Below are 144,179 nucleotides of genomic sequence, written 5' to 3'. Positions count from 1 at the left end.
TCAATCATTTACAGTTCTGACTGAGCCTTCAGCAATCACGTAATTATGGGGGTGTGGTTCCTGCCAGGTAGTGAAGGGAGAATCCTGGGGGGCCCTCAGGCACTAGAGACCTCCCAAATCGCTCTAAATTCTCCTGCTTCTTCTGAGAGCTCCACAGCCACCCAGGGCATGCAGGACCTGCTCCTTTCTTGAAGTGTCCCCATCCAGGACCAGGCAGACTCCTTCCCACTCTCAGCAGGGAGGCAGGCTGCTACGCACTTCAGGGCAGGTGCACAGCTCCTCAGCAACCCAGGAAGACTAGCTGTCAGGCACTGGTTGCAGAATAGTCCTCTTACTACTCTGAGGAACACTCTTATCCTTGGTCCTACAGAGGGTGAAAATGGAACAAAACGGAGTGGTTTTGATCCCACTTATAGACAACTTTCGAGCAGGAAATTTGGACCCGCTGTCTCAAATTGTAAAATTGAGTGGGGTGGTTCTTCTCTCAAGCCTCTGTAACTCTACAGTAACACTTCTCACATCTGGTTTGTCTTCATGCTGGAGCACTGACAACAGAGGCACAAAGAGGTGTGAGAGTTCTGCTCCAAGCTGTCTTCAGCCAACTGAAAGAGTAATCAGGGAAACACAAAAGGGCAGGCCTCACCTAAGGGCTTCCTCACCTTTCATAACAGTGTTTGCAGTCCCACTACTCAGCTCTACCATCCACCAAATAGGAGTGTTCATGAAGACTAATCAGCAGCTCCTCACTAGCCAGTAGACCTCAGAGAATATTTAAAGGAGCCCTGTCTCCACTCCCCTCATTGCACTGTCTCTTCCTTCCATCTGCAGGAATGTAAGCAATGCACCTCTGCAGTCTGGGAGAACAGCCCTGACCCTCATTTTGAGAAAGACTAGGCCTGGGACATAAACACTGGATCCCACTGTCCTCCATTAGTCTGGCTCCCTCTCTCCCACACCAAGCATGCACTCCACTGAACATACACACAACATGCCTAACACACACTCTGGATGTTGGACCAAGGAACTAGGGGCCAGATGTAGGTATCCAAATACCGGTCGGTAACGGCCGAAAATATTGTTTTTCGGCCGTTACCGACCAGTATTTGGATACTGAGATGTAGGGCATTAAAAAATACACATTCGGTAAAATTACCGAATCGGTAAAATTACCGAATCTGTATTTTGATATGTAGGTAGCACTGTAAACAGTGCTACAGGGCTTTATGGATTCGTTATTTACCACCAACTATTAGTTGGTGGTAAATAACAAATTCCTATGTAAATGCAAATATTTGCATTTACAAATGTGCCATGTGACAGACATACATGGCACACAAGCACTAATCAGGGGTGCAACAGGGTGTCAAAGTGACACCCTGCCACCCTTGACTTTTTCGGTATTTACCGAATCGGTAATTACCGTTTCGGTAATTGACATTCATTCCTATGGGCCTCAAGGCCCATAGGAATGAATGGCAAATACCGAATCGGTAATTACCAATTCGGTAAATACCGAATCTTACCGATTCGGTATTTTTTACCTAATTATTATCTACATCCCAAATACCGATTCTGAAATACCGAATCGGTAAAATTCGGTATTTTAGAATCTGTATTTTCAGATTACCTACATCTAGCCCCAAGCAAGTTCCTACAAGTGAAATTTATCACGAGTGGGTTGGTAGGCCTTCACTTCAGGGACCCAGATAAAAAGGTCTGGATCCTATCGATCCTTAAAACACAGTATTCCGCCAGCACTGCTCTCATGAGAGAGACTGTGTCCTCTGTCACAAATGAGGCCACACTTGGTGCACATATCCGGGTCACAGGACAAGTCCTCTAGCCAGGGGCAGGCCTATCCTTCCGCACTCATGCTTTGATTAATGTGATACCAGGGCCAAAATAAAAAGTTAGGATAGCAGATACATACAGTTGGGCACTCAAGTTAAGGTAACATGTCTGTTTATCATGCAGGGGATAGTCCTGTCCCAATAATAACTAAATAAATAACTGAGATCAGCTGTAGATGAAACATAAACTGTCACCTTGAAAAGCATAAAGCATGGGGTGCTGCCGAGCTGTCCTTCGCCCCGGCCCAGCGAGGAGTTGGGTAGGCCATCAAGGATTGGGAAGCGGGCCGGTCAGGGAAGTCCCCAGACCGTAGAGTGGAGCAGAGTCATATCAGGGCACAAGTCCTAAAAAAAGAAGTGGGGGGGACGCTGACGTCACAACAGGAAGTGATGTCACGAAAGGTGGCTTGCACTCAGTTGCAGTTTATAGTTATCGAGCTCCCAGTAAAATAAGTGGGGGGATGCCGTCCACCCGCGTGGTACCCCGACTCGAGCCCTGCTCTTCACTCCAGTAGAGTCCATTGTCGCAGTCGCCTTTTGAGACCAGGCCGTGGGAGGAATGGGCCCGCGGCAATGGCGCGCTGCCCTGCCCTTAAATCCTTCGACTGCGACAATGGACTCCATTGGAGTGAAGAGCAGGGCTCGAGTCAGGGTACCACGCGGGGGGATGGCGTCCACCCAACTTATTTTACCCAGAGCTCGATAACTATAAAATGCAACTGAGTGCAAGCCACCTTTCGTGAGGTCACTTCCTGTCATGACGTCAGCGTCCACCCACTTCTTTTTTTAGGACTTGTGCGCTGGTGAAGATGCCTGCTCCCTACCTCTCCTGATTGCGAGCATGCTGTGGGTCTGGCAGGCCTAAAGTGTGAACTGCTGCTGAGCTGTGGGGCATGGTAGACTGCAGGGACTGGATAGCTGGATGAAACATGGAGCGCTGGCAGTAATCCTCCAAATAGTCATACCCAGCTGAGGCGCGACCACTGTTGGGCCTACGTACTGAAGTAATTTGCTTTCTCATGGAGCGGTCTGGGAATAACACTGCCTATCATCTGTTAACCTGCTTGTGGACACGGTTGGCATCTGTGGGTCCGGCTGGCATCATCATGGGCCGCACGGACCCTAGACAGTGCAGGTTACAGTTTGAGCGTGTTGGGGAGCTAGAGGAGGCACACTCACCTGGAGAAATGGCGGGTCCAGGGGGGGCTCCCAGGCACTACCGGAGCCCGCTACGGTGGAAGCCCTGATGTCTGAGATCCAGGTAGGGTTTAATGCTTTGGATCCCAGGTTCAACGCCCTATCAGGCACATTGGATGGCGTAGTGGAAAGTCTGGACCGTCAACAGGTTCAGGTCGAGGGTGCTAAGGAGCTGATCTCGATGCTGGAAGAGGGAGTGGCTACCTTATCGAGACGCCTGGAGAAGATTGAGTGCCAGCTTAAAACTGTAGCCCTAAAGAATAAAGATTTGGAAACCAGGTTGCGCCGCAACAATCTTCGTATAACCCGCGTATCGCAGTGCACGGCCACTGGGAAAATGGACCAGTTAGTCAAGAACATAATGGTGAATCTGTTTGGGCATGATGTCTTCTCCATGACCTTTCTAGAGGAACATGCACACTGATCTTTGGGACCCCGAAACCCTCCGGGGGCAGCGCCGCGACCCATTATCGCGTGATTACTTAAAATCAGAGACAGAGACACTACTCTTCGCAAGCATGCAAGCCCAGACAGATCCGCTACCAAGGCATGGTGCTCTTGCTCTATCCGGATTTCACCCTGATGGTACAGGAGGGTTGTTGCAAGTTCACCACTGTGAAGACGATGCTCAGGGAGATGGGCCTCAGGTACCGCATGCCCTACCCTGCTTGCTTATGCGTGGGTGTAGTGGGAAAAACCTGCATGTTTGACACCCCTGATGAAGCTAAGAGTTCTGCAAGAGGTATCCTAAAGATTGCCGGAACACCCCTGGGGCCTCCATAGCGCTGTCCTCCCTTGACCTGCAGTCTACGAACAGTACTGATCTCTTTCCGACAGTTTAACAGTTGTCACATACTGGACCCTGGCTGTCCTGTTGCTGGGTCCTCACCCTATGTCCGGAACAAGAACTTTTGGCTCATGCGTCCCATTGATTCAGCAGTCGAGCAGGCTGCACTGAATTTAGATGCCTTCACGAAACCAGCTCCGGGTGATGGGGTTGATGGACATACGGAGGTGGCCGATGGGACTGGCCCCTTATTAGCATCCACCATGCACTGTGTTACACCCTCTTACACACGCCTTTATCCCATTTTCTTACTAGCTATCTGTGTTTTGCAATGGGAGCCACATGTTGGTGGGTAGCCCACCCCTCATGGGGTACACCAATGAGTTCTTTGTATCACTTGGGGTATTTTTTCTGTATTGTTCCCTGGTGGAATATTCCCCGGCACCGTTTTGCCTGGAATAGGTGGGTGGTTGGGGTTGGGGAAGGATTGTTTTTTCTGTTTTTGAATGTGCTCTGTTTTCCAGAAAGGTTAGTGGTATCAAAACCAACAGGTCTCATCTAAGCACCTTTGAATATGTCTGTGGCTGAGTCCACAGCTGGCCGAGATCACGAGATACCCTTAATGTCCTGGAACATTAGAGGCATTGATAACCCTTGCAAAGGTAACTAGTGTTCCAATACTTGGTCAGGCACTGGGGTAAAGTTGTTTTTTACAAGAAACACACATATCCCCAGGCGCTCCCATGACTTATGCCTCGACATGAGGTCCTCATAAGTTCTATTCCAATTACAGCTCGTACTCCTGCGGAGTCTGTATCTTAATTCACCGATATGTTCCCTTCTATCTCCTTGACAGTTTCTCAGACACGGAAGGGAGGTATGTGGCTGGAGCAGGCCAGTCGGTGTTATGCACCAAATGTGTACTCTCGCGAGTACTTTCAAACTTTGTCAACACTACTTGACAGGACATACACAGAACACATTGTCACTGGAGGCGACTTCAAACTATGCTTTCCCAAGACTGAACTCACAATTATTATTATTATTAGGAGCGTATAAAGCGCACTTATACCCAAGGGTGTCCTGGCGCAATCTGCATGACATCTGCACCTCACACTCCCTTAGGGATGCATGGCGATACCGACAAGTGCAACTTCTGGGTTACACTTTTTACTCTGCTCCCCATGGTATCTGGTCGTGACTTGACTATTGGTTTCTTTCTCCTCATTCCTCCCTGAGGTGGGTGATGTGACGTGCCTTATCCTCACGTTGTCATATCACGCTCCAATTTGTGTGGTTTTTAATGTCCAGCTTTCGGGCAGCGCAATGAAGTTGTGGCGCTTTCCCAATCTGTCCCTTCTGGACTTGGCTTTTCACAACGAACTCCAGCTAGCTATCACTGATTACTTCGACCTCAACGAGGGCACAGTGGCCAGGCATGGCACTTTATGGGAGGCCTTTAAGACCTATATTGGTGGCATAGTGATCACCAAGCATGGCGGTAGATTATGGGACAACCAGTACTCATTAGAAGGTGTGGAGACAATCCTTTGGCGCCTTGACACAGACCCTGGGGATTTAACAGGGGAGGGGCAGCGCCTTTGAGCGCAGGCCATGGGGCAGTTCCATGAACTCGCTGACTGAGAGGTGCAGTTTATGAGGAGATATGCGAGGGCACATTGGTATGGTGAAGGTGAATGACCCGGACGCACACTGACAAAGCTGCTCCGCCCGCAGGGGGGAATGCCGGGCCCCGGGGAACGCACAGTCGCAGACTAGTCTTCCCCCGGGGTCATTCGCGCGAGACAGGACTAGGTAGGGGGAAAGGGAGGAGTCAAGGGGAGGGTATAAAGTGCAGGGGAGGAAGGTAACTTCCTCTTCCTGTGCCGAGCACCATCGGGAGGGTTTCAGAAAAAGGCCACCCACCCACCCTGCAGTCATGGGGTCTGGTGTTTTGGGTTGGCTTGGCGTGCCAGTTTAGACCAGGGCTGCGGTTAGGCGGTACTTTGGAGGGATAGGGGGGTCAAGAGCGGACACACCCATCCCTTGGGGGGGAAGTTTGAATGATGTGGGGAGATAGAGGCATGACTGGAATGTCACAAGGATCGGGGTAGCATGATAGGTGACTTGTGGATATGAATGAGGTACGGTATGGGGCATGGAGTGGTTGGAGACATGAGGCAGAAAGGGTGAAGAGTGTGAGGCATGAGATGGTGATATGGGGTTGATGTTATTTAATGTTAATGTTTTGGTTCTAATGTTAAGTTATGCAGCCTGGTCTAATAAATGGCCTTTAACGCTTAACAACTGCGTGGTCTGTTTATTGATCGAGCAACTCTATATCCAAGCTCACCCTTGAGGACGGCATATGATCCATGGACGGGAAGCAGATATTGGTGGTGTTTCTGCGATACAATACACAACTTTACTCCTCCAGTTGGGGAGAGTGGCGGTCTGGCGGAGTACCTGAGGGAGGTTGCCATGGTCTGGCTATCCTCCACTGAGCAGCATTCCTTAGTGAACCCATTGCAGTGGAGGAGATTGTATCCGCAATTGACTCCATGAACGGATCGAAGGCCACCGCATTGGACGGACTCACAGGTGCGTTCTATAAAACGTACACACATATGCTCGGCCCTCGCCTGCTCAAGCTTTACGCTGAATCCCTGGATGCAGGAGTCCTCCCACACTACGCAAAGCAATTGTAGTCCTGCTGTTAAAGCCGGACAAAGACCTGCAGCACTGCCAGTCATACAGACCGCTATCCCACCTGAATTTAAGTAATAAGATTATCGCAATGGTCTTAGCAACTAGACTGTAGCTCCTCCTTGAAACTATCCTTTTAGCGCTCCCATCAGGATTTATCCCCCACCGTTCTACTTCTATAAACGTTCGAATGCTCTTCTCTGTGATCAACAGGATCTCCCTGGAGGCCCTGGTTGCGGTGGCCCCGCTGGGTGCAGAGAAGGCTTTTGATTCGCTCAAGTGGCCCTTTCTGTGGGCGACGCTGCAGAAGCTTGGGCTGACGCGTAGCTTCACAGTCCTAATCCAGCTCCTTTACACCAGTCCAATGGCTCGCATTCGGGCCAATGGCTCCCTAACTGCTCTGTTCGCACAGGCCAGGGGTACGAGGCAAGGATCCCCTCTTTTACCATTTCTATTTATAATAGTGATGAACCCACTGGTCCGGCACGTGCAGGAGCAACACTTCTGGTGCGTGCTACAGTTCGACACAGGCCCTCTGTTGCTATTGTTATATGCAGATGATATCCTACTTTTTCCTGTTGTTAACCTGTGCACAGTGTTGCGTGAAATTCTGAGATTTTGACAATTTTCGGGGCTCCAGATTAACTGAAATAAATCTGAGCTCTTTCCACTGACTGAGGCTGCCCAGCAGTTCCACAGTGACTTTCCACTTCGCTGATGTACAGATACCGTCAAATACCTGGGTGTCCATGTCCATCGTGATAAGGAACAAGTCCTTTGCCTGAATTATGGCCCAGAAGTAGGCAAATAAACATTATAATTTAAACTTTGGATTAGACTGCCGTTATTGGTAGTGGGACACATTGTGATAATTAAAATGATCATCCTACCCCGATTTCTTTATCCTTCTTACAAATGTCTTCTTTGCCACCCTGAGTGGAGTCTTGTTGAGACTGATCTGGACCAATCGCAGGCCACGTGTTGGATGGCGGGAGCTAACCTTACCGTATGCAATAAGTAGTTTCAGTGTGTTCTTCTTTCATCTCTATTATCTAATAGCTCAGTGCCAGTATGCATACCATTGTACCATGGAGATGGCAGGCTTCCTTACAGCCGTGTCGATAGGGATTTGGCCGGCTCCACATCCCTCAATGCTTCTTCCACTGGGGTTGCCCTTATATCCCAGGGACATCCAGCCACTCTACACCGTTTGCTGGGCATGGCCCTGACTGCAAAGCTTTCTAGGAGGGGAGAGTTTGTACTCACCTGCACTTCCGCTCGCGGGTAATCTTTGGCTTCCCCTGATGGTAGAATCCACTGTCAGGCGCACACTCGGCAGATACATGCTGCACACTACTGGAGTTCTGCTCTACAAGGGCCACCCTATCTCATGGAGGACCCATTGGACAGATTTGTTCTGCACAGTGTGCAGAGTGCCCTGACAGCGCATATCCCCACCTATCCCACTTCTCCCCTTACGGTCCTCATTGAGGCTGACACATACGTACACTAAGGGCCTTATTAGGATTTTTGAGCGGACGCACACCGTTTTGGTGTTGGAACCGACCGACCGTAGGTCATCGGTTCCGACCACCAAATTATAATGCAACCGCACATGGTCCCATTTCTCTATGGAAACTTGTGCTGCGGATGGGTTCCCCCCACAGCACAAGCTCCCATAGTGAAATGGGAGCTTGTGTAAATCCTTGCACAAACGGAGGCTGCACCCAAATGGAGACTGCAGAATGAATAGGGCCTGCTAGGGGCCCCCAAAGTCACTTTCCGACAGGCTTTTCATGTCGGAAATCCCAACATTCATAATTCCGACGGCGTAAACACCGTCATTTAGGGATTATGTGCTGGTTCCGACTGGCCGATGGGCTCCTTGAGCCCGTCCAAAGACAGCCAGAATGACCGGCCGGTTTCACTTCCGACTGCCGTCATTGTAAAATGGTGGTCGAAAGTGAAACCGAAGATGTTGGTCGAAAAGCCTCTGACTGCAGGTCAGAGGCTCTCCGACTGACATCATAATGAGGCCCTTAGTCTCCAAACTGTATCGCACATGGCTGTAGTTGCTATCCACTGCAGATGACCGACTGTGGGAGGCTTAGTCGGAGAACTTACAGCGTCCAATACCAGACGATATCTGGTATTACTGTTGAAGACAAACCAAGTTAGTCTCCACAACCACAGACACAAGTTGCTGCATTTCAAGTTCCTAAGATGCGTATACATGACACTCAAACTCCAGGCTCGGATTGACCCCGCCCACTCATCAAACTGCCCCAAATGTCATGCCGCTGATGCAGATTTTCTGCATCTGGCATGGATGTGCCCTCATGTAGGCAGTTACTAGAGTGACATCTTTGCACACATTTCCAAGATGGTGGACATGACACAGACCCCTAACCCCCGCCCAGCACTGCTGGAATATGTGTGTGACACCCCGAAGGAAACTCAGAAAATTGTTGCAATCGCACTCATACTCGTGAAGCACGAAGTCGCCATTCACTGGGGTGGCGTACATTAGGTGTTGCGCCCTCCCTTCCCGGTCTGTCCCACCTCTGCCCATCTGGGCATTGGGAGGCTGGTGCTGCCACCAGATTCACATATACTACACACACACAGCCCTAACCCATGGTACCCCCCCCCCCCTCCAATCTGCAGACACAGACCAAGGGCACCCCTTTATGATTTTAAGTCATGTAGTAACAACAGGCAAGTGCTACTTACTGTTTAATTCTCTCCACAATTGCGATTATGTACAAATTATTAATTTACAGGATGTGCACAATTTCCTGGAAATTATAAATAAAGTTTAAAAAAAAATAAACATGTGTTTCGCAATATGCGCTGATCGCTTCCTCAGGGCAAACATAAAACTTAATAAAACAGAATTCAATTTTATGATGAATATTAGTCATAAGACTTCAGTTAGTAAAATGTAATCTTTTAGAACCAATTAGTGAAAGAAAACTTTAATTAATAAAAGAGACACACAAGAAAAGGTTTATTTTTCATAATTTTAAACACTGGAATCAAAGGCATTGAATCGATCCCACGTGGAGCTGGTCAGTCAGTCTGATCTGATTGGCCGAGTGTCTAGTGCCAGCTCCCCCCATCCCCCCTCTCCTCAGACGTCGCAGACGCTGCCTGCTTTAAGTGCTCACATCACAGCTGCGCTTCAGCTGTGCAGCTGGGAAACTTTCCTGCAACCCGACGTGTGACCTTCTGCACACTGCTGAAAGAGCCAAGGGGAAAAACCTGCAAACAGCCATTGTTGGAATAATTGTTTGCAAGCTTTTCAATTGTTTTCTTTTAAAGAGCCCTCATATTTTTATTTTCTATTAACGACAACTGTATTTACAAAACACTTCTTACAACAGTCTTGGTTTAACAGCACTGTAAATAAGGGCCGCCCCGCCTTTCTGCCATATGTGTACTCCCTGGCCGATTGTGCATTGCAGGTCACTCCCTCACCTGATATTTCATATCCCTCAGCACACTCACTCACTCACTCCTCTGGAGGCCCTGATCAGCCCCAGAGGCCAGAGTCCATGCTCTGTGGAATTGTGAACACAACATGTCATTGATTGGTCATTGGTGGATCCATGGTGGATCCATGGAGAAGCGTGGCTCAGTGGTTAGAGGCGGCAGACCCGGAAGCTGAGATCGGCCGTGGACCAGGGTTTGATTCCCCGCCTCGGCGGGTCTCGGGCTCAAAAATTCCATGGACTCGACAATTCTCGCTCCGGTGCCTACTCGACTCACAGGGTCACACTCTGCGACTCTGGGCAATAGCTTGCTTAATCTCCACTACGGCCCCTCGCGGCGGGATGCCTGGCTTTCACCTTGTGGATACCCTGCCGGGGTATCTCACAGGGGAATACCAGGACGGGTTCCCTAAGCAAGCGCTTAGATACCGTGTAGGTGATTTGCACTATATAAATACATGTACATTGTTGCTCCAATTACAATGCTGCACAAGGGCGCCTGCTCCAAGAAGCAACTGGTCTTCTTTGCATTTGCACCAAGAAGCACGAGCATAATTTGTGAATTAAAAACACAAGCACTTAAATCACCCTCACTCGCCACCACCGCCACTAAAACAGCCCAACCTCATGCTCACACACACCACTGCTACACATGTGTATTCTCTGCACACACAGTCATACGACAGTCAGCAATGTACATCAACTTATGTTCTGCTCACAGCAGTCAACACCCTCAGCTTGATAACTCAGCAGCCACTCCGCATCCACCCGAGACTAGACCCCCCTGCACTTCGTGAGAATTGTGGGCGAAAGTGTGTGGATGGATGAAGGACGGTTTCAGAAACCGAGGGTGAGTTTGGTGACATATTCCAATCAATCAATCAATCAATCAATCAGCATTTGTAAAGTGCAACACTCTCACCCCCAGGGATATCTGGGTGCTGTGTCTCTGTCGAAGAGCCAGGTCTTGAGTCTCTTTCTGAAGCCTGCCAGCGACGGGGCTGTACGGAGCTGTAGGGGAAGGTCATTCCAGGTCTCGGCAGTGATGTAGGAGAAGGAGCGGCCACCGCTGTGGCTGCGACGGATGCGGGAGGTGTGTGTGAGGGTTTTAGGAAAATTCAAAGGATTCAAACAGAATAATTCTCAGAATGGGCTTTATCTAGTGAGGCGGCACTAATAGAATGTACCATTTTCTTATAGCTCTACAATGAAAGAAATGTTGGGGGATATATGCGCTAAGGATATAATTGCAACAAGAGTTTTGACATTGGTTGTCTCCTAAAGTGGCATCATTAAAGTGCTCACAAGTTTTGAGACACTTTTTCGATTTAGAGTGTCTACAATGTCTAAAGGAGCCTATACGGGTGGATAGTTTTCTTTCATCGAATTTGCAGGAACTGTTGACAACAATTTCTGGGGCCAGTGCCTACCATCAAATCGAACTGGAAGAAGATTCGAGACATTTAATGGCCTTCATCACACCAGAAGGGGCATTTCAGTACAAAAGGATGCCTTTCGAGCTGGCAAGTGCAGCCTCTGTTTTCCATCGGTTGATGTCAGGATTATCGAAGAGGATACCAGGTGCTGAAGTAAGCCAGGATGATATCCTGCTGTTCTGTAGGAACAAGGAACAAGGAAGAGCATGATTAGAACCTTAGGGAAGTGCTCAAGGCATTGCATACTCCAGGATTGACTCTCAAGAGAAGTGAGTGCAATTTTGGACAGAACCAGGTTCAGACATAATATATCCAAGGTGGGTATCTAACCAAAGGATGAGGATATTCAGGTGATCACTAATGCACCTATACCTACATGTAAAGGCCAGTTAATTTTGTACCTGTCCTTGGGTAGCGATACTGTTCCGTAAGATTCATTGTGAACTATTCTAGCAAGGCTGATCCTATATGTAGCAAAGTTAGGAAAAATGTGAATTCCTGTGGGATTCTGAATAGGGCAAGTGTTTTGAAACAATCATGAGTGAGATTGTGCTGTCTGCAACCTTTTGAGTCTGGTATTGGGTGTGTGTGGACTTTGGATGATTCTAGTTACAGTTTAGGAGCAACGCTGAGGCAAAATGAGGATGCGTAATAATGGGTTGTAGCACATGTGCCACTAGTGTTACGACTAGTTGAGAAGAATATGCTGCTTTTTGCGCTTAAATGGCCTTGAACCTTGAAGAATTTTATTAACTAAAGAAAATAATTTAAGCAGGGACTTCAAATAACCAAATAACCCCCCCACCAAGAAATAATGTTAAATGCATACATTTATTTCAAAATGTAAATTATATATATATATATATATTACCTACTGATGGTTGCCAGTTGGTAGTTATAGGTAGGACCAGATTTTCAGAAGAAAAGCGTTTTTATGGCTTGGCTATATCTTAGGTGCCATTTGGCAAATCTTCATGAAATTTAAAAAAAAAAGTGTACTGTTGATTCTAGTTGTGCATGGAAAGCTTCAGGGGGATCTGTGAAGAGAGGCCTGAGAAAAAGGGGGGCTCAAAAAAGTGAATTTTCCATGTTAATTCCCATAGGGATTTTGAACACGACCACAGCCCGAACTGCTGGACGAAATTTCCCAAATTTGGCAGAAAGTTAGCTTTTGGTCTAGAAAGCACGCTTTTTGTTATTTGGTGCAAATCTGTTCAGTAGTGTAGAGTGTTTAACAGAAAAACAACTTTGGATATCTAGAGCCGTGGATCCTTCGCAGAGATTTGCAGAGCTCTGATTGGCTGACAATATTTCAACCAGGAAATGTTTGGCAGCCATATTGGGACTTGGCTTCAGCTGAGACCCAAAAACATAGGCAAAAAAAAAAGAAAAAGGGGCAAGGCACGAATACCCTAACCCTCTGGTCCTGGTCCTGGGGTCCCACAGCGACCGACAGAGCAAAAAAGCATTTTTATTTAATTCACAGCAAAATTTGTGAATATTCGCAAAAATTGATGTGAATTCAACCCCCAAAAAACAAGCCTGGTCTCCTATGCTTGTCTTTAATGTAGCCCCCTGGTAGGCCTGGTCCCGGGGCATGCAGAGTTTAATAAATAAAACAGAGGGGGGTGCACATCTCCTTCTCTAAAGGCAAGAGGAAACTATCTGGGGCCTAACCATCTGGGTGCGTACGTCTCTCTCCTGTAAGATGGTGGAACTTATGATCCCTTCGCTGGATATCTTTGGAATTTCACTGACCTTTCCACAATTTAGTATGTACATCTATAATGTGTTTACAACACATACAATTAAGAGGGACCCAAGGGCAATTTAATGACCAGCTCTGAATACATGCCCTAATAACATTTACCACAAAAGAGTATCAGAGGGTCAAATTCCTACAGGTGATTACTGTGGACAGAGGTAGTGAGTTGTTACCAATAGCCAAACAACGAAGATTATAACAGCCAGGTCAAGTTTGTGTCTGGTCTCTGGCACCCATCAGTCACCACTCGGAACCGCCCTTCATCATTTGGGGCTCCGAGGACAAACAACGCACCTGATCTTTTCTCTAACAGGGAAGGACTGACCCTCCTGTTGGTCAGGGCATGGTCGTTGAAAGTTTGAAAGATATGTGCTAGTAATGTGACTGATGGGGTAAAAAAAGAGTGCAGTGCAACGAATAAAGTGATACCAAATAGTATTAAAGAAGGTGAATAAAATTGGTTTGAGGAGCAAAAAATTTTTTTAATAAGGTATAGCTCCCGACACCAATGTTAAAAAATTGCCAAGACAGGGAAAATATATAAACTGTCTAGTGGTGGAACGTGGTCGACATGTTTCAGCAATAAATGGCCCTCTGGCCTTGCTTTCTTCAGGACCTAGAAATAACGCTACTGCAAACAAAAAAAAACCTACAATGTGAAGAAGTGTTTTCATTAAGAAGAATAAGATTAAGCGGAACAACTTAGTTATTTCTTTAAGTGTCACCTGAACCTTCTAGGTGTACTTGTTCCGAGTCTTCTTACAAATTCAGTGATGGACTGATTCGTAAGAAGTAAAGACCTCACCCCACCTGGCTGCGGCTCAGGACATAGGTGAAGCACCGCTCTCTCCGTCGGTACTTCAACGCGGCATCTGTGCCGTCTGACTTTATTCGTTGCACTGCACTCTTTTTTTACCCCATCAGTCACATTACTAGCACATATCTTTCAAACTTTCAACGACCATGCCCTGACCAACAGGAGGGTCAGTCCTTCCCTGTTAGAGAAAAGATCAGGTGCGTTGTTTGTCCTCGGAGCCCCAAATGATGAAGGGCGGTTCCGAGTGGTGACTGATGGGTGCCAGAGACCAGACACAAACTTGACCTGGCTGTTATAATCTTCGTTGTTTGGCTATTGGTAACAACTCACTACCTCTGTCCACAGTAATCACCTGTAGGAATTTGACCCTCTGATACTCTTTTGTGGTAAACATCTATAATGTGTACAATAGACCAGGGGCGTTGAATTTAGCCTGTATGACACTAGAGTTGTAAAGTACACATCTGACATTAGCCCTAGCTGGAGTTTGGAAAATGGTGGGCGGAGATCTTAACTGTCAATTCGAACCCCTAGAAGGAAACGGGTTCGAATTGACAGTTAAGGGTCGTTGGCACAGGAGGAAGACAACGTCTTCCTAGGCTAGCAATCCCACCAATCAAAAAAATGGTCACCCCTAGCTCTACAAATTCTTGCCATGACACTAAATCAGGGTCTCAGAGCATGAAATGGCAGAACTGCATCAGACAGAGACAGCAAACATACATTTAACCGGCCAAATAGCACCAGTCAAATTGATTATGTCTTAGTCGATGTACAAATCTGGCCTCATTTGATCGATATGGAGATCTGTTTGAGACAAGGCAGTGATCATAATGCTCTTTCAAGTGTTATTGCTTTCCCAGGCTGTGGTACGTTAGACAGCCCATCTGATCCCTTTGACAATAGACCGGGGCCAACTAACAACATGTGCAAAGTAAAATGGTGTCAAATGGCCATGTCTGAGGAAAGACTAGGGGCAGTTTACAGAAAGTAAAACACCTGGATGGTCTCTTAACCCAGGTTGGGTCGGCAGTAATTATAGACAAACTCAAGAAAAACGTGAAGATTATTCCCAAATGTGTGGAGAGCTATATAGTCTTTTCTTTGCAGAAGCTAAAAAGCCTGCAGGGAAGTTTCCTCCCCCAACATGGTACAACTCTTTCTGTAGGAAGGCCAGGGCTGTTATGATGCAATCTATCAGGCTGCAAGACAGGCACGAGAGCCAAATTAAAAGGGATGATTATAAAAACATCATACGTCAGGGGCCAAAAGGGAGTGGGAAGCAGCAAAGTGGGAAGGGCTGCTGCTAGAAGCAGTACGTAAAGAGTACCAGCGGTTTTTCTGAAACTTGTTATCCACAGGCTCAGCTGATGGATATCGCATTGTGGAAACTAATGTACCGGCGGCTGATTGGGTCACCCATTTTTCTAGCCTTTATTGTGCAACTGGAACTGAAGAAGCCAGGCTCACTGTGGCAGCGACTTGTTGTGACACACCAGTATGCACAACATATGCGCACGAATAACAACAGCTACTTAACATTATGCTGCAAGAAGTTAGATCTTCTATCTCTAAGATCATCCCAAATAAGGCACCAGGCCCTGACAAAATCCCCGTCGACCTCTATCGTAGTGAGATGGATGTCTGGGGTCCATACCTTACAGTTTTTTTTAAAGACATGACTATCTAAATGACTGTATAATTGCATGTACAACTCCCTTAATATCTCTATAACACAGTGCATAACTTTTTCAGTGTATTCTATGACTGCATGCATCCCTGTATCACTAAGTCTCTCATTACTGTAGAAGTATCTGAGTGGATCTGTGAGACAATGCATTAGTCTAGCAATACTTCTGTAATTAAATGCATGACTGCCTCAGTACATCTATGAGTGGGTGCATCATTGTCACAATGGTTCTGTGATTGCTTGCGTAAGTCTCTCACTCAATCTGTCAGTAGGTGCATGAGTGCCTTTGTGAATTTGTAAATAAGCACATGACTGTCCAACTGGACCTGTGAGTGGATACATGAGTGCCTAAATGGGTGTTGGAGTGGGTGAGTGAGTGGGTGCATGAGTGTCTGAGTGGATTTGTGAGTGAGTGCATGAGTCTATCAGTGGGTCCATGACTCGCAGCGTGAGTGTCTGAGTGGTTCTTTCAGTGGGTGCATGAGTCTCTGAGTGTGACTGTGAGTGGGTACAAGAGTCTCTGAGTGTATAACTGACTGGGTGCATAAGTGTCTGAGTGTGTCTTTGAGTGGCTGTGTGAGTGACTGTATGGGTGTGTGAGTGTCTGAGTGGGTCTGTAAGTGGATGTATGAGTGTCTGAGTGGATCTGTGAGTGGGATTATGAGTGTTTCAAGTGTCTGTGAGTGAAAGCATAAGTCTCTGAGTGGGTGAGTGAATGAGCGCATGCATGAGTGTCTGAGTGGGTCTGTGACTGGGAGGGCGAATGTCTGGGTGGGTCTATGAGTGGATGCATGAGCCTTGACTGGGTAAGTGAGTGGGTGCGTGTATATCTGACTGAGTTTGTGAGTGGGTGTGTGAGTTTCTGAGTATAGGAGTGACTGGCTGACTCCATAAGACTCTGAGAGGGTCTGTGATTGTGGGAGTGACTGAATGGGTGTGAGAGTGGGAGAATGAGTGTCTCAGTGGATTTTTAAGTGGGTGTATGTGTGTGCCAGTGGGTCTGTGAGAACATATGTGAGTGTGTCAGTGGGTCTGTACATGAGTGCATGACTCTCCAAGTAAGTCTGTAAATGGTTGCATGAGTATCTGAGTGGGATATGGATGTGGGTTCATGAGTGCCCAGGTGGGTCTGTGAGTAGGTGTAAGAGTCTCTAAGTCAGTATGAGACTGTATACATCAGTCTATCAGTGGGTCTCTAAGTAGGTGCATGAGTCTCTCAGTGGGTCTGTACATTGGTGTGTGACTCTTCGAGTGAGCCTGTAAGTGGGTGCATCAGTATCTGAGTGGGTCTGTGAATGGGCGCATGAGTGCCACGGTGTGTCTGTGAGTGGGTGTAAGAGTTTCTAAGTAGGTATGTGATTGTACGCATGAGTTGATGACTAAGTCTCTAAGTAGGTGCATGAGTCTCTGAGTGAGTCTGTACCTGGGTGTGTCACTCTCCCAGTGAGTTTGTAAGCGGGTGCATAAGTACCTGAATGTGTATGTGATTGAGTGCATGAGTATCTGAGTGGGTATGTAAATGGATGTATACGTGTCTGAGTGAGTTTGTGAGTGCGTACATGAGTGTGAGACAGTGACTGGCGAGTGTGTACAAATAAATATATTTTAATATGTTTTCATGAATGTTTGCAATGTCTTCACGATAGTCGCGAGGTCCCCACAACAGTACATGGGGGCCACGCTGGCGATAGTGGGCGTTGTTGCGAATTTCATGTGTGATTAAAATAACACATTTTGGACACGTAACTTGGGTCACTAACACACCCATTTCTCAAACATGAGGTCAGAGTATCTCCACCCTAACCCCTTATGTTAGCTTTCACACAAATTTGCAGCCCTGGGACCCGTTCTTGAACGATAAAATGGTGGGCAGAACTTTCTGTTCAGGCTGCGTCCAGCCAATCGCAGCATTTCCGATGACTCGCACATCTGCGACTACACAAGAAACCATTGCGAAATATCCGCGGCCAGAGATATATCTATAGTTTTTTGGCTTAAATTTCCTAAAAACTAATGGACAGATCTGCACCAAATAACATAAAGCACAATCTGCGTAACAACATCTACTTTTCGTCCAAATTTGCTGTAATTCCATCCAGTAATTTGCACTGTAGGTTCGACAACACATCCTATGGGAGTTAACATTACAAACGCACCCTTATTTCGCGCCCCTATTTCTCGATCCCCACTGTACTGATCAACAATTTTCCATGACACACAGAAACTACTTTGACACTTTTTGGGAAAAATGTCAAGAAGGTAGGTCAAACGACGCCAAAGTTATAGGCAAGTCAAAAAATGCTATTCCTATTAGAACTAGGTCCTAACTATAACTAACTACTGGTCACCCCCAGCAGGATGGATGGATGGATATATATATATATATATATATATATATATATATATAAGATACACGCTTCCTTCTGTGCAGAAAGAAACAGGTCCACTCAGGTTCACAGGAAAACCGTCTTTATTAACAGTAGCTACGGAATGGCATGACCGGTTTCGGCTGGTATGCCTTTATCAAATGCCTGTTTCCCTTGCATTTCCCTACTGTCCACTTTTGAAATGCGCAATGCCCCGCTGCGATTGGTGCAGGCACTGCGAAGGTAGGGAAGTTCTCCTGAACTCGGTGCTCCCGTCCTCGGTGCTCCGAATTCACATGCTGCAGTTGAATGCACGTAAGTACTGCCCCCAGTGGGCCGCCTGCAGCTTTTCACTTCCCATTCCCAGGTGACTTCATGGAATAAATAACAGCGTTCCTGTGTCCTACCATCCATCCAACATCTCCCACAAGGCACCTGGGCGCACAACCTCAAAGTAAGTACTGGAAAAATGCTGTCCGTGGAGTCATTGAAAAACAGCATGCGCCCGTTTAGTAATCCGCTGTATGTGTAGTCACATTGATTCCCACAGCTGTTGCCTTTCAGGAAATGGTGGCGGTTCGGCGTGATTCCCAAGCACATTGAGAGGCACCAACAGAGTTTGCCACTGTACACGCCGAACTTTCTTGAGGAGGGGGACTTTAACGGTGCGCGTGGCCCGCACCTATGTATAAGATACACGCTTCCTTCTGTGCAGAAAGAAACAGGTCCACTCGGGTTCACAGGAAAACCGTCTTTATTAACAGCAGCTACGGAATGGCATGACCGGTTTCGGCTGGTATGCCTTTATCAAATGCCTGTTTCCCTTGCATTTCCCTACTGTCCACTTTTGAAATGCGCAATGCCCCGCTGCGATTGGTGCAGGCACTGCGAAGGTAGGGAAGTTCTCCTGAACTCGATGCTCCCGTCCTCGGTGCTCCGAATTCACATGCTGCAGTTGAATGCACGTAAGTACTGCCCCCAGTGGGCCGCCTGCAGCTTTTCACTTCCCATTCCCAGGTGACTTCATGGAATAAATAACAGCGTTCCTGTGTCCTACCATCCAGCCAACATCTCCCACAAGGCACCTGGGCGCACAACCTCAAAGTAAGTACTGGAAAAATGCTGTCCGTGGAGTCACTGAAAAACAGCATGCGCCCGTTTAGTAATCAGCTGTATGTGTAGTCACATTGATTCCCACAGCTGTTGCCTTTCAGGAAATGGTGGCGGTTCGGCGTGGTTCCCAAGCACATTGAGAGGCACCAACAGAGTTTGCCACTGTACACGCCGAACTTTCTTGAGGAGGGGGACTTTAACGGTGCGCGTGGCCCGCACTTATGTATAAGATACACGCTTCCTTCTGTGCAGAAAGAAACAGGTCCACTCAGGTTCACAGGAAAACCGTCTTTATTAACAGCAGCTACGGAATGGCATGACCGGTTATATATATATATATATCAGAGTTGTCCTGTGCTTGGGGGAGCACTCCGCCGCAGGCTGATTCATCCGAACCTTTCACACGGGGAACCGGCAAGTTCATTTCTGAAATAATTTATCGCCTAACGCGTTTCAGAGCCCCCAGCTCCTTTGTAAAAGGCAAACAGCAGCCTCCACAAACGAAAACTCAAGGCTCACTCGTTTTTGTACATAAATGTATTACCCTTCAGTGGGTTGCAGGTGAGTAAGTTCGCAAAGGATTCTGGCATCCGTAGTGCGCCTTGGATAAAATACCGTCCTCCAGTGGATGTTTGTGCTGCTGCTAACTTTCATTTGTTAATTTTAGCCCTCCGGTGGGCCTCAGGATATCACTTGCACAGTCCAAATTTAAAACACTGCGGTGCCGCATGAAGGTAAAAAAGGTTCTTTACCTTGCGCCCCATGTCCTCACTGGGTGGTGCTGCCCCCCACGGCCGGACTGCCTTGTTGAATTTGAAATCCAGAGTTGTCCTGTGCTTGGGGGATCACTCCGCCGCAGGCTGATTCATCCGAACCTTTCACACGGGGGAACCGGCAAGTACATTTCTGAAATAATTTAACGCGTTTCAGAGCCCCCAGCTCCTTTGTCAAAGGCAAACAGCCTGAATAATTATTAACTGCCTGAGTCCAGGGCTGTTGGGGAACAATAGTTCGGGATAGTAATTCCGCGGGACGGATGAACCACGCGTCTGGCGTCTGGAAAGGACGATGCCTTAATACCGACGAGCGTGGCAGGAGTTTGCTGTACCAATGGCGCGTGCAATAGGATCTGCAAACGCCATTGGTACAGCGAACTCCTGGTAGCTAATAATTATTAAGGCATGTGATACATGCAGTCCTGATGATGATCCCATTACCAGTTTAAAGGGATCGTAACACCGTCGACCACTTATATAGTTACACACAGTCAACCATTGTGTTCTATCAGTGTGTTAACTATTTTGGATAGCTCATTTGTGTATTCTCATTGACCAGAAGCATCCTTTTTCCTTGTTGCCTGAAATACCTGTGAGAAGGTGGCCTGATATATGATGCTCACTAGTTCTAGTGATCACCTTGTATCAGTCCAAACAACCCTTATGGTGATTGGTTGTAAATCAACCGTATTGACCAGCTATCCTAATGGTAACATGGACAGAGCAGTCTTAGGCTAAACTCTTTTTGCATGTGAAGCCAACTGTTTTACCACAAATAACCCATTGACTACCAGATGAACGGACACCACACAGGTTGTTATGAAAATAAACAATATATTTATTACTAACAAACACCTCTGAACTCTTTATGAGATCAGAGGGCTAAGCACATAACAATACTCTTACGAAAAATACAGTAAGTCGCACAAATTACAATGGTGCCTTAGGGGCACGACAAACCATATACTAAGTAAATGGTATAAGGAGATCGATAGAGGAAATGAAGATGCCCAGAGGCTGTAGGATCGCTGGGACTACACTACCCTAACCTTAGGTAAGGAGCAGGAGGCCCACGGGATGCGTGTGCAGAGTGTGAACTCACACGCGAGATGCGGAACAAAGTCAATGGGCACAACAAGGTACTAAAAAGGTGAGTAAAGACAGTTCCGACTAGTTACGACTAAAACGACAGGATACCTGGACACTAGGAGAGTCAATCTACCCTTGAGCACCGAAATGCTCTCGTTACCTCACCCACGGGCTGCAGGTGCATAGGTGTGAAAGTGTGTCGGGTTTCCGCATCGAAGTCAATGGAGCCTTGAAGAAAGATGCTGCAGGCGACCAGGAGGATGATGTCCGGAGCGATCCAAGGGTGGATCGAGGAAGATGGAGACCTGAAAGCAGAGGGGACAGTGTTCAAAGTCACTAGCCAGTGGCCGGAGTGGAACCAGGGAGGAACCAGATGCTTTCGTCGCGATCAGGGGAAAAGTGGAGGCTTGACTCTGCAGCCACGTGGACCAGAAGGTGTCTTCGATGACCAGGATGGAGGCATGAGCTGTCCCACGCAGGCTCTCGCTGTCGGCAGTGTCTGATCCGGATTAGGAGTCAACAGGCCTTAGCAAAGGCAACCCACGCGGTGAGTGAAGATGGCGTCTTGTGCGGACCAGGAGAGTCCGGGGTGCTTCTCTTTTGGAAGGAAGCAAGGGCCAGTCTGGAGCAACCAGACCTGTGGTGTAGATTTCTTGGGTCGTCGTCTAGGAGGCCACTAGCCAGCCGGCAAGTGATCAGACAACGCGTCAAGACACAATCAAGCAAAAGGGCCCCACGCAGATCTCGTGGATGCTGGAGGGCTGGTCTTCTGTGCAGGAGCTGCTCGGGGCTGGGGCTTCTCAATTCCCAAAGCACTTACTCGAGGATGCCTCTGAAGTCGTGCTGGAAGCGAAGTGCAGTTTCTCCAAGATGGCCGGTCCCACGTGTCTCGTCGCACGCACAGGTCTCAGCTGTGCTGCAGATGTGGGTAGAGGTCGGTGAGGTCTGGGTGTCCGGGTCTCGTCGGGCTCTGAGGTCTGGTTCCGGCAGGAAGGACGACAAAGTGAACCGCTAGGATGCTTGATGGTGCCTGCAGTTGCAGGGTGGTCACTCCTTGGCCACAAGGGAGATTTCTTCAGTCTTCTGTGGAGCAGAACGTCGAAGTCCAGAGTTTCTTCTTTGTAGAGTTGTTCAGGATAATCTAATTTGGAATGGGACCAGCTCCTACCTTTATTCTGCTAAAGGGGGCTGTACTAGTGACTAGGTCCCTCCCATGGGTGGGACCAGGAAGGGGGGTGGTTACACCCCCTATCCTTTGTCCGGTTTCGCGCCAGAGCTGGGGCTGGAGTGCCCCAGCAACTGGTTTGAACCAGGGTATGCACAGGGACACCTTACACGACATATTTTGATAATGCTATAGAAAAACCAAAGGAAATGATGGACGGAGCGTTGACAATACAAGCACTCACCCCCAGTCAACTGATCTGGGTTTAATCCATCACCGTTCTTAAGCCCACTCTGCCACCCCAGTTCAACAAGCTACCCAGTCGGTAGCTTGTTTCCGGTCCTGGGAAGGTATGGCTTGGCAGTTCGGGCTGGACTGTTCCCATGAGGCACAGGGTCAGACTGATTTGCATATGGCCATGTCTGAACTGGGGTGGCAGAGTGGGCTAAAGAACGGTGATGGATTATACCCAGATCAGTTGACTGGGGGTGAGTGTTTGTATTGTCAACGCTCCGTCCATCATTTCCTTTGGTTTTTCTTTCTCCGCCATAAATTGGCAGGGTATGCTCAGACGTGAGTCCCTTGCTCACTTGGCCACTGGATTCAAGCAAGCCGGGCTGAAGAAGGCTAAAATGCCAGAAACCGGTCCTCGGTAGCTTGTTTCCGGTCCAGGGAAGGCATGGCTTGGCAGTTCGGGCTGGACTGTTCCCATGAGGCACAGGGTCAGACTGATTTGCATATGGCCATGTCTGAACTGGGGTGGCAGAGTGGGCTAAAGAATGGTGATGGATTAAACTCAGATCAGTTGACTGGGGGTGAGTGCTTGTATTGTCAACGCTCCGTCCATCATTTCCTTTGGTTGTTCTTTGTCTGCCATAAGTTGGCAGGGTATGCTCAGACATGAGTCCCTTGCTCACTTTGCCACTGGATTCAAGCAAGCCGGGCTGAAGAAGGCTGAAATGCCAGAAACCGGTCCTCGGTAGCTTGTTTCTGGTCCAGGGAAGGCATGGCTTGTCAGTTCGGGCTGGACTGTTCCCATGAGGCACAGGGTCAGACTGATTTGCATATGGCCATGTCTGAACTGGGGTGGCAGAGTGGGCTAAAGAACAGTGATGGATTAAACCCAGATCAGTTGACTGGGGGTGAGTGCTTCTATTGTCAACGCTCCGTACATCATTTCCTTTGGTTTTTCTTTGTTCGCCATAAGTTGGCAGGGTATGCTCAGACGTGAGTCCCTTGCTCACTTTGCCACTGGATTCAAGCAAGCCGGGCTGAAGAAGGCTGTAATGCCAGAAACCGGTCCTCGGGAGCTTGTTTCCGGTCCAGGTAAGGCATGGCTTGGCAGTTCGGGCTGGACTGTTCCCATGAGGCACAGGGTCAGACTGATTTGCATATGGCCATGTCTGAACTGGGGTGGCACAGTGGGCTACAGAACGGTTATGGATTAAACCCAGATCAGTTGACTGGGGGTGAGTGCTCTTATTGTCAACGCTCCGTCCATCATTTCCTTTGGTTTTTCTTTGTCCGCCATAAGTTGGCAGGGTATGCTCAGACGTGAGTCCCTTGTTCACTTTGCCACTGGATTCAAGCAAGCCGGGCTGAAGAAGGCTGAAATGCCTGAAACCGGTCCTCGGTAGATTGTTTCCGGTCCAGGGAAGGCATGGCTTGGCAGTTCGGGCTGGACTGTTCCCATGAGGCACAGGGTCAGACTGATTTCAATATGGCCATGTCTGAACTGGGGTGGCAGAGTGGGCTAAAGGACGGTGATGGATTAAACCCAGATCAGTTGACTGGGGGTGAGTGCTTGTATTGTCAACGCTCCATCCATCATTTCCTTTGGTTTTTCTTTGATAATGCTATACCAAGGTTAGCAATAACCACGAGGATTATAATGCACTTAAGAGTATATGGTATAGCGTTATCATGGAACAGCTATAAGGACATGGTTCCGCAAGCTGCAGACAGGCTCAGCTCATGCTAGAGCACCATCTCACATAATTCCAAGCACTCTGCCTTCAGGATTGATAAGGCCTGCCCTAGGAGTGACTGATAGGAGTATATGTGTCCATTTTGGGGTTAGATATAGGTATACTATATCTACAGCCACTACATCTACACCACGTTGCCCCAGCTGTGTTAACAGCCAGTTGTGTCTGTTTAGATGGCCAGCTAGGGGTGGCATAATACATGCTGCAGCCCCTGGTATGCCTTGGGTACACCTATGCCCTGGGTACCTAAGGTACACTGTACAGGGGCTGATAAGGTGTCCCAATACCAATTGGTAAATGCACCTAAAGTACATGTGTGTCAATTTAGAGAGAGAACAGCTAGGCTTTGGGTCTGATTAGCAGGCCCACAGCCAGGGAATGTCGTAAACCAGTGAAGCAAAAAGCAAACATCTGGGGTGACCATAGGATTGCAGACCCTACTCTCCTACATAACCCCCCCCCCAAACTTAGGGACATTAAACTAACCTTGACCAGGTGAGTCTTCCTGTTCTAAGTGGAAATACCTGGAGGGCCCATCTGCATTGCCATGGTCAGTACCAAGTCTGTGTTCCACTGTAAAGTCCATCCCCTGTAGGGAAATGGACCACCTAAGAAGTTTGGGGTTTTCACCCTTTATTTGATTTTGCCACAAGAGGAGGTTATGGTCTGTCTGAATCTTGAAGTGAGTTCCAAACAAGTATGGCCTCAACTTCTTCAGGGCCCAAACCACAGCAAAGGCCTCCCTCTCAATAGCTGACCAACGTTTCTCTCTAGGGGTCAGCCTTCTACTTATAAAAGCAATGGGCTGGTCATGACCATCAATATTCAGTTGAGATAGAACAGCTCCCACACCCAACTCAGAAGCATCTGTTTGGACAATGAAGGTTTTGGAGTAGTCAGGACTCTTGAGAATAGGTGCAGTACACATGGCCTGCATCAGGTCATCGAATGCCTTTTGACAGCTAACTGTCCACTGAACTTTCTTTGGCATTTTCTTGCTTGTCAAGTCATTAAGTGGTGTCACAATGGACCCATCATTTTTGACAAACTTCCTATAGTACCCAGACAGGCCCAAGAAAGCTCTGGCCTGTGTCTGGGTGGTTGGAGGCGCACAGTCCTTTATGGCCTGTATCTTGCTCTCCAATGGTTGAACCTGGCCTCCGCCTACAAGGTGGCTCAGGTACACAACCTGACTCTGCCCTATCTGACACTTGGTGGCCTTGATAGTGAGGCCTGCCTTCTGCAGGGACTCCAAAACTTTCCTCAGGTGGATCAGGTGATCCTCCCAGGTGGAGCTGAAGACAGCAATATCATCTAGATATGCTGCACAAAAGTCATCCAACCCAATGAGAACTTGGTTCACCAACCTTTGAAAAGTGGCAGGTGCATTTTTCAAACCAAAGGGCATCACCACAAATTGGTAATGACCTCCTGGGGTAGAAAATGTTGTTTTGGCCTTGGCCTCCTCAGCTAACCTGATTTGCCAATAACCAGCTGTCAGGTCAAATGTACTCAAGAATTTGGCAGAAACCAATTTATCCATGAGTTCATCTGCCCTGGGTATTGGATGGGTATCTGTTTTAGTAACAGCATTGAGGGCCCTGTAATCTACGCAAAACCTCATCTCTCTCTTACCATCCTGGGTGTGAGGTTTTGGCACTAGAACTACAGGACTAGCCCAAGGGCTCTCTGGGGGCTCAATGACTCCCAATTCCAACATCTTCTGTACTTCTTTCTTTATGCAGTCCCTGACGTGGTCAGGTTGCCTGTAGATTTTACTCTTCACAGGCAGACTGTCACCAGTGTCCACCTCATGGGTGCACCAGTTGGTGTGACTGGGTGTCAGTGAGAACATATGTCTGAAGGATTGAAGAACCTGTTTGCAATCCTTCTGTTGATGTTCAGAGAGGCTGTCAGAAAAGACCACACCATCTACTGACCCATCATCAGGGTTCTGAGTGAGCAGGTCGGGGAGAGGGTCCCTCTCTTCCTCCTGTCCCTCATCTGTGGCCATGAGCAAGCCCATGTCCGCCCTGTCAACATATGCCTTGAGCCTGTTAACATGAAGCACCCTGTGGGGGCTCCTGGGAGTTCCAAGGTCCACCAGGTAGGTGACCTCTCCCTTTTGCTCAATGATGGTGTGGGGTCCAGACCATTTGTCTTGGAGAGCTGCTGGGGCCACTGGCTCCAACACCCACACCTTCTGTCCTGGCTGGTAAACAGTGAGGACAGCCTTTTGGTCATGCCAAGCTTTTTAAAGTTCTTGGCTGGCCTCAAGGTTTTTGGTTGCCTTCTCCATGTACTCTGCCATCCTGGAGCGGAGACCAAGTACATAGTCCACTATGTCAAGCTTAGGCTTTTTGAGAGGTAACTCCCATCCTTCCTTTACAAGACATAGGGGTCCTCTTACAGGATGCCCAAACAGAAGCTCAAAAGGGCTGTAGCCAATCCCCTTCCGTGGGACCTCTCTGTAAGCAAACAGGAGGCAGGGTAAAAGGATGTCCCATCTTCACCTAAGCTTTTCAGGTAACCCTTTTATCATCCCTTTTAGGGTCTTGTTGAATCTCTCCACAAGCCCATTGCACTATGGGTGATAGGGTGTGGTAAATTTGTGGTTTACTCCACAATCCTTCCACATTGCAGTCAAGTATCCTGACATGAAGTTTGCACCTCTGTCAGAGACAACCTCCTTAGGAAACCCCACTCTGGAGAAAACTCCAAGTAGGGCCCTGGCCACAACAGAAGCTGTAGTGGTCCTAAGGGGAATAGCTTTTGGATACCTGGTGGCATGATCCACTACCACCAGTATAAATCTGTGCCCACATGCTGTTGGGGGGTCCATTGGTCCAACAATGTCTATCCCCACTCTTTCAAAGGGTACCCCCACCACGGGTAGTGGTATGAGGGGGGCCTTTGTTGTGCCACCTGATTTGCCACTGGCTTGACAGGTGACACATGAGCGACAAAACTCTTTTGTGTCCTCAGACATGTGTGGCCAGTGAAAGTGAGGGACAAGCCTGTCCCAAGTCTTGTTCTGGCCTAAGTGTCCTGCAAGGAGAATCTCGTGGGCTAAGGTAAGAAGGAAACCTCTAAGAGACAAGGGGATGACCAGCCTCCTGGTAGCACCAGGCACGGGGTCTCTTGCCTCAGAGTATAGGAGTCCTTCATCCCAGTACACCTTGTGGGCACCTGTAGCATTCCCTGCAGCCTCATCAGCAGCTTGCTGTCTGAGGGGTTCAAGGGAGGAACAGTCTAACTGTGCCTGCCTCAAGTCTGCCCTGGAAGGCCCCCCTGTCCCAAGAAACTCAACCTGTTCAGGTTCAAGTTCTTTTAGGACAGTTCCTTCTGGGGTCTTAGGGTCAGCCTCCTGAGAGGGCTGGTCCTCAACCTGAGGCAGGGGGGAAGGCACTGCCTTACCCTACTGCTCTTCCTCTTGGGTAGTGTCTGGTCCATTGTTCCAGGATCCAGCACTTGTTCAGCTGGGCATTTTCTGGCCTGTGACCTGGTCACAGCAAGGACATGTGATGAGAGACCTAACATTTCCACATGAGTCCTATACTCCACTTCTGACCATAAGGAGGATTCCAAATCATTGCCCAAAAGACATTCCACTGGGAGGTCTGAACTAACTACAACCCTTTTGAGGCCAGTTACCCCTCCCCAGGAGAAGTTAACAACTGCCATACTGTGATTGGTAGTGACGTTGCTAGCATTGGTCACTAGGTAGTCTGAACCTAGTATGATCTGATCAGGGTCCACAAAGGCTGGTGTCACCATAGTGACACTGGCACATGTGTCCCTGTAGGCCCGAGCCATTTTTCCATTGATCAAAGGCATTTGCCTGTACTTGCCCAGAGTACCGGGACTGGCAGTAGGGGTCATATCCATGTCCCCACTACAGACAAGAACAGCCTGAGTAGGTATTATGACTAAGTCAGAACCCACCTCAGTTCCCAGGGTTAACCCAACTATAGCCTTGGGGGGGTACACTACCACTACTAACTGTACTAGGGGGTGCAGTTGCCTTAGGGACAGTAGTGGTAGGAGCTGAGCCTTTCTTGGTGCACTCACTAAACCAGTGAGTCTTACTTTTACAGTATTGGCACCATGGTTTCTTCTGAACATCATTCTTTTTCTTTTGAGAATTCTGGGACCCACCCTCCTTGGATTGTTGGGGCCCTGTTGAAGACGACTGGTCGTTTTGTTGATTCTGATTACTACCCTTTTGCTCTGCTTTCTTCTGGCCCCCACCCTGGTTCTGGTTCTGCTGCTTGACCCTTGTCCTGACCCATCTGTCTGCCTTCTTTCCCAATTCTTGGGGAGAGGTCAGATCTGAGTCAATCAGGTGCTGATGCAACAACTGGTTCTGACAATTATTTAAGATTTGTTCTCTCATTATAAGATTGTATAATCCTGTGTAATCAGTAACTTTACTTCCCAGTAACCAGCCTTCCAAAGCCTTAGTGGCACAATCGACAAAGTCAGTCCAATCCTGAGCCTAAGTTTTCTGGGTGTCTCTGAACATTAACCTGTACTGTTCAGTTGTTAGGCCAAACCCATCAGCCAGTGCACTTTTCAGGACTTGGTATTCATTAGCATCCTCATCTCTAACAGTGAGGAGCTTATCTCTGCCTTTACCTTCAAAGGAGAGCCACAATATAGCTGCCCACTGACTCTTGGGTACCTGCTGTACTTTGCAGGCCCTCTCCAGAGCAGTCATCCATTTGTGGATGTCATCTCCTGTCTTATAGGAGGGCACTATTTTACTCAGGTGTCTACTATCAAAACTCCTGTCTTTATCTCTAGGGATAATGCTGCCACCAGTGGGTCCTATCCCACTCAATTGCTGCTCTCTGACAAAAGCAAGTTTTTCCTTGGCAAGGGCAAGTTCTTCCCTTTGTATCCTCAGATTAACTTCCTTCATCTTTGCCTGATGCTCTCTCCTCTGAGGGCAAGTCATCATCCTCTGAGCAGATGCATGAGAGACATGGGAGTGAATAGATCTGATTGAGTCTCTGGATTGAGACCTATCTCTTCTTTTCCCAAGGTTAGGCCTGCCTGTGGCTAGGTCTGGGGCTCCCCCAAACCCATCCCCATGTAGGCTTAAGTTGGCCCTTGTAAGTCTGCTGACTAAAGCTTGGCCATTGTCTACCTCCTCCTCAGATGAGTTTCCATCTTCCCTACCATCTACATGTTCTGTTTCAGGGAGGTTAGAGTCTGGGTTATCTTCTAAGGGGGATATGCTTCCATCTGCTGGGTCTGAGGGGCCTGGATTAAGGCCCTTCTGCCATCATAGGTCGCTAAGAGTCCTAACAGAAAAGGAAGGTTAGGGTTGGAACCCTGTTTCAGTTTCCTGGAGGTACACAATTGTCCCATCTCCTGGAAGCTGAGAGCTGCATATCTGGAAAGGACCTGTGGAGGGTCACTAACCACAAGGGGAGTCACTGTGGTCTCTCCTGTGGTAGACATGCTTTCTAGTGAGGTGTACATGGTGCACTTACCTACACTATGGGTTTTCCTACTGATCCCTTGCTAAGAGTTGTAGTCAGGGTGTGCTAGGCCCTTTCTACTACAACAGCTGGTTCAGTAGAACTCGGAGTATTTCTAAGCTTGTTATATGTACCTATGGTACCTTATGTGATCTTTCTAATGATATCTCAAGATTATATTTGGTAAAAACAACAGCAAGCTCAAATCCCAACCGCTGCACACCAATGTGTGAAGTTGGCCTGATATATGATGCTCACTAGTTCTAGTGATCACCTTGTATCAGTCCAAACAACCCTTATGGTGAATGGTTGTAAGTCAACCTTATAGACCAGCTATCCTAATGGTAGCATGGACAGAGCAGTCTTAGGCTAAACTCTTTTGGCATGTGAAGCCAGCTGTTTTACCACATATAACCCCTTAACTACCAGATGAAAGGACACCACACAGGTTGTTATGAAAATAAACAATATATTTATTACTAACAAACACCTCTGAACTCTTTATGAGATCAGAGGGCTAAGCACATAACAATACTCTTACGAAAAATACAGTAAGTCGCACAAATTACAATGGTGTCCTAGGGGCACGACAAACCATATACTATGTAAATGGTATAAGGAGATCGATAGAGGAAATGAAGATGCCCAGAGGCTGTAGGATCGCTGGAACTACACTACCCTAACCTTAGGTGAGGAGCAGGAGGCCCACGGGACGCGTGTGCAGAGTGTGAACTCACACGCGAGATGCGGAACAAAGTCAAAGGGCACAACAAGTTACTAAAAAGGTGAGTAAAGACAGTTCCGGCTAGTTACGACTAAAACGACAGGATACCTGGACACTAGGAGAGTCAATCTACCCTTGAGCACCGAAATGCTCTCGTTACCTCACCCACGGGCTGCGGGTGCATAGGTGTGAAAGTGTGTCGGGTTTCGGCGTCAAAGTCCATGGAGCCTTGAAGAAAGATGCTGCAGGCGACCAGGAGGAAGATGTCCGGAGCGATCCAAGGGTGGATCGAGGATGATGGAGACCTGAAAGCAGAGGGGACAGTGTTCAAAGTCACTAGCCAGTGACCGGAGTGGAACCAGGGATTATCAAGATGCTTTCGAAGCGATCAGGTGAAGAGTGGACGCTTGACTCTGCAGCAACGTGGACCAGGAGGTGTCTTCAACGACCAGGATAGAGGCACGAGCTGTCCCACGCAGGCTCTCGCTGTCGGCGGTGTCTGATCCGGATTCGGAGTCAACAGGCCTTAGCAAAGGCAACCCACGCTGTGAGTGAAGATGGCGTCTGGTGCGGACCAGGAGGGTCCGGGGGGCTTCTCTTTTGGAAGGAAGCAAGGGCCAGTCTGAAGCAACCAGACCAGTGGTGTAGATTTCTTGGGTCGTCGTCTAGGAGGCCACTAGCCAGCCGGCAAGTGATCAGACAACGCGTCGAGCAGCAATCAAGCAAAAGGGCCCCACGCAGATCTCGTGGATGCTGGAGGGCTGGTCTTCTGTGATGGATCTGCTCAGGGCTGGGGCTTCTCAATCCCCAAAGCACTTACTCGAGGATGCCTCTGAAGTCGTGCTGGAAGCAAAGTGCAGTTTCTACTAGATGGCCGGTCCCACGTGTCTCGTCGCACCCACGGGTCTCAGCTGTGCTGCAGATGTGGGTAGAGGTCGGTGAGGTCTGGGTGTCCGGGTCTCGTTGGGCTCTGAGGTCTGGTTCCGGCAGGAAGGACGACAAAGTGAACCGCTAGGACATGCCCTTGGGACATTACGCCCTTGTTACTTACGTGACATTTCAGGGGTGCAGGGGGGTCCTTTGGACCCCCCCTGCACCCTTGAAATTGCATTCTCATTTTGCGATTCCTTAATTGCGAATTCGCAAAATGAGAATGCCTTCCCAATGATTCCTATGGGCCTCTAGGCCCATAGGAATCAATGTAAAGCGATTCCTTATTTGTGATTCGCAATTAAGGAATCGCAAATAAGGAAAATTAAGAAATCGCAAAAACTTTTGCGAATTCTTAATGCATAGGAATTTGCGATTCCGAAATTGCGAATCCTTAATTTTCGCAATTTAAGAATCGCAAATTCCTACAATGATGCATGTGGCTGTAGGTCTCTCCCATGGGTGGGACCAGGAAGGGGGGTGATTACACCCCCTATCCTTTGTCCGGTTTCGCGCCAGAGCTGGGGCTGGAGTGCCCCAGCAACTGGTTTGAACCGGAGTATGCACAGGGACACCTTGTGTGCCCCAGGTATGTCTCATTCCTTTCAGCCCTCCCTACCTCAATACACAAAATCCTGTCTGGGGTGGTGCCAACACCTCCCAAGGCAGGAAACCCTTTGTCCAGGCCTCTCTCGCTGGAAGGACTCCCAGCAGCAGCAGCAGGTCAGACTTGCGTCTGTGGTGGCAGCATCCATTTTGTGATGCTGAGGCTTCGTTTAACTTTAACCAGGGTTCACAGTTACATACATGCCGTGTCCCTCTAAAAGGGTGGAATGCTACCCCCGTCACCAGAACTGGCAAGGGGTTAGTATTCCAATTCGTATGACACCTTACTCGACATGTTTTGATAATGCTATACCCAAGTTAGCAATAACCGCTAGGATTATAATGCACTTAAGAGTATATGGTATAGCGCTATCATGGAACAGCTATAAGGACTTGGTTCCGCAAGCTGCAGACAGGCTCAGCTCATGCTAGAGCACCATCCCACATAATTCCAAGCACTCTGCCTTCAGGATTGATAAGGCCTGCCATAGGAGTGACTGATAGGAGTATATGTGTCCATTTTGGGGTTAGATATAGGTATACTATATCTACAGCAAAGGGTGATTACACCACCTTGCCCCAGCTGTCTTACCAGCCAGTTGTGTCTGTTTAGATGGCCAGCCAGGGGTGGCATAATACATGCTGCAGCCCCTGGTAGGCCTTGGGTACACCTATGCCCTGGGTACCTAAGGTACACTGTATAGGGGCTGATAAGGTGTCCCAATACCAATTGGTAAATGCACCTAAAGTACACGTGTGTCAATTTAGAGAGAGAACAGCTAGGCTGTGGGTCTGATTAGCAGGCCCACAGCCAGGGAAAGTCGTAAACCAGTGAAGCAAAAAGCAAAAATCTGGGGTGACCATAGGATTGCAGACCCTACTCTCCTACAATACCTTTTTGTTTATTTTTGTTGTGTTTGTTATGTTTCTTTGTACTGGACACAGGATTGTACCCCCCTATATTGTTCGCTGTCATTTGAATTATTCCTTAATATATTCCATTTATTAAAACTCTGTGTCCGGCTGGACACTATTGAATATAGTACTTATTGTGGGCTATATTTCATTGAAATGTTCTAGAAAGTTTTTTGAGAACCATTGTTGTTACACAAATTGCTACCCAAGGTCCTTAATTACCTACTGGGTTCCCTTGTTTCTTCTAAACCAGAAAATAAAAACACAACATATATTGTTTTATGAATAAATGTAATCCCAAAATATTAAGAAATGCAACCTTCTTTCAATGCAGCAAGTACCATCCCAGTCAAGCTCAAGTTGGCAAATTCAATGCTCATCCAAAACCAAAAAATACGATAATTACAAAGAAATCAAAAGATTCACAAGGTTGCGTGGTGATTGGGTGGGTCCACAGCAGTTGGCCAGCGGTGCCGTCAGACGGCCATGGCCAACCTAGGTAGTGCGGTGTCACGATTCTTTTACGCAGATCCCTGCCTTTCACTATCCTTAAGACATGGACGGATCCAGATGGCGGCTATGCCTTTGCTACACTTTGGCTTGGCTGGCGACACTTTGTGTCGGCTCGGTGTACATGGCTTCAGGATCCAAGCACAAATATTTCTCCAGTTCATCCGTCTCATCGCAGAAATCTAAGCCACCCACTAACTCATAGGAGGGGATTGGAACCTGGCAAGGGATGCAGTACTCGACCACACCAGCTCTCTGGATGTAGGTAATTACAGGGATTGGAATAAAACATAGATTTGAGTGCCGTCTGCATAGAAATGCACATAGAAACCAAGATAATTTATAATGAATGTAAAAGGTAAAGAGTAGATCACCAAGTTTAATTACAAAGTTTAGTGCAATGGAGGGGGCATAAAATCTTCCAAGACAAAAAAATTAGTTACCATGAAGATAGGAAGAGAAACTTGAAAGAATGGTACCATAAATCTCTAAAAAATGGAGGGAAGATATGAATGAGTGATGTCATCAAAAGCTGCAGAAAGGTCCATAAATAGCAAAATAGAAAAGAGTTTATAATGAGGTTAGTGAAAAATAGAATTAAAAAGAGCCCGATGGACTGTCTCAGAGAGCAAAAAAACAAACTGGAAGGCAGGCAAAAGATTGCAAAGAGAAACATCTTCTGCACTTAATAGTGAACAATGCTTTCGAAGTGTTTAGACAAATATAGGAAAACAGAAATGGGAGAACAATTAGAAATAAATATATATATTTTTTTTAAACACTAACAGTGGTAGAATGAAGAGGAAAAAATACATGACAAAGAGAGATTGAACAGCAAAGTACAATACAGCAAATGTAAGGGATAAACAATTCTGATAAGAATAAAGGATGATATGGATCGGCTTTGTGATTTGCCCTACAGATACATTTGGGGATTTTGCGATCAAAGACAACAGTTAATTTCAACAAAAAGGACAAGTTAAATGCCTAAATTAAGCATTACTATTGTGCCACTAGAAAGGCTCGCTGAAAAAATTAAGCATGATTAACATCGTTTTTAACATGAAGCAAGAACACTCTTCAGCAGAGATTGAAGAGGAAAGAGAAGGCCCTGGAGGTCAAGAAGCCAGGAGATTATTTAAATAGAGATGACAAGGATTGTGATAACTCTTAGGAAGACAGAAATAAAAGTGTTGTTCTTTAGAGCTCTGCTGCCTATCTGCTGTGTTTGCATTATACAAATCCACATACATTGATAGAGTTATATGTTTCTAAAGCCTGATTGTTGGTGGCATGAAATAGGGGAAAAGACAGGAGAAGGATAGGGGGTTACATTTATGCCATTTGCAATCCTCCAGCAGTTGAGTGGAAAGAAGAGTAAGTCAGAGTTGAGAAGCCTTATGTGGTGGGATAGATGGAGAATGTACAAGTAGGTTGAAAAGTATCTACTTCATGTTCAGCAGATGAAAAGCTGTCAGTGCCAATGTCCACAGATGTCATAAGGAACCGGGCACTATAGACGCAAACGTGCCATTTAGAATTGCCTGGACTGGTCCTACATAGGCTGTGGCGTGCATGTTGCGCAATGTCTTTGTGTGTGTTTCCGCTTCCGGGTCGGAAGCATAGCTCGCGGGAGGTCGGAGGAGGAAGCAACAACGTGGAAGAGGAGAGTGTTTGTGGGCAGCATCCAGGAGGCACCCGGCAGTTCTTGTATGTTTAAGCTGTAGTGTCGCGCTCTAGTCTTCACGCAACCGCGTGATGACGTAGAGCGCGGCTGCCATTTTGGGCGCGATTGTAGCGCTAGATTCGGAGAGCAACGGACGTTCCCGGCGCTCTCCTGCAGGGAATTATAATAAAGCCTAATTATACTTCTTACATCATTCTCCTTCTTTGGGGGGTAAAGTACTCACATCCAGCGGCCATGCGAGCGCAACCCCGCGCATTGCAAAAATGACCCTTAAATTGCTAGAATACCGGTATGATGTCGAGTATATTCCGGGATCCAAGAATATGATAGCGGATTATCTCAGCCGAGCTTCAGCTATGGACGAAGCCCCGACACAGGCGGATGAAAATGGAGTCCAAGTGGCATTCACCGAAGATCATGAGAGAGTGATAAGCAAGCAAGAGTGAAAACAGGCGTACGACGATGACCCTGTGATGAAAGAAGTCAAGCGATGCATACTACAAGGATGGCCGGAGAAAAGGCTCCTGAAAGCAGAGCTCAGAAGGTTCTTCGAAGTGCGCGAAGAATTCTCTGTAGGAAACCAAGAGACTTTCCTATTCAGAGGGGATAAAGTTGTCCCTCCAGCATCATTAACACCTCACTTACTAGCTGTACTGCATGAAGGGCACTTGGGTATAGTGAAGACAAAGATGAGAGCCAAGCAGATGTATTGGTGGCCGGCAATGGGTAGCCAAATTGAGAGACATGTGCGGGTGTGTGACCAGTGCCAACGAGCAGACAAATCACAGACCTTACTACGCCCGTCATTAGTTAAATTCGACAGCCCTGCCAACCCGTGGGAGGAAGTGTTGATTTACATCCTTGGTCCAGTCCTAGATGCACAGGGGACCCAGAAATACGTGGTAGTGCTCATAGATCGATATTCAAAATGGCCCGAAATAGACATACAGGAGGAGATGGACACGGACACAATTCTTAAATTCCTCGTGGCCACATTCCTTAGAGAGGGGATTCCTCACTCCATTTTGAGCAACAATGGACCTCAATTTATCTCAGACAAATGGAACAAGTACATGGAGCGAAACTGCATCAAAGTCAAACACACCTCGGTATACCACCCGGCAGGTAACGGGTTAGCAGAGAGGTTTAACAGAGTTATCATGGGCTCCATCCAATCAGCTATCGGAGTGGGGAAAGACTGGGAAAGAGAAGTGAGGAACACGCTGTGGGCCTACCGAATCACACCCACAGGCACGTGGTACAGCCCATTCCAAATCTTGAGGGGTCGTGATCCATTCACCAAGGACAACGTGGCATGGAAGGAGAGAACGGTAACAAGTAAGTGGTCTCAAGCTGTCGTGCGACACAACTTGGAGAAAGCACAGAGAATATATACGGAGCACTACAACAGGAGACGCAACGATAAGGAGACACTGCTGGAGAGAGGGGAATGGGTCTGAGTCAAACTCATTTCATCTTTCCTGGCAAACCGTACTCAAACAGTAAGGCTGGGTGATTTCTATTCTCCCATCTCTGCACTCCCTTGTGGAGTCCCACAAGGCTCCTCGCTAAGTCCTATGCTTTTCAACATCTATGTAGCGGACTTAGCGAGGATAATAAAGGCCTATGGGATACAGCTTACATCGTATGCAGATGATACCCAGCTGGTGCTGGGTATCCACAAGGACTGCCTTACTGTAGCGGCCAACTTCCAGAAAGCTATGCTTGAGGTCAGTACCTGGATGGCCTCGAATTGTCTTAGGCTCAACTCAGACAAGACCGAGGTTATGACCTTCGGAAGACTCTCCCCTGAATGGTCTCCCGGCTGGTGGCCGGAAAAGCTTGGCCATCCACCTGTCCCAGTGGAAAAAGCCAGAAATTTGGGAGTAATTTTCGACAGCAAGCTGGTTTTTGACCTCCATACTAATAAGGTCGTGTCGTCGTCATTTTTCATTCTGAAAAAAATTAAGAAGCTGCTACCTTATCTCCCTTCTTCAGCTGGGAAGACCCTGGTTTCTACCTTAGTCTTCTCTAAAATAGACTATGGGAACGCTCTCTTTCTTCATACCCAGAAGCGTGTCATAACGAAGCTGCAATCCATTCAGAATGCGGCTGCCAGGATTCTTCTTAACATCCCTCGCCGCAAATCCACCACTCTTGGTATACGTCAGCTTCACTGGCTGAGAGTTGAGAGCCGTGTTAAATTCAAGGCCCTCTGTATTGCATATAAGGCTGTATATGGCACAGGACCTAGGTTCCTGACTGAAGCCTTTCAGCTGTACACTCCCAGGAGGCAATTAAGATCGGCCAATACCAGTCTGCTCCCTGTGCCACGCACAAGATCGGTTACCTGGGGAGACAGGCGCTTTTTTGTGGCCACTCCAAAACTTTGGAACCTCTTGCCACCTGCCATTAAAGCCGCCCCGAACCTGATGAGTTTTCGCAGGCTTTTGAAAACATGGCTGTTTAACCAGTAAGAGGACGGCAGGATGGCGGACTCCAGTTGCTCCACAGCGCCGAGACACCTTCGGGTATTTGTTGCGCTATAAAAATCACGTAAATAAATAAATAAAATAAATAAACTTGCTCAACTAAGAAGGAAAGGGGACAGCAAAAACAGTGCACCCGTGCAAGTGAAAGAAGTGTATGATAGAGCAGCCTTGCTCAGTGATGGAAACATCTGGTCACAAGATTGCATGTCCAAGTGCAATAAGATACTGGGGTGGGCAAGAGAGGAAGAATCGAGGACACAAAATGATCTGAGTTCTAACATAACAAACGACGGAACACGTGAAGGAGAAACGGACTCTGGATCAGGAGGGAGAGGAGTAGAGAGTGAAGGGGAAGACCTGCCGAGTGCAGTGGAATATCCGGACGGCGATGATGAGACTCCTGCCAGAGAGAGCCCCAACAGAAGTGAAGGGAGACGGGCTGTTGGGACCGAGGGCAATGCTGAGACTTCCACCTCCACTCCGGTAAGGCGCACGCGAGCGGGGAGAACAGTGGTAAGAACTGCCAAATACAGAGACTATGAGCTGGGAGAGGTGAAGTAACCTGCCTCCACAAGGATTCAGAGACTTATATATATACTTTTGTTGTTGTATAAAGAAGGGAGATATGTAGTGTCGCGCTCTAGTCTTCACGCAACCGCGTGATGACGTAGAGCGCGGCCGCCATTTTGGGCATGATTCTAGCGCTAGATTCGGAGAGCAACGGACGTTCCTGGCACTCTCCTGCAGGGAATTATAATAAAGCCTAATTATACTTCTTACATCGTTCTCCTTCTTTGGGGGGTAAACCTGCATCATCACAGAAGCTCCTGTTTAATCCAACACATGCTCCTCGGCTGTCGTTATTTTGGGTGTTTGGTTTTGAGGCTATAAGTGTTATTTGGTTGAAGTTACTAAAAGATCTAATTTGCTGAAGTGAACGCTTCTGTAGAAAATCTTTTGTTTACCACAATAAGTGTTCACTGTGAGCTTTGAACTGTGTTTGTAGGCTCGTGGACGAAATGGTGTTGTCTATATGAAAACTGTGGAAACTGAAAAAGCAATATTTTTCTGTTTATCTGTATTTTTGCAGCTCTGCTGAATAAGAGAGCAGTTAGCGCAAGCCCAACAGAAGGATTCTTTGTCTTTCTTTATTTTGAAAATGTTGTGTGAATGTGTAGTGTTCTAAGTCATATGTTTTGTATTACTGATGTGTTTTCTAATGTTTAACTCTCACTATGCTCTGTAACGCTCTAAGATTGTTTCTTTTCCATCTCTGTAACTGGGATCTATTTTGAAACCCATCTCTGGTTGCCAAGAGAATAGCCAGTTCCTTCTGAGCATTCTCCTGAGCAACTGGACTCATGGCCTTGGGTCTTTTCATATTGGATAAATCTCAGAAAGAAAAGGCTCTGGAATATCCATCGGACTCCCGCCTCGTTTGTCAGCTGCCCTGACACTACATCCGGTACCAGGAGTAGGGTGAAGCTCTACACTGATAAACTGGCTGGTTCATCAACTTCTGGAGCCACAGGCTGACCGTTATAAGGATCAAAGGGACCTACAGCACCTTCTACGTGTATTTACGGGGGCCTGACTTCGAATGCTCCACCTCTGCTTAAACTTTGCCTTTAAAGGCTTACTGTTTGGTCCATCGCCCGCTTTCGATAGTATTTTTTTTTTTTTACTTTGTCTCCACGCGGTCTTGAGGAGCTCGAGACTGCTACTGTAGTCTCTTCGAGCCTTGTAGATCTTGGGATTGCGGCTTTACAGTACTGGTGTCCTTGCTCCATTGTTAGCTCCTTGCCACGTTAATATTCAGAGCCTGAGACGACATTGCCTATGCGTTCTTGGTCCGCCATTTTTTACTGCGTGTCACGGAGTCTGCTGGAGATCGTAACAGCTATTTGGTGCATTCCAGCACTGCTTCTTCTCTGCTGTGGGAGCTCCAGTCTGCTTGTTTCACGTCATTCCCGCTCCAGACCACTGATTTCTGACGCCTTTCCTGTCTTGCGCTGGTTGATGACGCATTTTCTGTTTTGTGCTGCTTCATCTGAAACATGACGAGCCTATTATTTCTTCTGCTCATAGGATTCTTCTTTCAGGCCTCTTGTGTACCTCGTACGGTGGCCATCTTGCTTTCAGGCTTTTTGACTATTACTTTTATGATCTATCAGTTATTTTTACATTGTTACAGCTCAGATCAGTGCTGCTTACATATTTTAACTCATGTTTTGGAAGCATCCTGCTCATAGCAATATATATATATTTTTATGGCAGTCATCTTCAATTGGGATTTTATGCTATAATTCGTACTTGCTTTTTGCTTTCTCCCACTGTTATTTTATTATTGTTTTGCTGCTTCACTAACTACTTGTGTGTTATCGCTGTGGCTGTAGACGTCACATTAGCAGCAACCCCTTGTCCTGCTATTGTGAAGAAATGTGTCAAATGCCAAAACAATTGGCATTTTCAAACAGTTTGTAGGTTTCAGAACGCAATGTGTAAAACCAGAATTGACGTTTATAAAGTAACTAGTAAGAATGTGTCTGATAATGATATTCGTGATTGTGCCTACAACTTATCTAATGTAGTCCTGACTATTGAAAACGGCTTGGACATGGTCAAAGTAGAGTTTCCATTTTGTCAAGCTGTCACTGGGGCAAATCTCTGCAAGTCTTGGTCGATTCCGGTGCCCCATAACAGTCTTAGCAGACAGCACTTTTTACTCGTTATGGTCTTCTTCCTTCAAAACTTAATGCCCTGGATAAATGTTGCAGGGCATGTGGGGACAAGGAGATTGACCCCTTTGGATTCTTCTATGATGATTTGCAAAGTTTATGCAGAATGGTTCATATCCAGGATTTATGTGGCTATCAATTGAAGAGACCTGGTTAGCTGGATGGATCTAGCAAAGTTAGGCATATACCTTGTCATAAAAATCCCATTATTCTTTGAGAAATGCCCTTACTTTCCCTTACTGATGATTGCAAGACTGATGTTCTACCTGATTTAATGCTTAAGTTCCCAAGTGAGTTCAAAGATGTGATAGGAACTGTAAATGGTTTTGAGCACGAGAGCAGGTTGAAATAAAATGCAGTACCTATTGTACACAAAGTCAGACCTGTTCCGATCAGCGTCCGTACTGATTTGGAAAAATTGCTTAGTAAGTTAACAGAAGAAGGTATTATTATTCCCACAGATTCTTAAAAATGGGTATCTCCCGTTGTTTTAGCTAAAAGGAAAAGTGGGGATCTTCGTCTCTGTGTGGATTTAAGATTTTTGAATTGCAACATAAGTTTAGATTGTCACCCACTCCCTCACATTCAAGAGATGTTATATAACATAGGTCAAGCCAAATATTTTTCAACAATAGATTTACACTCTGCCTACCGCCAAATTGCCTCAAGTACTTAGTCCCAAGAATTTACTCCCTTTACTACCTAAATAACACCGTTTGGAGCTTATCAGTACTTGAAGCTGCCCTGTGGTATTGCCTCAGTGGCCAGCATTTTTTAGAAGGTTATGGACATTCTTTTTAAAGATCTCAAGAATGCCCAGGCCTTCCAAGTACTATTCTTGTCTTTACTCAGTCAAGAGAAGAACATTTCTTAATTCTAGATAAAGTATTTGGCATTCCTAACTCCAGAGTTATAACTATTCAAACTGAAAAGTGTCAATTTCTGGTTCAACACCTAGATTATCTTGGACAAACCATAACCCCGAATGACATCAAACCTACATTTTGCAATGTCAAAGCTATTTTAAAAGCTCCTCCTCCAGTTTACAGGGATTCTTTAAGGTCATTTCTAGGTCTCTGTGAATATTATGCACGCTTTGTACCTTTTTATGCTTCTGCAGTTCAGCCTTTGAGAAACTTACTTAAGAAAGATGTCAAGTTTTTATGGACTGATGAGATTAATGATGCTTTCACCAATCTCAAACAACTTGTTGTGAATGCTCCTGCCCATAGTCCTTTTGTTGCAGGTCAACAATGGATACTTTCTGTGGATGCTAGCATGAAGGGCATCGGTGCAGTGCTGGGGCAAAGAATTTTGGGAAAAGAGGTCACCACAGCATTTGCATCCAAAACCCTTTTAGAAGCAGAGACACACAATAGCACCATAGAAACATAATTTTTAGCTTGAGTCTGGTATACACAGAAATCTAAAACGTATATGTGGGCTGTTCATTCAAAATCAATATTGACCACAAGCCACTTGTTTTTCTCCTACATGGTAATGGTTGAGGTACAGCATCGTCCCGCCTTGTACGTTTGCTCACAGAATTGCAAGAATACGATTTCACTGTCAAGTATAGAAAAGGTTGGAAGAATTGTAGGGCTGATTGTATTCACGTTTACCTTTGCCTACCAATGATGACATCAAGGAGGATTGTGAATGTGTGGTGGCTGCTCTACATGCTGTATCTCCTTGCTAGAATGTAATTTCTTAAAAGGACTGGTTGGAAGCTGTCTCAAGACGAGGTGCTCAAAAAGGTTATGGAATGCAGGAAGAGTTGGTCTCCTATGCGCAGTCTCTCTGATGAATTGAGAATTTTTGCTCAAGTGTCTCCTAAACTCTCTATTGAAAACCAAATCTGCACCAGGGCACTTGAGGATCACGGCCACTTGCAAAGAACTATGGGAACATTATTGGTGGCCTGCCATGAATGAACAGATTTCTTCATTTGTCAACTTGTGGCCCCAGTACATTCTGTCTGATAAGCTCCTGAAAATGGTCCAAAAACCTTTGCATTCTGTATCTCTACCTGATGGTCCTCGGTTGAAAGTAGCCTTAGATTGTGCTTGTCCTCTCACCCTCCTCACTTCTTTCAACAAGTTACTTATAGTTCTTATTGACTACCATCCAAAGTGGGTTTATTTTTCTTTTGTCAAGTCAGATTTCACCCAGTCTGTTTTAAATTTCCTTCAACATGTTTTTTCCTTTGAAGGAACCCTAGGAGAAATAGTGACAGATAATGGCACTCATGTTGTCTCAATGCAAAAAAGGTTATGCAGTTCCTATGTGGATAAAACAGCTTGAGTAAGAGCCGCTCTCTTAGTATCTAGATAGAGGAGGGGAATTCCTCTATTCGGAATTAGGACCCTCATACACCCAGCCAGCTAGGTGTCATGCTTCATCATTGGGTCTGCACCTCGTTGGGTCGGCGATGTAATACCCGACGGTCACCCATGAAGGGGCTCTTTAGCGGAGATCTTTTAATTCCTGCCGTTAGGTGCAGTGCATGTGAGGGGCCTGGTGAGTGTAGATGTAAAAGGGGATGATGTTAAAACATGAAGAAGGGGTCCAATCAGAACTATTTTAATGAATATGGCTCCTCTCTTGAATAAAAACATAGTGTGGCGCTTCCCTGCAGTAATGTTACAGGGTATAGCGCTCTAAGGTCAACATGTTTCTTGCTTATTCGTCAGGTAGACAGCAATTCTTCAGGACCAATTAAAGTATCTATCTACACTAATCGTGGTGCGTAATAATATAAGTGAACCACAAACAGTACCCTAAAAGTGGTACCTGTCGATCTAGAGGCACAACCCAGTTGGGGTTAGCAATTCACGTCGACGTGTTCCAGCAGAGGTGGACACTGTAACAACTAGTGTTGCATCTTCTCCAAGAATTGGAGGAGGACCTACCCCTCGCTCTGCCGGAACATTTTGTCTCCTCACTTATGAGAAAGTGTCTCACTGATTTTGATATAAAACATCTTCAGGTTTCTCTGTATAGCACTTCGACAAATGGTTTAGTTGAAAGGGCTAACCGTTTCATCAAGGACAGTGTTCAATCTGCCCTATCCTCAAGTCTTGATGTTTAGGAATTCCTAAGAATGAATGAATAACTATTTTATATAATGACTATGAATGACTTTTCATATAGTGCAAACAAATACCCGAAGGCGTCAAGGCGCTGCAAACAGTTCCACTATCTGATAGGAGCCCAGAGTCTTCATAGGTCCATTTTTAAAAGGTAAAAAGCCACGTCTTCAAGGCCTTTCAAAAAGGAAGATGTGATTCTACACAGGATAAATGGTGCAAGAGTATTCCAAAGCTTAGCCGCTGCGACTGATAAAGCACTTCCTCCCCATCGTAATCTCCTGTATCTGGGAACAAAAAGCTGGTCTTTGTTTGCTGACTGCAGTTGTCTAGTGGGGGATATCGTTGACAGATATACCTAATTCCCTCTGGTCCTGAATTATGTAATAATAATAACAATGGTAACGGTTATACAGGAGCGCACAGCGTGTATAAGAATGTACAATGCAAATAATATAGTACACTTGGTGCTCAAGGCGGAGTAGAGCAGGTTACCACCACTCAAAATAAAGCCAAAGCTAAGAGCAATTCAAAATTCCACCAAGCACTCAAATTGTAAATTTCAATAATTCTAAATAAAAAAGTGTCTCTGAATGAACAGGTAATGAAGTTTTCTTTTTCTTTATTCCAAATTCCAATGTAGCTTTTGAGGCACAGCCAACACGTGTTTCGTCTTGTCAGTTACAGACAAACAGACTTCTTCAGGGCTGTAAGCAAGTAATAACCAATATTCAAATATCATTACTAAATAAACAATTACATTATTCCACCACATTTCACCGAGTGATGTGAAGAGTAAAGTAAAAACACCCTTTACCAAGAAAAGAGCTAGAATCACCACCAATGTCTCAAAGGAAAGTACCAAAGTAATTAGATAAATTAAATGTAAAAAATTATAAGTCAACTAGTAACACATACCATCAGCGAAGGTTCACAAGTATTCAATTCTCCTCATTGAATTCAATTAGTTAACCACTGTAATATATTCTAGAATACACAAAAGAAGCAAAGCAGGACAAACCCCGGTCACAGATATGCACCTTCGAAATAACAAGGACAAGTATGAAAGTATTAATCTGGGACTTACCATATAAGTATATGATCTGTCATGTAGCACGACTAATAATCTTGAGTAACACTGTCCAAAATATCCAGGTAATATAAATGTAGTAAATTCCTTAAGTTCAAAGTAATAATAAGCTCCACTCTGTAACCAAATAAATATCATGTAACAGCCAAATACATATCAGGGTTGTGAGTCTACCTAACCCTCTAAAACGTGATCTTACCCAAGTCAGAAAATCTCAAAGTCCTCCAATTCATGAGTAATCCATCAGTAATTCCAATATCTGGAGAAGCAAAAATGCAACCCTTAGTTTCTTTATCAGAACACTACATTGCCATGTAAATCAATACAGCACTCACACCAAGAGCAAAGCTTACCGCATGTCTGCCTAGAGTATTCGTATTCAGCTCCGCGTGCTACACGGGCGCCATATTGTAATGGCTATTTATAGTTTAGCCCCGTGGTCGCCATCTTGGAATGGTGTAAAAAATATAACATCATGATACAGAGCGTAGCGTATAAACCAGTAATATGCTAGCGCGTACATCAAAGTAACTAATTGTAAATTAAATTATAATATAATAAATAAATAATGCACTGAGTTTGGAAAAGAAAGTAAAGTAAACACTGGGCGCGTCCTAGTTGCCTAACAGCATGCCACGTAAACACCGCGACAGCGGAGAGTCGTCAGTAAGCATCCGCCATCTAAGAGTAGTCATTCGATATGATTCTAAGTAACTTGAACAGGAGTACACGTTCATAACAAATATACCGATTCCCATATAAACAACAAGAAATGTACACACTGACAAAAGCCTATACCATAATAAGTATCTTAACAAAGAACTACGCGACTGGAGTACTTCAACGCGCCACAAAAGAGAGTAAGTAGGTCATAGTCAGCATCTTACTCGTCTCAGTATAAAAAACGTCCTCAATAATCCAAAAGTACACCTCTCCCCCGGGGGATGTCAAATAATAATAATAAAGGAAAAGTAAGCAGAAAATCAAGGAGAGGGGGGGTTGGGGGAGAGAGGGGGAGAAACAATAGGTATGTAAGAAATATGTAATATAAACATAAAATCAATACAACGTAACAACAGTCAATACCTGAAGGTAAACAATGTGAACACAGTCACAAAACGACGTACTCACATTGGAAAGTGTCTCACTGATTTTGATATAAAACATCTTCAGGTTTCTCTGTATAGCACTTCGACAAATGGTTTAGTTGAAAGGGCTAACCGTTTCATCAAGGACAGTGTTCAATCTGCCCTATCCTCAAGTCTTGATGTTTAGGAATTCCTAAGAATGAATGAATAACTATTTTATATAATGACTATGAATGACTTTTCATATAGTGCAAACAAATACCCGAAGGCGTCAAGGCGCTGCAAACAGTTCCACTATCTGATAGGAGCCCAGAGTCTTCATAGGTCCATTTTTAAAAGGTAAAAAGCCACGTCTTCAAGGCCTTTCAAAAAGGAAGATGTGATTCTACACAGGATAAATGGTGCAAGAGTATTCCAAAGCTTAGCCGCTGCGACTGATAAAGCACTTCCTCCCCATCGTAATCTCCTGTATCTGGGAACAAAAAGCTGGTCTTTGTTTGCTGACTGCAGTTGTCTAGTGGGGGATATCGTTGACAGATATACCTAATTCCCTCTGGTCCTGAATTATGTAATGCCTTGTACACAATGCACAGGGCTTAAAACAGAATTCTTTTTTCAGCTGGGAGACTGTGTAATTTCTTAATGGCAGCCGATTTTGAATGATATTTAGGAATATCTAGGACCAATCTTGCTGTCGCATTGTGCACTAGTTGTAATTTATTGATGGAAGCCTTATTTACATCTAAGTAAAGGGCATTACAATAGTCCATCTTGGATAAGATCAATGCTACTGCAGCTTGCGTCCGTGCAGTCAATTAAAGACATGGAAATATCTTTCTAAGGGTTCTTATGACCAAAAAGCAAGATGACACAATCTTATTAACTTGGAGATTAACTATGACTTCAAGATTCCTTGCTGAATCAACTGGACAGGTACATGATCCCAGCATTTCAGACGGTATACACCCGTTACGACGCAACTTTTACTCCGCACTACCATTACAACGCGGGCATTACAACGCATGGCATTACAACGCATTGCGCTGGGGGGCGCTCTAGGATAAGAGGTAAGTTTAATTTACTATCCAACACCTTCCCTAGGGTCCACGGGGACTGGAGTTAGAATAGTAAATTATACTTACCACTATCCAGCACCCCAAAGCGCTATGCGTTGTAACGGTATTCGTTGTAAATACCGCGTTGTAATGGTACGCGGAGTAAAAGTATGCGTTGTAACGTCATACATCCTTTCAGACACCAAGAATGTGTCTATGGAGGATACTGATTTCCAAACATTAGAACCTCAGTTTTGTCCCCGTTTAATTGAAGATAGTTGTTTACCATCCATAATGCCACTGGCTTCAAGCAATTGTTAAAAATGTCAGCCGAGGCCTCTATGGGCCAGATGTATCAAGCATTTTTGTCTTTGCAAATGGCCAATTCACAGAATCGGCTATTTGCAAACCCCAAAAAATGCTTTTCAGATGAAGCAAACCCTTTTTTGCGATTCAGTAACCTGTTACCGAATCGCTAAATGGGTTTGCGATTCGCTATATGGAAGGGGCATGTAAGGGGGGTCTCTTCCAAATAGCGAATCCTAATGGTATGTATGAATGTTTTGTGACCATGAATGCGGTCCCACAGACCACTGCCTGCTCTTAAAAAATGAGAAAGAACTTTTCATTTTTATTTTTGTAAAGCAGCCTGTTTTCCTTTTAGGAAAACGGGCTGCTTCACTTAAAACAGATTACTTTAATTAAAAGCAATCATAGACATGGTGGTCTGCTGTTTTCAGCAGGCCACCATCCCTGTGATTTTTGCTATTTCTAATGGATTGCAAATTGCGACCTACCTCATTAATATTCATGAGGTAGGTCATTTGCGTTATATTAGGAATTGCAGAAAGTGTTCAAAACACTTTCATGCATTCAGTTTTGTGATGTCCTAGCTAGGTCCTCCTTTGTAATGTTATTTGCCAAAATTATAGAGTCACACCTTGGAAAACATAACTTTACTCTTATAGGAGACTTTAATTATCATATGGATAATGTCTCCTGCAAGACTTCGCAAACCTTTAAAGAAACAATGTAGAGTTGTGGTTACACGCAATTAGTGGATGCCTCCACTCATAATGCAAACATATCCCTGACTGCATTTTCGCTAATGACCTTCGTATTAGGGTAGGGAAATTCCTCCCTCTTTCCTGGTCTGACCATCACGCAATACTTTTTTCCTTGGTTCTCCCGGTAACTAAAGAGGTTGCAATGAATGGTAATAGTAAGATGCTTAAAAGGAACTTTAGAAATATTAATGAGGAAGCCTTCCCTCGAGCCCTTAAGGAACACCAATGGAAGGAATACAGTGACCCTAACCTGGCAGCAATAGAATACTCAAACTGGATTGGGGCAGCAGTTGACTCTCTTGCTCCTCGTTAAGAAATGTACATGGATAGGAAAAAGCCTACATACCCTTGGTTTTCAGAAAAGCTTAAGTTGCTTAAGCTATCCTGTTGCCAACAAAAATGCATCTGCCGTAAACATTGTGACCTATCGGAGAAAATAAATAACAAAGCTTGGCTGTTGGAATTTAAACTAGCTATAAAATCAGAAAAATCATCCTTCAAATCTCCTAGAGATCTTTTTAGTCTAATTAGCTCACTATCAAACTCCCCCCATGTCTATCCATCACAAGAGCTTACAGGTCTTTTGTGATGGAATGGCTAATTATTTCCACTCTAAGATTGCCAAAATGTGTTCCTCACTTTTTTTTTTTTTAAGAGGATTTGTAGAGCGCGATGGCTACCCAGGGGCGTCCCAGCGCTGTAAAAAGATTGAGCTGAGCCAAAGTGGCTGGAATGAGTGAAGCTGAGTGAAGATTTAGACTGGAGTTTTGCTGAAAAGCCAAGTTTTAAGAAGTTTTTGAAAGGTAGATAAATTGGATTCTGATCTAATTGGGAGAGGGAGAGAATTCCAAATCTTGGCTAGATTGTAAGAGAGTGAGCGGCCTCTACATCTGGCTTTTCTTAATGCGTGGTACTGAGGCGAGGTGGGAGGTTGCGGAGCTGAGAGGGCGGGAAGGCTGATAGGCTTTCACCAGGGGGGAGTTGATGGAGGGGCCTATTCCCCAGTAAGAGCGATGTGCAATGCACATGCTCTTGAATTCAATTCTGGATCTCACCGGGAGCCAGTGGAGGTCCCTTAATCTGGCTTTGACTGAGGTTCGGCGAGGGATGTCCAGAAGAATTCTTGCCGCACAGTTTTGAATAACTTGGAGTTTGTTAAGTGTAGACTGTGGGGCCCCAAGATATAGAGCGTTTCCACAGTCCAAACGGGAGAGGATTAGTCCTTGTACCATGATCCGTCTTGAATGGGGCGGGAGGAGAGGAAGAATCTTGCGAAGTAGTCTCATCAGCCCGAAGCAGGTGGCAGCGAGCTTGGTAGCTTGATGGTTGAAGGTGAGAGTTTGGTCAAGCCAGATACCAAGACTCTTGATTTGCTCCTTGGGTTGCGGGGGGCTTCCTAAACAGAGGGGCCAGATGGAGTCAATGGATTTCGTGATGTTATTTCCAAGGAGCATTACCTCTGTTTTGTCCCCGTTAAGTTTTAAACAGGAGCCTGTCATCCAGGCGGCAACAGCTTCCAAGCATTTGTGTAAACTGTGGTGGGAGTTGAGGGGGGGGTCCAGTGCTACCACCAGCTGCGTGTCATCCGCATAGGTGATAATTTTCACACCGAAGGGGCGGACGACATCAGCTAGAGGACTGAAGTATATATTAAAAAGGGTAGGGCTCAGGGAGGAGCCCTGAGGCACACCGCAATTGAGAGGTTTGCTGGAAGAGATGAAGTCCTTCTCAAATACTTGGAAGGATCGATCCGTGAGAAAGGATCTCATCCAAGTGAGTGCTGTGCCGGACACTCCTATTTTATTGAGGCGATGGAGTAGAGTATTATGATTGACAGTGTTGAAGGCGGCACTTAGGTCGAGTAAGACGATGGCCGTGGACCCGCCACCGTCCAGGATCCTTCTTGCCTCCTCCGTCACTGCAATCAGTGCCGTCTCTGTTCCATGACGGGGCCTGAAGCCGGTCTGGGAGGGGTCCAGTATGTTATTGGCTTCCAGGTAGTCAGTAAGAACAAAGTTAATATGCTTCTCGAGGAGTTTGCTGAGCCATGGTAAGAGGGAGATGGGTCGGTAGTTAGCGGGGTTAGATAGATCAAGGCTGGGTTTTTTCAATAGAGCTTTGACCATTGCTCTTTTCCATGGGGGTGGGACGATACCAGTATGGAGGGAGGAATTGAGCAAGTCTTGAATGGTAGGTGAGATCTGATGGATTATCTGGGTGAGAGCCCTGGGGGGAGCTGGGTCGGTGGGTGATCCAGATTTAACCTGTCCCATGAGTTTTTCTAGGTTAGCAAGGTCCAATGGCGGGAAGCTGTTGAGAACATTAGGAGGGATTGTCGTAAGGCCTATGTTGGCAGAGTCTGTGAGCAAAGTGACAGAATGGGAGAAAGAGGAATTGATGATTTCTATTTTCTGGTGAAAAAACTCAGCTATTTCCTCACAGTGGGTCTGAGTGTTATTATGATCCTTAGGGGCCTCTGGAAGTTGCAAGAGGGATTTGGCTATCCGGTAGACCTCCTTAGGTTTGGACGCTGCCTCGTCGATCTTATGTTCATAATATTTGTCCTGAGCTAGTTGAATGTCTGCTTTGTAGTTTTTAATAGCTGTTCTATAGCTCGTTTTGTCTGCTGGGAGGTAATTGAGGCGCCATTTCCTCTCAAGTTGTTTACAGACACGTTTGGCCTCTCGTAGATCGGTCGTATACCATGGGGCTGTTGGATTGCCCCGCTTGGGATGGATGCTTTTTAATGGTAATACTAGATCTAAGGAGCTAGTGATCCATCTGTTATAATTCTCGTTGTCATGGATGGGGACAGATGTATTGGGAGGTTTGGTGCATTGTAGGAGATCCTGCCACTCAGTCAAAGGGATTTTTGACCAGTTGCGGGACCGTTGAATCATCGGGGGTTTGGGAGGGAGGTGATGGGGCAGGGTCCAGGTGAACGGGATAAGAAAGTGATCAGACCATGGAAGGGGGGAAGGGTCACCAATGTGAAGGTCTTGGCAATTACTGAAAATGGGGTCTAAGAGATGTCCTTTTAAGTGGGTGGGCCCACGGACAAGTTGATGTAATTCGAGGGCATTTAAGCTGGAGGATAGTTCTCTGGCTATGGGATCGTTTGTATCATCCAGATGGATGTTAAGGTCACCCAAGATTGTAAAATTGGCAGAGCTGAGTGCTAGGCTTGCGGCAATTGATGCAAGATCAGAAAGAAACTGCCCTTGTGATCCTGGCGGGCGGTATATAAGCATACCAGAAAAGGTATGTGTAGCGCTGAATTTTATAAAAAAGGGAAGACATTCGCTGTCTGGAAAATTCACGGGGGTGCTGGTGACTACATATTCTGATTTGTGAATTACTGCCAGGCCACCGCCAATGCCTTTTTTTTCGGTCAAGGCGGAGTATTTGGTAACCAGGGGGGAGTGCTTGTACCAAGTTGGGTTCGGAGTGTTCCTGTAACCATGTCTCTGTGACAAAGAGGATATCTGGGCTTATCTCCTCTAGCATTAGGGAGATTTCCATAGAGTGTTTGGGGAGTGAGCGGCAGTTGAGCAGAAGCATGGAGAATAGTGTGGGTTTCTTTGCAGCCTGGGGTAAGAAATGAAATCCACACTGGTTACAGGCGGGTGTTGTATTGAAGGGTCCCATGTGTGTAGGCAAGGTGCCCCAACTGTCTGGTTTAATTGACGCAGAATATGCGAATGGTAGGTAATGGTCTGGCATGGTGAATGAGCAGGGGGGGTAGCCCTGAAGAATATTAATTCCAAGCTTCTCATCTCTGATTATAATATTAATCTCTCCATTCTCAGTTCTTCTTCTAACATGGAAAGGGAACACTCTCTATCTGCCTCTCTACCTCTTTCAAAAGAACAGACCAACCAGTTTCTAGAAGGGATTAAATCAGGTTCCCCGTTGGAGCCTTGCTCCCCAAAGGTGATGAGGTTCGGTAGGGAGATTATTGTCTCTCACCTCACAGTGACGCTCAATTTGGCCATCACTTCTGGATGTTATCCACTTAATTAGAAAACAGCAGTCATCAAGTCTCTAATAAAAAAGACAACCTACATTCTACAAAATGTTAAAGCTATCGGTCCATTTCCTTACTTTCGGTTCCTGTTAAGATCATGGAGAAACATCTGAAAGCAAAAATCAGTATGTATGAGGAGCAACAGCAGCTACTGGATCCCCCTCAGTAAGGATTTAGAAGCTGCCATGGGATACCACCCCTTATTTAACCACTGGTTTCACCCCTTTGAATTGTTGAGGGGGAGGAAGAGCAGGTTTAAGATTCCACCTAGTTAGTTTAATACTTAGGCTGATATGAGAAAACTAGACATGCATTCTTGTCACAAGTTTACTTTTCAAAATACCACCACTGTGCCTTCTTTGCAAAAAACATTATTTTGAAATGAATCAACAGAAACACTATTTTGATACCTCTAAGCAGTCTTTGAAAGGGAATTTTTGATGGGTTCTTGAGTTCTCATCAAGAAACCTTTAAAAGTCAAGCAATTGTAGTCTATTTTCTCTTTATCCCGTAAAGGTTTTTTTAAAGTTCTTTTTATTTCACAGTGCTCAGTCAAGAGTACATGTAGGACACATCACACAGTATATCATCAATCAGTAAGAATGAGTACAATGGCCAACTATCATTGGATGGAATTATCTTTACAAAGTTATATCAATTTTGCCTTCCTGTAACTAAATGTCCTCTCTCACAGACCCCGGTAAACCTGCCAATTTCCCCATACCTTTTCCCATTTACGGTTGCACCCCCTACTCATATATTTTGTATATTCAGCTCACCAGCACCAATCTAAATCTGTTTACCAGTCAGGCAGCTTCAGTGGAGAGGTAACCCCCCCCCCAGCACCTTGCTATCTTACGCTTTGCCACCACCGCGACCAGTACCAACCATAGCTTTTTATATCTAGACCAAGTCTCTTCCCCAAGAATGAGCAACAGATACTATTTCGCTTTGAGAGGGACCACCAACTCCATCACCTCAGCAATGATCCTCCCGATATCAGACCAGTATTTGTCAATCAACGGACATTCTCACAGCAGGTGATAAAAGATCTTCTCTTGCCCACAACCACTTTGGCAGAGTGTGTTTTCAGCTCTTCCCAAGCGATGTTTTTTTTTTTTTTTTTTTTTTAAAGGGTTTTATAGCGCGCTCTATTACTGGCTAGTATCCTGGCGCGGTGGAGAAGAATGTGGCAAGTTTGCGGGGCAAAGAAAGAGAAAAAAGACAGCTCAGAGAAAAGGGAGAGCAGTTAAATGGCCGCATTAAACATATGAGTTTTTAAAAAGCAGTGAGATGGAACAGTGTGTTCTATGCAAAATCTTCAGCTGAATCAGCCGGATGCGTAGCGTACGGCCACCCTCTCTGGCCCTTTATAGCTATTACCAAGTCCCCATCATTGATTGGACCAAGATCATTTTCCCATGCTGCCCTCAGTGGCCCCAGTGGGTCCGGAGAGTTGTTCACCAATGTTTTATATATTAGTGATATTGCATTGTTGACTAATGGGTGTGTTAACAGCTGATCTTCAAGAGGGGCCGCCTTGACCAACTCCTCCCCTTCACGGATGTAACCACGAAGTGTGTGTCCCAATTGCAAGTATTGGAGCCATTCCCCTTCCCCCAGATCATATTCCTGTCATAAAGTGGCGAACATGATATAAGAGTATCCCCTCGACACGTCTCCCAATGTTCCCTGTAAAGTTGAACGTGCTAGTAAAAATGCTATTCTCCTGCAGGGAAGGCGTTGGATGAATAAGAACAGTTTAGTACTCTGATTTTCAAAAAGAAATGTATCTAAAATCTCATTCCCCTTTTGAAGATGATATCTTGTATGAGTCTTGTTGGCAGTTGTATCTGGAGTTCCTCGTAGTCAGATGCCTTTTGATGTGCTGTAATTAAAATTGTTATTAATTTTATCTTGATTCAAGAATCTTCCTAATACATGTCCATTCAAGGTGAGTCCAGGAACTCCTCAGAGTTTGCTTCCGAATGTAAACTCACCACATGAATCTGTTGTACCTGCTCCCAAGTCTCAAACTGTTCCACCAGTGGGCACAGTGTTCTCCACAATGTTTGCTTTCTAAAGAAAACTCACTACATGAGTTTGTAGTATCTGCTCCTGTGTCACAATCTAATCCTCCAATAGGCTCACAATGTCCAGGTGTTTCAGAGTTCAATTCTGGTTCAGAAGCTACTTGTACTAGAAGGATTTCTAGATTACCACTCCATTTTAAGGATTATGATTTATCTTACATTTCTTTTTATGGGTGGAAGGTGATGTAGTTTTCTAAGTCGTATGTTTTATATTACTGATGTGTTTTACTAATGTTTAACTCCCACTGTGCTCTGTAATGTTATTAGATTTTTCTTTTCATTCTCTGTCACTGTGTTCTATTTTGGAACCCATCTCTGGTTGTCAGGAGAACGATCAGCTCATTCAGAGCCTTTTCCCGAGCATCTGGACTCATACCCATGGGTCTTTTAATTTGGATAAACCATAGAAATAGAATAGAGAATTTACGTGTAATAATGCTACTCTCGTTGTTCAAATATTCAGCATTTTTCTACAACTATGGTTACCATCCTCGAATGATAAAGTTCATAGGAAAATTAATTTTCTGAGTACCAGGAGTTCCAGGAAACAAAAAACAAAAGAACATAATAAATAAAAAACAGAGAATGTAACCATTGCGAAAGACTGGGTCTGCATTGCATGCAGACCAGCATATAGCAAAAGCATTTCAATATTTATCAGACGATCACGTTTGGGATTCTACTCATTTTGTCAAGCTGAAAGGCAGGGATAGGTTTAAACCTAAGTACCCTAAACATTTTTTGATAGAAAAGACAATGAATCAGCAGCAATGAAATTAAACTTCCTTCCAATATGGGAATCCAGTCATGTTTTCATTTCTCTTTAGTTAAGAAGGAACACAGTTAGAATAAGCACCCCACCTTTGGTCATACAGGGACACCCAGAATTTGAGTTTCATCAAATATTACACTGTAAAAGATGTAAGGGAAAACTGTTGTATTTAGTGTATTGAAAGGAATATGGCTCAGAGGAAAGGTCCTGGAACCTATCAGTCATATTAATTTACTACTATTACAACAGTTTGATCAATAAATCCCTTTGAAGTCCAAACCGGTGGGGAGAGTCTTGGAAGGGGTGCACTGTCATAAGGATCTGGTAACCACAAGTTCTAACCCGCCATTTTGTATTGCCTGTACTGATCCTGCAGAGGCTGTGGCATGTTGCTCTTTCCCTTGTGAGTGTTTCCTCTTCCAGATCAGGTGTGGTTCATGGAAGAACGCAGCGACAAAGTGGAAAGGAAAAGGGGCAGATTTACAAGCCCCTTGTGCCTCATTTGTGCCGCCATTGCGTCACTTCTGTGACGCAGCGGTGGCGTAAACCATGGGCCACGTTGCACCCTATTTACAACGTGACGCATCTAGGGAGATGCCTCACGCTGTAAAGCCCTGCGCCACATGAAACCTGTGTCAGGTTTCATGTGGGCATTCCGTCGCAGGGGGGTTGTGGGGGCGGGGGGCGTTCTGTAGCAGGAACACCTCGGAAAAGTGCCTGAGTGAAATCTACAAGATTCTGCTGCGTCAAAACCTTGCGCCTCTTTGAAGCAGGCTTAAGGCTTGATGCACCACGTTGGACATAGGCAGGGTTGGAACAGTGCTGGAGTTGCGTCGCGCCCGGGACGCAAATCCAGCACTGTGCCAACCTTACGCCGGCAGATGCGACAGGCATCTGTTTATCCTTGCGCCATGATCCGCCGCATTGTAAATGCGGTGCATCTGTGGGAGCGCAAGGGTAAACTTACGTGACGCATCTTTCCTGGCGCATCCCTGCTGATTTGCAGGGATCTGCCAGGAAACATAAATCTGCCCCAAAGTATTTATGTTCGGCGTCCAAGAGGGTAAACGTCGGTTGTTGTATGTCAAAGCTCCCTGTTGTATCCGACACGTACTCCTCAGCTCTCCTCTCGGCTGTCTAGACCTATTATATTGTGCACTTGGGTTTGAGGCTGAAGGTGTTGATTTGTTGAGGTTACTAACAGATTATATACCCTGCAGTCATCAATTATGCATTTGAATATTTGTCGCCTTCCACAATAAGTGTTCACAGCAAGTTTTAAACTGTTTGTTGGTTCATTGATGAATTGGTGCTGTGTGGGTGACAATTATGGAAAAGCAGTCTTTTTCTGTTTTTCTGTATTTTCGCCACATTGTTGAGTAAGAGAGCAGTTAGAGCATGATCGGCGCAGGGACTCTGGGCCTCATTTATGGGGCCCCTTGTGCCGCCAGAACATCATTTTTTGTGTCATTCTGTGGCGCAGGAGCCTGCTCCATATTTACGAGGCAGCACTAAGCCACTTTTTTTTCAATAACACTGATCTTCTATATGAGTTGGTACACGCTTTCAGTGAACAGGTATTCTCTTTTCTGTTGCTTGGTCTAGCCATAGGTGGCCTTGGATGGCCTAGAGCCTGAATGACCTTGATTACATGTGGATTTGAAGTGCTGCAGAGGTTTGCCTTGGCTTGGTCATCAGTGAGTTTTTGCAAAGTTGTTAAAAAAATCATTCATTCAAAAGAGGTTATTAGTATATAGTGGCTCAATTACCAATATTGTGCATTAAGGGTTTCCTTTTCTCTTGTTTTGTGTGTTCCAGGACAGTCACATCACAATGCCACTCCCATCTATCACACTGAATAGTTTAGTGCTTAAACTGTGCTTTTGCACTCCCACAGGATCTTCATTATAATCTTTTGTGACCCTACCCTAGCTGCACCCCACCAGTGTCCTCTAAACTTCCTGGAGGATGCATAACAAGCAGCAAGAGGGTAGCAGGTATCCTGTGAGTCAGCATTATGGTCTAATACTCCTGTGTCCCATGAGGGACCACCAAAAAGAGATGTGCCTAGGGTCCCAATGTGGAGAGGCTGTGGCTGGCTTTTAGCTAGTAGCCAGGCAACTGGATCTTACCCTATCGCACTCACTGAGTTTTAGTCCAACCAGCAATGGACTGTTGTTTCTCGCCCATCTACTGCTACGTAGAGGTTGCTGATCCAGGATCCCCTTCAATGTACTATCATCCTTTGCACTTCTTGAATATGGTCTGAGGACTAGGGGGGTCTAGAGCAATCTTCCTGCCTTTGGCTCACACCCGACCTGCTGCAAACCATCAGCTCTCGGGATATCAATCTATATGCCATACATACTTAGAGCCAGTTAATGAAGAAATCTCTCCCCCTGGCTTCGCTAAAATAAGTCTTGGAGTCTTCCAGCACACGCTCATACGGTTCTCTCAACTCAAACATTCCTCTTCAGATATTCAGCCAATCGGCACCTGCTGCCGCTGTCAATCCGCCAGACTGCAGAGGGCCACTCCGTGATCTCATACTTCCTTCCTGCCAAAGTTAGCATGTTGCTTTTCTCTTCCTGGCTCACTAACTGGCCGCCCAGAGCCCTGCACAAAAACTGCACTCAATACAAATTGAAGAGATCCCAACACTGGACCATAATGGATTAGATTTGTAACTTGGTAGATACAGATTCCACAAAAGCAAATTTTAATGGAACGGACACTTCACAACGACGAAGTAAAACACAAGTGGTGGGTGTAAGACTCGGGTAGGTTTGCACACACTCAGATTGATACAAGAAATCATAACAATGCTTCACTTTTGTAATAAAATTTATTTTTTATAAAAATGAGGCAAGAATAAACATATTCCATAGTCTGTCTGAAATATTTATAGGCCTATGGAAAATTAACCTACTGTACGACTGCAGACTAGCTGAAGCATATCTATTTGATAGGGATGCCGGACTATCTGAAGCATGTATGTCCCACGCTCTCTGATAGTTTGTCTCCCAGAGCCAGGCTGATGGCCGAGGGCACGAATGGCTGAAACATACAAATACGACTACCTGAGAGCATGCCGTAAAACAATTTGATGTTGATCCTAGTCACTGTCATACATAGCAGTAGTATTTCCATATCATCAGTCCCATTACTTTATGGACCAAAAAACGCCATAAGGCATTTACATTGGTGCGGCCACTGTAATGAATACTTAAATGGTGTATTCACCACTTCTGCAGGTTTCGCAATATTTTGGGGGAGCTAGGTCACCAATAACAGGCGAGTCAGCCTATGCTCCCAGACCTACCATAAACATGTTCCTAGAATAATTTGTCTATTAATAAGGCACAGCAGCCTCCATGAGACTGCAGGCAGCACAAAGTGCCCGCTAGTCGTCCCAACAACTAGTAGCTTGATTCGCAGACTGCGGAAGCTTGGGTCTTTGTGATAACTTGAGAGACATCTCTGCGTCCAGTCACTAACTTATGATCCCAAATTTCTAGCAGTATGCTGCCATTTTTGTCGTAAAAAAAACACGAATATGCAATGTTCACAGAATAAGACAAGCTGGTCCGAGTGCCGAAGGTAATATGTCAGTCTTACGCATTTAATACAATATGGCACTCGGCCTTATTTACAAAGCTGCCAAAACTCTACAAGTGCTTCTAACTAGGTTGATGCTAAAGCAATATCCCGATAAATATGAGTCAGTCAAGTGTTTCCTGATATAGCTCCTTGTCTAAAGATTGGCGGACAGAATGCGCTGTCACAAATATAGCAGATATCCCGTCCACCGTATTACAAGTGCATTGTAGCCTATGGCTTGTAATGCGGTGGACGAGAAATACATCACATTCGATGGAGTATCCAACCCGCCAAACTCTAAGTAAGGCCCATAGTCATGAAGGGTGGTGGAAGAGCTGAAACCATAAAGGCACTGTGAGTGATACGCTTAGATTACGCACGTAAACCTCTTGGTTTAGCACTGGCTTGTGGCTACTGTGCTACGGAGCTTCCAAGTCAGTAGCAAGAGTCAAGCAATCCCATGAACTTTGGATGGGCAGCTGATTACTATTTGTCATAAGGGGTTTCTAGGTCACTCTTCAAGGCTAAGTCCCCTGAGGATCACTCGATACAGATCCGTAATAAACCATTCGAAAATCTAATCCAATGCTTTTCAGCGTATTATGATCAGCTTTCGAGGTCAGTCCCACACAGTCCGCCACATGGTAGAATCTCAACTTCCTCTTATAGCTAACAAGAATTTTCACGGAAAATAAAGGAATTTTGAAGTTGGTGTTCTTATGCAACCTGAAGGGACACATGGCCTGTATCTGTAGTAAGGATAAATAACTAGTGTGTCTAACAGCCAGTCAGGAAGCTACAAAGCTTCACAAGAGAAATTGCAAAGATAGTGCTAGCATAGTTACATCAGATGCTGTGTTTTAAAAGAAAATGACCTGGTGTCTTTGTGGGTCATACAGAAGACTGGAAGAAAAGGATTGCACACAGTTCTTGGAAGCATCAGGCTTAAGAAAAAAATCTAGAATATAAGCCACAACATTGAACACAGCTGTGATTCAGCGTCTTCCTGATCATCGGTTGCTGTGATGCTGTGTATATTAAGAGTCCAGAAGATGGCAACTGTTGGCCACTCAGATCCTTTCCTTGTGCTTGACATTGGCCAACTTGACATTTTCCTGCTCGGTGGATTCAGGCTTAGGCTGAAGGTGGAACCCGATCATCAGCTGGTAGACCAAAATGCCGGCAAGCGATCCAAGTAAGGGGGACACAATTGGAACCCACCACCATTGTCCGCCGGCCCTGTAGGAAAAACAAAAGTTAAACTGAGACATTTCAATCTATCTGGTTACATGTTTTCCATTAGGAGCAAACTACAGTAAAGATCAGTAGAGTTGATGTAATCAAAAATCAATTGGTAAATGTTGGCACTAAGAATATTTAGGGTCAGTAAGAAAAATATACATAGTCTTGAAGTCACATAAATAACTTTGTTAAAGATACATTATGGCTGGCTCCTTACTGAGGTCATATACTGTTAGGAAATAAGTTTACAAAAAAATATACAACTTCAGTTAAGTGTATAGTAAGTTTATGATGCAAAGCTTAGCACAAGGTGACATTCACCAGTTACAGTTAGCTATGAAACCATATCGCTCCCCAGTTAACTGCTCGTAACCTCACACTTTGGCTATAATGTACATCGTTTGTGGCACCCCACTTATTGTGGGCTTTAACATTATAGATACAATCCCTGATGTCTGATCAAATTATGTGACATGATGGTAATATCTGCAGCTCCACATACAACAACCAGAAGTCCTTGCAGGGATTATATATTGCTGCACCAGAGGGAGTTGATAGATATCCTCGGGCTTGATAAGAAGAATGAAGGCTTAAGTACCACTAAGGTTTATACAATGTCCTTGTAGCTTGTATATGGAGAGGAAAATCTGCAGTATTACTCACATTTAACAGGTTACTACATTTCTTATATGTGGGCTAAAGGCTGAAATTCTCCAGAGTTTTAACAATTAAGATCAGCATTATGAATTACATGAGTACTTATGCTTATGCTTTCTAATATGATGGTACATCCTAAACAAATGATGGATATGCTTTGGATGTAATATGGTACTATTCTGAAATAATGCATCACTTTTAAGGGAGCATGGCAAGACGCCCGGGACCTTTTTGTAGAATAAATTGTGTATTTTCTGCAGCTATTGTGACATTTATGGTTTGTGAACGCCTTAATTGGCCCTACATTAGCTATATCAATTATCTATATCAATTAGCTGCTGATGAAGCACATTTCTGTTGATTGCAAATACATGTAGGGGTGTCTGTAGATTGCTCCCGTTTCCCTACGTGTAGCAACTGGAAAGACATTTGTCAATTTTCAGTGGCATTGCAGCCTCCCCTGTTCATTCAATAACTCTTTAGATGTCTGTTTACTTTTTCTCTGTAGAATACTTTTAAGGATGTTTGTTAACTGTCTGCGGAATGTCAGGCTTTTAGTTTTAGGTGCATATAATAAATCTGGCAAAAATGATGTTATTGGACACATCGTGTATGTCTCCAGTGATGTCATTGCTGATGCAATTTATGGTGCTGTGTGAGAGGTCATAAGCGGTGCATGGGGGTATACTGACTGAATATTTCTAGGTTGCTTTTCCTAATCATAACAACGCTCAATAGTCCGTTTTAAAGTATTTTTTATGTTTTTATCATATAATTTACTTTGCAATCTTATCAACCATTTGAACATCCCTTTAACTGTGATATACAATAGCACCCACCAGCAGAGGCCACTGGGCAAATAAATAGCATGGTCTTCAGCAGCCATGCCTTATGCCTTGCACCTCTGCCCTCAGAGTCTATCGGGCATGTCCATTCGCTGGAGCCAACAGTCGCTGAACACTGAGTTTGTCCTTCGCTATGACATGTTATCTATACCCCTAGCCTCATGGTCTTGACCCTATAGTCTTCCCAATATTCCCAACTTACGTTTCTACTGGTGCATCACAGATGTGTAGAACCAGAATGATCAATATTTGAATATGCCATATTTACTATTAGAACATTGGAATGTTGGGAGCTCCATTGAAAACAATGGAGTGCTCTGGGCTTATAGTGGCTGGTATAAGACTGGAGCTCCAACATTCCAATGTTTTTGTTCACAGCTCTGGCTGTGAACAAAGGCTTCAGGGACCCTGAGGGGATTCCAATCCCCTCATGCCCCCATAAGGCTTTGTTCTTTTTTGTTAGAACATTCTGCCCTCTAGTGGCAGAATTTTCTAATAGCCTTATAGCCCTTCGTAGTTGGGCTATACCGGCTATTAAAGTCCCTCTCCCTTGTTAAAGGCCCGAGCCGAAGGAGAGGGCCTTTAACGCTGGAGAGGGCCTTTAATAGCCGGTATAGCCCTCTACGGAGGGCTATAAGGCTATAGTAATTGGCTTATTCCTGCCTCATCACTACACTGGCGCTATGTGCTGCCTAGCGCCAATGCAGGCACCCTTCTGCCTTGATGGATGGTGCCTGTGTTGCAGGCAGGATTGTGTTTTTTGCAGGAAGGGACATCATCCAGCACAAGAACAATCCTTAGAGGTGTTTCCCACTCTCTAATGCAAAATGCAACACACTTGGAAAGAGTAAAAACGAGGAGAACTAAAGATATTTGGGAAGGCGTACAGTTTGGATGCATTTCCAGTTTTACTTGTCTTGGTAAAACAGGAATGCGCCAAAATACATGAGTGGACACATGGAGACTCCCACTCTCCAACCATGTAATGCCTCACCGGGGCAGCGTGAAGCTAGGCAGCGACTTGCGCCGCCTTGCGTTAGTCCATATTTACCAAGCACTGCAGGGTCAATCAAGGTGGCCTTGCGTGGCCTGGAAAATCTGATTTAAGGACTGCGTTGTTCTTGCCTCAGCATTCTTATATATTCTATATTTCTATACTATTTCTATATTTAAATATTATTGTTCAGTCATATTAATATAAGAAAGCTGTTTTAAAGCTTAAAACTATAGTCTATTTCATAATTCTGTATGTGAATTTGATTTTGGAAAGTTTTGTATAATTGATCAAGGGGTAAAAAAAGAGCTAGAGGTACAAGAAATTGTGTGCCTGTTATTCAAATTTACTTAAGAATTTTTGATCAAGAATCATTACCAAATTTGGGCCAGAAGTTAGTGCGTTAATCAACACTGAATTGTGTTTTTTGTTGGTGAAAAGTAGTCCAGTGTTTTCTAAATGCTAACTAAAAAAGGATAAAGTGTAAGGGACATAATGATGGATGAGTCCCTCACGGTGATGTCCACGGCAGAAGTTGAATGAGTGACAAAGCGTGCAATCTGATTGACACAAAATAACTCATTTCCCGATTGGCTAAAATAAAGTCTTCATTATTTTATGCTCAGGTCACCATCTGAAGAAGTCAATACCTGGTTCTCTAATATTTATACACTAGTCCAACTTTCTCTGAAAAATACAGCTTGCGGCAAAAGGAATTGAGTACTTTTTTCTCCAAGATTTTATGACTATAAAGTTAGCTATGAGGAGTTTTTTTGGGACCTAACAGCAAGAACGTGGACATTTTTGGACCCTTTAGTGAAACTGATATGGGCGGGCAGAACTCGCAGAGTTTCACACATTAGAATGTAGGAGAGTTTTTAAAAAACTATGAGATTCCATGAGGTTCCGTGAGCAGAATTCAGTACGTTACGCTGCTTGCTCTGATTTGTAGCACCAGGACCTTGGTCCGCATTGTAAAATCAGCGCGAACTGCAATGCGTGGCATGTCAGTGTGCGCTGCTTCTTTCTGCCGCTCGAGTAGATTCTCTGCTCGAATGGCAGCTTTCACAACGCGAACAGCCATGACCTGCCACAACCGCCCACTTGGCGAAATCCCACCGGGATTTGTTCTAGTGCCCGCAAATCGTGTCAGGTACAGATATAGGCCATGCCTAGTTAGTATTAGGAGAGAAGTCTTCACCAAAAGTAGTGTTCTGCAGCCAGTGTCAGCTGGACATAAACATTGGCCATGCCTGGTGGCTACTACAAGAAGGCCACACAGCGTAGGGCATAGCCAATGACTAGGCCATGTGCCCAGTGCTTAGAGGGCACTGTAATGGCTATAGAGCTTGCCTTGTGCCCAATGAGTACTTCAAGCAATGTTGAAAGACACAGAGCATTGACAAATGGCATCCCCAACTACGAGCCCCCGGTGATGGCCATGTACACTGAGTACCACGGACAAGACTGCAGGGCACATAGGCCGAAGGACATGTCGTGTAACCAGTGGCACTGCAGGCATGAGTAATAGGGACTGGCCATTGATTAAGGCTACAGGCTGCCTCCTGTGGGTAGAAAGAATGTGAGCCAATGTTTATGCTTTCAAACACAAGAAATTCAACAAAAAACACTTTGGGAAATGGAGGTTCTGCTTTACTGGAACCATAAAAAAAAAAGCATATTTCCCCATAGCAAATCATCTGAAGGGACGTTATGGCTACAATTCTAAACCTAAAAATGCTAAAATTACACAGTTTTGTGATGAGATGCACAGTACCCCAAACTGATGGCACGTGACGGCATCACTAGTAAGATCATTTGTGAGGAGGCACTATATGTCAAAATCTTAAGTTATGAACTCCCAACCTCTATTAGAACCATTATCACTTTCTAAAAACCTGTGATCAGTGAGTGCTGAACATTGAGGCTATAACTATAAAAAATATATATTATGGACAAAGTATCAAAGTTAAAACTATTGAAAGGTAAGTGCACAGTGTAAATTTACTATTCCTAACTCCACGTTTACGTACCATGATGACATATAGATATTGTCACAGGACATATATCTGAAATTAGGTTCAGAAAACGTATACTTACTTTTCTATATTTTGGATTCAATATTTTGTCCTCGATATGTGTATACCTCGAAATTCTAGCTCAACTCTGTGGCACCAAAATCAGTGTCTGAAGATACAGTATGCCAGGACAGTAAAATAAGACAGGAATATTAAACTCAGTTCGACTTTTCATGCCTCTCCCAGAGAGCTATAACTTCAAGAGATATATATTTTTTCATTAATTTAAGCATCACGCATTACAGAGCTTATTTTTAGCCACACCCTTTTGTGTGTCAGACGAGTACCAAAGTGAGGTGCAGTCAAAATTCATTTTTCCATTACATAATCAAAAATGTGTTTTCTTTTGGTAGTTGGTCTATGACTTCTTTTATTGCAAATGTGTTCACTTTGAACAAGTTTGGGCAAGAGTCTAAATACCAAGCGCAGTCTATGTAAGGGGAGCCTGGGGCGCAAACCGTGCTTGCGTGTCGCCCCGGCACATGCCTGTACGTGCACAGAGGCACAACAAATTATAGGTGAGTCTGGAAGCTAATGAAATCATGTTAAACAGCAGCTGACGAGGCTTCTCACCTAGCGTGAGACCCAAGGCTTGCCAACTCTTTGGGTGACATCTATTCATGCTCCTTTGGGTTGACTTCACCCATTGTTCGGCAATCTTCTTTTATGAAATTCAGTGTCAAGGAGTGTCCAAGGCTGACAATCTAAGTCAAGCAGTAGATAAGGGCTGAAAGGTCACCTAAAGCATGAGAATAGTTGGCACCCCTTTAATCACCCTACTTGTTCCCCATATTTTCCTTACTTCATTTTATCTCCTCATTTTTGTATTGTTTATAGTTTTTAACCATTGTGTATTATCTGATCAGCTCTTAATACCCGTACACCCATTTAGCATTGTCTTCATTTAATGAATTTTAATTTCAGACTTATTTGTTATTTAATGCTTTATTCTTGACCTGTTTTTGCATTTTGCAATTTTCTTGAACTAAAAAAATAGTTGGCACCCCCTTTACTCGAAACATAAAGTAACATTTTCTACTCAGAAATGTAATTCCCGTGAGAGATCTGGGTAAGTTGACATAAAAAATGTGTCTGCAGTTTGTTCAAATTATTTAAGAACCTGATAAAAACAATATGTCTAGTGACATACAAATTAAAAATAGCCTCTCAACTGCTAAGGAACCAATTTGTTCACTGAGGCAGTCATGACCATGTTCACTCCACAAGCCTAAAACACTGTCCAATCCCCAAGTCAAGGGAAAGTGGATGATTTAGCAGTTATCTTTGGGATTTGGAGGTCTGTGGCCAGGGCAGCTGTTTGTCCAGTGTCTATTATGTCACATCACAATACTGCAGGAACTCAGGAGTTCCTTTAGATACAAAATCATAACCATCCTCCCCTCTCCCTCTGCTGATTACATGGAAAATGATTAGAAAGTAAAATACAAATCATCACCTATATTACCGGAAGCATTCGTGTAATCACGCCCACCTTCTCGGTCCTAGAAGGATTCGCCACAACCTTCCCTTCCAATCCGTTTCAACCCTCATCAAAGCCCTTGTATAAACACCGCTGGTGTAAAAGTCACTTCTGGCCCCACAATCCTCACTCCTGTTCCTAACCTTAAATATCACCTTTCACCCACTTCTACTTGCCTGAATCAAGACGCGAACCCAGTCTCACATTGTCACTCCAGGTGAAAACTGAGCTTTTTAGAAATTTCTACCAGATACATAACTATGCACAGACTATGGTGGAGAAGTGTGGCTCAATGGTTAGAGCGGCAGACCCTGATGCAGAGGTCTAGCCCGGGACCAGGGTTCAATTCCCACCTCGGCGGGTCTTAGGCTCAATTTCCTCGGACCTGATAATTCTCGCCTCGGTGCCTATTCTAATCATGGGTCCCACTCTCCAATTCTGGGCAATAGCTTGCTTAATCTCCACAACGGCCCCAACAACGCTAGGATGCCTGGCTTCACCTTGGGGGGGCCCAGGAGTGGGCACCTCACAGGAAAAAGCCAGGAAGAGTTCCACAGCGGTATGCGTACAAGCACCAAGATACCCTCATGAGTCGATTCGTGCTTTATGCAAGTACTATTACATTTATATTTACATTTACACATGCTAGCAACCCCTACATCCTCACTCTGTCACTACACATCCTACATCTAAAGAATTGAGAGCTTCCATATTTGCCCAAGCCTCCTCTTCGCTCATGTAATCAGAACTTAGTGGTGATACCACAAGTTATTAATACAAGGAGGATGCTCCTTCAAATTTGTGGGGCCTGAACTGTGGAACTCACTGCCCCCTATGGTCCCCCCAGGTTAAGAGTCTGTATCTGAATGGAGGGCCTTCAGAAGCATGTGAATACTTGGCTATTTTAACCTAGCCAGACTTGCGTTGTTCTGTTATACTAGCGTTAGAAAGCTCTTTGGCATTGCTATACGCTTTGTAAATACCCCATAACATAACATCCAGCAACGCCTCACCATACCCAGATCATTCTTATTTCCTTCTCCACTCACTTGGATTGACTGATCAGCGCCTTGAGACCCTCTCGGGTGAGTAGTCGTACTTTATAAGTCCCTGATTGATTGATTGATTGATCATTCATCACTATGCATTCATATTCTCAAACTAAACACCTTCATGATGGTCCTCTAGTAGCATCTCCTGCACACATGAGCACCCCATGGCCTTCCAATCATGACCACTAATGCACTAACCGTTCCTAATCCCCCTAATCCTTACTACAGTTGAATGTATTGCCAGGTATAGCCCAACTACCAGGATAATTCGCCTCAGTTTTCTCGTTTAATATTACTCCTTCCTTTACTCTGCAAACATTCCGCTTGATTGTCTACTGTAGAACATTTGTCACCAAAAGGCTCATCAAGAAATACATGCAAAGTAAAGCCAAAGATATGGTACGGTTCACACTTACGAGAAAACTTCGGTGCCCCAACCAGCGATGGCAGTGAACAGGCGTGGCCCAAAGTCCCTGGCCGGGTTGACAGCATAACCAGAGTTGAAGCCCATGGAGAGTCCAATTACGAGGACCACGAACCCCACTGTGAACGCCTCCAGACCCTGGGGGATGGGGTTATTGTTCGGGTCAACGATGGCGAGGACACAGACGACCAGGGCTGCGGTGCCAATGAACTGCGAAGAAGAAAAAGGGGGGTGAGAAACAAGTGTGTACGCACATATCAACACCACTAACACTTATCATCTCACACAAACTACTTCCTACTGTTACCTAGTGTGGAGTAGCCTGCAAGACCAACCCCGGCCGAACACGACAGCAAGACCTGAGATGGGCTTTCCAGGACAAAGACTGTATTGAAATGCCAGAAGGGAGCAGACATGGAGACCGTGACACAAGTTCACGTGTTCAGTAAGTCGGTTTATCAGGGCGTGAATGTGGCTCTCTGAAGAATGCTGCTCAAGGTTATCACAAGGTCGGCCAGATAAAGGCGTCAAGAAGACAGGCCGTATGAATGGCGGCTAACACTGGCTGGTGTGTCTTATTTTACACGCTATGGATTCCTATGGCAGGTTCCATCAGTTCAGGGACTGGGTTTCAATGACAAGGTAAAGGCAGACATTGAGGCCTGCACTAGGGGCGTCTCAAGGACGTCTAGAGGGCGTTGGACACCCCTCACTGAAGGGTCACCAGCAATGATCATTTGTTGATGTGGACGGATTCTTGATTGAGATGGGCAGAAGGCGCACACCTGTACCCTTCTGTCACCTGTTGGAAGGTGGATTAAAAGAAACCCAAATACTGCCATGTTGAAACAAAGTTTCATCACAGGGAGAAGAGGAAAGATTTTCCTCCTATACCGTTCCAAGTGCTGTTGGAGTGCTGCGAAGTCACATTCGCTGTTTCCTTTCACTACATGCACTCTCCTTTCATTCATAAAAGTGACACTAAAAAGTGGAACTGGTTCAAAACATCTTTAAAATGCGCCTCTGAAAAAGCGCGGTAGTGAGAAGGGTGAGGTGCGGTTAAAACGTCAGACGTGGAAGCTGCAGAGATATCAATGGTGCGGCTCCTGGGCGTGACTGCTCGAAGGTATCTCTTTGTCTGAAACTGCAGGAGAGGGGGCCTTTCCTGTACTGCCCCCACCACTTATAACAGCACAGCTTACCTTCTCTGCAATTACTCTTACATTTCTTCAGATTATAAATTATTTCACATTAGGGATCTTTCAAGAGTACTCCACAGTGCTGAGAAAGTTACATATAATACAAAACACTTTCAAGATCGAATGTGTTGGTGTTAAAATAAAATCTGGAATTTCCTTTTCATTTCTCATTGGCTTACAGGACATTTCTTGGGTGTTGTGTGAACTCTTGAGTTAGGCAGTATCAGATTTTTTTAATAACAGTGGAAGCACTACAAAGGCCCCCTCTCTTGCTTCCATTATGCAGTCCATGTGACCCGGAAGTGGAAACGCATGTCCTCTGCATTCATGATAGAAAGATTACTGCTAGATATACTGAGGCTGGAGAAGGCATGCTTGGTAAGATGGGAGCTACCAGTCATATGTTCCTCTCGAAAGTGTTAACTAGCACCCTCCTCCTAATCCAGGGAGCTAAAAGAACATGTGTGCCACTCTGATTTGAGTTCTTACTTCACACTCACTAAATTTAGCTTTTACACATCCAACAGCAGGGCTCGAGTCGGGGTACCACGCGGGTGGACGGCGTCCCCCCACTTATTTTACCGGGACCTCGATAACTGGAGCAAAAGGTGCCACACATTCACTCTTTGGCCTCTCTGGGGCGAGATCGGAGCTGATTCAGAACGCTGCTAACGCGCTGGCTTCTCTGATGCAATCACATCTAAGGGGTGAGTGAGGGGAGACAATGAGTTTGATGGTGCAAGCCACTGTTCGTGATGTCACTTCCTGTCGTGACGTCAGCGTCCCCCACTTCTTTTTTTAGGACTTGTGCCCTGCCCAACAGGAAGTCATTGATGCTAGCTCTGTGAACATCCTGATTGTCTGAGCCAATGTCAGCTTTCATAGGAGGTTGTTGATTACCCTTCCCCTTTTAAGCCCTCATTATGAGTGATCTGGTAAGTGGACTGGATTTTCCCCTCTCCAGAGTCACCACACTGGATGGGAACCTGTTGCTCCTGAAGTGGAGAAAATCCATCCCGGTATTAGTGGGACTCTTAGGGTCCACTAAATAGGAGGCATTACCGGTAGACTCTCTAATTCTGAATCGGATATCCCCGTAATTCCTCATTTTAGGCCAGACTCACCCAGAAACGTCCGCTGTTTTCAGCACGCAAAATCTCCAAGTGAAAGTTAGGAGATCCGTGATGTTCTTGCGGGTCAAATAATACTGATGGGACATGTAGGCATTATTAATGGCCTCACTGGAATTAAGAGGCCACAGCTAATGAGAACCTAGCTGACCTGACTTCTCGCTTAGGATCCAAAACTGTGGGACAGGCAATCACCAGCCATTCACACCCTCAGCCTTGGGAAGCCTCAAATCTGAATTTTATTCATGACGTAATAAACATGCTTTACCTATACAGTCTTGTTGCTGTTTTTTTTTTTTAGAATGGAGAGGGACATAAATGGTGGCCTGTTGTCTGAGAAGCTGCCTCACAAAGTTCAGAGGACTCTCGTGTTACACCAGTGTATTTATTCCAACCTCACCTGGTCAAAGAACCCGTTGAGGAGTGTCAGGTGCTCCGTCGGGTAGGTCGCGAATATTCCAGCTGTACCATTTTCCCCTGTGACAATGAGCTGCTCACCAGCAAAGGCCCAAATAGCATCTGCAATTTAAACAGAACTCATGTCAGAAATGTTCCATCTGCCACATGTGGACTTCCCAATTCAACAGCAAAGTTAATGGAGACTCCAAGAAATGGACCCCTACGGGCATGGATTGTGCGGCCCAACTCTACGTGTGTCTTTATGTCTGGAGATCTGTGGCGGGTGAACCTAACTAGAGAGCGGGTGATTGTGGAGCATGGGTGGGAGCCCTGGGATAAAATACGATTGTTTACAAGGAGGAAGAACGATCATGGGCGGTGATGCTTATCATATAGTTCTCAAGTTGACGGAGATGTTGTCCCAGATCTGGATAGCATAGATGGGGAGGGTCTGTTTTCCTCTATTCTGCAGATTTTTGCTTCCATTTTGGTAATACCCTGACTTCTAGAGTGGCGCTGTCTGCTTGAGCTGGTACATTTCTTGGCCATATATTCAGTGGTGCTGTTTCTGCTGACCTTGTATGTGATGCAGCTGGTATTGAAGATGATGCTAGCTTCGGGGGGGAGAGGGGGGACACACCTTCTGCGTTACTCCAGATTTATGAAGTCACTCAGGGGGGGAACAGCGTTTACAACGCAACTTTTACAACGAAGTACCTTTACGACGCAACCATTACAACCAACTTTTACAACGACTTGCGCAGGGGCGCTCTAGGATAGGGAATAGTTTTAATTTACTGTCCAACACCTTCCCTACTATCCACGGGGACTGGAGTTGGAATAGTAAATTAAACTATTCACTATCCAGCGCCCCCCAACGCAAGTCGTTGTAACGACTTGCATTGTAAAACTTGCGTCGTAAAGGCATGCATTGTAAAAGAATGCGTTGTAACGACATACATCCCACTCAGGGCCAAGCAGTGTGGCTCTACGAGGCTACATAAATCTAATTTTTTAGTTGTATGGTGAATGCACCACGTTGCATGGTGCAACTGACCTCATGAATATGGCCCATAGCTGTAAACATGTAAGGTTTGAGGTAAGGTAAGGCTAGGAATTAGGTTTAGGGTCAGGAAGGGTCAGCGTTCGGTTAAGGTTTACGGTAAGAGTTAAGTGTAATGGTTAGGAAAATGGAAGGGTTTTGCATAGGGTTAGCATTAGGGTTAGATGACAGGGAAAGGGATACAACTGTTTAGCACTAGACAAGGAATTATGGCTAGAGGATAATACAAAAACATGGGGTGAGAGTTAGGGGAGGGGTGTAGGTTGTGATTAGTGACCGGGCGATGTCAGTAAAGCCCTGTGGTTAAGATGACGAGGACCTCTGTGCAGGGGAGTCGTTGCAAAGACATCGAATGTGAATTAAGACACAGTTGTGTTTGATTCGTGATTATGGGCTCTCTGCTTAGCTTGGTCGGTGTCATGAAGTGAAAACTTTTTATAAGCCAAAGGACAATAACAACACATCTTGCACCTCCCCCACTTACCGTAATACAAGCCAAAGACTACGCCAGCGCCAAGAAAAGCGCCGAGAGTTTGTGCCAACGTGTACACGGGGAACTTGATCCACGGCTCTCGTGCCAGGAAGCATAAAGCAAACGTCACTGCTGGGTTCAGGTGGCCCCCTGCGAAACAGAGCGACACGGTGAGGCATTGCGCCAAAAACTTACAACGTAGAAATCTGCTGTTACTGGAGTTTGTGCTGGGTACCAATGTTCTTTACAGTGCTTGGAAACGGCAGCGATTTGATAGGAAGCATTATATAAAACAAGCACTGGTAAAGTCAGTAGGTCTGGCTATACAATACCTAGAACTGATTGTCGAGTTTTGCTCTGTGGTGGTTTTGAAGTGTGTCTGAATCTGAGAAAGGGTGAATGGCTGGCAGGAGGAGTGAATGCATGAATGGATGGATGAGTTAGTGAAAGCATTGTTAATGGATGAGTGCATGGGTGAACGTTTGAAAAAGAGAGTGCATGGATGGATGAATTGGAATACATCACAGTCCTGTACAGTGGGAATGAATTTTTAAACCCTGCAGAGAGCACATGAACAGTGCTCCTGGAAGGAATGACGTATAGCCCGCACAGGCAGGATGCACCTATTCACTCTGCTGGATGCTGTTGGGTGAGTGGTGTCACTCTGCCATGCTGAAGTTGAGGGGGCTTGTGGCTTGTTGTATATTTATACTTTCTTCAATATGGCTACTTGGTGTCTGTAGTTCTTTCTTAGTGTTCTTACCCTACCAGTCTCTCATACTACCTAAAAGTGTTGATCTGTGATGTAGAGATTCCAGCCTTGGCAGTTGATGTCTGGTCAGCTGTGAGGTTTTACTGCTCTGTTGTCTTAACTTAATAAATCTATCTTAATAACCTGAAGACGTGTTCTGCTGCCTACCTAATCTACTTACAACATTTTGGCGACGAGGGTGGGTTCTCATCGTGATCCTGATTTTCTTCCTTCGTGTTCTGGAAGTTCGTGAGGTTGCTGACCTCCTAAGTGTTATATGTTTTCTTCTTTGTGTTTTTCCATGCTTTAACTCTACTATGTGTCTGAGTCTTTCATTTGTGTTTTATCTGTAAAGGGAGAAGATGTCTGGTCAGCTGTGAGGTTTTACTGCTCTGTTGTCTTAACTTAATAAATCTATCTTAATAACCTGATATTGGCAGGATGTGCGTTTCTCTGTCAAGCTGGGGTTGGGGCCACCTGTCTAATGTTGTCAGAAAGAAAATGGGGGGGGTGTTCCTCTTTCAGGATGATGTTGATGGGGGGGGCTGTCTCACTCTGTCAGGTTGATGTTGGAGATTTGACTAACTCTTAATGGGGGTACTCTGTTATCTGCTTCGCCCATTGCACCCCGATATGTTCCAACGATAAATGTTGTAGACACTAAGGAAATGGCTGCCCATAAGGGGCTCACTTGTGGGCTAACAGACAGGGGGCTGCTTTGGGGGGTCGATGGGTACAGGGGTCCTCACCCCATCAAGGCCAGATACCAACGTATTCCGTGTTATTATCTTATTGGCAAACACATGATTTGCTGCTGGGGAGAAATAATACTCCTGGGTTCTGTGCCAGACACAGTGTAGCAATACTCCACAAGGTACCCCTCAGAATATCCGGTAAAACTAACCATTCTCTGGGCAATACTCATTCGAATTTATGTTGTAAAATAAATAATTGGGCCAAATGTATGAACACATGTTCCCTAGACACAGAATGGTTAGAGCCCTTTGATACATCTGGCCCTTTATCTGTTAATGGCCTTGCTTGTTTAACCTTCCTCCCTTGGTGCTCTCTGGGGCTGGCATTCAACGATTTTGCAGAGTTGTCTTTATCACCAACTCCAGACCTACAGACCCTGAGGCGGAATCTGGCACACTTCAGTGTGCAATGCCAGTCAATAATGCCATCCAAACGGCGCGCATCAATTAGCATACTGAATAATTGTCCACAGTGTTATTAAAACGTTAAAAACATACTCTTTGATTTTTTTTAATGCACATAGTGCATTCTGCAGTGCTTAGAAGCGGAATTATCACATATTTGAGATATCTAATTGTTTATCGTGCCACGTGGGCACAGATACTTAAATATATATGAGGGCACGTGGGCGCAGATACTTTAACATGTATGTGGGCACGTGGGTGCAGATACTTTAACATGTATGAGGACAAGTGGGCGCAGATACTTGAACATGTATGAAGGCACGTGGGCGCAGATACTTTAAGATGTATGAGGGCACGTGGGTGCAGATACTTTAACATGTATGAGGGCATGTGGGCGCAGATACTTTAACATGTAAGAGGGCACGTAGGCACAGATACTTAAACATATATGAGGGCACCCCACGCACCTGATATCTGCCCTGAGATCAGGATCCCAAGCGTGACCGCGAAGCCGAAGGCCATGTTCACCGTCAGAAACTGCCCGTGAGAGCCCTTGCTGAGCACCACCTGCGCCACTGACCCGCAGCCGAACATCTGGAAGGCAAAGGGAGAGAGGAAGAGGGTTAGAAAGCGCCCAGAAGCCCATTGCTTGTTCAAAAAAGGAGCATGTGCAGCTATGAACGGATGCATGTTGGCGCACTCCCCTCAATACTCCAGGGGGGCAGATGACTTTACAAAGGATGACCCAGGGACATTTTCTTAGCGCCTTGAGGCCGCTGTAACCATCCTGAATCAATCTATTTGGACCTGATTTATAGTTTTGTGGCAATGGAAAGTCTACTGCTTTCTGGATAAAGTGCTTATGTGGGACGATAATCCACCAGCGGAATCTCTTCTGCCACAGAGAGAGTCTGGTACATAAAGTTGCGCCAAGAGATTCTCCTGGATTCAGAATTTCCTCGAGAAATTGGCGGATCTTTCATTCTTAGCAAATTTAGGGCCTGATTATGATGGAAGACGGACTTCTGTCATCCCAGGGATGGGGGCCGCCCACCTATAAGGCGGTGGTCCCTCATGCTATTACAATAAGACCGCGGTGGTCGCAAAAGGCATTTTTTCTATTGCGGCGGGTGCTGCTGGCTGCAGCAGCCGCCGCAGTGGAAAAATGGCAGGTTTTGCTTCTCACTGCACTACGTGGCAGGCACCATGCGGTGCCTGCCACATGGTGCAGGGAAGTGCCCCCCAAATGCAAAAACCAACTGCCCCTGCACAAGGGGAACCCGCAACGGGCCCCCAAAGCCATCCCTGCCAGCCTTTCCATGGCGGGTGAACTGACATGGAAAGGCTGTTGAGGCTCTAGCATCGTAATCTGACCAGCTTTGCCTGCTAGGCACCGCCGGCATGCATTACATGCTGAGGGCCTCCGAGCATCGGCGGGCTCAAGGAGCCCGTCAGATACGTGACGGTTGGTGTTTCCTCCTGCCACGATACCGCCTGCCATCACAATATGGCGGCCAGAATATGGCCTAATGATGGCGGAGAACCCGCCACCCACAGCCTGTCCGTGGTGGGTTCACCGCCATCGTAATGACCCCCTTAGTCATGATAATGGGGGGATGAGTTCAATCAAGTTATTTAAATAAATTTCCACAAAGGCAACTGGAAGGGTGAAAACATGGGATAAGTGAGAGACAGAGGAAGGATGCCTTGCAGCGGCAGCTCCTACGCTAATGGGGAAGAGCATCGACCCACAGGAAAAATAAAATGATAATAACACCATATTATTATCATTCTATCTTTCAGTACTGGTTCTGTAGGTGTGGGTGGGGCTGGGCTGCATATAGAGCTGTGGGCCCTTTGTAAGTGTGCATGACGGTTTGGCTGGCGACTTGGGCCGGCCAAACAGTCATGCCCACTTAATATTTCTCCACCAGCTGCTTTGCACAGACGGGTGGAGAACATGCACAGCCACCCACTCCCTGTTGCTCGACCAATCACAACACCGCTGTCATGCTGGGGGCAGCAGCATTGTGATTGGTTAGTGGAGTATGGGAGCCTGTGAGAGTAGATTTTTCTCTTTTTTTAACCCCCCGCCCCACCATCACTGCCCCATAGCCGCCCCTACTGATGCCATGGGTCCAAATGCAATCAGTGGACATAGCCCCCTCTTCTGGCCTCCTCTTTAGGCATACAATACAGCCTAACTTAGGGTGGAATATGGTCGCCAGACCCTTGGGCGTTAGTACCACTGCACGTGAAGCACCTGGTACCTTTAAGTAGTAAGTATGGGCAGAGGGGTAGAAATGTGATCTCATCCAATGAGGATTCCTGAAAGGTGCCATTGTGCCAGTGCACTGCGCCATTTTAGCATTGCACACTTACATATATTTACAACACCTTCCATATATTTACAAGTTAAGGCGTGCACAGTGAGTTGGAGTACTTTTTCTCAGAATCACAAAACCATTCATATGTCGAAGACGTGATTACAACTCAGGTCTACCATTTTCCAACTCTGGCGCTCCACCCCTGGCCCACACCCCCCTTCTCTTTTATGTTTAATTGCCTATTTTGGTGGTTGCGTAAATCCACGTCTTGCAGCTGCTTCACCACATTAAATTGTTTTACTCAAGCTAGTGGGTCTTAATTTTCAGAGTTTTTTTTTGTGGTTTACTTCTTTACGTGGGAACATTATTATGGGCCATACCGACCCAGGGTTTTGCACCATGTTGCTCGGTGCAAAAGCGACGCAATCCGTGAAATACGATTTATCAAGCCACTCAAAGCCACTGTGGCATGATAAATCCAGAATAACGCAATGCAGCATTAATCTCTGTGTTTCGTTACTCTGCCCCAGGGAAGCATTCCACGGGTGGTGCGTAGGTGTTCACACGCAAAACCCATGGATTTTGACGTATTCCTAGATTTGCCATTACTGGTAGAGCTGGGAACACACCAAAATGCTATGTCTTTCCAAAGAAGACGTAACAAGGAGAAATATTTTCATTTCGCCTTGTTTTTCCCTCGATGCATGCTGCATTTTGCAGCACACATAAAAAGAAAATGCAGCACACAGAAAGAAGGAAATGCCTCGGAGGATGTTTTTCTGAAGAAAGGTGACCCTACCTGCACAAAAGAATGCTGCTTACAATGCAGGCACCCTTGCGCCATGGTGCAAGGGTGCCTGCGTTGGCGCTAGGCAGCACATTGTGCGCCAGCACTGGGAGAAGGCAAGAATGCACTGTATTGTGATAAATATGGCACATCCCTACTCTTTCCCTGTAAAGCAGCAAGATGTGCTGCGTTACTATTGGACAAATATGGCCCTGTGTAGGTTGTTCCACTAGACATGCTTAAATGGTGTACTCGTGGACTCAATCAAAGGACGTCTAATGTGCATTTGGGACGCCATTCGTTTCACATTTTTGAGATTTGGCAAACATGGGGCGTCCCGGAGTCACATGCGGCCATCAAAGGATGCTGAAATGATGGTTTCTCTTGGTTTCAGCACACTCGAATAAATGACTTTAAAGCGTCGACTTCCTCCAATTTTCCACACTGCAGAAGCTGGACAAATTGAATTCTGGTTTCTTCACCCGTGCCAACAACCCCGGACATTAAAATTGCCTCCAGAAGGTCTGTGATAAGAGCCATTCTTGCACTGACAGCGGCTCGAAAGCCTGTAAACAGTCCTCACGGCGCTGTGAAAGCAGAAACCGTAGTTCACTCCAATTTCTTCATCTCACTGAGGTATTATTTTCGAATTAATTTTAGCATATGGATTCGAATGTCTTGGGCTATTGTAGTATCTGTTATTTGCAGTGCTTTGAAGCAACAGAAAAGCAGTAAGAGGCGCTATAGGAAAGCCCATTTTTACTGCTATTATTAGTATGTGCTTTGAGCATTTGCAGGGTGGTCCTGCTGGACGTCAGCGGGTTCAGCACGGTGTGCAGAAGTGAGTCCAGAAGGGATGGTTGGGTCTTCGGTTGGGGCCTGGGAGGGCAGAGCTACTAGAGTGTCCTCTGTGGTGGGTGAGCCCCCTCCGATGACCCGAGCCTTCAGATGGCGCCATGGGCCAACCCTCATATGTTGAGATATTGCATTAACACACTTGGGGGCATATTATCAAGAACCAGCGTTAAAATTATCTCCGCTTTAGCGGCAGGAAACTGTGGCCCCATTGCCAAAGGAAGACCTCACAATGAGGGCGTCTGAGACCCAGCGTGCCCTGGTCTCTGGACTGCTCTGGTCCCCCGCCCACACCACACCTCCCCCGCCCCCCCTCCAACACACTGCTCTGCACTCATTCCCACGTGCCTGCTTTTTTTCTGTGTCTGTCCTGAAAGCCTGCTGTGTCTCAGGCTGTACCTTACACAGGAGAGCCGGAGAGATGGAATCACATCCGGGACCCGTGGAGACGGATACAGCCAGGTTTGCAAGCGGTCTGGCTGCTTTCCTGCAGCGCCTGGCGTGGAGATGCCAAGCGCCGAGCAGCTCTTTGTTTACAGAACGGATTCCACCTGCACACACATGACAGGGCGAGGAAAACACAGCAGAGTTTGGAGGAATATTCGGTGAATAGCAAGAGCTCTGAGACCCAAGCCGTAGAGACGTGTGGCACCAGAAAAGAAACAGAAGTGATGGGTGGAATGCTTGAATAAATCTCAGTCATTGGAAAATACTATGGGCTGCATTCCATTCCATCGTTTTATTGCTCACTGCTCCACTACAAACAGAGAGCACTACTAAGCAAATAAGCCTTGGGTCTGCTCCAGTCCATCCTAATTGCCAGGTCACAAGCCCTCTGAAAGAAACAGAAGCAGCTTCACGGGGCTTAATTTGTTCAAACATAAGTGCCGGGGCCCTGATCAAGAGGCCGCTGCAGCTTGCGCCACACATTGCCCCTCCCAGCACTGCTAAAGGCAGTACCAACACAATTACACAGCATCACACTTCTTCCTACACGTGACACTTCAGTCTATTCCAGGCCCCCAGAGCTATAGGAATGGCTTGGATGTCAGTCAATAAACATGTTTAATGTATATTGAATTTATAAACAACTGTTGCTCTGCTAATCTTTAAATTAGACAGACAGCGCCACCATGTGACAGACTGTTACAAGCCCTGGTGTTGACAATTAAGTGGCTGTGGGAACACTGGAAACCACAGCTCAAATTAAGCACTGCAGCCACAGTCAGAACCAGCAGGCCCCATCTCTGCCAGGACTAGCAGGCCCCAGCACCGCCATGTGTGCTGAAGTGCACAGTACACATCCACAGCAACCATAGCTGCTGAAATGTTTCTAGGCAGAGAACTTTGCACTGGAATGGTATGCTTCCAGTACAGTGCCATGCTAGACAGCGCACTCACCTCTGCACCAGGGTGCGTGGTTGTGCGTCACACAAGGCCGCCTATCCAGAGCACAGGCATAGGGTGCAATATCAGCAGAAGGCCATTCCGAGGCACTATGCCTTGGCACTGTGTTTTCCCCTTTACAACACACGCGCCACATTTAGTGCTGCACTTTGTGGTGTGAAAAATTATTGAATCTGCCCCAAAGAGCTGCCACCCTGCACCGGCCTGCAACCCATCTGGAATCCTGTCAAACTCACACTCCGGCCAGGGCAGGTTTAAAATGAGTAACTGTAGAGACATAACAATATAAATGAGTCAATTCAACCTAAAATGTGTCAATCAATCACCCTAGATTTATTGAGGTGCACACGTCTGTGGGTTTGTTGAAATAATGGCATTCCACAGGCTTCATGGCTGGACAGGCATATCCCTCAGGCTATGTTTTGAAGATCTGTGGGTCAAGGGTCATCGCTAAGCCCCCCCAAAAAGCACATTCTACAGGGTTGGAAACAAGCAGCTGAGGTTGCAGGGGTCTGTGATTTATAAATATGTTTGTGCTGAGTCAGCATAACTGTAGCCCCTGGGTGGTAAGGTCTGCTCAACTTAATCAGGGCTCTGACATTTCGTTTCTCAAGGAATGGAAGGCTGGCGGGGTTATTTGCAGAGTTCAGATGAATTCCACGATTAAGGCAAGGTGCAAGTGCTAAAGTGATACCACAGGGTTGTATTTACTATTGGGTGGGCAGGCGCTCGGGTGCAACGCCACATTTTGCGTTGCGCCCACAGGTTTGTATTTTGGTATGTAAAAGCACGCAATTTTTTGTGTCACTCAGGTGCCTGTGCAAAACCTTAGTAAATAACCCCCATATCTCTGGGTGGGGCGAAAAGAGTGTGCCTCTCCTTATAAACATTACCAAACAAGCACTGGCAATGGCAATGCCAACAGGTCTGCATTGTCTGACAACTTTTGACGTTGCCAATAGATGTGAACGATTTTTGCAAAACTGTACAAAGAGACTTTTTTTTAGTATGTCAGGGCACATTGTGCAGCAGCAGAATGTCATCACTCGCAGAGGTAAGCCAATGGAGGAAGTGGGGTGGACCTATGCTCTGTTATGTCTGCGGTGGTTGGTGGAACAAAATGTGAATGACAAACCGACAAACCAATGGATGAAGAGAGCTGGTTGAAAGCCCCGACAAGTAAGTATGACATATATTATTTTATAATAATCAAAAGGTCTTGGCTAACACCAGATCTAAAACTGCATTGTGTATGATAAAGGATTACGGTTGGAATGGGTGTACTCCAAACCTTACAGCTTCTACCTTCCAATCAAATTAGCCACTTTATGATGTCTAATGACACGTGTTCACAAATAATTTGCCGTTGTCTATTGAGGGCTGATGTACAGTAAAGGCAGGGAGCACTAAAATGCCACACAGGTACGGTGACTACTTTTCAAAAACAAAAAAAAGGGGAAATACCATAGACATAGAAATAGGACTAACACTACCAGCAACAATGGGCACAGAGAAAGAGCTGCACCAGAAAAATCAAAAAGCAAATAGTACACCTGGCACGCGGACCTCTTATACCTGGCACTGGCACACGGACCTCTCAGGAGAACCAGTTTGCAGGAGTGGCACAGGGGAAAGTTATACAAATGTGGCAGCCATTTTGTGTTACTTCTAATGGGCTGGCTGATGTGCTGTTTTTTCATGAAAATCGTGTTTGCACAGATGCTCACATTTCGTAGTTCCATTTTTGTAGCATAAATTGGCTAGTGGGGCGAGGCCTGACTCCCTTTCGGAACTGCAAAAACAGGGTAACAGAGAACAGCTGAGTTGGCCTAACGACTAGGGCGCTCGACCTCGGACCTGGGGATCTGGGTTCGAGTCTCGGTAAAGACGCCAAAAAACCTCCTGTGATTCTGGGCAAATCACTTAATCTCCCCGTGCCTTAAAAATGAATGTGTGTCCTCATGTAACGTAACTGGTGCTATGTAAAGCGCTCTGATAACTGATTCGGTTTGGGTCTAGTTCGCGCTATATAAAACTCTGCAAAAACAAAAAATAAAATAAAAATAAAAAACCTGGGATCAGTGGAGTGCAACAACAGACCCTGCCTAGACGAGGCGCTACAGAGCGACAGCTCTGTTCGTGACTCATGAGAAAGAGAAAACAGCAATGGAAGCTTAAGAATGCAAACTCAGTCTATGATCACCCCATTTACCCTGTCAAACTCAGGCAGTGTGTTTTACCTGCAGACAGGTAGTGTCAGCAGGTAAAATCCATAGAAGGTGGGACAGATGTCCAAAAACTGCAGCTGTCCCGCACATCTGATCACCCTACCCAACAGCAAAATTGATGTAACTGCAAAAACCACAGGCACTCCTCACAACACATTCTGCAGCCTCATCGCACACTCAGACCCAAACCCAGGACAGCTTTTCATGCAGAAAAACAATACAGGCTGGGATACCTGCGTAAATCTGTTTGTTATCTATATATGTATATATATATATATATATATATATCTATCATGTGATCGAGGGTGGCCGCAAAGAGTTATGGTGGACAATCCAAAATAAATATTTCAGCACGTCAATTTGTGGTCCGTGTTGTCCTGAGCAGGACTGGGTGAAAGTGGAGCTTTTGTGTGTATGTATATATATATATATATATATATATATATATCCTAATAAACAAACACCAATAGAATTATTTTGTAACCTGTCATCTGCACTCTCAACCATGGAAACAGCAATGTGTACGTTTGCCCCACAAAAAAGAGAAAGAAATGGTTCACTAAGCATATGTCTGGGACTTCTTGTGGGCTGCATTGCTGCGCCAATGCTCCTGGTGGAATCAGTACAGTGGCAACGTTCATTCCTACTCATTCAACACGCCTTACCTCCTGGACGCCTTACCTCGCATTGTTTGTGCAAACACGTTTTTGGCCCGCGTGGACCAGCTGCACTTAGAGGTTCCAGGGACCCACCCGCGCTCATGTCTAATGCAGCCGGGGAGCGAGCCTGGGCCTAACCTCAGCTATCTGGAGATGGCCCAGAGAAAGAGCATCTCAGAGCCTGAGTGTGTGCAGGTCAAATGGGAACAAACCCGCACTTCATCAATTAACAGGCTGAGAGTGGGTCAGAAGGCGTGGATGGAAACATTCATATCTCTGGGGAGTGACGCTTAATTAAAAAAATTTTTAAAGTATTGGAATAGCCAAGAGGTCCTGCCTAAAAGTACTATTGGTTTTGTGAGTGTTTTAGCCATGCTCTACAACATAGCAGTCGTTGCATAGCATGGTTTAAAAAAACTGGTGCAATGATGTAGCCACTGCGTAAAGGTGTTTTTTCTTTTTCTTTACTATTTTTTGCATATTTATTTAGCGCGAACTCAAAACGAAGGTATTGGAGGCTTTACATGAGCACCATATTTACATTACATATTCAGGCTCGAGGAGATTAAGTGATTTGCCCAGAACCACAGGATGCGGACGCGACCCCGAGGCTCGAACCCTGGTTTACAGCACTAAAGTCGGCAGACCACATCCTTTACTGGTCCGAATCCAGGTGGGGAGAGATGCACATGGGTGAGAGTGTGCAACATGAAGGGAGAGGAGCGGCGTAGGAGGCAGACAGCTGAAAAACACATGCACTCTCATGGAGTGCTTGAATAGAAAGAAAAAGCAAGCAGTGGAAGCATAGAAGCCAGCCATTCAAGGAGATGGTCAAGAGACTATGCTCCTTAGGAGGGACAAACACAAGATGGACAGGCTGAGCCAAGGAAATCCTCAAATAGAAAGCAAGCAAATAGGAATAATAGTAAAACCAACCAATGCCAAGTAATGGGTGGTCTGCAAGCCTTTTCATGTTTTCATTAAGTCTTGAATATGTCTTTTGCAACAAGACAGCATGCGCTGTATAGTAGGTTTGACCTAAAAATAGGCAAATAAGTGCAAAGGTCGAAAGTTATGGTTTTGAGCATGTTCTTAACATTTGTAAGGGCAATCCCTTGACACTCTCATGGGAACACCCATGTTTCCACTCTCTAACAACACTTACGACTGAAAAAAATGACACCCACTGGGTTTATTTTTCTGCTGTAGTTACTCCAATCGATTCAGAAAAGGGGGTGGTGATGAACAGAGTGCCTGAATTAAGCAGACCACTCTTACCCAGTCCAAAGATCAGGGCTTGATCCATCACCGTTTTTTAGCTCACTGCACCATCCCAGCTCAGAACTTGGCTATATGCAAATTAGTCTGTTCCTGTCCCAGTGCATGATGGGAACAGGGCAAACCAAACTACCAAGCCAATTCTTGTACTGGGAAGGAAACAAGCTTCCGGGGACCGGTTTCTGCCATTTCAGGCATCGTCGGCCCGGCTTGCTTGAATCCTGATGGTGCAATGAGCAAGGGACTCACATCTGAGTATACCCTTCCACGCTTATGGTGGACAAAATGATTCAGAAAAGGGGGTGGTGATGAACAGAGTGCCTGAATTAAGCAGACCACTCTTACCCAGTCCAAAGATCAGGCCTTGATCCATCACCGTTTTTTAGCTCACTGCACCATCCCAGCTCAGAACTTGGCTATATGCAAATTAGTCTGTTCCTTTCCCAGTGCATGATGGGAACAGGGCAAGCCAATTCTTGTACTGGGAAGGAAACAAGCTTCCGGGGACCGGTTTCTGCCATTTCAGGCGTCGTCGGCCCGGCTTGCTTGAATCCTGATGGTGCAATGAGCAAGGGACTCACATCTGAGTATACCCTTCCACGCTTATGGTGGACAAAATGATTCAGAAAAGGGGGTGGTGATGAACAGAGTGCCTGAATTAAGCAGACCACTCTTACCCAGTCCAAAGATCAGGGCTTGATCCATCACCGTTTTTTAGCTCACTGCACCATCCCAGCTCAGAACTTGGCTATATGCAAATTAGTCTGTTCCTGTCCCAGTGCATGATGGGAACAGGGCAAACCAAACTACCAAGCCAATTCTTGTACTGGGAAGGAAACAAGCTTCCGGGGACCGGTTTCTGCCATTTCAGGCGTCGTCGGCCCGGCTTGCTTGAATCCTGATGGTGCAATGAGCAAGGGACTCACATCTGAGTATACCCTTCCATGCTTATGGTGGACAAAATGATTCAGAAAAGGGGGTGGTGATGAACAGAGTGCCTGAATTAAGCAGACCACTCTTACCCAGTCCAAAGATCAGGGCTTGATCCATCACCGTTTTTTATCTCACTGCACCATCCCAGCTCAGAACTTGGCTATATGCAAATTAGTCTGTTCCTGTCCCAGTGCATGATGGGAACAGGGCAAACCAAACTACCATGCCAATTCTTGTACTGGGAAGTCCAAAGATCAGGGCTTGATCCATCACCGTTATTTAGCTCACTGCCCCATCCCAGCTCAGAACCTGGCTATATGCAAATTAGTCTGTCCCTGGCCCAGTGCATCATGGGAACAGGGCAGACCAAACTACCAAGCCAATTCTTCACCAGAAAGGAGACAAGCTACCGGGGACCGGTTTCTGGCATTTCAGCCTCGTCGGCCCGGCTTGCTTGAATCCTGATGGAGCAGTGAGCAAGGGACTCATGTCTGAGTATACCCTGCCACACCTATAGTGGCCAAAAACGATTCAGAAAAGGGGGTGGTGATGAACAGAGTGTCTGAATTAAGCAGACCACTCTTACCCAGTCCAAAGATCAGGGCTTGACCCATCACCGTTATTTAGCTCACTGCCCCATCCCAGCTCAGAACCTGGCTATATGCAAATTAGTCTGTCCCTGGCCCAGTGCATCATGGGAACAGGGCAGACCAAACTACCAAGCCAATTCTTCACCAGAAAGGAGACAAGCTACCGGGGACCGGTTTCTGGCATTTCAGCCTCGTCGGCCCGGCTTGCTTGAATCCTGATGGAGCAGTGAGCAAGGGACTCATGTCTGAGTATACCCTGCCACACCTATAGTGGCCAAAAACGATTCAGAAAAGGGGGTGGTGATGAACAGAGTGTCTGAATTAAGCAGACCACTCTTACCCAGTCCAAAGATCAGGGCTTGATCCATCACCGTTATTTAGCTCACTGCCCCATCCCAGCTCAGAACCTGGCTATATGCAAATTAGTCTGTCCCCGGCCCAGTGCATCATGGGAACAGGGCAGACCAAACTACCAAGCCAATTCTTCACCAGAAAGGAGACAAGCTACCGGGGACCGGTTTCTGGCATTTCAGAAACCGGTCCCCGGAAGCTTGTTTCCTTCCCAGTACAAGAATTGGCTTGGTAGTTTGGTTTGCCCTGTTCCCATCATGCACTGGGACAGGAACAGACTAATTTGCATATAGCCAAGTTCTGAGCTGGGATGGTGCAGTGAGATAAAAAACGGTGATGGATCAAGCCCTGATCTTTGGACTGGGTAAGAGTGGTCTGCTTAATTCAGGCACTCTGTTCATCACCACCCCCTTTTCTGAATCATTTTGTCCACCATAAGCGTGGAAGGGTATACTCAGATGTGAGTCCCTTGCTCATTGCACCATCAGGATTCAAGCAAGCCGGGCCGACGACGCCTGAAATGGCAGAAACCGGTCCCCGGAAGCTTGTTTCCTTCCCAGTACAAGAATTGGCTTGGTAGTTTGGTCTGCCCTGTTCCCATGATGCACTGGGCCAGGGACAGACTAATTTGCATATAGCCAGGTTCTGAGCTGGGATGGGGCAGTGAGCTAAATAACGGTGATGGATCAAGCCCTGATCTTTGGACTGGGTAAGAGTGGTCTGCTTAATTCAGACACTCTGTTCATCACCACCCCCTTTTCTGAATCGTTTTTGGCCACTATAGGTGTGGCAGGGTATACTCAGACATGAGTCCCTTGCTCACTGCTCCATCAGGATTCAAGCAAGCCGGGCCGAAGAGGCTGAAATGCCAGAAACCGGTCCCTGGTAGCTTGTCTCCTTTCTGGTGAAGAATTGGCTTGGTAGTTTGGTCTGCCCTGTTCCCATGATGCACTGGGCCAGGGACAGACTAATTTGCATATAGCCAGGTTCTGAGCTGGGATGGGGCAGTGAGCTAAATAACGGTGATGGATCAAGCCCTGATCTTTGAACTGGGTAAGAGTGGTCTGCTTAATTCAGACACTCTGTTCATCACCACCCCCTTTTCTGAATCGTTTTTGGTCACTATAGGTGTGGCAGGGTATACTCAGACATGAGTCCCTTGCTCACTGCTCCATCAGGATTCAAGCAAGCCGGGCCGACGAGGCTGAAATGCCAGAAACCGGTCCCCGGTAGCTTGTCTCCTTTCTGGTGAAGAATTGGCTTGGTAGTTTGGTCTGCCCTGTTCCCATGATAAACTGGGCCAGGGACAGACTAATTTGCATATAGCCAGGTTCTGAGCTGGGATGGGGCAGTGAGCTAAATAACGGTGATGGATCAAGCCCTGATCTTTGGACTGGGTAAGAGTGGTCTGCTTAATTCAGACACTCTGTTCATCACCACCCCCTTTTCTGAATCGTTTTTGGCCACTATAGGTGTGGCAGGGTATACTCAGACATGAGTCCCTTGTTCACTGCTCCATCAGGATTCAAGCAAGCCGGGCCGAAGAGGCTGAAATGCCAGAAACCGGTCCCCGGTAGCTTGTCTCCTTTCTGGTGAAGAATTGGCTTGGTAGTTTGGTCTGCCCTGTTCCCATGATGCACTGGGCCAGGGACAGACTAATTTGCATATAGCCAGGTTCTGAGCTGGGATGGGGCAGTGAGCTAAATAACGGTGATGGATCAAGCCCTGATCTTTGGACTGGGTAAGAGTGGTCTGCTTAATTCAGACACTCTGTTCATCACCACCCCCTTTTCTGAATCGTTTTTGGCCACTATAGGTGTGGCAGGGTATACTCAGACATGAGTCCCTTGCTCACTGCTCCATCAGGATTCAAGCAAGCCGGGCCGACGAGGCTGAAATGCCAGAAACCGGTCCCCGGTAGCTTGTCTCCTTTCTGGTGAAGAATTGGCTTGGTAGTTTGGTCTGCCCTGTTCCCATGATGCACTGGGCCAGGGACAGACTAATTTGCATATAGCCAGGTTCTGAGCTGGGATGGGGCAGTGAGCTAAATAACGGTGATGGATCAAGCCCTGATCTTTGGACTGGGTAAGAGTGGTCTGCTTAATTCAGACACTCTGTTCATCACCACCCCCTTTTCTGAATCGTAGTTACTCCAATCGACAGACAAATGTGTACAGATTCTAAGTCTACGAATTAGGATCTTATATTTATGGATGCAGATGACACTCTGTGTGCACAAATGTGTTAAATGGGTCCCAGATTTCTTAAAGTAGAGCTAAGGAAACATTAGCAAATATCCAACCCTGCTTTGTCCCCTTTTACCGCCTTCTTCTATTCAGTGCCTGGAAACCATCATTTCGGTATCAGAGCACTTAATTAAACAAATATATTATAAATAAATGCACAAATACATAAATAAATAATAAATATGCGGTGCTCATTCCCCTAACAACAAGGCCATTTTGAGGATATCTGTTGGAATCTGGTGCCCTCTTGTGGTGGTGCCGTAAGGCATCTTCCAGGAGTGGTCTTAGTATCAGAGGGTAGGAAAGAAGACAGCCCCATACCTTCCAGCACCCTCTGATTTTAGAAGGAACGCTTCTCATTTTGCAACTTGTTTTTAAGCATGCCATTCTGCACGGTACTGTATCTTTTTGTGCAAAACTGCGGTCCTTAAATGGATCAGGGTGCTCTGGAAATAGTAGTGGAGGTGGGGGTGAGGGACCACCATTTTAATCAGATATACAAGCCCCATTCACTAAATATTAGCTTCAGCCCAATCTCTACGGAGCCCTTCTATGGATGGGCTGCGCGTGGTGCAACCGCTGTGACATGGTGTCTCCCAGGCTTGCGCACTCAGCCCCAACCCCTACAAGTATGTGCTTGCCCATTGGTCTGGAATTCTTCTCCAGTTTCGGTAACTTTACCCTGCAGGTCCGAATGCTTGAAACATGATTTATATTTTGCAAATAGAAGGGTTGTCCAAATCATGTTTTTGGGGCTGAAGATTGTGAGGTGGGGTCTCCATCTCTTACCTCAGAGTCTTTTTGTTGTTGGGTTGCCCTCGCTACCATTCATGGCGCCTAGACTACTGCAATAGTCTCTGTTTGAGCTTCTCTCAATATTTGCCTCAATGCCTCCGGAACTTGCACCAGGCTGCTCCCAGCCTGGTTTTGGGCCCTCCTGGGGGCACCACAGTTTACTAGTCCTGTGTCAGCTGCACTGGTCGGTGAGGACAAAATGGATTCGACTCAAGGCAACGCATGTTGGTTATAGTGCTACCTATAAAAATGGCTTGTCATACCTGGTAGCTAGTTTACTTGTTGGCACCCTCCTTATCAATAAGAGAGAAAAAGAGGATGAAATAGACTGCACGTCTTCCTCAGGCAGTATATCACATCACACAATGACGTGGGAGCCTGTTAGATAGCCACCTACGCATCTCGTGCGGCTCTACAGAGATTTTGTGTACCTGTACCATTTTCCAACTCTAGATCTGGGCCATTCCAAGAATTGGATGAGGTGGGCTCACTCATGTAATGTGACATGCTTCATCGTCAGCCAAGCCTCTTGCAACTGGGGTGCCCCAGGGTTCAACTCTGAGTCCACTGTTATTTGACATATATTTGACCCCCTTGATTATTTTAGCCGAACAACTGGGTGCTAAAATAATAGCCTATGCAGATGACACACAGCTGCTGTTCACCTGGCCTGGTGCGGACTTAGACACTGTTATGATCCAGACCTGTCTTTCTTCTGTTTTTAATTGGTTGGCGTCCGCCCAGTTGAAATGAAATGAAGACAAGACTGAAATCCTTCTTTATGGGCAGTTTCCACCACACTTTAGAGACTCGTTATGGCCTGCTGGCTTTCCACTCCCCAGCTCTGTTAACATCCCAGCTAAAAATCTGGGGGTGTGGTTAGGGGAAGACCTAAAATTTGAGGCCCACATTAAGAAACTCACTTATGGCTGTTTCGGCACCCTTAAGGCTCTTCGGAAATGTTTTCCTCTTCCCCTCAAAACAGCGAGAGAAACGGTGGCTAGAGCACTTTTTCTCTCGCGCCTTGATTATGCTAATGCTCTATTGAGCGGCTCTCCGGCCTATCTGATCAACCATCTCCAGATAATTCAAAATGCGACTGCCAGGCTCCTGTTTAACATCTCGAGGCGAACTTGCGTCCGGCACCATATCTGCAGTCTGCACTGGCTTCCAGTTGCGCAACTAACTATCTTTAAGATACTTTTTTTGGCCCACAGAGCCATCTATAATCAGGGCCCTCTATATCTGAGGAAACGTTTCTCCTTCTATCGGCCTAATCGGCCTTTGCGTTCCGCCACCCAATATCGGCTTGCGGTTCCACGCTTTCAGCGCTCCCGTTTAGGAGGACAGTCCATTGCTGTCAAAGCTGCCACTGCCTGGAACTCTCTTCCTTTGGCCCTTCGTTCCAACCCGAATTACGTACTTTTCAAGAAAGCACTTAAGACTCATCTGTTTAAACTAGCGTTTTAAGCTCTGCTCTTCTTCTCTAAATTCTGGCCTCTAGTTTCTTACTCCGCGCCAGGATACTCCAGTAGTAATTGAGCGCGCTATAAAACTCCATATAATATAACATAACATATAACATCCTAGGCCATTTCATCTCAACATGGTAATATGGTACTACCAGGGCAGACTTGACCTTAAGTTGGACTATCTTGAGGGAGTTCTTAGAAATTACTTCATCTGGACAATTACCTCGGATCCAGCTATTTTGAGCTAAAAATACCTTAGGTTGTACCCTTGGTGTATATATAAAAATACTAAAAAATATACTCAGAAGACATTATTGGTTACCATGGCTCTTATGTACCTCTGGGGTGGCCAACATGTTTCTGTCCTTGGATAGCCTAGCTTGGTCTCTGGCCTTCATCAGGGCTTATCTAAGGATTCCTATACTAATATGTGTGATAATATTAAAAAATATGGAGGGGACATAACTCTCCTTAAAAAGTCAAAAAGTATTTTACCTATTCCAGAGAGACCCTGCGGCTTGTGGTCTGTTCAGGGCTGGGTAACTCCTATTGTCACACTTTCATCAAGGAGACTCGCACTCTGTATTCCTACCATGCCTACGAGTAGAGCCGTCTTGGTGCTACATCTGCTCTGCATGTTAAGGTTTCAGAAAGCTCTTGGGATGTACAGTGTATATAAGGGCATGTCCCAGGGTAAACGTTATGTCATTTCCTGCTTTCTTAGCCTTACTTTACAACCTAACACAGGCTCATAAACCATTCATTGCGTGACAGGCTGTCCGCCAATGAGAAGGTGAGGTTAGCCCTGTGAGTCCATCCTCAGCACAGTAACTTTGTTCCAGAAGCCCTCAAGGAAGGGTCTGACTGGCGACCAGGGCTTATGTCTGTGCATGACTATGAGAGTGTGATGTTCCTGCGGGCCCCTAGGGGATGCCACAGCCAGTGTGTCCTGACAGAGGGAAATGCATCAGTGCAGAGAGGGCGAGTGTGCATCAGGCCTGGGCTGAGCCTGCTTTGATTGACAGTACCTGAAGGTGGCTGAGTAGATGTTAGGGTGACCAGCTCACTCCAGGCCATTACTGGCTCTCTCTTCAATCCTGAACTTTTCACGTTCAAACCATTCATTTAGTCTAATTAGTTCCATGTAAGCAAAACAAGACTACAACACCCAGAATGCATTAGTATATTACACAAAAGGCCAGGCCTGGAAGCAGTGGGTTATGCAGAGCACGCTTCGGGTTGGAATGTGTGGGGTTTGATTCCTCATGGGGCCTCCACAGCTGGGTAAAAGCCCATCACTCACTCCTTTTCAACACCTCAATGTTTTGCTCTGTGTGGCATAAGAGATATTTCAGTTACTGACTTGAAAACTGAATCTGGGATCTGTAATGTGAAAATAAGCATGCCAACATGCAGCTTGTACTTTGTTGGAAACATATTCTAAGACGGAAATTGTTATGTAACTGGATCTTAAAGACAGCATCGTGATTTAAATGGTGTGATGACGTGCAGAGAGACGCCAGTTTTCCTGTACTGAACTTCTGCAGTGAAACAAGCAAAGTACTGTAAGTACCTCTGTCCACTCCTGACTGTGAAGTGTAAAGGTCAGCATGTACATGTAGAAATGTATACTGCAGCTAACAGTCAAGCAGATCCAGAATAAATGATAGAACTGTGATGACACTTAATGAACTGATATATGAAACTGGCGTCATCAATTCAAATGATATTTACAAAACCTGCCAACAGAAAGGACCTTGCACCACTGAGACACACCGGAAAAAAGTGGAAGCTGAAAATAAGAGGCGTGGAGAGAAAATGGCCTTGTTACAAAGAGATAAAGAACTTCAGGCACACTCCTCTAGGAACTATGGAGAGAAAGACATTTGCTTACAGAAGTCCTAAAAACAAGGATATGTAGTGATCGATCCGAAACATGTCTGCTTTAGGAACTGCACCAGGAGAACATGACGGATAAATTACAATCATTTTATTAAAAATTACTTTTGAGTGGGAAGGTTATTTTCAATGAATTGTCTCCTTTCTCTTGTTATGTAATGAACCCCAGCCAGCTTTGAGGTAGACCCATGTATCAAACATAAACAAGACACCATGATCTCAACAGTAATCATGTTATGCTTCTAAGAACATTATTCACACAGCTCTAAAAGCAAATATCGCTTTTGGTAACAAGCCACAACACAGCTTCTTTTAAGACCTAACTATCATATTGCTCTGGAATCTGAAGTGACTACAAACTGCTGTGTCAAGATTGTCATTCGTTTCCAGTGCATTAACATATCAATTGTAAGGCCCTGTGCTTTGTACATGGGGCATATCAAGGTACTGGACCAAGTTTTATTATGAAAATGTTTCAGAAATACAAACCAATCCGAAATCTTGTCTCTGCAAATGACCATCTATTGCATGGGTACTCGCAAACATTTTCCCAGGGGCCAAAATGTTAGGTCTTTGACATGACTGAGGGCAACATTGATGCTAGGAGGGTGAGTGTCGGGCTTTTAGGGTGTGAGTAGGGTAAGCGAAGCATGTACATAGAGTGGACACTGACTTGTGGAGTTATTTTAAGGGTCAAGACATAACCTTCCTATGCCTCTGTCCCCTTCATTGCCATTATGAGATGGAGATGAGTGGGGACTGAAGGCTCGAGCCAGCCTGGATCAAATGCCTGGCCCTGGCTCGGGTCGATGTTCTCTTTGATTTCCAAACCCAAAGCACACTAGGCCTTGACGTCTCTCTCCACGCACGCGCGAACTTCATGCACCAAGAATTAAAGACAAAGCATTACCTTTTGATGCAAAACGGGAGAAATAAAGAGATGCCCATTAGTGGAGGATTTACTCAATGCGAAACCAGAAAACCTGGGATCATTCCCAGCTTCCCTGACTTTACTAAATTGTGTGATCCTAGACAATTGTTTTATTTCACTCTGCCTCCTTTCTCTTCGTTATCACATACGAGAGCACCTTGAAATCTATCAGCTCATGGTATGCGCTGTACAAAACCTTCTCTCGTATTTGATTTAATAAACTATAACGTTGTTTCAAGTATAATAAAAATGTACCCCTCCCTGAGGGTGCACATGGCAAGTGACTTGCCTCTAGGTTCACTCATGGCATTGTTGGCATGGTGGGGGAGGGTGAATGTCTCTTAGTTCATGTTTGAAAACGATCACTTCTCTAACAAATGCCCCTCACTGCAGGGATATCATCTGATTTACTATTGAAAACACTTCTGCATGTCACTGAAATACTCCTTTTTGAATTTGAAGAGACTTTATTATATTTTTACAAGTTTGTTGCACAGTGTCTTTAAAAAGGAAGGTGTTCCTAAAGATACCTGGTGCAGGACATCCCTGATCTATTGACCCTGTGTCCCTTTCTGAAACCTATCCTGGGGGCGTGCTACCAGAGCACAGGTGGCCCAGCCTTCTGGCTACCACACAAGTTCACCTGAAACTTAGTAAACTTCTCAAATCCCACTTGTTCCAAGAAGCCTATGTGGGGCCTCTGACCGTCAACATCCCTTGCGCCAGGAGCCCTTGAGTGTGCCTACACTAAATTAATTCATGCATTAACACTCAAAGAAAATATATGTTGATGCGCTCAATGACATACATGCCAACATTTTAGGGCACGGACGTGGGAGATTTAAATACGAAATCGGGAGAATGAAAATTTCCCATTGACTTCTATTGTGGAAAATGCATTTTCAGGCGGGAGACAGCTAAAATAAAGAATTTTTTTACTTGAAAATTCGGTAGTCTCCCGTCTGGATCGGGTCTATTTGCATGTATGCAATGAGCCCAGGCAGGCGGCTTAAGCAATAAAACCCGAAGCCCTGCGAGGTATCGATATGTTTCTGTGGTCATTCAACATAACCCGGTCTCAGCTCAAAGGGGCAGCGTGAATAATGGGATACAAATTTGGAACAGTGCCACACTGCAAAATCCACGGTTCGTATCCCATCACATATACTTCACTTCAGTTTTATGAAACGCGAACTTGCCCCAAGGGCCAAATTACATTACGAATATGTTTATCAAAGTATGTCAAGCCTAGATCAGAGTTTGAACCCGGTTCTGCATGTGTAACACCCCTCCTCCCCAGCCCCCGACCATTTCCCCACTCCCGTCAACTCTACAAGCATGGAAAATGTTTTGCCAAGAATCACACAGTGCTTCAGCCGTGTAAAAAGCCAGCACTAGAAGCCATGTTAACAGATTCCAAGTCTAGCCGCCTGATCCTGTACACCTCCCAGTCAGGGGGTCCGCCCCCTCGAGCCCCCAGCTCACAGGGAGAGGGGCACTGCCGGGGAGGCCTGCCTGCTCACCCAGCCATGACCCGCACAACAATGGACGTCGCTCCGGCTCCACGTCACATCAAAGCCGCTGAGGCCTCTATGGGGGCTGACAATAGGGGCAGTGACCTCTCCCGGCCCTTGGGCGCTTCTAATCGGGTCAGTTGGAAAGCAGGCTGTGTGAGGGAGTCACTGGGGTCCGATGGGCACACTTCAAAGCCAGACACCGGGTGTGGTAAAACTGTGGCAGCGCAGGCCGCCTTACCGCGAAAAAAACGCCACCCATTGCTAATGTTTTCGGATTCTGGGAGGGCTGGGTATTCTGACCTTGTTCCCTTTGGTAAACAATTAGGGACAGTTTACAGAGCTCCATAACCCTTTGAAAGCATTGTTTTATTTTAGTATATGTTTTGATTTTATTTCCCTGGTGACTGGAGTTATGTGATTCTGTGGCCATGGGAATCTCTGCATCATTATGAATGTTCAGCGTTCCTCACACATCGACTGCATAATTTCCCGATTCGCCATAAACACATTTTGTGTCTAGTTCATAAGTGTAGTGTCCTGCTAGGACACAGTCTAGTTGTTCTGTGTGTAACCCTACACTAAACACCCACCCACCACAGACGTCACTGGGTCAGGTGACGCTGGTAATAAAAGAGCCAGAGCGCACGTGCTCGTGGCCAGATCTGCTATCCCCTAACTGGTGTCCGTGTGCCTCATTCCTTACACCATGTGGGCCTAGGGCCCAACACTACATTGGCGACGAAGCCGGTAGTGAAGCCACGCGTGCCACTGCCAAAACATCCTGAGATAAGGGGGAGAGAGCTGCCCGCCTGCAGGACACCCCCTATAGCAGGGCGCAGCAGCGCCGAGAAGCCGGTGCGCACGTCGGAGCCCCGCAGCGACCATGAGGCCCACCGCACCAGCCTTCAAAGCCGAGCCGACCGGAGCCTACCCGCGTCGGCCGCCACCATCCAGCGCCACCAGGAGGAGCGGACCGCCCAGTGCCCACCTGAGACGGCCGCGAAGCAGAGACCCCCGCCGGAGAGGTGCACCGGCCGGGCGGAGCCCACCCGCGCCGGCCGCGACTGAGCCCCCTGCCTGGGGTTAAGAAAGAGCCGTGCGGAGCCCACCCGCATCGGCTGCCACCGAGCCGGACTTCAATGCACCAGCGGATCATGAGTGAAAGCCCCGGAGGTGAGCCCAAGCGACACATGCTGCCTGGGGGGGCCGCGCATGCCAGAAGCGACCCCCGCCTGACTGTACATAAAGCGGTGTCTACCCGCATGGCCGTGGCGCCCTGCCGAGAGGCCCACAATTAACACATAGAAGGCGGAGCCCACCCGCTGTGAACATTGACTGTGCCCCAAACAGGGCGAGTGGCGCGGACCATCGTCCCTGTAAAAGCGAGACCAGCGGAGCCCACCCGCGGCCTGCCAGCAGCGTCCCCCACCGCGTGTGTGAAGGGCGGCGGGGGGAGGGGTGAACAAGCTGCCCAGGAGAGCGCCCGCAGCGTGTGCAGAGCTGCCGGGCGCTGACTGCTGAAAGCGGAGCCCACCCGCAACGTCACCGCAGAATGGCAGCTAGCGCCACCGGGGAAAGGTGAAGCGGAGCCCCCCCGCGATTGCCCCACAGCCAAACAGAGCAACCCGTCCCTGGAGCCAAAACATTGCCTGCCTGCCTCTACGCTACGGCCGACCCCCACCCCACCCGCGCAGCATGCTGACTGGTTAAAGCTGCTGCGGTGGGGAGAAGGAGCTAGTGAAAAGAAGTGTGCCGACTGTAGGCACTGTGAGCTGCGCCGGCACAAACTCCCCGCGCCCCACGCGCACCTCGGGAGAGTGAAGGCGAGATAGCGTGTTGCCTACGGCTGTATTCAACTGCCCGTACAAGCGGCAAGGCATACAAAAAAAAGAAACTGGGTGCATATTCTGCATGAGACCGACGTCTCTCTCTGTCCCCTCCACGACACAGACACAAAAGGGCTCCACCCTAAATCAGCACAGCCCCAAGTCGTGCCTACTGGCCCCAAGTTTGAAAGAAGAGAAAAGGACACTCACCGAGAGGAGAGGCTCTGCGACTCGGTGTCCAGCAGTGCCGAGGCCCTGCACCGGCAACAAACAGGAAAGCCTGCAATCAGGGAGAGACTGCCGGAGCCTGTTCCAAAGTGCTGCGACTGCCATCTAGTGGCCAACTGGCGGCACTACATCAGTTATCGAAAATACACGGCAACAAGACTGGGACACCCCCCAAGACTGCCTAGAGTGCTGTGCAACTGCCCGAAACTGCACTAGCAGGCCCTAAGACACTGTCATGCGAGAGCGGCATGAAGGGCAACACACTCAGTAAGTGAGTACTGAAGGTACGTTAGGCAAAGGACAGCTAGAACCAGCAGACATAAAGGTATCTACAATACGACCTAGAACAGCATAAAAGAAGGTTGCAAGCTGCATCAGCAAAGGAGCGACACACTGACTGTGTCACGGTGCCCGCAGAGTGCAGCTCCATAAGCCGAAGGACTCCCGGCGAGACAGAAACAAGCATTGGTCAAAGCAAGTGCCATATCAACAAGTGGCGCAAAGCCACATCCACGTCTGGCAGTGGTGCTGCCGCCACCCCCGAAATCAGAAGGAACTCCACACAACAGCACAGCACTGCGCAGCAACATGCAAGGAGTGAAGGAACTCCACGCACCAGACAGCACCAGGCAAGAACCCAGCAACACACCGAGCATTTCCCCCCCCTGTGCACAGACACGGAGCAGTACCTCACCCTCACACACATGCCCTCCTGCCTGCCAGGAACACAAGTGAAGCGAACAAACACTCACCGAGGGAAGAGGTGAGGTCAGTGACTCCAGCCCCCGGTGCAGCCCGAGAGTAGCAGGGACAGTAAAGTGGGAAGGCAACTAGGGAAGAACGTCCCGGGACAGAGCAGGCTGCTGCTGGAGGGAAGCATCCAGCATCACTGCCACCCAGTGGCCAAAAGCACAATTGCACCTGCCATTCAAGAAAAAAAAACAAGCATTGCACGAACCGACAATGGGTCAACGGCAGCAAGGGGCAACAGACTGAGTAGCGCCCCAAGAAACCAAGCAGCAAGTAAATGCGCAACGCAACGCAACCACAACTAGGATCTACTACCACGCAGCAAGTAGGTGCGCAACCACGCAGAAGACACCCACACACACCAGCAAAGGGTCTGCAGATGCCACTTCCAGCGCGACGTGGGAAAGAGGCACGAACGCCTCACCAAGCATCCAAGCACTGACAGAACGTCTGGAGGAAACGACTGCCAAGCACTGGGAGAACGTCCAGGGAAACGACTGCCGAGGTCAAACGACGGAGAGAGCAGCGACGCCTTGTGGCCACAGGTGTTCACCGCAGCATCAACCACTCCCGCCAACGGTCCAAAGCAGCAAGTCCCTGACACCAGCCAAAGCAGCAAGTACCCAACGACTCGCAACAAGCGTCCAAGAATTCCACACCCGCACGACAGGACTGCGCAGCGCTGCGCCGGAACGTGCCAGGAATCAAGAGCGCCAAAGTGACGCTACACAGCGACACGCCAATGCCACGGGACAGCACACAAAGGTCCCCAACAGAGACAGCAATGTCTCGCAGCAACCGGAGCGCCATCGTCAGCACGCATGGCAGCATGCACCAGAGTTGCACCAGGAGCGGTGACGCAACCCTCCTCCACGCAGACAAAGCGCGCCAACGCCAAAACACCGTGACGGTGAATATCGACCACAAAGAAAATAGCACAGCATGACAACTCATGCCCAAGATGAAAATTGACCAAGAAGAAAAGGAAGATGCGACGACAGGTCTAGTCACCAAGCCAAGTGAAGACAGTGTCCTACCACATGGACAAGACCACGGGGACGACATGTAGAGGGCCCGCTACATGGAGAATCCTGGTTAGCATGAGAAAGCAAGAAAGAAGACCGGACCGTGTCGAGGAAGTGAACGAAGAGGAAGAATGGAGAATCACATCACTCCACAGAGGAAGAGAGAGAACTACAGCACACAGGAACATCGGTGCTGTCCAAGGAGCATCGTAACAATCAGCACACAGGAACATTGGTGCTGTCCAAGGAACATCGCAACATCCGCGTGGATCCCAGCAATCCCTACAACCTGCATTCGAAGAGACCAACCACTGATGAACTGCATGGGTGCCCCGTGAACCTGAAGCTTACCGAAGCAGAGCATACCCGAGCACTAGACAATCCACCCTTGTGGACTACACAAGACTCGACTGTGGCCATGTCCGAAGTTCGGCAGCGACCCGTACAGCCCACGCGATCAAGTGGCGGTCCAGGGGACAAGGGCCTCGGCCGCATATCCTGTGAGAGAGGAATCCGGATGGGAGAGGTGCAGCAGCGGCAGCTCCACGACAGGCGACAGGAAGCATGAAGGCCCCAGGTAATCACCTGGCACCGAGAAACGGTCTGTTGAAGACACTGAACCCATGTCCTAACGGCAAGACCATCCTGGCGGATGACATCAACAACCCCGAGGACATCATGAGAGACTTGGCGGTGAGTCCGTTGGCAGTTCGGCAGCGACGCCTTTGCGCGGCTCATGCGAAGCCCGCACGGCCCACCCGGTCCCGTCGTGTCCGGCAAGAGGGTCCTCCCAGCGTCTCTAGTGAGAGAAGAGTCCAAGCAGGAGAGGCCAGTCTTCGAGGCTCCAGTGAGAGAGGAGTCTGGCAAGGAAGGCAAGTCGGAAGTTACTTGGCCGGACGGAGATGTGAAGGCATCAAGATCAGCAAATCCAAAGAAAGACCCCTCGTGACATAGTCGTCTCCTACAACCAACAAGCGTTGTCATCCACTGGACTAGGAACACCTGCGAGACCCCTCAAGGGTCACACCCTTTCTCCTCCCAAAGTGAGAACACTGTATATAAGCGTCAACACAGCAAGACAAGGATGATCTGAAGTACACCGCCGAGGTAAAGCTCATCTGACTGACTTTGTAGTCCTGGAACTTCCAACATTCTCCCAGCTGATCGCCTGAAGTAGATCTGTTGGGGCTATCAACTGTTATTGTTCTGTTTTCTTACAGGTTGGACATTCGCTTTTCCTTTCATTAAAGTTGGGGAGGAATGTAGTGTCCTGCTAGGACACAGTCTAGTTGTTCTGTGTGTAACCCTACACTAAACACCCACCCACCACAGACGTCACTGGGTCAGGTGACGCTGGTAATAAAAGAGCCAGAGCGCACGTGCTCGTGGCCAGATCTGCTATCCCCTAACTGGTGTCCGTGTGCCTCATTCCTTACACCATGTGGGCCTAGGGCCCAACACTACAATAAGGATGGAAAGTGAATAAACAGATGAGGAGAGGAGTTGGCCTAACGGCTAAGGCGCTCAACCTCGGAATCTGGGTTCGAGTCTCGGTAACGATGCCAAAAACTCCTGTGATTCTGGGCAAATCACTTAATCTCCCCCTGCCTAAAATGAAAGTGTATCCTCATGTAACGTAACTGGTGCTATGTAAAGCGCTCTGATACCTGATTCGGGTTCCGGTCTAGTTCGCGCTATATAAAACTCTGCAAAAAAAAAAAGTGCAACAGATGATTCTACAAGGGGTAACTGTTCAACGTTCAGTTGCTAATTGCTGTATTTAAGTGTTAAACTCGAATTATTAGAGTGCACCTTTCACACAACAGTAGTAATAGTTGTTAAAATGACAAAAAAAACGACATTTTACTGCTTTAGACTGTGAGGCATTATGCCGCATAATTTACCTTTTCTTGCCGCATAATTATATTAACATTGTCACATTATTGGCTCCTACACTGCCGCGTAACTCAGTGACCCCGTTTACATTCCAAAAAAGAGGCACACATGTATGCCAGTGCTACATTATTCCATATGCTGCAATTTGTGCAGCTGGGACAGCGCTGGACTATGACGTACATTGCAGCCTTGCATGCCAAAACTATAGCCTTACATACATTGCAGTGTTCTGGAGATATGCCAGTCCCGTGCTAGCAGGCGGGCAACTAGACCCAATTTTCGGGGGGGGGGGGGGGATAGGCTAATTCTTCCAACCACGGACAAAGTGGCTGTGAGAAGGGGTGACCACACAACAAAGGCCTCATTTACAACTAAATGGTCTTTTAAAGACTTGTGAAGTACTCGGGTGCGGCTGCAATTACATGCTCACCAGCCCGCGAAGCTGTCTCCGCCCGGGCTGACAGGCACGACGGGGGAGGGGGGGGGGTGGCGCTGAAGCCCCGTGAGCCCAATGGGTGTTGCGCGCCTGCGTGCTAGTCATTATACACGTGTGCCAACAGTGACGCTGTGCTCTAATATGCACTGCTGTCTTGTGCAGCAAGGCCGGTGCTGTGCTGTTACATGCACTGCAGTATTGTTTCAATGTACTGACAATGGTCTCTTACACGTGTGATCTTGTGCAACAAGACCGGTGCTGTGCTGTTTGTTACATGCATTGCCATATTGTCCACATGAACCGACACTGGTCTCTTACTTACACTTGTGATCTTGTGCAGCAAGACCGGTGCTGTGCTGTTACATGCACTGCAGTCTTGTGCCGGTAGGGTATTGCTGTGCTTTTCATTAACTGTCAACAGTGGCGACGAGACCTATTCAGCATTTCATCATTTTAAGGGCTATAAAATGAGCACCAAAACAACTGCCCCGAATTAAGCTATGCTATTGAGCGGTTAGTTGCCGCCTCAGCGTTGGTACACGTTAGTGAATGCCTAACTGGCCGTGTGCGGAGAAGGGCGTGGTGTGGTCTCGTCTCGTGCGGTCTAACTGACCCCCTGGGGTGTGGTGTCGTCTCGTGCGGTCCTCTTATCTCGCTGCTTTGAATAGAAAGGGAGTGCCTGCCTGATAAAACATGCTGAGTCATCATCTCGGTGTTATCATCCCGGGCTGTGCTCCGATGAGACTGAGTCGGCATTTTTTTAACATGTATCGTTCGCCAGTAGAGGGCGTGCGAGCACAGTGAACAGGTGCACGAAAGGACTGCAAAAAAGACACGCAATGAAAATACACATTATATGGAGAAAAAAAAGTATCCAGTAAAAGTGCATGCAGCTGTACGAAGCGAAGGAGCGCAGGTTCCTGCTCCATCACTGAACGGGCGAATTATACGAGCCTCGGACTCACAGGCGGCTCTCCAATGCCGCACAGCAACGCCTGTTGCACGTATTCACTTAGGGTCGCCTGCGGGTCACGAGGTCAGTGACTGGTAACGATCCTCGTGAGAGGGGCCGTGATGACAGCTCAGCAGGGGAGGCAGGAGACAGAGAAGACGCCAGCAGGCTTCTGCCCCCCTGCAGGCTACTGTCTCCAGCTAAAAGCGACTCCAGCAGCAACCTCCAGGGTAGACAGCCCCCCTCTGCTGCACCTGTGCCCAGGCCCACCAGCGCCTCTCTTTACCCAGCTGCCTCGGTGCTGCACATCAGTGACATGAACTTTTGCCTCCCATAAATACTGCGACCTCCCGCCCCAAGTTCAACTCCCAGCAGGTGAACACAGCCCTTCTTCTTCAGAGGCCCATACATCGAATGGCATCTATTTAGTTACATTTTGCGTTTGTTATTTACAGTGCTTAGAAACGCCAGAAGTGCGATCTGAAACGCTATATAAAAGCAACGTATTATTACAAGTGAAATACATTTGGTTTGCTATTCATGAACCACTATGTTCATTCGCCAGTTGTATTCTTTGTACACTACGGTGTTTTTAAAAAAAATTATTTACATAAACTAAGTCAGGCCTACACATTTAGGAGTGTGTCATCCTGAGCTCCTGCAGGAGCCATTGATGACAGCTGTCCGTGCCCAGGGGTGGGTCACAGTGGAGCAGGTACTGCCCACTGCCACCTGAAAGGGTTCAAAGACGGAGGGAGCCAGCCCCAGGTGACTCCCGAGATGCTTCAAAGCCTGCACGCCTCTCAAAAGTGTCCCCTATAACATCAAGTGTTTTTAAAAAAACTACAATCATATTATAATGTTTGTGTTTACTCTCTGAAAGAACCCCTTTCTTTGATTGCTAATTCATTTCGCAGGCTTAATGCTTCAGCGGCTAAAATGTGTCTGTGTTTGAAAAGATGAAAGGTTGAGTCAGCCAAAGGAGGAGCCAAACCCATGATCAGGAAATCCTCTACAGAGAATGCACCAACCCTCCGAGTTACCGACTGATCTGTAGCGCCCTTGCAGCACGAATACAGCGTTTATGTGTTTAGTTTTAGAATAAAGTAAAACTCTCTAACGTTGACCCTTACTTTGTTTTTATTTCCAGGCAGGGGCTTGATTGGCCAGCCCTGCACATTGGTCCCTGCTGTTTCTCCAGGAATAAGCCGCCTTGCTTCCCTATAACTGAACTTTCGGCACCTGTCGAGTCATACATGTGGGGCTAATGCCTGACAGCACAAAGGGCAGTGAGTGTTTACCCTCCTGACTTGTTTACAGTTTCTACAGGGAGGGGGGAGAGTTATCAAACTGTGCCAGTCTTATCAAGATGCCGACTTCGCCTTTTGTCGAGAAACATTGCCCTGGCTTCACGAAGGATTCCTGCAGTTTCTGTCTTGGAGCTGTGCCTTCAGCTTCCTGGTGAACTTTACCTCCTTGCAATGTGCAGATGAGCCTACGGTCATTACATCTTAAGTTGAACCCTTGATCAGGTACCGCCACCAGAGTGCCTCCTTCCGCCTCAAGGTGTGTTCTTCACACGCAGGCACAGTCCCCATAAGAGCATCATTCCATCATGGGTGCAACGGTGAGGCCATCTCAGTCCACAGTTTCAATCCCTACAGTTGCGCCCCAGCCACACTCTAGCTCCGCTCTCCGCCTTGTCACTTGAAGTTGAGCAGATACGTTTCGTAGTTCCCAGGCGGCTGAGCGGCTTCATGGACTTCACAACAGCACATCCAAGCCTCTCTAAGACCCTCAGGAAACCCGCACCCTTAGAGCATGGCGTTTCCTCCAGAGGGCCAAGATGCAGTGATCCGGAAGGAGAAGGTGGTGTGATCTGACAGGAGACACATTGGGATAGACAGGAGAAACCAGTGTGATGTGTCAGGAGAAGATGGTGTGACCAGGCAAGAGAAACCAGTGAGATCCACTGTCAGAAGATGGTGTGATCCACCAGGAGAAGATGGTGTGACCAGGCAAGAGAAACCAGTGAGATCCACTGGCAGAAGATGGTGTGATCCACCAGGAGAAGATGGTGTGACCACGCAAGAGAAACTAGTGTGATCCACCAGCAGAAGATGGTGTGACACAGCTGGAGAATCCAATGGGATCCACCTGCAGAAACCAGTGTGATCTACTGTTGTGTGACCAGGCAAGAGAAACTGTTGTGATCCACCAGGTGAAGATGGTGTGACAACACAAGAGAAATAGCGTGATCCGGAAGATTGTGATCTGGCAGGACAAGCCAGTGGTATCCACGGGGAAAAGATGGTATGACCATGCAAGAGAAACTAGAGTGATCCAGGAGAAGTCAGTGTGATCTACCAGGAGAAGATGGGTCAACATGACTAGAGAAGCCAGTGGAGTCCACCAAGAGAAAATGGTGTGGTCAGGCAAGAGGAACTAGTGTGATCCACCAGACGTTGGTGTGACCAGGCAGGACAAACCAGTAATCCACCAGAAATAGAGTGGTGTGACCAGGCAAGAGAAACCGGTACGATCCACCAGGGCGCATTGGTTCAACGTGGCAGAAGATACCAATGTGGTCCACCAGAAACAAATGGTGTGTTTGGGCAGAAGAAACGACAGTGAGATCTCCCTAGCTGTGATACAATCCATCTTTAGCACTAGGAGTGTGTGACCAGACCCCGCATAACTCCAATCCACCCTAAACGCTGCCTTCCCCGCACCAGGCATTCTGGAATGAGTGAGGAGAAGTCTGCATTGACTTGGCTTTTGTGTCTGTTAGCCGTCACCTCGCCAGTGCATTTCTAGTGCAAGGCATATGCAGGTGGCCACTGGCAGCGCCACCAACGGGGCACCCCATATCCTCAGGTTGTCCTCGTGTAGGGAAAGCCGGCAGGTTGTATTCTTCACATTGGGCAACAAAATTCCCTGCACCTGCCATCACTCACCACTCTCCAGGCCTCATTTTCCGTCTTTCTCTGAAAAATCAATCCTGGGGCAGACCTTTGTCTCTTCTGCACTGGAGCATCTGTAGCTCCAAACCCTTCTGCTCTATCATTTGTCAACACAACAAAGAGCAGGAGATCCCTGGGGGAAAGTGAAGTTAACCAGTTACAAATGCTTTTTTACAGAATTTAATTTGTGCATTACAGTTTCTGGGCATTTACTAAATTGCCAGCAGGAGCATTCCATTGCTTTCCAGTTGCATCTTGAAACCGGGTATTGGTGTCTAGTATTATCTGTGGGTTTAAGATGTATTTGTATTTGACCACTAGACTTTCGTCGTATGGTGCCCAAGAAAGTAGGATAGCTCATTGGACTAATGCATCTACTGCAGGGACCTACCATTAACCGGAAGGAGTCCAGGCGCGCAACACCCATTGGGCTCACTGGGCTTCAGCCCCCCCCCTCCGTCATGTGTGTCAGCCTGGGCGGAGACAGCTTCGCGGGCTGGCGAGCATCTAATTGCAGGCGCACCCGAGTACTTAACAGGTCTTTGAAAGACCATTTACTTGTAAATGAGGCTTTTGTGGTGTGTCACCCCTTCTTACAGCCACTCTGTCCGTGGTTGGAAGAATTAGCCACCCCCTCGAAATATTTTCCGTCCCCCCCCCCGGCCCCCCCTCGAAATAGGGCTCTAGTTGCCCGCTTGGGAAGGACATGGGTTTGAATCGTGGCAGACCCATTCATACATTCATCCTTCTGGCGTGGATACTTTGAGTTGGGTAATAATTAATGCCTGCCATCAGTGCCTTTGGATAAGACGTAGAATCTGTTATGAAAGTGTACTAATTATTAAATGCTGTAATTAAATCAATTAGAGACCTGCAACTGAAACTTGCTCCAAGGGCCAGAGGTTGATACCTGTGACATGCAAATAGATTTTACACCCTGAGTTGCTGCAGGTTTTCCAGACTATGTGGCATCACTGGCCAGCCCTCTTTCGTGCCCTGCTGAATTTGTCGGTTTGCACTCGAATGTTTCTTCCCACTGAAATCAACAGCGCTAAATATAAGATTACAATGTGTTTGTCGAGGCACTTTACTCTGCTGATTAATGGCGCAGCAGTCTGGGAGCGGTCCTTCCGGTATGGGAACTTGCACGTGCACTTTAGATACCCATTCCTTAGGGTGGGCAAGGAAGGTGGTGCCCGCACCCTGTTCCTCGCCGCCCTCTCCAAGCAGACATGGTGGGGCACGAACACAAACACGTCCTGTGGTCCAAACCCTAACAATGCCGCGCGTGTCAGAGATGAAATATGAGGATTGCCGCTCGCATTCCTCTCGGCGTCATTAATGACTTACCAGAGCTGAGGCACCGATTATTTTTGTTTGCTTTATTTGCTTGACACACATATCTTCTTATGCAACAGAAAGTCAGCAAGTTGATTCAGCCACAGAGAAGTATTACACATGTACGTCAGGCTCTCCCTGTACGTGCACGTGAGGGGTTGGGCCCCACCTAACATGGCCGCCGTCCTGACCCGGACTCATCCATGTGAAGTCTGTTGTGGGTGAGCCTCTTCGTGGAGCTGTATGTCTGTGCTTCCTCTCAAAATAAAGGGAGAGACAGAACTATTCTTAACTATTCAAAGCCAAGATAATGAATGACACCTTGGACAGGGGCCTGCCGGGCACGCCCTCCCCGCTCAGTGGGCCTACCACTGGCTGTGAAAATGAACACTCCTTTTAAGGTTCCCGTCAAACTGGGCGCCTTTTCATTCAAGATGGCTACCGGAAATATGAGGATGGAAGCTGGTTTTGCTCAACAGTTCCGTGGGCAGGGCTCGAGTCGGGGTACCACGCGGGTGGAAGGCGTCCCCTAACTTATTTTACCAGGAGCTCGATAACTGGAGCAAATGGAGCCACACATTCACTCTTTGGCCTCTCTGCGGTGAAATCAGAGCTCATTCAGAACGCTGCTCACGCTCTGGCTTCTCTGATGCAATCGCATCTAAGGGATGAGCTAGGAGAGGCAATGAGTCTGATGGTGCAAGCCACCTTTCGTGACGTCTCTTCCTGTCGTGACGTCTGCGCGTCCCCCCACTTCTTTTTTTAGGACTTGTCAGTGGGTTAACTCATCTGCTGGTGGAATTTGTTGGCAACCTGCATGTCACAGGCTCGAAAGCAGCTGTATGCCGACCCAAAAGAATATATAAAATTGAATTAGTACATTAAAACTGTTGCTGAAATACTGTGGCAGTTCCAAAACACCAATTGTCACCAACATAAGTCAAAGAATGCAAGTGGTATTGCTTGGTCATGCATTTGGAACTGCCCTGTGCATTTTGGCCTTAGTCTCATGTCTTGCAAGATATGGGTTAAATCAGGCTTCTGGATCCATGGCCATAAATGACTGCCTTCACCTTGGCTCTGAATTTAAAATATGTCTGCCTATATTTTGGTCTGATAGACAGGGTTTCTGCCTATAGGTCAAAGCTGCCTTAAAGTTTGCATGCACTATTTCTGGAATTAGGGAATTTCTACTATAAACTGATGAGGTACAAAGGGAGTGAGGCCGCAGACACATACTTTGACCCGTATGGAAACAATATTTTATTATTGGATTCGTAAATTAAACGTCCTACGCTCAAGTGGTGGGCAAATCCTGAGATACCAAGCCCTTTTCAACCACACCTTATCAACCTCTTTAGAGATGAGTTTCCGCTGGGTACCAACCCCCGGGAGATTTACCCTCATCAGCTCCAACAAATCATCGGTCTGTTGCAACAGGTCTTGAATCCAGGAGGACTAAATGCACATAAGGTCACCTCAGGGTCTCACACACTAGAAGTGAAGCCCTCCTCCATACTAACTCGTAAGTCATTTAATTAGATGGGTGTGAAACTGTGAGAAGCCAAGCGCTCTGCCAACACAGAATGACTTCTCAGCACAAGTGGTAAAACTTGAGAGACCAGCCATCTGTAACCTCGATTCAGGCGCTATCTCTTCGGATGGTGCCACACTGCGAGAGACCCGGTTCTCTTCCAACCCAACTCATGGGCAAGTTGTGAAACTTGTTCTGAAACCTTAAGAGTGAAACCTCTCTACAGCAGCAGCTTATAAGCGGATCTTTAGACCTGAGGCTGAACGTCTGAAGAACCTGCGGTGACAGCTGGTCTGTTGACACAGGTCTTAAACTCTGAGAGAGCTAGCCCCTTCCACTGTCAATCGGGAGACGGCTGTGAGTAGGGGTGTGCAACGTTTTACACACAATACACCAGCAAAAGTTTGTGTAGTTTCCTATCATTGGCTTTCAAGTATTTCAGAATTTCTCAATTGCGTGAACCCGATCATAGACAGTCGCTCTCTCGCGGGTGTTGGCTGGTGCTAAAATGCCTGTGCCTTCTTCTAAGCGGTACAGTGAAACTGTGTTGCACTAGTGACTCACAAGTACATCTGCTCAGCTTTTCCTCATGAGAAACTCAACATTCACAGGGCAAAGATGCATTAAATTACACTTGAGGGCAAACTGGTTGCAAAGTTCTGATTTCCACATTGAAGCCCAATGGAAACAGAATTGAGTGGCCTTTGAGTATTTTTGCAGTTTTTGTGAGACTGAGCCCTCCCCACCTTTAACTGATGAACTCTGGGTTGGTCTTGTCTGACACCCCGCGAGCCTGGGCTCTCTTCACCCTTAGCTCATTGGCGAGCTCTTGTGACAGGAGTCAAACTCACATAGGCTGGGCCTCAACACCAAGGAAGCCAGACCATATTATCTGCCTATCTCAAGTGCAATCTCTTAAAACCGGTGCCAACGTCATAGAAACCAAATAGGAGGGGGGTGGGCGCACACTTTCTCCCCCTCCAGCACTCAGTTTGCCCCGATGCATCATAATAAATGCAGTGCATGATAACACTTTCTTCGGTGTCAGGCTTTAGTTTTCACCCTTGTTGGTGCAGCCAGTGCTGTGTATCTCTAGACACGTGTTTCAGGATAATTGTCCTTCTTCAGTAGAGAGCAACACTTTTTTGGGGGTGCTGGAGATGCTGCCCAAAGTCTTCTCAGGTCTCACTACCACTCGCTGGGCGCAGGTGCATCAACCAGAGCTCATCAGCTCAAGGGTCATAGAAACCAAACAGTCTTTCACCCGCAACTCATGGGTGAGCTCTTGAGACAGGCGCCAACCCCATAGACACCAATCCTTCTTTCGTACCCACAACTCATGGGTGATCTCTTGAGATAGGTGCCAATATCATTGACACCAGTCTACTACGTGCAACTCATGGGTGATCTATTGAGACAGGAGCCAAACCAAGCGAGACCAAAGTCTTATGTATGGCAACTCATGATCTGTCTCTTAAGACAGGCGCCAACCTCACCGAGACCCGGCCTTCGTGCATCCTTCACCCATGGGTGATGTCGTGACATAGGTTTCAAACTCCTGGAGAACGAGCCCTCTTGAACCCATCTCAGACGCTCTTTTGTGACAGGTGTCAGAGTCGCTGAGACACGTCTGCCTTCATCTGCCACTCATGTGTTTTTTATGGGACGCCCAGCTCCCTTCCAAGCCTACACGAAGAGCGATCTCTGGGGCAAGAGACAGACCCTTGGGGACCACAGGCCCTCTTGCTGTCTCCTCTGTTGGGATGGCGCTTCCAACCCCAAATCATGAATGCTGTCTTGAGACAGGTGTCAGGGTCAAAGAGACGTCCCCTTGCGCCCACCCCTCACACCTGATGTGACTGTGAAGGTCTTCTTCTGAAACCTTGGGTAAAATGGTTTTCGTCAACCACATCTTTTGGTTTACCTTTGAGCGTGACCTGGGAGAAAAGGCAGCCTTTAACCCCAAAGGCTGAGTGACGTCTTTTCTGGCTGGGGTTCGAACCCAGAGAGCCCAGCCCTCTTCAGTGACGTCTCGTGAGCGCTCTACTGCCGAGTGAGGCTGTTTACCAGAGAAGCGTCTTAATTGCATGTGACATACTCGGTTCCCGCCTTGGGAAGTCCTGGTGTGACCTCTTGCTGCTGGCACGCGCACCCCCTGTGTGCTCACCACAGAGAGGCGGAGGCTCCTGGTGCAAGGGGACCCTCCCCCCCGCAGGGAAGGGGCCTCTGCGGCTGCTGGGAGCGCCCCGGGGGGCCTGCCCTGCCCCGGGCAGGGGCTCTCGGGTGCTGCCTGCCTCGTCTCTCGCTGGGTCCTGGCCGAGGCAGCACAGCTGGGGGCGGCCCAGCCCTCTCCAGCGCCTGGTGCATGTTCACTGCCCGTTTACACCGGCTCGCACCTTCCCCAAAAGCCATGTGTGTGCATTAATATTGTGAACAGGTTTCTTACATACATGGTACGGATACGGTATGATATTCTGTTCTGGGACATTGTGATATGAATTATGGCAATTTACGATATGGTATGGATGTATGCGTTATGGCGTGTTGTACCTTGTTGTATGGTGCTGTGTGTATGTTTGAATATAGCATGGTATTGTATAGCATGTGGCACGTCATGCTATGGCATGTTCTGTACTGCCCTGTCATAGGACACCGTGCATGCACGGGGCAGGTGAACTGACCACAGACAGGTGTGGGTCCGCGTCAGCGCTCACCTGTGGGATGCACAGGCAGAAAGGGTCTGTAGAAGGTTTATTCTAACCCCGGTTCTCAGCCCGGGCGTCTCTTATGAAGCCAGACACCACGCTCAGCCGCCTGACACCACCCCCACCTCAGCCCCCCCCCCTTTGACAGTTTTATTATTCTCTGAAAACTGATAAATATTCAAATACCTCTACAGTGGGTACTTTTTCAAGTGCGCACTGCTATAAAACCAGCCTCCCGGGGAAACGTCCCGTGCCCTGTCCGGCCTGGTGGGGGTGCCCTGGTGGGGGTGCCTGACCGTGCCTCTCCCGTGCAGTGTGGAGGGAGCAGTGTCGGATTGGTAACCGGGGCATTCGGGCAATGCCTGAGGGGCCGGGGTCCGAGGTCCAGCCGAGGGCTGCTTTTGAGCAGCCTGGGGGTCGATTTGGGCGGTGTCTCTGTTGTTCGACTATCCCGCCAGCGGCCCAGTGGGTGTCTGAGTGGCCTTTCTGGAGGGAGATGGGCACTCATTATCTCCTGAATGGCAGCAACAGGTAGAGGTGCCTCCCATTAATGTAGGCATACAGAGCGGGGCAGGGGACCTGAGCAGAAGTGGCCTCACTTGTTTTCAGGTGTGCTTCACTAGGGTAAATTGATGCGTGCATTTTTTTGTTACCCCAGCCCCCTTTTATGTAAAATTACGCTGAAAGCAGTGATTTGAGGGAAGGCATTATGCAAATGTAGGCCGATTTTTTTATGCGTGCCCAGGACGATTTTTAATCCCAATCCAACCCTGGAGGGGGGCATCGGTGCCTCTCCCGTGCAGTGTGGAGGGAGGCATCACTGTCTGCACGCTGCCTATTCTCATAGTTGCGAGGTCGCGTAACTAACAGCAGTTATTGCTCGCGGATGCGTTTAATACCGCTTAGTTACTACCGGGGCTCCTGCTGCATTTCACCTTTGAACTCTGTGCAGCGCGCTGGTGCAGTCTCTAGGCAGCCGCTGCGCTTCATGAAAGCATGCCGCATAACACCGCACTGTATGGAAGCATGCCGCATAACACCGCACTGTATTGAAGCATGCCGCATAACAACGCACTGTATGGAAGCATGCCGCATAACACCGCACCGTGGCTATGCCGCATAACACCGCACTGTATGGAAGCATGCCGCATAACACCGCACCCATGCCGCAAAACTCCGCACTGTGCCCATGGAAGCATGCCGCAAAACTCGGCACTGAACTAGCAGCTTGCTATGTCACACTGAGGCGCTACCTATGTCCCTCACGCAGTGGCACGCCCCGGATCCCCCCTACAGCGTACACATGTTTGTGGCTAAGGCCACATTTGCACTCAATGTATTCTTAAGGTTCTCGGGAAACCCGAGCAAAACATATTTCGGGGGGGCGGACGAAATTGAATTGTATTACCCATTCACTGCTGTGATTTTTCCACATTTTGCTAACAATAGTTATGTATGTTACTCTGTAAAATGGTCAGACAAAAACAGTTGAACTGTGACTTGTTTGGAGCCCCAGAAATCATTAGGATGACGGTGTGGGGGGGTGTAGGAGGGGTATTAGAGCTGGGCTCGAGCGAGGTACTGGTGGCTAGAGAAGGAGAGAGGTCTAGACAGACAAGCAGAATAGACAGACGTTAAACAGAGCGGAGGTTCACTCTGCAGAGGGCTCCTTGGCGGGCGGGCGCCCTGTGCCATTGCCCGCACTCCCCGGCCTTAAAACGCAGGGCTGGACCCAGAAGAGGCGGCACTTTGCTGGCCACATGCGCCACACCTCGGGTTGGCTTTCGGTGCCAGCTTGAGTGATGCCCTCTCAGCAGTGTGCGCCAGGCCAACAGTGCCAAGTTATGGCGTATAGACACCCACCCACTAGTGTGCGCAGTGTGTTGTGTGTGAGGGTCTCCCCACGTCGGGGGGTGTTTGCTGTCGGGCGCGGAGTGTATAGTGAGGAATGTCCGACCTAATCAAGGCGAACCAGGCCGGAGACCGCACCCACACTGTGCCATCCGTCAGGTACCGCACAAGACTGAACTATGCTGTGCCATGCCATATCACACCCCACTCAGACCTATGCGGTGCCATGCCACATAACAACCCCACTCAATGCCGCACCACACTGAACTATGCTGTGCCATATCACACCGCCACTCAGCCCGCACCACACTGAACTATGTTTCCATTATACAACTTTAATGCACTTTTCAAAGTTTCGAGCGTCTGAAAGAAGGAGCCACACTTATCTAAAACAAAAGAAAACGATTATTTGGGAGGTGAATTAAGACCGACATACGTTTCACTGGTCACCGAGATTTCTTGGATATATAGAGCCTAGAAGCAGCCATCGGTGCTTTACACGCAGTCCTTGCCGCCCCAAGGACAGTGGTCGGGGCCGTGTCTGAGCGCATTCCACAGAGAGGAGCCTGGCACGTCCGCAGACCAGGGGGGGGGGTGCACCGCCAGCCGTGCGTGCACATACACGCACGACCCCTCCCCCACCCCGCTACCCTCCGGGCCCCCTTCACAGCGGGGCTGCTCTCCTAGTCCAGAGGCAACTCTGCAGTGGGTGCGCTTGAAAGGGTCGGCGGCTGTGGAACCAGACGGGCTCGTTTTAATCCCGGCTTTACCAGACAATAATGTGTGAGCCCAGGCAAATAAAGCCATCCACCGGTGACCCCGTCCTCGTGCCCAGAAGCATCCACAAATGCTGCGCACACCAACACGAAGCGCTTGTTGGTGATAAAGCGAGTGCACCGTTGAGCCTGGATGCGCCTAGAAACGAACGGCTCCATGGTGCTACTATTACACAAGTTTCCAGGTGTGGGGTTAAGTTACTGTGCATTCAATAAACAACACGCGTTGCAGGGGTTTTCTACTCTAAAAAATTTAAACCAGGGACACCTCGATATAATCAGTAAAGAACTGTAAAAACAAATTCCTGGCATCCATACGGTGCATTGTGTGATCTTGCACTGTTACTGTTTTATTAATCTTTCCTTTTTTTCTGTGATATCTTCAGCGGTCGGTTGTTTGGGGTATTCTGCTCGGCTTTCCTGGAGCTGCCTTCGGCGAAACGCAGCGCTTTATAGACAATAATACAGACAAATATGTAAAAGTTTTAAAATGAAAGCAACATCGTATCTCTGACCCGGACCCTTGTGCAACCCACAGACTGTGTGGTCGGTGCTGTCAGAGTGCCGAACCATCACAAAGGAGATGTCGACATCTATATGATTCAACTGTGTGTTGCTGTTTGGTATAGCGCCAACAATGTGCCTTTCAGACACTTTCAGAGCGCACGATGTTCCAGAGCAGAAGAGCAGAGTGCACTCTCGTGTTTTCCAACAGATGCACATAAATATTACTAGACTACTGGTTCGTATTTTGTAGCGCGTCAACGTGGTGCCTTCAAGGCACATCAGAATATTTTGAGACTCTAGAGTGATAGAGGGAGCTAGGCTCGCCATGCTGTATTCATACCCAGTAAAAGACACTGGTGTTTTGCGTAGCGCCAACACGCTGACTTCCAGGCACTTCAGTGCGCTTAGATAGCCTGCAACGAGTGATGAAACGCTAGGTACGTACCACGATCTCGCTTGCGAAGCAGAGACACATTTCTTTGGTTATGTGTGTATTTATGACGTATTCATTGGTATTCCGTGTAGTGCCGACATGTTGCGCCTATACACTTTATAGCGGTTCAAATGGAGGGAAGATAGCGCCAGGCTCGTGCTAATCTAGATGGTAAAGAGACATGTTTGTATTTTTGTATGTATTGGAGCTTGATATAGCTCCTTTACTCCACTTAGGGAGTCTGGAGAGGCGAGGGGTGAGCACCACTGTAAGTTCCATGCCCACCAGCTGGCACACAGCTGCTGCCATGTGCTCGTGAAGCCAGCCCTCCCAGGACAGACACCGCACCAGGGACCCGTGCACACGATCACACGCCGCTTCACGCACGCAAGCACACACGGTCTGAGCACCACCACCGGAGACAGCAGGGACCGCAGCCTGCAGCAAGGGACACGTGTCTGTCTGTCCTTCCTCCGCAGTGAACGCGCGCACCTGCTGCCCGCCTGCCAAGTTCACTGCGCTCCTGCAGCCAGAAGCAGGCACAGTCTTCTGTCCGCTAAACACGGGGCGGGCGAGGTTTAAGCCCCCTATCTGTTGCAGATCAGTAAACCCTGGTAGTGCGTACGAAAATGACTTGCCCAAGATCACACAGGTTGGTCAATGAAGTAAACACCTGCTGCTGGGATCTATGTGCAAGCCACAGGTTCCAATCCAGCTGGACTGTCCCAGCCTCGCGCCTCTCCGCAGGACATAGGCTTAGTAAACCGTGTACTCCGAATCAAATGCTACATGAAAACGCATAGTATGTGAGTATATTGGAACGTATGGCCTGTAAACAAATACCCACCCACTAAGACGCCCCCACTGTTGATGCAGCGTTCCCCCAGCTGGCGGTGCGGGGACTGTGAGCAGCACATCTCTGTTTACCTTCAAAAATAACACCTGCCCCAGAATTGTTTTTTTCCCCACAAACCCGGAATGTTTGCATCTGCACAGGTCAGAGGCTGACATCTGCCTGAACACGTCGCGCATTCTTTTACGTGACTTCTAAGCACTCATCTTTTTTTAGGTTTAGCAGAGTGATGCATGCTACATTTCGGTTAAGCCACTGGCACATAACGCATCTCGATCAGCATAGCGCCGATCGCGGTTTGGAGACAACTTCGATGCGCTAGAAATAATAAAACAGGAAGAAACACTGTATACTGTAGAGCAGATACTATTAAGATTATTCAGTTGTTTGAAAGGCAGCGAGTGAGGCAGGGTCGAGCCGATTCGCCGTAGATGAACCACCTGCTGTTACAATTAGCGCTTTGCAACAGGCGCTGAAGCTAAGGAGCTATACTAAGTAACTGACTTGGAGATCCAGCGGGGGCTCGGCACCTGTAATGCCTCAGCTCCTGCCCCGACCCTGGACCAGAAGTGCCCCCTGCACCCTCGCCACGAGGACGAGGCCCCCCAGGCACTGGACCAGCGCTTGCCTCATCTGCCGCCCTGGGCCAGAGGCGCCCCCTGCACACTCACCACGAGGATGAGGGTCCCCCATGCACTGGGCCAGCGCCTGCCTCATCTGCCGCCCTGGGCCAGAGGCGCCCCCTGCACACTCACCACGAGGATGAGGGTCCCCCATGCACTGGGCCAGCGCCTGCCTCATCTGCCGCCCTGGGCCAGAGGCGCCCCCTGCACACTCACCACGAGGATGAGGGTCCCCAGGCACTCGGCCAGCGCCTGCCTCATCAGCTTGCTTCGGATCCGCAGCATGTCCCCGATCTTGTTCACAAGTTCCTTTTGGCGCCCCATCTTCCTTGGATGTACCCCTGGCTCCTGGGTGCTGCTGGGTGCTTCAAGCGCTCGAGCTGCGGTCCACATGCCGCTCTGTCCGCCCCAAGGGTGCTTATAACTAAGTGCCGATAGGATGAAGTGCCCTCCCCTCGGTAGCCACGCCCACGGGGCGCTGCACCTCACCCTCCACGGGGCGGGTGGCCGAGAGGCGCTGCGCGGCCGCTGCCACCAGCTAGGCGCTCTGTCTGTCACTAATGTTTACACACGATGAACCGACGGCGGTGGCTGCGGCCAGCACCCGGGCCCCGTGTGACGCGGGGCACACGGGCCCGGCCATTCATCGCTGTCAAGGTTGTAATGTTGTGAACCGCGGGTTAGCGCAGCTCAGCTAACGTACGCACACGCGGGCGCACGGGAGATAAATAAAGAGGGCGTGGCCGGATCGTCAGTCCGGGCCACGCGGTGAATAGCTGGTGTCCCGAGTATCTGTGCAGCCGCGGCGCCCATGGCATGCTGCGCACGCGGCCACAGGGGCTCAAGGGCTCTACAAAGGTACACCACGTGCTGCCAATAACCACACACACACACACACTACTCGCAATGATGCACGCCTGCTCCAAGGAAACACATTCACCTGCCTGCTCAGGAAGAACACCTTCTATGCCTGCTCCAGAAAAACAACTTTATATGCCTGACTCAGGGAAATAACTTCATATGCCTGCTCCAGGGAAACAACGTCACATGCCTGCTCTAGGAAAACAACTTCGTATGCCTGCTCCAGGGAAACAACTTCACATGCCTACTCCAGGAAAACAACTTCACATGCCTACTCCAGGAAAACAACTTTATATGCCTGCTCTAGAGAAACAACTTCATATGCCTACTCCAGGGAAACAACTTCATATGGCTGCTCCAGGGAAACAACTTCACATGCCTACTCCAGGGAAACAGAACTTCACATGCCTGCTCCAGAGAAACAACTTCATATGCCTACTCCAGGGAAATAACTTTATATGCCTGCTCCAGGGAAACAACTTCACATGCCTGAAAAACAACTAAATATGCCTGCTCCAGGAAAGCGTCATCATGTGCCTGCTCCAGAAAACAAACTTCGCATGCTCATTACCGGCACACCTACATGTCTAGTCATGAAAAATACCTTTACATACCTGCTCGTAGTAAGCACCTTTAGGTGCCTGTCCCTGGAAAATCTACATGCCTGCTTATGGAAAATAATATTATACACACGCTTCTCATAAAGACGTGAGCCTGCTCCAGGGAAACAACTATAGATGACTGCACTAACTGGCAGCGTTACATGTCTACTGCAAAAGTACACACCTGATTCTGGAAAGTAACTGTCCCTTCATGATCCAAGCAAGCAAGCTTATATGTTTGCTACTACTAAATATACATGTCTGCTCATGGGCAATAGATTTACCTGCAACAGGCAAAGCAACATCATATGCTTTTTACCGAGGAGTATTGATTTGTTTCTGATCATGTAAAATAACTTTATTTGCCAGTTCCTGGTTAACTTGCATGCCTGCTCATAGAATACAACTTTACATGCTTGCTCATGCATTCCGGCTCCTGAGAATTAGTTTTACATGCCTGCTCCTGGTTAACTTGCATACCTGCTCATGGAAAACAACTTTGCATGCTTGCTCTTGGTTAACTTGCAAGCCTGCTCATGGAAAGTAACGTTACATGCCTGCTCTTGGTTAATATGCATGCCTGCTCATGGAAAATAACATTACATGCCTTCTTCTGGTTAATATGCATGTCTGCTCATGAAAAATGACTTTGCACACTTATTGCTGGCAATGATATGTTCCTGTTCCAGGAAAACAATTTTAAATGCTTGTTCCTAGTAAACAATTTTACATGCCTATTACTGGAAAATCTACATGTATATGGAAATAACTTTTAGAAACATACTTCGAGCAAAGACAGGCTGGAGAAGGCGGGGGTTGTGGGCCTGGCCTTGGAATGGTTTTGCTCCTTTTTATCTGACAGGTAATTCCAGGTTTTGGCCCCCCCTTCCTCTCACAAGCCCATGTCATCAAGCAGGGGGTTCCCCAAGGCTCGGCCTTAAGCCCCGTGTTGTTCAACCTTTATGTTCAACCCCTGGCGGTGGTGGTGATGGATCATGGCTTGACCATGATCTCGTACGCCGATGATACGCAACTAGTGGTGGCCCTCTCCGATGACCATGTTCTGGGTGCTGTATGATTCCGGGATGTCCTAGCAGCAGTTGCACATTGGATGACGGTAAACTGCCTGCAACTCAATGCCAACAAATCAGAAGTCCTGCTGTTGGGGAAGGATAAAGGGCTGTGGAGCAAGCACTGTTGGCCGACTTCTCTGGGGACTGCCCTCAACCCTAAGTCGGCAGTAAAAAATGTAGGTATCTGGTTTGACTCCACTCTTGGGTTCCAGGAACACACAAAGAAGATCACCGGTACTTGCTTCAGACTTCTGCAGGTCTGAGGCCCCTACTGGACTTCTTTGATCCTTCTACTCGACAGTTGATAGTCCAGGCGACCATCCTATCTAGATTAGATTATGTCAACTCATTGATGTTAGGCGCCAATGAGGCTGAAGTTACTCGCTTGCTGCAAGTACAGAACGCGGCCGCTCGAGTCCTGCTGAGGCTCCCTAGGACCAGCTCTGCGTCAGGTGCCTTACGGCGCTTTCACTGGCTACCCATGCCCCAAAGGATTCAATTTAAAATGCTATGCCTTTCGTTCAAGACTCTAAATCTGTCTCCCCCTGAGATCCTGTCAAATCTGCTAGTTCCCTATGTCCCTACTCGCCAACTACGCTCGTCAAAGTTATCCCTTCGCAGCCGTTCCCCGTGTGAAACGCCTCAGAGCGGGGGGCAAGTCATTTCGTTATCTGGCCGCTAGACTATGGAATTCTCTTGCTGCTCAGATCCGGCATTTAGATCGCCTGCTGTCCTTCCGCAAGACAATCAAGACCTACCTATTCCATACGATCTAGCCCTTGCTCTCCATTGGCACTCCTGCAAGCGCCGGGACGTCACTTCATTGAGACAGCTGTGCGCTATATAAAATTACCTAACAATAACAATAACAATAAGTTCCCATATCAGCAAAATAATATTACACGCAGCTGTATATGCCCTCTCCTGACAAACATACATGCCTACTCACGGAAAATAAACTTACATTCCTACTCCTGGCAAAGATACACATCTGCTCTTGGAAAATTCTTTTCTTTTCCTGCTCCTTGCAAGCAACTTTATATGCCCACTACTAGAAAACATGTGTGCATGGGTAGAGAAAAAATGTAAACTCCTACTCCTACCCAATGTATGTGCCTGCTTCTGGAATATATTTTTGCAATTTAAATATTAATTTGTGCTTTCTCATAGCAAATATACTTGTCTGTTTCTGGACTATAAATTAAATGCATACTGCTGTGCAAGATACATGCCAGCTTTAAAAAAATTACTTTACATTCCTATACCTGGCAAATGACTAAAAGAGCCCCGCCCAGTGCCCAGGACCTACTTATGGAGGCCGTCACGCAGCAGCTCAGTGGACATGCACCGCCGGCATGCCAAAAGCAAGACCATCTGTGCCATCCAAGCCTGGACATCGCCAAGCCCTTGGATAATTGGCCCTGCCGCCCTAAGCAGCTACATTGTTGCAGACCTGGGTGGTTTTTTACTTGATCTCATATTTCACTCCAAACAACATGTTTCTGACTGAGACCTGGCTGAACCCCGCAGCCGCTCCAGACATCGTCATAGCCACCATGAAGGATACAATGTAACATACCAGGACCGAACCAAAAAGTACAGAGGTAGAATTACCATCATCTACAGAGACACCATCTGCTGCACAACCTCCCCAGAAGACTCGACCTCGGCAATGGAGCACCCCAACTTCTAACTCCACAAAGACGGAAAAAGCACCGTCAGAGGCCCCTTTGCCTACAGACCTCCTGAACCACACCCCACTTTATGCAACGCCATCCCTGAACTCATCGCCCTGATCGCCATAGACTCCAAACACTACATCTTCCTAGGATTCTCAACTTCCACCTCCATGACCACAGCACCACCAACACAATCAACCTCCTGAAAAGCATGAGCAACATCATCCGCAAGCAACTTGTCACTGACCCTACCCACATCACAGGACACTCCCATCCTCACGTCCAGTGACAGAGTCAAGTACAACCGCGCCACACGGCTCACCTGGACCGGCCAATGCTACGTCCACTTCACCATGGCAGGACGTACCAACACTGGCACCATGCCCCCAACTCCACTCGCAGAGACTGGACAAAGTTTTCAGAAGACTAGTGCATCAACGCTCTCAACTCCCACAGCACAGGCACAACATCCGACCCAGAGCAGTCTGCAAAGAATTTTCCCAGTGGATCACATACTGCACTGACACAATTGCCCCCGGCAAAGCCAGCCAAGTCCAAAGGACCCCTCAGAAGAGCCAATTGGTTTACAGCAGAACTGAAATCCACCAAACGCAACAGCCGTCAACTAGAAAGGAAGTGGCGCTCCAGCAAAGAAAAAGGAATGCACTCAGCCAGTCTCACCGCCTACGGAAAGAATCAAAGAAGAACGTGCTAGCAGACTGCATAAAAGCCAGCACAAACACAGCAAGGAGCTCTTCGCCACCGTGAAGTAGTTTTCCAACCCTGCAGCCATGTAAACAAAATCACGCCCTCACATGAACTGTGTGACACCCTGGCGGGCTTCTTACATTGCAATATCTCAGTCATCTACAAAAACTTTGACTCCCAACCCTGCCACCGACATCATCAGCCTGCAACTCACCGAACACATGGGACACAACAACCTCATGGACCCCTCTCAATCCAGATTCCGAGCCAACCACAGTACAGACACAGTCCTGATCACATCCACAGATGATATCAGGACCCAGTGGACCACAGTGAAACGGCAGCCCTATCAGCCACCTTCCTTTGACAACATCTCCCATCACACCTGGTGAACAGATTCCCCCACATCGGAATCCAGGGAGGCGCCCGCAAATGGATCGCCTCATACCTCACTGGAAGAACCCAGAGAATTCATCTCCCACCGTTCACCTCGGAATCCAGGAAGATCATCAGCAGGATCCCCCAAGGATCATGAATGAATGAATATGGTATTTATAAAACCCTTGGTCACTCAACAGGAGCATCCTTGCGCCAGCCCATCAACACCAATACTAGAAGGGAAATAATAGCCAGACTAGTCAACAACAGAGGAGCATGCGCATCCAAACCCGCTATATTAAAGACTGGCACAGAGTGTCTGGCATCAGCAAGAGCCAGGTCTTCAGAGACGTTTTGAAACAGGCTTCATTCTCTATTAACAAAAGCGAGACTGGAAATTGATTTCAGGCTTTGACACCCAAGGCCATAAATGATTTGCCTCCTCGGTATTTAAGCCTCATCATCCCTCAGTCCCACCCTCTTCAACACGTACATGACCCCCCTGGCCAACACACCAACAACACCCAGCTCATCCTCTCACTGTCAGAAGACCCCTGCACCACTAGAGCCATCTTCCACAGACGTATGATGAACGTCGCTGACTGGATGAAGGACAACAGTCTGAAGCTGAACACAAACAAGACAGAAGTCCTCATCTATGGGAACAACAGCTCGTCATGGAATGACGCATGGTGGCCTGTGGAACTCGGCCCACCACGACCTGACCGACCACGCCTGCAACCTCGGCATCATCTTGGACAGCAAGCTGTCCATGAAGCAATAGGTTAACGCTAACTTATCCGCCTGCCCCCACACCCTGCTCATGCTCAACAAGATCTTGAGGTGACTTCCAGTTGACACTAGAAGGACATTCACGCAGGCCCTCATCAACAGCAGCTGGGCTCTGGGGACACACTATGTAGGAAATGATTGCATCACAAAGTGTCAAGGAGAAGGGGGACAGGGAGCTAATAGTAGAAACAGAAGGTCCAGTACCCACGCTCCCAAAAAGACAAACGTATTACTCACTTGGGGGTAGCTGTTCCTAATGAGAAGAGGATAGATCAATCTATTATGGTTGGGAAGGTGTGAATCTCCCAGGAAGGTTGGATATGGAAACAAACGGGGGAACTGCTCCTTTTGGAATTAGTGCCCTCACACACCCTTGCGAGTGTCATGCTTCATCATCGGGCGTTGCTCCTCGTGGGGGTGGCGCTGCTGTCCCCCACGGGCCCCGCAAGAGGGCTCTTTAGCGGAGAACTTTTGAGGAGACGCCGCAGTGGTGCATGTGGGTCTAAAAAAGTGAAAGGGTGGGAGACAGGCGACATGAAGAACCCTGGAAGTGAAGTCCCTTTAGCCCCTCCCCACCGAAAGGCCAGAGCAATATAAGAGCATGGGGGGGGCGTCCTATGATGAACCCGAGTCCTAATGCCGCGCCCCTCTAAGGCGGTGTAGGGCTCTGGTCATAGGTGGATGAAAAATGTAAATGGCACAAATCAGACCAATGGATGGAGAGGGCTGTCTGAAAGTCACTGTCTGTAAATATGTTGTACAGAAAATGTTAATACAATCAAAAGGTATTAGCCTTCCAACCCTGGCACTGCAGTGTAAGTGAGTGTGCATATGTAATCAGATAAAACGCTGTCTCTCGCGGTTTTAGAGAGGCCATGACTGAAGTGGGTTCTCCTTTGGCTCCGTGCTGTATGCTATGGAGGCGGAAGTAAAGTGTGAATGGCATTCAAATATACCAATGGACGAAGAGGGCTGCCTATGCATTTTTTAATTTATGATCTTTTTTAAATACTCGCCTGGAGAGACAACTAAAGCTACCTCTAGGCCAAACTTAGAAGTAAAGATGTTATCCTGAAAAAGGATGCAATTCCCTCTTCTCATAAACCAACCAGAGCGCATAAATTCTCAAAAGAGAAATACTTCAAACAAGTATGTGCGGTTAATACATAAATTACAGCACAGATGTCGCGGTAGATTACACATGTTGCATTGTAGCGCTCTGATAACATTTCAGCGCGCACAGGCGCTAAGATTCTAACTTCCCTCGCAGGCCCGTTGCCTGGGCAGCTCCCTGCTTGCAGCCCGGCTGCTGGGTGCGTCAGCTGCACATTTCTCTGTTCCTTCCACGGGCATCTGTCTGTCCTGACGACCTGCAGCGCCTGGCTGCTTCCAGCGGTGCCACCCGGGGGTGTGTGCACGAGCCGACGGAAATATGGATCCTGCCTGCATGCGCCTGGGTGTGTAGCACACACAGGAGTTGGGAGGGGTTAGCAGTCATTCCCTGCTTGTCGCTTCTCCCGGCCTCTTCCTTCCAGCCTGCCCGGGAAACTAGGGGCGCCAACTCCGACGCCCACCCGCTGCTTGTTTAGCACATTTGTGGCACATCACAAAAGAGAGGCACCGTGCCCATGGGCTTGGGTGGGAAAGGCTCGATCTTTCTTTGGTGAAGGCCCAGCTTCGATCCCGTCCGTGCCAATGTGCCTCTGGTACGTGGTGCCAAGGTGAGTCACACTGATACCCACACAATGGAATATAAGGCGCCTTCCAGTTCTGCCACAGTTCTGCCAGGCACTGTCGGCCGGATGTGTTTGTTGCCAAGTGGTACAAAGAGGCTGTAAAACTCCTGGGTTCCTCAGAATGAATGGGCACACAGACCAGGCCGCTCGTGCCAAGTCCGGGAAATACGGTCTCTATTGCATGGGGCTGTTTGAAAGCGGTGGAAGGAGGTCTCTGCCTTCACCTAAGAGCAGGACCGACCCCCTGTTACCACACTCACACCCGAGTTGTTAGTGACGCCATGAAATGGGCGAGCGTGGCGCAGACCTGTCAGCTCACATGGTGCCACCATGTCTCAGACAATTTCATCTCCCTTCACACGGTCACCCTGCGAGGATCCGAATTCACACGGTGGCAGGGAAGACGAGCTGGAAACCACTGCACACGCGTGCTTTCCAGCTAGTCTTTGGAGGTTGTAAGCAGCCGATGTCCATTAACGGCTGTGAAAACACCCCAGAAAATCGGCGATAGCATTAACAATACTTTGTTGTTCTTTTTTTTTTTGGACGGGATAAGAGAGAATTGGAGGAGGTTGAAGTGCCTCTGAGGTAGCTTTCATCATGAGGCCCATCCCCTCCTCACATGATTACATTTATTTATAAGTCGTACGTCTGTGATTGACGCATACACAGGAAAAGTCTCCAGAACGCACAGGCTTTCAGTGGGACGAAAACAAGTGGGCAGTCTCTTAGAGGGGCATGGCCTAGGAAGCATAACTCTTCTTACTAAAAGGTGTGGCCAATGTATATGAGTGTGATTTAAAACAGGCAATCTAAAATCATGCCCTTCCTATAGCTTGCCACCTGACAAGTATTTTGCTGCCTTCCTCTAAGCTTCCTGTCATTGCATCCAGACATATCACACAATAATGGACGTGCATCTAAAACAAGCTAGACCTATTGGCTTTGCCAGTGCTTATTAACAATAACTGTATAATAGGTAATCGCCATGAATTTGTTGGGAATAATTGGAATTGAAAATATTTAAATTCTGAAAATATAAACTGTGAATTAAATATTACTGACATCTATGGAAGTGGTGATTGAGTGTGTCAGTTACTAAAGTTATCCCCTTCTCATATACATTTTTTTTAATTCTCCATCTGCATATCTCTCACCTCATGTATTTCCCCTTCAGCATCCTTTTCTCTCTCCTCTACATGTAATTCTTTGCGACAGACAGAAGCCACTCACCTATAAGCAAGGGATTTTCTTTAGCTTTTGCCCTGGTAGTACTTTAGGGGCATATGTAGGTAGCTGTTTGCGATTCGCAAACCCTGAAATTCAGCGAATTTCGGCGTTTGCGAATCGCAAACAGCGTTTTGATATGTAGGTGCCACTTGGGAAAATAAGGAATTGCAAAAATTGCGATTTCTTATTTTGCTTATAGCATTTAAGGAATCGCAATTTTGCGATTCCTTAAATGCTATGTAGGGGTGCTTTAAAAATAGCGATTTTTGCATAAGGAATTGAAAAATACCACCTACTTCAAGTAGATGGTATTTTGCGATTTCCTTCAAAAGTGCATTTTAAAAAAAAATTCAAAGTGCCATGTGGCGCACAGACATGCCCTTAGGGCATGTATGTGCGTCACATGTACTTACAGGCACATTCCAGGGGTGCAACAGGTGTCCTTTGGACACCCTGGCACCCTTGGAATTGGTATTCTCAAATTGCGATTTTCACACAGAAAATCGCAATTTGAGAATGTATCCCCATTCATTCCTACGGGCCTTTTGGCCCATAGGAATGAATGGGACAATCATTCCTTAATTGCGATTTGCAATTTGCTAATCGCAAATAAGGAATGTTAGAGATTCGCAAAAAAATAGCGAATTTTTACCTACATTCCATTTTGCTATTCTCAAATAGCGATTCCTTAAAAATCGATATTTGGGAATCGCAAAATGGAAATTACCTACATATGCCCCTTAGACAGCTGTGTGCCTGCTTCTCACACTTTTGCATGTATTCATCTCCTTGCTCTGTGAACTCAGCAGAAAGGTCAGGGATTGGTTGAGAATATATTCTGAATACTTTTAGGTCCCACTGACAGGGACTGGTGGCTCGGTGGACTAATGCATCCTCTGTGAGGTCCTTTGTTTGAACTAATTTATTTATTTATTTATATTTGTGTTTTATAGAGCGCGAACTTGACCTGTGAGGGTATCAGAGCGCTTTACATGGTATACAGTGATACAAAAAAAGTTTAAAGTGCAGACACATACAAGATCAACATGTAGGGTTACAATCACTAAGAAAGTTTGTAATAGCACAAGGACCCATATGATCTTGGTGTGAGGAGTTGGTGATCTGGGAAAGCGGTAGTCTTGGATTAGTCAGGCAATGCGGTGGTTGTGAGTAGGCCTTGGACGAGGAATTTACCCATGAGAAAGGTTTTGGCCTCGTTTTTGAAACGTGCTAGAGAAGGGATTCTTCTGATGGCAGGTGGGAGAGAGTTCCAAATTCTTGGTGCTGCTCCGGTGAACACCCTGTTGTAGGTTTTATTTTTCCGAAAGGAGGCGGGTTGGAGTAGGAGGTTTCTAGCGGACCGGGAGTTCCTGCTTCCTCCAGATATCACTAATTTCTGAGCCAGATAGGCGGGGGAGTTTGTGTATAGGGCCTTGTGTGTAATGCATGCAAGTTTCAGCTGAATTCTGGCCTCTAGAGGGAGCCAGTTCAGTGCTTTCATGTGTGGCAAAATGTGATCGAACTTCCTGGTGCCTGTAAGTAGCCTGGCGGCCGCGTTGAGGCAGGCTTTTAAAGGCGCTGAGGAGATCGTCCAGCCAGCCTTGTTCCCCTCACTCTACCACATTTGTCCCCCATAGCGGACTGTGTTATCACCAGCTCTGACTCCCTACCACCAAGCTCCCCCTCATCCCTCCTTACGGTCTCCCCCACCCTACTCCCCATAGCCTCACGTTCCCCCCTCTCTGGCTCACCCAATCTTCCATCCAGCCCTGTTACCCCCTCCCCCTCATCCCTCCTTACGGTCTCCCCCACCCTACTCCCCATAGCCTCACGTCCCCCACCTCTCTGGCTCACCCAATCTTCCATCCAGCCCCGTTACCCTCACCCAACCGCAACTGTCCCCCTTAATTGACCACGTTATCACCAGCTCTGACTCCATACACCCAATCTCCCCCTTTTCTCTCTTTACCGTCTCCCCCTCCTCCTCCATGATCCCTGAGGCTTTCTCTCAACCAATACTAACCACTCATACCCCTAACTGTATAAATTGCTCCGACCCTCTTATCTCACAATCACCCAACTTCTCTGCTTCTCTCTCACCCACCTTCACTAATGGCTCCCTCTCCCCCTTTCCCCCTCTTTCCCCTCCCCTCCCTCCTCCATCCCTGATCCCCAACCCTACTCCCCCTCTCCCACTTCCCTCAATCCCTCTTTCATCCCCAACTCCCTACACTACTTCCCCGCTCCCTCACCTCTCAATCCCCCAGTACCACCGCGATACCTCCGACTCCTGTATCGCCCACCCCTTGGATGCTATACATCCCCTCCCCCTCCGTGTCCTCACCCCCCATAATCCCACAGCAACTCTTACAACTCCCCCGCTGACCACTTCCTCTCACACACCCTTGCTCTCTCCTCCTATCCTCCTTAATACATCTACTTCCACATCCTGTTCTATCCCTCCCCTTCTTTTATCTAACGATCTTATTAAACCCAATTCCCCAACCTCTCCTATCCCCTTGATCCCTCCCCTCCCCACCATGAAAGATCAAACCCACCATAACCCCCTTCTCCCCCCCCCCCTGGTTACACCTCCCTTCCTCTACCTAATCCTAACACCTACTCTTCACCCCTCCCAAAAACGCTTGATCCACTCCACTCCTCTCTCCTTACACTATCACTCCTTAATATCGAACTTCTCCTCTCGTCCCTTGTTTTAGATCTCTCCTCCCTCAGATCTGAAGTCTCTCTCCTTACTAAAGCCCACTCTTCTGATCACACATGCACATCTGCCCCTTCATTTAAAAGCGCATCATCACTCATCAGCTCCCCTTTTACTTACCACAGCAACAATTCCCCTATTATTGACATCATCGAGCACTCTTCTCTTGTCGCCCTCCTCCCTTCAAACTCCCCGACTTCACCTAAACCCATGGAACCCGTTAATGCAACCCTACCCTATACGGATGCCTTGATTTCCTCTCCCCAACATTTTACAGACCCAACATCCTTGGAGATCAACTTATCCCTGAACCCTCCCATCTCCCCCTTTCCCCCACCGCCCTCCAGTCCCCAGTTCCCTTAGTCTACTATCCCTGTCCTCCTAGGAACGAGTCGTCTCCCCTTCACCCGACATCTCCTAGACCCCCTCAACAACTAACTTCTATCCTCCCTGATCCCAGTACGCAATCCCCAGACACCGCACCCCTCTGCTGCATTCTGATTAACTGCCGATACGCTTCCTGCCATGCGACTGATATTGCTGAAATCCTTCTTAATGAAAACATTGATATTGCATTCCTTACCGAAACCTGGCACAACCCCCACTCGACTTCTATCCTTGACCTGCTCATTCCTCCTGGCTATTCCATCATTAGAAAAGACAGAATAAAGCAAATTGGTGGAGGCCTTGCCCTAATTCATAAAAAGGAACTGAATCTCACACACATTCATTTACAGGACCCTTCTTCCTTTGAATACCTTTGTGTTGATCTTACTGCTACGGACTCCCCCACCATTCGGCTACATACTATCTATCACCCACCCGGTAATCCCATCCCTTTCAGCACTGAGCTGTCTGATCTTATCACTCAATCCTTGCTCACTCACTCCAAGAATCTCTTTCTTGGCAACTTTAACATTCACTGGAATAATAACGATGATCCTTCTGTCATCCTCCTTAAAGATATCATGGACATTACTGACCTGACACAACTCTGCCAATCCCCTACTGACTCTAAAGGCGCCACCCTTGATGCCATTATGACTAGCAAGGATCTGGCCTCTCTCTCAAAGATTCTTCCAGTAGACTGGTCTGATCATCACCTTATCTTCTTCACTATGAACTGCTCTATTCCCCTCCCCACTCTTACTGACACTTTACCCTTGAAACTTACTCGTAATCTTCACCTTATTCCCCCCGGTGAGTTGGAATCCTCTATCAAATCCCACTTTCTCCCCCCCCTTCGCACAGCACCAATGACCTAACTGAACATTACAATAATTCTATCCTTCAAGTGCTTGACCGAATTGCCCCAATCAAAATGAAACAGCAAAAAAAAATTCCTCCCAAATCCTGGTTTAATTCTGACCTTAATAACAAAAGACGGGCCCTCAGACAGTCAAAACGCTCTTGGAGGAATCATCCCTCCCCTGATAACCTGACACTCCTTAGACACGCCAGAGCCAATTACAAGAAACACATCTTCGCTGCAAAAGCTTCTTTCTTCCGCACACAACTTGACCAGTCTAAAAACCGGCCCAGAGAACTCTAGCATTATTAAAAAACAAACCTCCTTTGGCCCCCCAAAAATAACAGCCACTACCGAAAGATGTGAAGAAATCGCCAACTTCTTTTCTAACAAAGTCAACTCTATTGAATTATCCTTCTCTTCTCCACCTCTCCCATCCCAATCTACCATCAGCCAACAACACCCCCTAACATTCCTACCTCAACATGCACATCTGCCCCTCCGTGTCACAACCCCTCTAAACCCCCACCAACTCTACTCCACCCTGACCCTATCGCTAAAGACACCTTTACCAAAAACAATGCCTCCTGGACGGAATTTCAGCCAGTTTCTGAATCTACTGTCCTCAATATCATCTCTAAACTCAAACCATCTTCTCACACCAATGACCCTCGACCCGCCCAGTTTGTCCAGGAACTTAAACACATCATTGCCCCCATCTGGACAAATATCATCAATTCCTCCCTTGCCACGGGTTGCGTGCCAGCATCCCTTCAACTTGGTCAAATCTCTCCCATCCTTAAAAACCCCACCGCTGATCCTAATGACCTGAACAACATACGCCCTATCTCTAATCTTCCCTTCCTCTCCAAAGCCCTTGAAAAATGTGTACTCTTCCAGTTAGACAAACATATCACTTCCTTCAATCTCCTCGACGTTTTGCAATCTGGTTTTAGAAAAGGTTGCAGCACAGAAACTGCCATGCTCAGTATCACTGATGACATTCATCGCTCTCTTGACAAAGGTGAATCCTCCCTCCTTATCCTCCTCGACCTCTCTGCGGCATTCGACATTGTCCACCATCCCACCCTTCTAAATACTCTTAAAGGCCGCTTTGGGTTTGAGTGCATTGTTCACCAATGGTTCTCCTCTTATCTCCAAAACAGATCCCAACAAATTAAACTCAGTCACTGCCTATCCAAACCTCAATCTGTCTCACTTGGGGTCCCACAAGGCTCTATTTTTTCTCCTACCCTATTTAATCTATTCATGGAACCACTCACCCTCATCCTAAAACAAGCTAATATTAGTTACCACCTCTATGCGGACGACACACAACTATACTACAAGATCAAATCCCGCCATGACATCCTTCTACTCAATGATACCTTGAATAAAGTCCAAGCCTGGTTCCATCTCCAGTGGAGAAGTGTGGCTCAATGGTAGAAGAGGCAGGCCATGAAGCAGAGGTCAGACCCGGGACCAGGGTTCAATTCCCAACGCGGCAGGGTCTTGAGCCCAAAATGTCCACGGACTCGATAATTCTCGCTTCAGTGCCTGCTCGAATCACGGGTTCACACTCTGCAACTCCGGGCAGTAGCTTGCTTAATCTCCACTATGCCCCCCCGCGGCGGGATGCCTGGCTTTCACCTTGTGGGTGCCCAGTAGGGGTTATCTCACAGGGAAAAACCAGGACGGGTTCCCAAAGCAAGCGCTTAGAGACCGTTGGTGATAATGCGCTATATAAATATAAATTACAATTACAATCTCAACCATCTCAAATTGAATCCCAAAAAAACTGAAGTCATTCTTTTCACCCCCAAAAACTGCTCTCTCCCATTCAAATCTGGATCAATGACATCAATGCACTCAACTGCTCCCTCTCCACTTCTAACTCGGTCAAATCCTTGGGCATCAGCATTGATAACAATCTTACTCTCATCCCACAGATTAAAAATGCAGCGAAAGGTGCTCTCTTCTCCACCTTAAAAAAATCAAACCTTTCATTCCTGAAGACGATTTCAAAATTGTTGTCCAATCTCTTGTACTTTCCAGACTTGATTATGGTAACGCCACCCTTGCTGGCACCCCTAAAGTCCACCTTACCCCGATCAAATCTGTCCTCAACTTGGCTGCTAGACTCATCTCTGATGTTTCGATCACATTTCTCCTATCCTCAAAAACCTTAACTGGCTCCCAATTGAAGGTAGATCCACCTTCAAGTTGGCATGTGTTACTCACAAAGCCCTTCACCAGAACACCCCCTCTTACCTCTCTCACAAACTACAAAATGCTGGGTGCTCCAGGTCCTTGAGAAGCACCAACGCCCTCGTCCTCATCCCCCCGAGACTCAATTGTACAAAGACACAATCACGTACATTCTCTGGTAATGCCCCTACGATTTGGAACTCGCTCCCCAAAGATCTTCACTGCAACCCCTCCTACCCTCTCTTCAAAAAAAGACACAAGGTGCTTCTTCTAAGCAAATATTGGGGCACCTAATAGTCCCTATTCTGATTCAGTCCTCATTTCACTCTCCTCAACCCACCCCGTCTCTCTTCTTTTCATACTACCTCCCCTCCTTCTCACTCTACCTTTTTCTCTCCTATCTTTCTATCCACCCTCATCCCCCCTACCTACCTCTAATTTACTCCCTTTCCTCAATCTCCTCTTCTAACTGATATGTTTGTTCACATGCCAGTTTTTATTCATTCTGTAACTGTGTTCTATTTTTTCTAGATGTTTATTTGTTCTTATGTTTATTATGTGTACTAGATATGTATTCTTCTTATCTGTCTGTAAAGCGCTCTGATACTCCTGGGTCCAGTAGCGCTATATAAAACCTTTTAAATAAAATAAATAAATAAATAAAAATCTTGGGCAGTCCAGTGAGGGTGGAACAGCCATATTCCAGTCTGGGGATGACTAGTGCTTGAACTGCCATTTTTAGGTCATGAGCATCGATGAAAGGTTTCAGCTTCCAGAGGTAGCTCAAGTGGAATCTGGCTGCTTTAGCCATTGAGTCAAAGTGGTCTCGCATGTTCAGGTTGCAGTCGAGGATTATGCCCAGGGATTTGGCAGAGTCCACAATGGTCGGTGGGCAGATCAGGGCTGTGATGGCCTTGATCCACTTTTGAATCTCCAGGTTGGCTTTTGAAGGGGAGATTAGGAGAAATTCCGTATTCTTTGCATTAATTTTGAGTTGGTTACTGGCTAGCCATTGGACGGTCATTTTCAGGGTCTCATTCAGGCAGAGGATCTCCTTGAGCGAAGAGATATTGATGTATATTTGGGTATCGTCCGCATACATATGGTAGGAGTTGTTGGCAGTACGGAGAACTTCGGTGAGTGGCTCTTTTTAAAGATTAAAGAGGGTGGGGGGACCCCCGGGGTTCAAATCCCATTGGCTCACTTAGCCTTTCATCCTTCCGAGTTGATATAATGAGTACCTTTGAGTTGGGTAACAATAAACATCTGTTATTCAGTGGCAAGAACATGCGCTTTACAAATACACATTATGTTCCTCTGAGATACTGCACTGCTCTCAGCATCAACTCCATATGTCTCAATCGTGGCCTATTATAAACACCCACCCACAACCAGAGTTCAGGCAGACACCTAAAGGCATGCCAGTTGACAGTAAACACTATTAAAGAGTAATATATGGCACAAAAAATATAAAACACAACATTCTGTAAAAGTCAAACACTTACGGAATGCGAGGTTAAGCAAAATATGTGAAATATGTGCAGTAATAACATGCCTGGCATGAATGACCTGAATGGGTTTTACAATCATTGTTCAGAAATTGATCCGCATTTTTTCCTGCAAAGCTAGGGACATGAATATAGGGCCCGATATGGATCCAGTTGTAAGGTCAGGTTTTAGTTCCCGCCTGGTCTGAGACCCACTGAACACCCTGAGAACACTCACCAACAATGGTACACATGGCAGTGTTGCGCATGCGCACTGCTAGTTCTATTTTGAGTAGGACTATCATCTCTATGTTGATAATCCTATGTCCTGTGACGTAGTAAGTAGAATAAAGAGGCAGATAGGACGTGCCATGACACTTCCTGGGCCCTCTCTGTAAGCAGCCACTCTGTCCTAATCATTCATCGCTGCAGCACGAGGTCTGCTGTGCACATTCGCTATGAAGGCAGGTGTGGTCATGCATCCCCGCCTGTAAACACACATGTATATGTGTGAGTTTTTCGTCCATGCTGACCCAGCACAAATTGTGCTCGATATGTCGCAGCGCTCTGCTGCTTGTGGCCTGCGGGTGAGCGAAGCCAGTAAATCCTACCTACTCTAGATGAGGTCCCTTATTAACCTCCTCCTTTCAATTTTAAGCCTTTCACGTATATATCGATCTATCCATCTTTTCATACTTTCATCCATTACTTCACCATTCATCTATCCACCCGTTCATTATTAGTTTTCCATCCATCCGTCCTTCCTCTCACACTTCCAAACAGCCATACATCCTTTTACCAGTCCTTTCATCCATCCATTCTACTTCATCCATCCACCAATTCACCCTCCTGTTATCAATCCAGCGATCCATCCTTCCACACCTCATCCAGGTGACCATACATCCATTCATCCATTCAGACTTTTATCATTTCAGCCACTTTCTTTCTCTCACTCTTGCAAATATTGTTTTATCCTTACATCATTCCATTTGCCCTTTCATTCATCCTTTCATCCTTTTTACCCTTGCTTCTTGTCACAGTTTCTTCCTTATTTTCACATGCCCTTCATTTCACTCTTCCTTCCTGCCCTATCTCTCCCTTATTTTATTTCCCTCTCTTTTCCTCTTCATTTCTTTGTTGTAATTAACTTTCTTTTCTTGACCTCTGTTATGGGTGTTTCCTATTTTTAAGAGCTTTTGTCTGCAGAGCTGCAGACAGAAAATGCTCATAAATAACAGTGAGTGTCAACACTACCCACCTTAAGCTGCACCAGCGGGGGGTTCACGGCGCCCCTGCTGGTCTGTGGTTCTTGATGCCACCGTCCTGATCTGCCTCATCACTAGTGTCCTATGAAGGTCTGTCAAGCAGTGGTCCATGAACAGCCTCAAGTGTGATCTTCACCACAGATAGGAATTAGATCAAAAGCCATACACACTACTCAAAGGGCCCTCTCCGTTGACCTTTGCAACTGTGGGGCAGATATTCCCACCCAGGTGCCTGCTTTTCCATCATCTAGTGCCTGTTTGTGGGGGCGTGCTTCTAGGTGTGAGTATACACCACCAGAGGGACTGTGTTTCGCCTGTACCGCATCTTGCATCTGCGAGACCCCCTTCTGGGATCCCTCATCTCCTCCTACTGGGACCGTTCATCTCCTCCTACTGGGACCCCTCATCTCCTCCTGCTGGGACCCCTCATCTCCTCCTTCTGGGACCCCTCATCTCTTCCTTCTGGGACCCCTCATCTCCTCCTTCTGGGACCCCTCATCTCTTCCTTCTGGGACCCGCATCTCCTCCGTCTGGGACCCCGCATCTCATCCTTCTGGGACCCCTCGTCTCCTCTTCCTGGGACCCCTCATCTCTTCCTTCAGGGACCCCTCATCTCCTCCTTCTGGGACCCCTCCTCTCCTCCTTCTGGGACCCATCATTTCTTCCTCCTGGGACCCCTCATCTCTTGCTTTTGGGACCCCGCATCTCCTCCCTTCTGGGATCCTGCATCTCCTGCTTCTGGAACCCCTTTCTCCTCCTTATGGGACCCCGCATCTCCTCCTTCTAGGACCCCGCATCTCCTCCTTCTGGGACCCCTCATCTCCTCTTCCCAGGACCCCTCATCTCTTCCTTCTGGGACCCCTCATCTCTTCCTTCTGGGACCCCTCATCTCTTCCTTCTGGGACCCCTCATCTCCTCCTTCTGGGACCCCCCATCTCCTCCTTCTGGGACCCCTCATCTCCTCCTTCTGGGGCCCCCCATCTCCTCCTTCTGGGACCCCTCACCTCCTCTTTCTGGGACCACTCATCTCTTCCTTCTGGGACCCCTCGTCTCCTCCTTCTGGGACCCCTCAGCTCCTCCTTCTGGGACCCCTCATCTCCTCTTTCTGGGACCCCTCATCTCATCTGGGACCCCTCCTCTCCTCCTTCTGGGACCCCTCATCTCCTCCTTCTGGGACCCCTCATCTCCTCCTTCTGGGACCCCTCATCTCCTCCTTCTGGGACCCCTCATCTCCTCCTTCTGGAACCCGCATCTCCTCCTTCTGGGGCCCCTCATCTCCTCCTTCTCGGACCCCTCATCTCTTGCTTCTGGGACCCCTCATCTCCTCCTTCTGGGACCCCTCATCTCCCCCTTCTGGGGCCCCTCATCTCCTCCTTCTGGGACCCGCATCTCCCCCTTCTGGGACCCCTCATCTCCTCCTTCTGGGATTCCTCATCTCCTCCTTCTGGGATCCCTCATCTCCTCCTTCTGGGACCCCTCATCTCCTCCATCTGGGACCCCTCACCTCCTCCTTCTGGGACCCCTCATCTCCTCCTTCTGGGACCCCTCATCTCCTCCTTCTGGGACCCCTCATCTCCTCCTTCTGAGGTCCCTCATCTCCTCCTTCTGAGGTCCCTCATCTCCTCTTTCTGGGACCACTCATCTCCTTTTTCTGGGACCCCTCATCTCCTCTGGGACCCCTCATCTCCTCCTTCTGGGATCCCTCATCTCCTCCTTCTGGGACCCCTCATCTCCTCCTTCTGGGACCCCTCATCTCCTCCTTCTGAGGTCCCTTATCTTCTCCTTCTGGGACCCCTCATCTCCTCCTTCTCGGACCCCTCATCTCCTCCTTCTGGGGCCCCTCATCTCCTCCTTCTGGGACCCCTCATCTCCTCCTTCTCGGACCCCTCATCTCCTCCTCCTGGGGCCCCTCATCTCCTCCATCTGGGACCCCTCACCTCCTCTTTCTGGGATCCCTCATCTCCCTCTTCTGGGACCCCTCATCTCCTCCTTCTGGTACCCCGCATCTCCCTCTTCTGGGACCCCTCATCTCCTCCTTCTGGTACCCCGCATCTCCTCCTTCTGGGACTCCTCATCTCCTCCTTCTGGGACCCCGCATCTCCCTCTTCTGGACCCCTCATCTCTTCCTTCTGTGGCCCCTCATCTCCTCCTTCTGGGGCCCCTCATCTCCTCCTTCTGGGACCCCTCATCTCCTCCTTCTCGGACCCCTCATCTCCTCCTTCTGGGGCCCCTCATCTCCTCCTTCTGGGACCCCTCATCTCCTCCTTCTGGGACCCCTCATCTCCTCCTTCTGAGGTCCCTCATCTCCTCCTTCTGGGACCCCTCATCTCCTCCTTCTCGGACCCCTCATCTCCTCCTTCTCGGACCCCTCATCTCCTCCTCCTGGGGCCCCTCATCTCCTCCTTCTGGGACCCCTCACCTCCTCTTTCTGGGATCCCTCATCTCCTCCTTCTGGGATCCCTCATCTCCTCCTTCTGGGACCCCTCATCTCCTCCTTCTGGGATCCCTCATCTCCTCCTTCTCAGACCCCTCATCTCCTCCTTCTGGGATCCCTCATCTCCTCCTTCTGGGATCCCTCATCTCCTCCTTCTCAGACCCCTCATCTCCTCCTTCTGGGATCCCTCATCTCCTCCTTCTGGGATCCCTCATCTCCTCCTTCTGGGATCCCTCATCTCCTCCTTCTCAGACCCCTCATCTCCTCCTTCTGGGATCCCTCATCTCCTCCTTCTGGGACCCCTCATCTCCTCCTTCTGGGACCCCTCATCTCCTCCTTCTGGGGCCCCTCATCTCCTCCTTCTGGGACCCCTCATCTCCTCCTTCTGGGGCCCCATATCTCCTCCTTCTGGGACCCCTCATCTCCTCTGGGATCACCCATTATCACTTTGTAACCTCTACATCTGGGCGCCTGTCGGCTATCTTCCCACATCCAGTGTTTCTCCAGCAGTAATGAAGCCAACAGCAAGAGCATCACCCATGCCTGCCATCACGCCCTTTCACATTTCTGACCCATCGTCATCATACGCCTCCAAGTGAAAGCCGTGGGTCAAACACCTTGAAATGTACTTCGCAGCTACTGATGTAGAGGAGGAAATGAAGACACCCATGCTCCTACACTTGGCTGGAGAAGACATCTTCAAACTATTGCGCATTCTTGCTACGACCGGTCCACCATTCACCTAAGTCATGGCTGAGGGTGCACTCAATAAGCAGTTTGCTTCTCTCACACACCTTGAGTAGGAGAGGTTCCTGCTACACCAAGACAAGCCATGCCAGGATGAATAGGTTTGTTATGTTCCACACCCTGCTCAGGGAGATTGCCAGCACATGCCCCCAGAATGATGAGACAGGAAATTTGAGCGCAGTTCATTCCGGTGTGTGCAACTATCTGCAAATGTATGCCAGTAGATCTTGAGGGAACCAGGCAAGTCCTTACTAGACAATCTACCACTGGGCCAAGCATTAGAACTCTCCATTTCCTGAGCATCGCACACGGAAGCAACCAAATCACAGATGGCGTACCAAGCCAATACATCCAGTGCCTTTAGTACATAAAACCCAACCCCAGGACCAGCGAAGACTCGTCCCTGTGGACACTGCAATGGCACCTCCCGCAGCAATGTCACTGTCCTTCACAAGGGAAGAAATCTTCGGCCCGCTGCAGATTCAAATTCTTTGCCAAGGTGTGTTGCTCATCCAGCCAAATAAAACAGCCTCATACCTACTGAGCCAGAACCTTCAGTGGACGACAAGGATGATGACGAAAAAAGGAAGAGGTGTATGTGGTATACGGCATCGGACATGACAGGAGCATAAACCGCGCCAACCAAAATGCGAAATCCCAATAGGGGGTCAGCATGTGACACTTTTGATCAACACTACAGCCTCCACTAAAGTTATGTGCAAAACAGCCAAAGCCTGTCCATAGAAGCTGAGGAACCACGCCTCTCATCTTTTGCCCATTAGGAAGAATGTCTGTCAGGTTGAGCAAAAGTGAGCCTGATGGACACTCTTTATTTTCAGGTCAGGCAGACGGGAGCGAGACAAGGACTAAATGCGCAGGCTTCTGTCTGGCTGAGCTGAACTTTGCCGGGCAAAAGATGTCAGAGTTCCTGTGGGCGTGACCTCTTTAGCCCAAAAAAGTGCCTCAATGCCCTCCCCCTCAAGATGGTGGGGGAGAATGTCACTGGTTGCCACTTTAAGCCCTGAAGAGCCCACGGCCAAGTGTCAGTCACTGACACCTCCTCACAGAGAGGGGTGGGGTCAGCAAGTTCTCACTGACCCCATCCCACTCTGTGACAGATAATGACTGCTGCCTGTTCTCACTTGCTGACCTTATGTCAGCCAGTGAGGACAGGCAGCAGTCCCAACCTTCCTGGGACCTCCAAGGCAGAGCTGCAGGTAAGTGTGATTTTCTTTTAATTAATGTTTGGTGCATACATGCTTGCATGCGTGTCTGTATCAATATTTGGTAGTGAGTGTTGTATATAAATATGTGTGTGTTGTGTATAAATATGTGTGTGTCTGTGTGTGTATGTGCGCCTGTGCGCCTGTGCGCATGTGCAAATGTATGGGTGTGAGTAACCGAGTATGTATGCATGTGTGTGCGATTAAAAAGAAACTGCACAAACAAAAAGTATTTTGAATATCATGCAGATTATTTTAAGAATAAACTACAGAATGGAGGATATCCAAATAAACTCATTAAACAAGCATATAAGTGTGCTAAATATTTTAATATAGACAGTATTTTTGTAGAAAAGGATAAAATAAAAACGGACATAGACCACACCTCTGGGCAAAATATAGAGTGGGTAATTTACGCCTTTCTTCGAGAATATCGCCAGACCCCTCATGCAACCATGGGGAGTGTGTGTTGGCCGACAGGTGCATGAAGCACTGCTATGAACCAAAAACGCTCAGAGGTTAAGAGAGGAGGAGATAGAAGGCTCAGCGCTTCGGGATTGACGCCCTCCAACACGGGACACATCCTTTACAATGCAACTTTTACTCCGCACTACCATTACGACGCAACTATTACAACGCAAGTCATTACAACGACTTGCGCTGGAGGGCGCTCTAGGATAGGGAATAGTTTAATTACTATCCAACACCTTCCCTACTATCCACGGGGACTGGAGTTGGAATAGTAAATTAAACTATTCCACTATCCAGCGCCCCCCATCGCAAGTCGTTGTAACTACTTGCGTTGTAAAAGTTGCGTCGTGATGGCATGCGGAGTGAAAGCATGCGTTGTAATGACATACATCCCTCCAACACATAACTAACAGAACAAAGAGCACAATCCCGCTCTATCAGTGCCAAACCCGGAGGGGGGTTATTTATACATGGGCTGGGTACAGTTTTCTGTGTCCTGTGTGCATAGGGGATATGGAATTTGTAAAGGACAGACATCCTGGCAGCATGATGTTCCACCTTCTCTTCCCCATGGAAGATAACACATGTTCAGGGCACTAAGGTAGCTATCAGAAGAAGGACTGAAACAAAGATAAGCAATGTGTCTTTGTTCAAGAAACTATGAACATCTGCAGCTGCCCCACACCACAGCAACCCCAACACCATGAGTGAATGTAAGATTCGGCTTTCTGCCAATGGGAGGTAAAGTAGATTCAAAGCCCTCTGTGTCTACAAGTCTCGCATCTCTTGAATCTTACTCCACCACTACCCAAGAGCTCCCATATTGCCTGAGAGGCAACTCAGCCACATCTTCACACTGCAAAGACTTTGTATAATAATATGTTCTGTTTTAATAGGTTGTTGTCTTCTCCACTTGGATGCTGTGTTTCTGTATTTTGTTGTGAATTTTTGAAGGACGGTACTGTTGTGCATGTGCACGTCAAGTTTTGTTCTGCATTACTTTTTATGCCGATTTATATCGCACAAACTCAACCCGAAGGTATTGGAGCACTTTACATGAGCACTAGTTTTTTTTTTTTTAATACATTTTATTGCAGGAAAAGATTTGCAAACATACACAGCCTTTCGCCTACAACCCTGGGGCCGGCGGCTCAATACCAAGAAATACTGTACACAGCTTTAAGGCCAACAACCCAAGGGTGGCAGGCAGCGTCACATATCCAATACTTCCCATAAATTACATAATAACCTTATCATTGCTGCACCAAATACCAATTAATAATAAAAACGACACGTTGTACTGCAATCAGGAGTCGCTCAGCGCTTGCTAAAGTCTGGCGGGCATGTGAGAAGGTTGTGACCCTTTTATATGGTGTTGCGTTGTCCATTTATCTTCGGTCCCTCCAGGTCTCCTGCCATAACCGGTTGCATTTCCCATGTGATAAAGCGTCCCTCTCTACGTGCTGCGGAGAGGGCCCTGCCATCTGCTTACTACTAACTGCGGTCTGGGATGTTGGAGAATTAAACTAGTACCTCAGGTTCTGCCGTCGCCTCGTTTTCGGGCTCCGCAGCCTTATTTAGTCTATGTGTCGTGTATAGCCCCCATAAGTCCTTAGGTCTGCTACGAGACGGGAGCAGTTCACTAAAGTTTTCCAATTGCTTACAGCAGTAAAGCATATCATGTGACCATTGCTCTATAGTTGGAACAGGGCCCCTCATCCAGCACATGGCTACTCTACGCTTTGCCATGAGTAAACCCATATCTACTAGCCTACGTATTGCTTTAGGTAGTTTCTTAGAATAACCCAAAAGTGTGACTACAGGGTCTGGGGTTAGTTCTGTATCTAGATTTCCCCCAATTCTCGGAAGATGGCCTCCCAATAAGTAAACACTCCCGGACACTGCAATGCTAGATGCATAAAATCCGCTGTGACGGCATGGCACCTGTCGCAGCCCGCATCTTCCCTGGACCCATACCTATGCAGTCTCTCTGGAGTGTAGTATGCCCTATTGATGTACTTGAAGTGTATGAGTCTGTATCTGCTGTGCAGTGAGATTTGCCTAGTGTTAGTGCAGCAGTAATTCCACATAGGATGGTCTATTGCTATTTGTAGGTCCCTTTGCCAGGCCAGCCGGGCCACAGTGTATTAGTTTGCTCTGTGAGACATAGCCAGTTTATATATGGTAGCGACCATCTTGCGGGGAGACTTAGTTTTTATAATATAGGCTAGTTCTGGCACCTCCGGAGGCTCGGCCATGTCCTCCCCCAACAAGTCATGTATAGCCCTGCAGACTCTGTGAAACTGAAAGTGTTGTAACAGTGTGCCTGCGTCTGCCGCACTCGTTACCTGTTCCCACGTCTTAACTAATCCATCTTGAAATAGGTCTCCCGCCGTGGCTACATTCAACGTGTGTAGTGCACACGTGACCCCACCGTCCCTGCAGGGGGCTAGCCAATGTGTCCATGCTATCGGCATTGCCGTAGCATACAGCAGAGCCCCTGCCTGCAGGTGCAACAAGCTATGCCAGGCGTGTCGTGTCAAATTAATGGAGTCTATTATCCCTGGTCTCCAATCTAAGAGTTCAAATATCGTGGCTGGGAGTGGGAGTGGCTCAGCAAATATTTTTTCCATACGGAGAAACGGAATGTCCGACGCACCATGGATCCAAGAATGTGCTTGTGCCCCTTGTGCCACTCTGTAATAGAGATCGCAATCTGGCGGGCCCAGTCCCCCCATGTGATACGGTAATGTGAGCACTCGTCATTGTACCCGTGCTTGTTTACCCGCCCAAGCCAATTTTACCATCAATTTATTGAGTCTTTGAAAGAAAGAGCGTGGCAGAACTTTAGAGATATTCATAAAAAGGAACAGAAGTCTGGGCAATATCACCATTTTCATAATGGAGACGCAGCTAATTAAAGACAGCGGTAGCCTTATCCAGTGCTCAACATCGTCCTCCAATTTATCTATTACAATGCCATAGTTCTCTCTAAACACTGTCTCTGAGTCTGTATGTAAGCGAATACCCAGATACCGAATAGAATCGGTGGTCCATTGTAAGGGATCGTCCATTTCAAAATTTGCCGTGATCGGGGTAAGTGGGAAGACAAGTTGACTCGTAAACCCAATAGTGCACCAAAGTGTACTACCTCCCTGACGACTGGGGAAAAATTGTTCACCGGATCACGGACATACAATAAAGTGTCATCCGCATATGTTAACACTATTATCCTATAGAACGGGAACCTGCTACCTCTATGTCCATGATATTCTCTGAGTACACATGCCAGCGGCTCAGCTACCAGGGCATACAGTATGGGGGATAATGGCAGCCCTGCCTAGTCCCCCTGGATATAGCAACGGAGTCTGTGACCAGATTACGGATCACTGAAACAATATCGATGACACAAATATATAACTACCTAAATATCGAGTAAAAAATATAGAATACAAAAATACCGACTTCCTATCTCCAAACAGGTAAGTACAAAAATATCGAATCAAAACTATCGTTGTAAAAATATAGATAGTCAAAATACCGATTTTTTTTAAATGCTTTAAAGTAATTAAAAATTAATGAAATAATAAATATAATTAACTTAAACATACTTAAAATACTTAAATAACATTAAAATTAATAAATAATTAATGTAAGTTAAAAAAGAACATACAAATTTATTAATTATATATGAACATAATATTAATAAAAAATATAAAATATTTTTACCGTAGGATAGCGGAAAGAGTCAAATTTACTATTACCACACCAGTGAGAGCAACAGTAGAGAAAGCGTTGGATAGCGTAGGGGTAAAAATTACTATTCCCACTCCAGAGAGGGCAACAGTAGGGAAAGCGTTGGATAGCGTTGCGGTCAAAATTACTATTCCCACTCCAGAGAGTGCAATAGTAGGGAAACCGTTGGATAGCGGGAGGGTAAAAATTACTCTCCCACTCCAAAGAGTTCAACAGTAGGGAAAGCGTTGGATAGCGTAGGATTCCGCCGAACTCACCAATGCAGCATTCGGCCAGTGCAGCGAGTTCCTCTGCGTTGCTGCCTGAGCTCGTGGCCATGCATTCAGGGGCATCCGCGGTGCCTAGACACACCGGTCGGATCTCCGCCAGCGCTTCTCCGCCTCACCTGCACTTTGCAGCAGCGGTCTCTCTAGTTCCGCACCAGACCGGAGCTCACGTCCGGAGCAACAGCCGTTGTTGGGTCTTCGGGTCTCCCAGCACCGGCAAGGGCGTGGGTGATCATGCCGCACGTCGGTCGATGCAACCCTGCCCTCCACTCCACTCGAGGTCGGGGATTACGGGCCCAGGCACCGACCAGCCTCCAGCGGTGATAACTCCGGAACGGCTGACCGGAGAAGGATCAAAGTCAGGTCGCAAGCTCGCAGCTGCACTCCAATCGCCTAATCCCAGGTGGAAAGAGCATATTTGCCAAAATGCTGTCGGATAAATTAAGGATGGTGTGATGACTATACGGAGCTCAGGCGTTAAGCGGCTGTCTTGGTCACGAGCAAGCTCCGCCCCCCTACATGAGCACTAGTTATGTTACACAAGGACACACTCATTTTTTTATTGTCTGGATGCTGAGGTGACACCAAGGCTCGTACCTGGTTCCCCATCTCTGGCCCTCCATCCCTATGTTATTTCTACGATCCAGCGTCGGATTGGTAACGCAGGCGCTCGGGCAATGCCCGAGGGGCCGGTGTCCAGTTCTAGCAGTGGGCTGCTTTTTTTGAGCAGTCTGAGGGGCGATTTGGCAGTTTCTGCGTGTTGTTCCGATTCCACCAGCAGCCCAATGGGTGCCTGAGTGGCCTCAATTACCTCCCTTTTATTAAAGGGCAGACGTGTCACTCACTTTCTCTCACTGGGGCCGGCATATTTACATATGCATATTGAGCAGGGCAGGGGGCCGGAGCAAAAGTGGCCTCACTTTTATTCAGGTGTGTTTCACCAGTGCAAGCTAGTCCAAGCATTTTTTTTACCCCCCCCTTTTTTTTTTTTAATAAAAGTTCGCCGAAGCAGCGTTTTGCAAAGGCAATATGCAAATGTGGGCTGTTTTTTTTTATCTTGACCGGGCTGATTTTTAATCCCAATCCAACCCTGCTACGATCATCCTTGTGATGTAGCAAGTAGAGTACATAGGCGGCCAGCCCACACCTCCGCACTTCTTCTGCCCCACTATTAGCAGCCACTATGTCCATGTTTATCGTCACACCTCAAGCCCTGTTACACAACACTAACCATGGCCTTGTCAGGAGTGCATGGAAGAACTTTGTCGATGGGACATTGGGCCTGACCTCCTTTAGTCAAAACTGCCATCTTACACAGGTTTGATGGCACAATGTGCGTACCGTGGCACTCCCTTTAGGGCTTGGGACCGTATTTTTCATCATCATACTTTGATGCAGAGAGAAAGAGAGAGAGGCAGAGAATGACAGGAAACTCTGAAGAAGGGATGAAAAAGCACATGTAAGAGTGAAGTAGGGAATGGTGGACGAAACTGACCAGAGGTGGAATTAAGAAAAGACAGCCCTGGTATTCACTATTCCTGGCATGCCCTCTAAATAACAGTGGCTACTGTCCCTGCCCTGAGTGTAAGCATAGACTAGTGATGTCAGTGTACAGTGGTTTGTGTATTTCCAGTGTGACACAACATGGACACAATGGTAGCATCACTTATGCAAAGGCTTTATCTGGAGAGAAGCCTGAGAAAGGCACTTCAAAGAGAACCAGTCCAAACAGGTCATGAAGCTTGAGACAGTGCATCCACATCTTCATGATGCATTTATATAGGGTCACCATTGGTTGGACCTATTTGCTTACGTGCAGAGTAAGGCCGGGAGGGTAGCTCTTCCATATGGGAGGAGGATAATGAAAGCTTAAACCTTTCACCCAAAAGCAGAGTTCAATCATCACATCAGATTCACTCAGCCTTTCATCCTTCTGAGGTTGATAAAATGAGTACTAATCCCTTTGGATACTAAAGACTGTGCCTACCTAAACACTTATACCTACACCAAGTGGGAAGAATTATCTAAATGATAGATGAAGGCAAGCAAAGTACCATAGTTTTAAATCAGCCACAAACAACATGTGCACCTAATTGTGCTCACCCTCAAGTTGTTTGCAGTTTTCTTCAGAAAATAAAATTGCATGTGCAAACCATGTGTTAGGGGGAATAGCAAGTAGTAAAACTGGTCCGAAGACAGTTTGCGAACATTGCTTGATACACAGTGCACAGGAAAAAACTCCTTAACTAGGCCCAGCCCTCGACCTGATGCAGTGCACTAACAGTATCCCCTGGAATGTTTGCATCTCTTTCAGTTGAGCTGCACGGCTTTCAGATGAGACGACAAGAAAGCAAGTGTGCGACAGCGTCCTTCACCAAGGCTTGTTTACGGCACCCACAGTGCTTGCAAGCTGGGTTCTGTGTCAGGACAGCCCTCCCAACCACACACCACAGTGCATAGAAAGAGTAAACAATGCAAGATTAAACAGCCTGTAAAATCAAATTATGATTTTTATTATTGTTGCGTTTACTCGTGAGATTTGCTCCTCTCTGATCGTGCTAGGTTCTGATTTGTGGCAACACAGAAGTCTGCATTCTGTGTGCCAAGAAGCACCTTCGGCTACCTGGACAGCACTTTCATGCCATGTTTGGAGCTACCAGGTAGATCTGTTGCGCCAGAAAAGTGAGTACTGTCTTCTCAGCCATACTCACGCCGTCGTTGTGTCACTTTTTGTGATGCTGAAGCGGTGTAAAAAATGCTCCACACTGCACCAGATTTACAAAGTGAGGCACCTGCCTCACTTTTAAACACCCGTGTTACAGTATACTTGCGTCAGGTATAACGTATGCAGGGTGTGCGTTCCCCTGTAAAAAAGCCTTGTAGAAGTGGCGCAGTGAAATCTATGAGATTTCACTGCAACACTTGTTTGGCCGCACTGCGCCAAATCCTTATGCCTGCTCGAAGCAGGCATAAGGGGTGATGCAGGCCTTTCCACATTGGGCTTGCCCCATGTGAAATGACACATTGCTGGAGCTGCTGTTTCCAGACACACTCCAATAATACGCCATTGTTGTGGCTACTGATATATCAGGATTCCTGAAGTATCGGTCAATCCTTGCGACATGGAGCGCCTTAAAGTAAATACGGCGCATCCATGGTGTCGC

General features: G+C 47.3%; 1 protein-coding gene across 1 annotated transcript; it reads right to left on the bottom strand.

The window, feature by feature from the left end:
* Positions 1-57,437: 57,437 nt before the first annotated feature.
* Positions 57,438-114,729, bottom strand: AQP3 (aquaporin 3 (Gill blood group)). Its single transcript, XM_078674726.1, has 6 exons — positions 114,345-114,729; positions 73,625-73,751; positions 71,259-71,396; positions 69,713-69,831; positions 66,976-67,193; positions 57,438-59,450 (listed from the first exon to the last, which is right to left on the bottom strand). The coding sequence occupies exons 1-6, from the start codon at positions 114,519-114,521 to the stop codon at positions 59,282-59,284; spliced, it is 948 nt and encodes a 315-aa protein (XP_078530852.1). The 5' UTR covers positions 114,522-114,729; the 3' UTR covers positions 57,438-59,281.
* Positions 114,730-144,179: the final 29,450 nt, after the last annotated feature.

The sequence above is a fragment of the Lissotriton helveticus genome, chromosome 2_1 (genome assembly GCF_964261635.1).
Source record: "Lissotriton helveticus chromosome 2_1, aLisHel1.1, whole genome shotgun sequence".
Classification (NCBI taxonomy): domain Eukaryota; kingdom Metazoa; phylum Chordata; class Amphibia; order Caudata; family Salamandridae; genus Lissotriton; species Lissotriton helveticus.
This window is presented reverse-complemented; position numbering and strand designations above follow the sequence as displayed.

Excerpts from the sequence above, each read along its gene's own strand:
- AQP3 (XM_078674726.1), bottom strand. The coding sequence starts at position 114,521 with ATGTGGACCGCAGCTCGAGCGCTTGAAGCACCCAGCAGCACCCAGGAG. Across the intron at positions 69,832-71,258 it reads AGTCTTTGGCTTGTATTACG|ATGCTATTTGGGCCTTTGCT; the intron begins GTAAGTGGGGGA and ends TTTAAATTGCAG. Across the intron at positions 59,451-66,975 it reads TGGGGCACCGAAGTTTTCTC|GGCCGGCGGACAATGGTGGT; the intron begins GTAAGTGTGAAC and ends TTTTTCCTACAG.